Below are 144179 nucleotides of genomic sequence, written 5' to 3'. Positions count from 1 at the left end.
ATTTACCATGAATCCCACAGTGACCCTTATCAAGGTGACTCTTTACACTTGGCAAGTTCATTTCCAAGTCACAGCTTGAACCAAGTAGCCCAACCTAAATCCAAAACTCTCTCCACGACACCAGTCTGGTTCCCCACACTTAGCACTCAGTGAACGAAGAATCCATCCCTCCACATAAAAGGCATCTAGGTAAAAAGGTAATCCCAAATTGTTCATATATTTGGTCCCTGAAATTCCCAGCGATAATAAATATCCCTAACATGTGATGAGGCTGTCAACATTTTAGTATGTACTTTCACTGACTTACTGTCAAATCTATTAAGACCAAAATCATTCTATTCAAGCCTCAAGAGACTTCTGTGATTAATATCCTCCCATGTGAGCTACTGAGAAATAGCCAAGATAAAGAAGGCTCTCTGCATAGTAATTAACTATTGTTACATCTCAACTCTGAGTAAGGAAGGGAAGCTGTATTTAACGATGTGAAAAGTAGTTCTTAATGCCTCAGCTTAAAGATTCAGGCTGTCCAAACAAGCATTAATTTTCCCCACCACACCCCATCGCTGCTTGAAGCGGGCCCTGTACAGATGTTTTACAAAAATGCTTCCCCTTCTACTCTTTGTTGTTAGCAGCTTACATGATTTCGGCAGCAGTTTCCAAAGAAACAAATTAGATGGAATTGCCCAGAACAGAAGAGGATGTTCCTGGGGCTTTTGTAGGTCTGCCTCTGAAAGAGTGTGCCCTTTTCATAAAATCAGGGGCACAGAAAGCCTAAACCACTCACGGAATGTAGTCCTACTCTCTCCGTAGCTGAAAGCGTGCTAAGTTAAAAAAAACAACAACAACAACAAAAAGACACCAGCTCCTTGGATCTGATATTGTAATTAATTAGTTATTAATAATAGGAAAGGAGCAAAGGGAAGGCCAGACATTATAGGTATATCATCTGCAAAACACTGGGGGAAGGGGACTGGACAAGGGGAAGATAGACACATGCCCAGTAAAGCTGGGATGATACAGAAAGATACTTGCCTGTCAGTCACACCTGGGGACAGAGATGGTTGGCCAGAACAGGTGTGGCCACTGCAAGCTGGAGAAGATTTGGAATACTTAATTCCCTGAACAAAGAAGCTCTCTCTCTCTCTCTCTTTCTCTCTCTCAGACGCTCTTCTTTCCTCTTGGCACTCTTGGCTCATGGCTCACACTTGGTTCCTGGCATTCTCCCGTGTGGCCCACAGCCATTCAGACCCCACACACAATGGACTAATGGACTGCAACTAGCCTGATGCCGAACTGGACCCGGTTCCAACATGGAACGGAAACTCTAGACACTGGCTTTGCTTTTAGCCCTACTGAAACCCCAGCTATACCTCTTCTATGACTGGACTAAGGGAAATGAGACTTTGAAAACACAGAGATTTAATGCCACACAAATAAAAATCACTCATTCTCCCATGCAAGTCTCAGAAAATTCCTTTTCTGGGGATATTATAAGAACTCTACCCCCAGCAGCACCCACTGGGGAAGAGGACCCCCCCACACTTCATCCAATATCAGGTCCAGAGCTAGAAATGAGGGTGTGTTTATTTTCTAAGCTGTTACTGAACCTCCCCCCTCACATAGAACTCCTCTACTTAAAACTCTAGACCTAGGCAACCTCAATTAGAGATGTGCACAAGCCAGCAAATGGCCCTCTGGTAAATATCCTTTTAAATTTAGCCGGATACAGCTAGTTTTAAAAAGTAATTATGAAGCAGCACATCTCAAGTAGGTCTCTCTGCCAGCACACCAAATCTGAATGGAAGGTAAGGGAGGGAGAGGGAAGAAAAGAAGAGAGGGAGCTGGGTGAGCACGTAACTATTTGATGACTATTTATGGAACCCTTTCACATGCACCATTTGATCCTCACAGCAGGTGTGTGGCAAACTCAGGTCTCTCTGACCCAAGTCCATGCTTTTTCAACCATGCTTAAATAAATTATTATGGTTTTAATTAAATGAGTAACAATTTACATTCTAAATAGATTAATAAATATTTACTCCCCTTAAACTTAATATTGCTAAATAAGATAGGAAATATAAGCCCCCACAATAAATATCATTGCATCTTACCCAAAGAACTGGAACTAACCCAGGCTAACATGGGTCCTAGGGGCACTAAATTGTAATCTTTCTTTAAATTTAGCTGAAGGCCTATGGTCCCTCCGGATTAAAGGGGTATAGCAGAGGTTGCTAGTTGTTATCCAATATCCCATCCTTTTAGTAACAGAACCTTAATTTTTTGGTGGGCACATTAATGCTTAGCTAAGATTACATTTTTTAGTCACCTTTGCAGATAGCTGTGGTAATGTGACCAGTTTTTGGTCAATGAAATGTAAGAAGCATTATGTGCTATTTCCAGGATTCTCCTTTTAAAGAAGGAAACCAGATTCTCCCTCTTCCTTTCCCCATCCTACTACCTGGAACACAGATGTGATGGCTGAAGCTCTGGCAGCCATTTTCAACCATAAGAACAAGTGCCAAACCCTAGGGATGGTGGAAGGGAGGGCTGGTAGAAAGCCTGTTATTTTTAGACTCCTTGTACACAAGAAAATAAATCTGAAGTGTTAAAGTCACTATTATTTTGGCTGGGTGACACCATTCATCTTAGAGATTATCAGCATTTTAAATAATTATTTCATAAAAATCTCTAAGATATTAAAAGCACAGAAAGGTCATTATAATTTATGTGTCGCTGGGCAGCACAAGCTGGGGACAGGTACCTGGTGAAGTACATTGAATCATAAACCAGGGCCCTGAGTAGTCAGCTGGCCCAGTCTAGCAGGAGGGGCTGCCATTCCCTGCTCTATGGCTTCACATGGTAGGGCCTCAGTCTTCAGAGGTGTGCAAGATCCCTGATGGAATCCTGAATGAACAAAAGGAGTAATAATTGAGGGGGAGGGACAGTTGGAAAAATTAGAATATGAACTGTGTCCCAAATGCAGTCATTGCCACATAATAACATTTTGGTCAATGACAGACCACATATGTCATGGTCATCTTACAAGATTATAATGGAGCTGGAAAGTTCCTATTGCCTAGTGACATCATAGCTGTCATAACATTGTAGGGCCCAGGCATTACCCAGGCATTTGTGGCGCTGCTGGTGTAAACAAACCTACAGTACTGCCAGTTGTATAAAAGTAGAGCACACACAGTTACTAGTAGGCTGTGCCATCCCAACATGTGTAAGTTTGCTCTATGATGTTCACACAACAACCAAGTCACCTGGCAATGCATTTCTCAGAAGGTATCCCTGTTGTTAAATGGCTCATGACTGTAATGTTATATATCTGTTAATTTTCTTGCATGTAATAATAATTATTATTGGGAATTCCAGGTTCAGGTGCTCCAGGTGTTCACTATGTTATTCTTTCAGCTTTTCTGCCTTTCACAACTTTTCAAAATAAAAAATTGGGAGGCTGGAAGAGGGAAGAAAAGGGGCTGAGGAGAAATCGACCCAAGTTAAGAATCTCTCTCTGTCATCCTACTGTTTGCAGAGAAACTACTATTTTAACTCTTTGGTCACTGTTTCTAGTTCAGGTATTCTTTTAAAGTTTGAAATTATTTAAAAATTATTTTAACCCCTCCGGAAGGCATTCATTCATATGCACTTCCGTGTGCGGCAGCTGCTGTGGGTTACCACCTGTGCCTGTTGTAGAGACTGAAAAGCGAAATGAAGCACAACTTCCTCTCCTACGGACACAGCACCCAGCGGAGGAAGCAAACGCTTAAATAGAAAACAATTTCTGACAGAACCGTGAGCCGAGGTAAGTTAGTCTTGTCTTTAGCTCCCAAGAGATTCTTAAAGATGCCCTGGCCAGTGTGGCTCAGTGGTTAGAGAGTGTCAGCCTGATCACTGAAGGGTCGCCCATTGGGTTCCCTGGTCAAGGGCAAGTACCTGGGTTGCAGGTTCGATCCCTGGGCCCAGTCGGGGTGCCTGAGGGAGGCAATCAATCGGTGTGTCTCTCTCACATCAATGTTTCTCTCTTTCTCTCTCTGTCGCCCCCTCCCTCCCTTCCACTCTCTTTAAAAATCAATGGAAAAAATATCCTCAGGTGAGGATTTAAAAAAAAGATTCTTAAAGATCCTTCAATTTAGGAATGAAAACTAGGAAAGAAGCAGACCAGCAGCAGAGCACTAGAGAGAGCATCCCATGATGCATCCCATTCCTGTGATGCATTGGATATCACCAGATCTGGAGCTGGGCAAATAACAGACGTGCATTTCAAGAACAGGCGGGTGTTGAGCAGCCACCATCTTGCTGAAGAGTTCACTTCTGTTTGGAATCCACTGGGGAACAGAAAGAAAAATTCCTGTTTCCCCTACAGCTGCTCACTGTGAAGAGCCGGAGGCAACAGAGACCAGGAGAGCAGGTCAGCTGCGTGGAAAGCTCAGGCGCCCAGCAGGGGAAGCAGGGTGGAGCTGCCTTACAGGGGTGCCCCAGGAAGGCTTATGGCCAGAGAAAGAGAAGTTCCAGAATAAACCATGTCCGCATTCTGAGAGATGTTAGAGGATTTGTTAAACTCATTTCTAAGTATTTTATTCTTGTTGATGCTCTTGCCAATGGAATTGTTTTCTAAATTTCATTTTCTGATTTTTTATCACAAGTGTATAGAAACACAAATGCTATTTGTACATCGATCTGGTTTCTTGCTCCTTGCTAAACTTGTTTATTAGTTTTAAATTTTTTTAGTACATTTCTTAGGAATTTTTATGTATATATGATCACATCATCTAGAAATAGTGTCTTAATGCTTCCTTTAAAATATGGATGCCTTTTATTTATTTTTTCTTCCCTGATTGTCTTGGTTAGAATCTCCAATACAATGTTGAATAGAAGCAGCCAGAGTGGACATCCTTGTCTTGTTCAGGGCCTTAAAGGGAAAGCATTCAGTCTTTCATGATGAACTATGATGTTAGCTGTGGGTTTTTCATAGATGTCATTTATCAGGTTGAGGAAATTCCCTTCTATTCCTAGTTTGTTGAGTGTGTTCATCTGGACAGAATGTTACATTTTGTAAAGTGTTTTTTCTGTGTCCTATGTGCATTTGTATCAGTTATTTATTGCTGTGTAACAAACAACCCAAAATTTAGTGACTTAAAACAACATCCCATTTACTGACTCAATTCTGTAGGCCAGCAATTTGGGCTAGACTCAGATAGATTGTTCTCCTGGTTGTACCTGGGGCTAGGGCTGGGGCTGGGGCTGGACAGTCTAAGATGGCCTCACTCACACCCACTGCACTTAGGTGCTGGCTGTCAGCTGGGTCTCTGTTCATATGGTTCGTCATCTTCAAGGTAACTAAACCAAGCAGTCTTAGAGCAATGCTGCAAGAAAGTAAAGCAGAAGTTGCAAGTCCTCTTGCAGCCTCACTTGGAAATCACAGTGTTTGTTTGTCCGTCTTCTATTTACCAAAGCTAGTGGCAAGTACAGTCCAGGTTCAAGGAGTGGGGTACTAGGTTCCACCTCCTGATGGGAAGAGTGGCATTTTAACCCACTGCATCCATTTAAGGTCCTTTATTCCCTCCTCCTGAGACCCCAAGTAGCATCTTTCCATAGTCTTCCTTCCTTACTCTTCTTTACTTGAAATTCCAAGCACAGCATTTTCTCGTTAGATAAGAACCAATAGATTGTTCTATGGCTTATAACCTCCCCAAGGGAGAGGAAGAAGCTAAATAAGTTTTACTCTTAGAAGATAACTAGAAATGTCAGATGAGGGCAATAATAAAGTACAGTTTACTGTTTGGTACCAGCTCCCAAAAATGTAACTGAGAAGCATAAACTAGAAGATTATAAATAGAATTCAGTTTCTTCTGTTTTCTATTTGGAGCCTGGTATTTCTCCTAACTAATTACATTTACATGATCTGTTTGTTAATTGTTTAGAAGCAGCTGGCCCTAAATAAATGGAAACTGGAGACAATGATAGTAATTTGCATATGTTATTTTATCATAATTAAAGTTCCAGAAACAAGTTTGAGTCCTTACAATGTAGAGCAGTTACGTAAGACTATGTTTTATAAAATGTGCTCACGGACAGTAAAGAATGTTGATACATTAGATTTGTCCAATTGCCTAGAACCTTAAAGTTAACGAGTTTTCAGCACTCCATTGTGATAGAAAGAAGCAAATCATTAGAAAACACTGACAATTGACTTATTAAAAACAAAATAAAACTTCTTTCTAGAAGCAGTACATGTTCAATTTCCATCTCTTGCAATTAAAGAGAGGCACTTGGGCCTGTAAATAATAATTTAAAAGTTCAGTTTCAATCATTGTAAAGGTGGATGAGGCATGTTTAAATGATTTCAGCCTCAGAGTGAAAACAAAGGGTTCAGCACTCAGTTAACTGAAGAAATCCATCAATCTTGAAGGCCTTAACAATCCAAAGAGACAGGTGAGTTGGGATTTGTTTTTATTTGAAGTAGAGCCAATCCTATTGTTTTGATACCTACCATATATTAAATATCCCATGCTTTGGTGTATCATATAAATTATTTAATCTTCACAATAATTCTATGGATTAGTTTCCCAGGGCTGCCATAACAAAGTATCCAGACTGGGTTGCTTCAACAACAGAGATTTATTTTCTCACAGATCTGGAGGAGTTCTGGAAGTCTGAGATCAAGTGCAGGATTGGTTTCTTCTGAGGTCCGTGAAGGAGCTGTTTCAGGTCTCGCCCGGTGGCTAGTAGATGGCCTTCTTCTCCCTGTCTCTTCACATCATTTCCCCTCTGTTTGTGTCTGTGTCCAAATTTCTTAGAAGGATACCAGTCATATTGGACTAGGGCCCATCCTAATATCCTCATTTTAACTTAATCATCTCTTTAAAGACCCTATCTCTAAATATGGTCACATTCTGGACACCTTACTTCCAAATACAGTACTGGGGGGTTAGGATTTCAACATATGAATTTCAACCAATAACAGATACATGTTTCCATTTTACAACTGAGGAAATAGGCCCAGAAAGATCATTACTTATCCAAAGTCTCCAGTTAGTGGTGTCAGAGCCAAGACAAACCCAAATCTGTTGAATCCCAAAGCCCAGCTGTTAATCATGATGCTACACTACAGCCCTTAATAATAGTCAGATGGCTCTTTTCCGTCAGCGTCCCCACTCAATTTCAGGCTCCTACACCCCAGGGACTCTATTACCTTACACCAGCAACACCTCCCACACTAGCCTCGAGTTAGCCTCACTCCCACCTCCCCAAGGTCCAGTTGAATGTTCTAGCCAGGCCTTTCCTCCCATGAGAGTCCCTGAATGGTCCCCACCCCCATTCCCAGCCTCCACCACCCCTGCTTCCATTGTTCCCATCTCCACCTTCCAAGCATGCACAAGTGAGACACCACCGCCTTTCTCTGAAACACATTTACACTATTTTTCACAAAGGCTCTCTGGACCATCAATGTCTCAACCAACTAGGCCATAAGTTAAGCCACAATAATAAACACAGGAGAGCATATAAAGGCCTCCAAAGTCATGTATGTGCTCACTGCCTCTCACCACTCACCCCTTCAAGAGCCTTTCCTAACCCCACACACACTCCATCCCAACAGAACTACTTACACCCCACAAGCCCCAGATAGGTTTTTCTCAAACAGCAGCAATACCTTAGTGTGGGGATTTATTTTCTCATCTGCCTCTCCTCCAGACGGTGAGGTAGAGACTGTGTCTTATTTATCTCTGCATCTCCAGTGCTTAGCATTTTTTCCTTGTACTTACTGGTGAGTATCTAATAAATGCTTCATGAATGAGTGAGCGGATGAATGAATGAGTGAACAATTGAATTCTCTACCTTATACCTTGAGATATTTTCCCCATCCAGCTAAATGATGCTTCAAATTAGAACATTAGATATTACAGTATTATTTTTTTGGTTTAAGGATTTGTGCCTTGTTAAAGGATGGAGGCTCTTCGGTTGTATAAGCCTCAGTGGGAATGATTTCCTCAGGGGGAGGTAGATGGGGATATTAGAAGAGATGATTGCTTGAGGTGCCTTATAAGGGGTGAGGGAGGGGAAGATACGGAAATATAGATGGAGAGACTGGAGGAGCTTTTCCTCGTTAATAGCTTTTCTGAAGAGCAGCTCCGGCTGCCATAGCAACGGCTGCAATTTGTGGTCCTTCCTTCCAGCTTCCTACCTGTTGGTGAGGAGGACCTGAAAGCCGCAACCTCTTAACCCAGTGGGGCACCCTCCTGGCATCTCTTGAGAGCCTGGGCTGGATGCAAGGTGGTGAAGGGAGGGAGCTAAGAGGGGCCAGGCAGGGCCACAGGGACCACACTGCAGCCCGGAGGCGAAGGCTAATGCGTGGCACCAGAGACACACGGAAAACAGTAGGCCAGTAGCTGCAACTGGGACAGCGGCCCTCAGAGATGATTACCTAGAGATCCTCTGGCTTAATTGATTTTATACGACCTCCTGATTGCGAAATTGGGAGCCTCACACAATAAAGGCAATTTTCAAAGGACAGCTGCTTGCTCCAGTGGACACCCCACACAGAACTGTTTACTGGAGCTCCTAATGACTTATTCTTTTCAACCAAGCCAAAAAATATTTTTCTAAACAAGAAATGGGAAGAATGCCAGATCTATGAATAGGAGATTGTGCATGAGAGTGTCGCTACTGTGCGTAATTAGTAGTCTCATTACAAATTAGACAAATTAGACTAATCAAATCAGCAGCTTTATTGTAAGATTTGCCCGTTTCTGCAGCAGAAATATGACTTGGAAATGCTAACAAAACAGCACCGGCTTTCTAGGTTCTTCTTTCTGCTCATTCTCAGTCTTACGCATAACTCAAATCAACAGCATTTTTTTTTTTTGCAAGGTGTGAGGAAAGGGGAGAACTAAGGGTAATCGTAAATTACATTTGATACATATATTAATCGATATCATTTATTTATTGCTTAGTAACAAACAATCCAGAATGAAGACATAAAGAAATTGTGAATTCAGAAAAAAAATGTTCTGGCTTATAAGGTTTTCTTTTAGAGAGAATTATCATTTCTATCAACACCAAAGGGAAAACTTATCCAAACAATTCCTAGAGTTGATCACGGTTCATTAAGGAACAAAACAGCAGAAACGTGTAATTTCATGGCAACTCCCACCACGCGCAGCCTCCTCACCAGCAGCAGGACGTGTGATTTACTCAGCAACCCTGCTGCTGGCATTTACCCTCTGTCTTTCTCACATCTGCTGCTCCAAGTATGATGCGTTCAATAAACATGTATAAGCCAATATGTAATTTATTTCTGGCACTATTTTTGTTTCTTTTTACACCAAACTTCATTCATGGGGGGGGAAACATGTTAGTCGTCTCATTGTTAAGTGACCTTTCTTACTAGGTTGCTATGAGATTTTACGAAGCATGAGAATGAATATGGTCTTAAAAATGAAGCCTCGGATAAGCTATAGGTGACTTTTGTACAACAGTCAGAAGTGAAGCCTCAGGCCAAGGGGGGTTGGGAGGGAAATCCACCTGGAAACATGTCCTGAAGGCCTCCCAGAGCCAAAGCAACCTCAGGACATCACTCTGATGTATCTCCTGGCTTCCTGATGACAACGCATAGTGTTTCATTTTACTACTACATATTAAGATGGGAAATCAAATAGAGCTAATTTGATTGGGCTTATGAACATTTTATGTGAAAAACAAGCAGATGGAGATGCCAGATAGTTACAGAACAACAAAGGATCGTCGGCTGTGTCTTCTAAAACAGATTACTTTTACAAAATCTAAATAGATCTTCTTTGCATAAGAATGTCATCCATGCGCCCACATGGCCACTATCGGTTCCCTGAGGGGACAGAATGCACCAGAGGTTACTCTTTCGAAGATAGGTCAGCCCATCAAGGGAAGGCAGGGAGGTAGATTCAGCAGTATGGTGGGCAGACATCTAGACCAGGGATAAAACACAGCCTGATTCTACTCCTAGCTCTGCCACCAACAAACTGTGTCTGTAACCTGAATCTCTGAGTGTTTGCATCAGTTAGCTACTGCCGTGTAGCAAACCACTGCAGAACTTGGTGGTTTAACCAGTAAGCACTTATGATTTCTCACACATAGATGGGCAGGCAGTTCTGCTGATCTGGGTCATGGTCAGTTGAGCTCAGCTGGGGTTTGCTCATCCATCTGGGGTCAGGTGGCAGATCAGTTTGGGGCTGGTGGCTCTAGGATGGCTTCAGCTGTGACAAACTGGTTCCGCTTCATGCAATATATCTCACCCTCCTGCAGGCTAGCCCAGGACTGTTGGCGGGGGGGGGGGGGGGGGGGGGGGGGGTAGAGGAACAGGGGAGGGGAGGAGGAGGGAGGAGAGAAGGGAAGGGAAACTGAGGCCTTCCTCACACATCTTCCACATTCTCTCGGCCTGCCCTTTTCACAGGGATGTCTTAAGTACTAAATGAGATGGTCTCTGTGTAGAATTTATAAACCATGAAGAGTGATAAAGCAAGTATAATGTAACAGGGCATCCACTGATGCGTCCTGTCTTTCTGCTGCCATTCATAAGACACACCAACTCTTACTCTCACTAGAGATGACCCAGCGAAGACGCCGGGGACAGGGAACGTCGCGTGAGGTATTTTATGTACTATGCCCTTTGCCTTGTTCCACAAAGTTTCGAGGTAGCTTGCTACACAAAAACACCAGCACACTATGCATAAGAACGAAGAATTGAACTGGGAAAAATACAATCGATAGTAGAAAATCATGACCCAGGGTTGGAGCGGTGAGAGACACTGCCTCAAATATGCAGCCAGAAGGACAATACCGTGGCCATATTTGAGTCTGATATTTGGTTCTGTATTTTCTAGAAGTGAAAGAGATGTGGTTTCACAGGTATGGCACACAAGCTGACCCGCGGTGGAACCAGGCTGCCAGCACGCGCCCACCCTCCCCAGCCCTGTGGCTGAGAAGCCCTTCAGCAGGTGGCAGTGCCGTGCGCTTCCTGCCCAAGGTCTCAGCGCGCCCGGGGTGCGGGGCTCTGCAGGGAGGGCCGGGCGCCCTCTGGGCCGGCAGCTGCCCGCGTGGACAGCCAGCCGCAGGCCAGTGCGGGGACTGCGTTCAGGCGGCGCTAAGAACTGGGGCTGTCAGACAAGAGGAAGTGCTACAGGTTTTTCCCGTCCTGCCAGAGACACTATATTTCCCTTTTAAATAAATTTAAGTTTGAAAAGTAAGTCACGACAGATTTCAGCACTAACTACCCAGGAGTAGAGGACGGCAAAGCTGCGAGGCTGTCATTAAACACCCGGCGCCTGGGCCACTGAGAGGGCGCCCCTTGGACGAACTTCCCAGGGCGAGCGAGAGCAAATCCCGCTGCCCGGAGGGGCTTGTGAGGCTGGTGTGCGGGGGCAAATACTGGAAATATTGGGAGCATGTCTACATATGCAACAATATGAAAGAAGTCAAGCGGTAGCACAGTTTAAATCTTCCGGTTGATGCAAGTACCTCGCCTGCTCCGTCAGCTCGCCCCGACGTCACCTGCCCCGGTCACCCACTTGGGTTCTCTGGGTATCTTGGAGGAAAAGTCAAAGTTCCCTACGTAGAGAGTTGACACATTTTTGTTCACTTTCACCAAATGGCCACATGTTGGAGTTCAGATGTGTCTAATTAAGCAGATGTGTGGAATGAAACGTAGCATCTAGTTTTAGCTAAACTAACTCATAAAACAGAGGATTGAAGACAACCTCAGTAACACACACGAGCAAAAGGACAGTGGCAGAGCCGAGCTTCTCTGAGCCTTGGAACACACGAGCTTGTTACCCGCCACCTTAGGACGTAAAACAGCATCTGACTGCATCTGACAAAAAGCAAGCTCTACATTTAAAATGCATAAAAAGACTTAAAATATGGATTTACTGCTTCTCTTGCTCCTTACGAACTTTGCCTTGAGTTTGTAGTGTTCCTTTGATATTGGCTAACAGGAGCATGAAGGTAGCAGGATTAGCAAGAAATTTTTAACAAAAGCAGCCAGAACATTCATTGTCATAGCCGAGTGATATTATTCTATTAATGAATAAAATAAGAAAAAGAGTCACTTATTTCATCTTTATGTCACCCTTTTAAATTGCTATTGTATGTATGCTTTCTAATATAGCTAGCATGCTGATATAATAGCACATGTATCAATTTTTACTAAAATGTAATAAATTATATATAATTTATAAATAAATCTGTACAGATTGGGAAAGCATGCTGACATATTTTTTCACTAATGAGGTATGTAATTAAAACAGTTGGGATACCACTGCTATCAATAACTAAAGAGATTAGTTGGTTGAATGGAATTACTAAACCTAGAATCACTGCAATAGGAGAACAGCCACATAATACTTACTTTAATTGTGAAATAGTTCATCTAAGACAGCTCTTTCTGTCAGTGGTCTGATCCCAGGATGCGCCCCCCACAGAGGCCACTTGCAGGTTGTGCAGGAAGAAACTCATTCGTCTATTTTCTTTGGCCAATAGATAGGCATCCACATTAACCAAAGCCTGTTTCAAATCATTAATATTTAACTTTTACAAAAGGGGGTGCAGAACAGAGCCCTGCTTTATGCCACTGAACAGTTAGCTGAAGTATATAAAGATAAACCAGAAACAACCTAAGTGTCTACCAACAGATGAACGGTAAACTTTCAAACTCGGTTTGTTTCGTCCTGCTAAAGCAGTGGGACTCCTTTGGTAAAATGAAGAATTACACAGGAAGCCCAACAAACAGCGCAGACTAGGAGCAGAGCCCAGAGCTGAACTCCTGCAGATGTGGCCCTTCTCTCCGCTGCACAGTGGCTGGGCGTTAGTCATGGGGGGTCCGGGAAAGATGGCCTTCGCCCGGCTGTGAAGCCTCTGAGTTAGAGCAGGGGATTTGCGAGTGAAAGCTGGCGGGTGGGGGGTTGTGAAAGGAGAAACACAGGAGACAAAAGGGAGATTGCTGGGAGCTGTTTGCTCGCTTGTTTCCTTCCTGCCTCCCTTCTCTCCTTCATTCCTTCCTTCTTAATAACTTAGGCAGAAGCGATGGGGACTTAAATACAAGCACTCCAGCCCTTCTGACACTCGCTAAAATGTGAAAACCACTGCTCTTGGACCTAAGGCGCCGAAATAAATTTCTAGGCCGAAGATGGAGCTGCCCCTGCAAGGAGCGCCGCTTGAAGAAACTGAAACTTGGATAACTTTTGTGTCCCTGTAACTGGGCGGCTTGGCCAGAAACGCCGTGTCTCCAGCCGGCCAGCCCCAGCCACCGAGAAGCTCTGGGCTCTGCTCACTTCCTCGCTCCTATGCACTTTCTATTTTCTCTCCCTTGTTCCTCCTTTTTCCTGTAAAAGCATCTTCCTTCCACCCCATTTTGCAGTTCTCGGGAACCTCGAAAACGAGACCGACTGCCTGCTTCATAAAGGGCTTGCATGGCCTAAGTTGTCTTTTTACTCATTTTTAACGCAGGGCCCAGAAGAGAGCTCCTCTCCTCCTCCCCCTCCTCCTTCCCTACCTCCTCCTCTTTCTCCACCTTCACATTTTCTCTCTTTCCTTCCTTCCTTTCCTTTTTTCTTTCTGTTAGCAGGCACCGGCACCTGCCAAAGGACACGCTGCCTTTTCAAGCAGCGACGCCTCTACCGTGCCCCGCATCTCGGGCAGCCTCAGCTCTGATACAGCGCCTGGCTTACAGCAGGCGCTCGGCAAATGGCTGTGGAATCAGGAATGGCCTAAGGGGTGATATGTGCGATTTTTTTAAGTTTATTAATTGCAGATACTAAGTTCCTTTACTTTTTTTTTAAAGAAAAGAATGAAATAGCAGCAGCATGTTTCAGCAGAACATTTGCTGATGACTTTCACATTCTCTCAGGCCAAGCTTCTAACACCTAGCACTGCCTGGCTTCTACGGGAGAATGGTTGTTCATATGCTTAATAGTTGTTCACATGCTTAATAGTCCGCAGCTCTGCAGACTCTGAGTCACTACAGGAGCAACATTACGTTCAGTGGGATTTTAGAACAGGCGGTGACTTCAGTGCCCCACTGGAGACATCAGCCCGAAGACTGAATGATCTTTGGAGATGGGAAAAGAAACTCCAACTGCAGGGGAAGGGGGAGAGGCAGACTCGATGGTGTGTGATCCACTGATATGTTTCACGGTCATGATTTGTAATTTTTAAAAATTATCAATAGAATACAGCTAGTTTTATAACAATAGGAATCTGATGAAACATTCTGTTCTACCCACAGAAGCAGCACATGGCAGGAGGTAGGGCTGTATGTACGTTTGGACATGAAAAGAAGCCCATGGTCTACTTTTTTACTAAAAAAAAAAAATTACAGAAGATCGTGTACATATAACTAATTGAAATTTTAATTTAAGATGTAAATTTTGTATGTTTGGGCAAAGAGAGAAGAGTTTTAAACATGCACAGAAGAATCCAGACACTACAGACCAGCCTTGGTGGTAGGGAGCTCTTAGGCGTGAGCAGGGAGGAGGCCAGGAAGTGGTGGGCTCTCGTCGTGATACACCTTTATACACATTCATATTGTTTGAATTTTGTACAAGTATGTAACATTATGAAAGTATATAAATCAGTCACCCAATATGTGCTAACTTTCCGTGAGCCGACGTGTGAATATTCTGTTTCTTACACAGGAGAGCTCGCTGCATTTGGAACAGGAGCAATAGGTCACATCTACTCCCACCTGTGACCCAACCTGCTGCATGCCCTTGGCAAGTCACATCACCTTTGGGACCTCTATCAGAAGGACAGAACCAAATTTCCTCTGAGGTTCTTCCTAAGCTCAAAATTCCTTAAGGAGGAAATAAACTTTAGGTAAGAATCCGCTGTTTTTCTGATTCAGCTGCAACTACCTAAATACAATATTTCCTTGGTGAATCAGGCAGTTCAAAAATTTGAAGAGGAAATATTCAGTGGGAATTTAAAAAACACACATCTATTGGACTTTTACGTCCAGTGTGATTTTCCAATAAACATTTGCCCACAAGACTGAACTTTTCTCAGTTCTCTGATGCTGTGTGGTTCGCCCAAGGTTATGGAGAGCTGTAAATTGCTTTTTCCCACACCCTCCTGCTCTGCGCATATTCATAACCTCCCATCCTCTCCTGGGGAACAAAAATGGAGTTATACAAGGGTTTGCTATGGGGATATCTAACCAGCCATTAAGCCAAACTTTATGTCAAAGTAAGAGTTAGGAAGAAGACAAAATGATTTATTTTGAACCTAAGCAAACATTCAAATACATTAACATCTCAACACCATGAGATTTCATGTAAATCCTAGAAACCAGGAAATTGGTTATATTTCAGTAATGTTTCAATCATAAATAAATTTTAGTTGGAGCCAGTCTAACAGATTGTGTTTATCAGTCAGAGGAAGCCAAACTAATAAGTAGGCCCTTAACTGCCCTTTTTAAAATGATTTGACTACCATGTAAAGAACAAGGCCTGGAGCACAGATACATTAAATTGTCAACAGGAACATTCACACAGGGTTTCCATGAACCTCCGTGAAGACTGAGTGGTTCATGGGGACAGCTGGTGGATATTGGAATAATCAGGTGGAGACTGCACAGCCACCCCAGCCAAGACCACCCTAGTCGGAAAGACCCCCACTGGAGCAGCCTAGTCAGAGGGTGTGCTCCTTGATCCCTGGTAGTTCTGGGCTTTGGAGTAAGAAGAAGAAGTTTAAATACATTGTCACCTGTTACTAGAGCAAGCCATAAAACCTTTCTGAACTTCAGCTCTCTCCTCTGTAAACTGGGGACAATACGTAGCATAGGAACATGGTCACACACAATGAAAGAATACAGGGAATATGACTTACCATCGGTGCATCGGACACAGTGAACACTCAGTAAATATCAGTTCCCTTCCTTCCAAGCAGAGACTCCATTTCCAAAGCCACTGGATTCAGGGTGAAGTGAGGAACTATTTTACACTCCTGACCTGGTGATTTTGCTGAGATAAAACTGACCACCATGTATTCCTGAGTAAGTTGCTTAAGCTCTCTAAATCTGTTTTCTTACTTGTAAAATTGGAATAATGTCTCCTTGTCCGCCTACTTTATATGGGTGTCATAAAGACTGAGATTTTCTGTTTCTATAAATAATGACATATCTATTCAAGTACAAGCAGTAGCATAATTATTATATGCTCTTCAGATGAAATGGCAGGTACTGCTAAAACCTCTAAGATGAGAAAGAACCTTATAGAACATGGAACCTCTCCTCTAGATTTTGCAGTCATAAAACTGAGTCCAGAGAGGCAACACAACCTGTTCAAGATCACACAGTTGTTAGGGACAGAGCTAATATTAGAATTCAGCCTCCTGATTCTGAGAGCATTGCAGACACCACGGGGCCTCAGGCAAGATGAGGAGCCAAGCCCTAAATACTCTGTGCATGCCCTGGCTGGTGCTGCTAAGTGGTTAGAGCATCAGCCCATGCACCAAAGGGTCAAGGGCACATGCCTGGGTTGCAGGTTCAATCCCTAGCTCTGGTTGGGGTATGTGCGGAAGGCAACTGATCAATGTATCTCTCTCATGTTGATGTTGGTGTGCTCTCTCTCTCTCTCTTTCTTTCTCCACTGCCTCCTTCTAAAAAAAAATCAATGGAAAAAATATCCTCAGGTGGGGATTAAAAAAAATAAAAACAAAAATATTCTGTGCATACTGAACTCCATCTCAAAGTCTACTTCTAGATAACACAACCTGCCACATGTGGCCACACCCAGCTACTCAGATGGCTGATAAATGTATTTTATTTGGTGGCCATACGTATGCCATAATATCCCCATAGTAGGTTTTGCACAATGTCTAATAGATAGGAGGCATTTGAAAATATTTATTGAGTGAATTAATGAAAGAGTAATTGAATGAATGAATGAATGAATGAATGAATGAATGAATGAGTAATAGGAATCCCCCAAGGAAAGGACAAGAACCCAATTAAATGTATTGGGTCATGTGGATATACACATAAAGTAAATACTTTAGTTATCAGTAGTTAGAAACATACAAGTAAACTTTATGACACTCATTCTAATTTCACCTAAAGAAAGAGAGAAGGATAGTTTCAAAGTAACTTTATCATATTTGTAAAGCAAAGGGGAAATATTTTGTGTCATTTTCTGTGAGAATTGCTAATACGAATACATTACACTCATTGAGAAAATGTTTTGTTTTTTGTTTGATTTGCTCATTTGTTTTTGCCAAAGCAAAGAGCCCTTAGGAAAGGAGCCTGCTGTCTGCTGGGAATCTTAATTCCCTGGGACAGAAGGGAGATAAAAAACTTTATAGTTTTCAACATGTTTGGCATGCCAAGGAACTTTACAATGAAAGAAGAAATTAATCCATAAAATGTATTTCACAAAAGTATATATTCTTTTCTCAGGGAAATAAAAAGTTGCCAGCCTCAACAGTAAGTGCTCTGTGGATGCAGTACACCTGAGCGGGGAGGGAGAGGAAGTAAGGGGAATTGGGACAGTGGACCAAGAGCACTAAGGCCACAGAGGCCGAAGCCCCAGAGCCTGGAGGAAGGAGTCTGAGGCAGCAAGGAGGCCCCTGTGCCCACACTGCTGTCTGCAAGGAAAGGAACTGAGCCTGTGGAACAGAACACCCATCCCCCATGTAGCATGTAAACAGCAGCCTTCCGGAGATAATGGCTAGTGACAGAACTTTAGGCTAGTGGGCAAAGAAGATATTTGGGGACACGAAGGTCCTCAGAGCAGCCCGATTCCCCCATGTCCTTGGGCACATGTCCTGCATTCAAATGAGCACCAGGAAAAGAAACAAAATGTAGTTGAATGCAGTCTTTTTGATACAACAGGCCCTTTTAGAAACTTCCAGAAAGAAACAACCTGTGCCTTTAGCATCTCCTGTGAGGAGCTGCTCTTCCCAGTGCCTCAGGGGCCAGGAAGCTCCCCTCTGAAAACCCAGAGCCAAAGCTAAACCTTACTGCTGACATTCCATTTTGATCTGACTGTTTTTCTTTAATGTCCAGCCTACGGCCAACAACATGATACACTTTTATGTTTCTTCCAGAAAGCAAACAATTGTAAGGCTTTGCACAAGGAAGAAAGAAAGCCAAATATGGCTATTACTCCTCATTAAAACTTAGAGCAGAAAGCTCTAAACCCCGAGGAAGCTGCTGAGGGGCAATAGCTGGGAGACATGTATTGACTGGAGAAAGGAAGCGACAGATGAAAGAAGAGGGTAATACAATTTCCCCGTCTTTCTCTGCTAGGTTCAGAGTCTCACTGTGGGCAGTTTCCATCACATGCCGCAGCCATATGTGCAGTCCTCTTGCCCCAGCTGCTGCCTCTGAGACGTCTCAGCCTCATTCACACCAGGCAGGATGAGGTAGGAGTCCTCTCAGCACAGCAGAGGCCTCAGACTCCTGACTCCCTAACATTCCAGGCTCTGACAAAAACAAAGATGAATTATCTCATTTAATCCCTACTACAACCCAACGGAAAGGTACTATTTTATTTTTTTAAATCCTCACCTGAGCATATTTTTTCTATTGCTTTTCAGAGAGAATGCAAGGGGGAGAGAGAGAGAGAGAGAGAGGGAGGGAGGGAGAGGAAGAGGGAGAGAAACATTGATGTGAGAGAGATACATCAATTGGTTGCCTCCCACATGCACCCTGACCAGGGCTGGGGATCGAGCCTGCAACCGAGGCACATGCCTTTGGCTGCAATCAAACCTGGGACCCTTCAATCCATGGGCCGATGCTCTAACCACTGAGCCAAACCAGCTAGGGTGGAAAGGCACTATTTTAATCTCCATTTTATACATGAGGAAATTAAGGTTTTGAGAGATTAAGTAAATGGAAAGAGATTAAAACGATTAAATGAGGACCCAGGATACAATGAAGATGCCTCCTGTTTTGGAGGAAGAGGGTGGGTGTGGAAATGGCACAAGGAACCTTTTAAAACAAAATTATGTCTCCCAGATTTCCTGTTTGCACATGAGAGACATGGAGAGGGTAGACATGTTGAGAAGAATACAGGAGATGATGATGTGAGGAGACACAGTGGCCCACAGCAAATACCAGGCCAATGGTAGGTGTCATTAACCGTCACAGCACCCCTGTGAGAAACTGATGTCTTCCCCCACTTACCCATGAGGGGACTGAGGTTTGGCCAAATTGAGACAGGCCATCCAGGCAGGAAATAGAGCTGCTGGAAAGAGCCCAAATTCCCACTCAGCCTGGAACCCTTTCCACCCACCTGCCCTCACTCTGGGGTGTGCCCCAAGCTACACCAGCTGCTTATTATTTTATTCAGTGCACACAACAGCCTGGTGAAGGCAGTATATCATTTTGCATTAAAAGTAACCTAGTATTAGAGCTTTGAGACTTTCAGTTGAAATGTGTATATCTTTACTTTTCAATCCTCATATTGTTACAAAGATTTGAACATTCAGACAATCGTCAGGCAGGGAACACATCATCCTTTTGCAATATTTCAGCTCTGGGTCTGAAAGATCTAAATTAGAAGAGAAAAAATCATATAAAATGGAAGAAGATTAAAGTTCTCTGAGTGCTTTTGCTAAAAAAAGAAAGAAGAAGAAAGCTTATTTCTCATTCGATTCAACCAGCCCAGGTAACAAGTGGTGCCTCTGGCCACCTTGAACACCGCTTCAGCAAATGATTCACAGTCTCTCGAGACCAGCTCTACCCGTGGGAGGCCGACACTGAGGTGATCTTAAATAACGCTTTAATTTCTTCACCCCACCGGGATAGAATTATGCGTTTGCATCTGAAGATCCTTTATGACATAATGTTCTCAGAATTAGCTGCAAATTGGGAATGAGTCGGCCCCAGAGCTGCTCCGTTGACTTGATATTACAAAGTGAAAATCACATGTCTAATATGCGTGTCTGAGTGGTACTGCTTTGTACAGCTTGGAGACTAAAAACCTTTTGAAACAAAGAAAAATGTAAAATCTCACTTTTGGTGGGCAGAGTAATACCCAGAAGAATATTAAAGGTAGGGCTCTGAACTTTGTCTTTGATTCTTACCATAGCTCTAAAGTACACTCTTGAGGGGAGGGGGAGGATGTGACTTAGGGGAGCAAGGAAAGAAGACTCCTGCTGACTGGCGGGGGCCTGTGGGGAGGCAGGGTTACTACTAACAATTAAGCTGCCCATCTGTATTATGCAGTTTTCTGTGTTTGTGTTATATATAACAATTTTTAAACGTTAGTTTGTTTTAAAGAGACCTGCTATGGACAAGGCAGGTGCCAACTCCATGGGTTTAAGGTCCCTTGTAACTGTTTTGTTCATTGTTGGAATTCAGCACCTAGAACAGCGCTTGGCCCCATAGTAGGCACCTGATAAACACTTGCTGAGATACACAGATGAAAAAGACACTCATTCATCTATTCTCTCACCCCACCGGGATACTCAACAAAATACAGGTTCCAGCTAGGGTTTAGGCTCATTTGGCAGGTCTGGGTTGGGGCCTAGGAGTCAGAATTATTTTTAACAGCTGATAGCTCAATTTTGAAAATGAAATGTATTTTAATAAACACTGCCTTTATGATTATTCAAAGTGTGTATATACATTTTCTGGGACACCCTATAGAAAAATAGAGTATAATGGCCACCCATATACCCATTAACTAGATTAATACTTTTAAACATTTTCGGGGGAGGAACACACACAATACAGTATACAGATGATGTGTTGTAGAATTGTGCACCTGAAACCTGTATAATCTTGTTAAACAATGTCACCCCAATAAATTCAATAAAAAGGGAAAAAAGCAGTTAACATTTTTACTATGTTTGCCTCATCAATTTTTTTTTGCTAAAGTTTTTAAGTAAATTATATGGACACCATGAAAATAAGAACATTTTCCTCCTTAAAATCAATACCATTATAGAGCTAACAAAATTAATAATATTTTATCATCGCCTAATGCCTGGTCTATATTGAAATTTAACCAACTGCTCCCAAAATACTGTATTCTACTCACAGTTTAGCCTTACCAGGATCCAGTCCACATTTCGTTGTTACAGTATATCTCTTAAGTCACTTACAACCGAGAACAGTGTCCCCCCACCCCTTTCTTTGGCATGACATTAACTAGGTGAAGAGACCAGTCAGCTGTCCCTCAGAATGGCCCTCTTGGGAGGGAAGATGGTGGCCCTGTAGGAAGCAGCAGAGCACCCCTGCTCCCAGCCACAGGCTCGACTTACTCCTAAAATACTACATAGCCAGCTTGGAAAAACCAGAGGAAGATGCCTGAGTGGACACATTGCGAGCAGGGAGCACTGAAGAAACATCATAGAGTTCAGTAAGGGGGGGGGGGGGGCGTAAGAAGGGAGAGTCCCCCTGAAGCCTGTGTTAGGCTCCGAGCCCCGAGGGACCCAGGGGAGCAGTGAGTCCCGGAGGGATCGGCGCCTTCCTAAGAAACAAAGCTTCTAGTGGCAGAGGTGACCGGTGTCTAAAGCTTGGGGCGCTGACCATAGGAAAGGCTGTCCCAAAGTGTGTGGCACCCGAGTAGTAAGGGACCAGATCACTGCACTGAGCAGCCACACACAGGGACCCTCTGCCTCCCTGTAGGGCATGTGTTGAGCCCCGGAAAGCATTTGATCTGCGTGGCGTGGGGGAGGGGAGGAGCCCCCCGCCCTGAGCTCCTGGTGCGGAGAGTCTGGGATCTGCGACCAGCCCTGAGGGGCGCCGCGGTGGCGCGTGAAGCCACCCCAGCTTTGCCGGGACCAGCGGGCAGGGAGCTGCATGAAGCTGACTCTGGGTCCCCTCCCGCTGGGGGCCTTGGTGCACAGGAGGCAGGACCCTGCAGGGCAGACTCTGCCTGTGTGTTGCTTTGTGCGTTTGTGAGTCTGATCCTGGAAATGGATCCCACCTTCCCCGCGTGCACTGGGCGGACAGAGCAGCGGAGGCTGGGATTGGGGTCTGCACAGTAGACGGTGTGAGGGGCGGGCCTGGTGCGACCAGCCAACCAGAGCTGAGCAGGGAGAGGCGGAGCCCACCGGCCTCTCCCGCAGCCAGGAGCACCACCCCCAACAGGAAAGGGGTGGGTCCCGCTCACTGAGGCCCCAGATACCCCACAGGTCACAGTCCTAAGGGGGAAGGGAGAGCAGCTCACAGGAGGACTTTACAAAAATAAGACTCTCAGGGGCTGTTGTTTGGGAACTGGAGGAAAAGCTGAAAACCCCTGCTGGGGGCGGGGCAGGCAGAGGGCTCACTGGAATGTTTTTGATCAAACCCACTGAGCCCAGGCTGCTGAAACTGCCCCTACAGAAAAGGCAACAGGCTGAAATCAATCTGAAACTGCAGCAGGCCAGTGCATGGGGAACTAGAATCAGAGGACAGGGTAGGGACTGAGGAGCTGGCGGTGCAGCAGAAACTAACTCCCTCACAGTGAGTGCCTGACAGTGAAACCTCTAAGTAAGGGGAACAATACCCTGATCTACACTAACCATCCTGCACCCTAAAGACTCTACAGAAGACTCTGGAGCAAGACCAGGCAACTACAAGGTTGCAAAATAGCTGACAAGAGGAGGTGGTCTTCAGAGAGCCTCAGATCAACCATCTACCTAAGGACACCAGAGCCAAACCTAGATGGCTCCTCACATTGGCTGAGACACAAGTACCTCCCAGGAGAATGGAAATCAGCAAAACTGAACCACAGACAACATAAGCTGTCCAGAAGAAACTCACCTGATTGACTTTCTTTTTTTCTTTTTCTTTTTTTCCCCCCTTAGGAAAAAGAGAAAGAGGGGGAAAATTTGTTTTTCCTTCTTTTTAAATTTTATATATATTTTTAATTTTAAAATATATTTAATTAATTTTTTTAAAAAGGATTTTGTTTTGCTTAGCTTGTTTTTTGTTTTGTTTCTTTTTGCTTTGTTTTGTTTTATCCTTGCTTCTAATATCAAGACTTTCTTGATATTCCTGCTTAATTGCTGGGACTTTATCATTATAACCAAGTTTACTGATTTTCTCTATAGTTTCCCTCATATCTCTTATTGGACTCCCTTCTTGCCGTGGCTTTATCTCTCTCTCCTCTCAATCCATTGGCAGAACTTTTTTTTCTTCTTCTTTTCTTTCTTTCTTTTGTTTTTCTCCCTTCTGACCTCCTGTCTTTTTGTTTGATTGTTAGTTTCTGTTATTCTCTTTATTGTATTTTTATTTTCTCATTTTCAACTATTATTCTATTCCTATTCTCTCCCTTAATTTTTTGCTTGTCCTTCTTTCAGAGTCTTTTCTCAGCCCCTCTTATCTCCCAGTAGCTTCTCTATTTTTTACATTTTAGTTTAGTTTATTATTTTTAAAATTTTTGTCACTATTAACAGCAATATACTTTTCTCTCTCTAGCTTTACTTTTCTTTCTCTCTTTTTTTTAACTTTTTTTTTTCCTTTAGCATTTCTGTTCTCCCTTCACTCTCCTAGTTCTATTTTCACTTGAGTTGTTTTCATTGTGATTGTCAAAATATTTTGTAAGATACCTCTTGTTTCCTGGAAGTTTAGTTGTGTATTGTCCATCTTTTCCAGAACCCATACAAAAGCTCACGTGATGTGGTTGGGGCTGAGACACACAGTTAGCCAAGCTGAGAGAAGAGTCCTCCCAAGGACTGGTGAACAACAATCTAGATCCAATCACAATAGGAGAGCCAAAAGAACCCACAAAAAGGACATCCACAAAAGGGACGTGCCTAGAGCAAAGAGCTCAGAAGTATAAGGAAAACACACCTCTGGGCTCCACTGGACTCACACTACAAAATCTCATCCCATAAGACTGGGAGATAGCTCATAAGACAGAATATATCTAAGATATAGATACAAACACTAAGATCCACCAAAATGGGGAGACAAAGAAACAACCTCCAAACTAAAGAAAATGAAAACTCACCAGAAAAAGACTTTGATGCCAGCAATAGAGTTCAGAGAAATGGTTATAAATATGCTCAAGGAAATTAATGAGAACAAAAAACTTGATGGTAAGGTCGAGGAACTTAGTGAAAACATGAAAAAAAAGATAAATATCATAAACAAGAATCAGGCAGAAATAAAGAATACTATATCTGATATCAAGAATACACTGGGAGGGATTAAAAGTAGGCTCAATGAATCAGAGGATAGAATAAGTGACTTAGAAGATAAGGTAGAAAAAAACAATCAGAGCAGCAAAAAGAAAAAACACTTAAAAAAGCATGAGGACAGTCTAAGGGAGCTTTGGGACAATATGAAGTGAAACAACATTCGCATTATAGGAGTACCAAAGGGGGAGGAAAGAGAGCAAGGGATAGAGAACTTGGTGGAGAAAATAACGACAGAAAAATTTCCTAGGCTGGTGAGGGAGAAAGCCACACAAGTTCAGGAAGCACAGAGAATTCCAAACAAGAGGGACCCAGAGAGATCCACTCCAAGACACATCATAATTAAAATAGCAAGTGTCAAGGACAGAGAGAATATTAAGGGCTACAAGAGAGAGATAAGCAGTGACCTACAAGGGAACCCTCATAAGGCTGACATCAGATCTCTTAACAGAAATTCTTCAGGCCAGAAGGGAGTGGTATGAAGTTCTCAAAGTAATGAAAAGCAAGAACATGCAACTAAGATTGCTTTATCCAGCCAGGCTATCATTTAAAATTGAAGGTGAAATAAACAGCTTTCCAGACAAAAAAAGGCTAAAGGAGTTCAGTACCATGAAAACAGCATTGCAAGAAATGCTAAAAGGACTGCTCTAAGAAAAAGAAAGAATTGTGAGAGAAAGGTACATCAGCATAAAGGGAGAAAATGGCATTAAATAAGTATGTGTCAATAGTAACCTTAAATATAAACAGAATAAATGGTCCAATCAAGAGACATAGGGTAGCTGAATGGATAAGAAAACAGGACCCAAATATATGCTGTCTACAAGAGACCCAACTGAGAGCAAAAGGTTCACACAGGCTAAAAGTGAAGGGATGGAGTAAAATATTCCATGCAAATGGAAGGGGGAAAAAAAGCTGGAGTAGCAATACTTATTTCTGACAAAATAGATTTCAAAATAAAGACCATAACAAGAGACAAAAATGATCACTACATAATACTAAAGGGATCAATCCAACAGGAGGAAATAACCCTTATAAACACATATGCACCCAATATAGGAGCACCTAAATATATAAAAAATGTGTTGGTGGGCTTTAAGGGGGATATTGACAGCAACACAATCGTAGTGGGGGACTTTAACATCCCACCATCAGCACTGGACAGATCATCAAGACAAAAAATCAACAGGGAAACACAGACCTTAAATGACTCACTAGATCTAATGGATTTAATTGACATTTACAGAACATTTCATCCCAAAGCAGCACAATACACATTCGTCTCAAGTGCACATGGAACATTCTCAAAAATAGACCACATGTTAGGGAATAGGACAAGTCTCTACAAATTCAAGAAGATTGAAATCATATTAAGCATCTTCTCGGATCACAATGCCATGAAGCTAGAAATCAACCACTATAAAAAAACTCAAAAATATTCAAACACATGGAGGCTAAATAGCATGTTATTAAACAATGAATGGGTTACCAATGAGATCAAGGAAGAAATCAAACACTTCTTGGGAAAAAATGAAAATGAACAGACAACAACCCCAAATCTATGGGACACAGTGAAAGCAGTCCTGAGAGGAAAATTCATAGCATTACAGGCCTATCTTAAGAAACAAGGAAAAGCTCTAATAAACTATCTAACAAAACAACTAAAAGAACTAGAATGAGAACAGCAAGAAAAGCCCTGAGCAAGTAGAAGGAAGGAAATAATAAAGATCAGAACAGAAATTAATGACATAGAGACTAAAAAAAATACCAAAAAAATCCATGAAACCAAGAGCTGGTTCTTTGAAAAGATAAACAAGATTGATGCATCTTTAGCCAGACTCACCAAGAAACAAAGAGAAAGGACCCAAATACATAAAATCAGAAATGAAAGAGGTGATATAACAACCAACCCAACAGAAATATAAAGGATTGTAAGAAAATACTATGAGCAACTATATGCCAACAAACTGGACAACATGGGTGAAATGGACAAATTCCTAGAAGCATACAACCTTCCAAAGCTGAATCAAGAAGAGGCAGAAAACCTGAATAGGCCGATAACAACTAATGAAATTGAAGCAGTAATCAATAAACTCCCAGCAAACAAAAGTCCTGGACCAGATGGATTTACAGGTGAGTTTTACCAAACATTCAAAGAAGAATTAACACCTATTCTACTTAAACTACTCCAAAAAATTCAAGAGGAGGGAAAACTCCCAAACTCTTTTATGAGGACAGCATCACCCTAATCCCAAAACCAGATAAAGACACCACAAAGAAAGAAAATTACAGGCCAATATCCCTGATGAACATAGATGCTAAAATCCTCACTAAAATACTAGCAAACTGGATCCAGCAATACATTAAAAAGATGATACACCATGACCAAGTGGGATTTACTCTGGGGATGCAAGGCTGGTATAACATTCGCAAATCAATAAATGTGATACATCACATAAACAAAATGAAGGACAAAAATCATATGATTATATCAATAAATGCAGAAAAAACATTTGACAAAATCCAGCACCCATTTCTGATAATAACTCTTAGCAAAATGGGAATAGAGGGAACATACCTCAACATAATAAAGGCCATATATGACAAACCTACAGCCACCATCATACTCAATGGGCAAAAACTAAAACCATTTCCCTTAAAAACCAGAACAAGACAGGGATGTCCACTTTCACCACTCTTATTCAACATAGTACTGGAAGTCCTCGCCACAGCCATCAGACAGGAAGAAAACATAAAAGGTATCCAAATTGGAAAGGAGGAAGTAAAACTGTCATTATTTGCAGATGACATGATATTGTACATAGAAAACCCTAAAGACTCCATCAGAGTACTACTAGATTTGATAAAAGAATTTGGCAAGGTAGCTGGATACAAAACCAACATCCAGAAATCAGTGGCATTCTTATACACCAACAATGAACTCTCAGAAAGAGAAACTAAAAAATCAATTATCATTTACCATTGCAACTAAAAAAATAAGATACCTAGGAATAAACTTAACCAAGGATGTAAAAGACCTGCACTCAGAAAACTGCAGGACACTAAAAAGAGAAATAGAGGAAGATATAAACAAGTGGAAGAATATTCCATGCTCATGAATTGGAAGAATTAATATCATTAAAATGTCCACACTGCCCAAAGCAATTTATAGATTCAATGCAATTCCTATTGAAATACCAACAGCATATTTCACAGAGCTAGAACAAACATTTCAAAAATTTATATGGAACCAAAAAAGACCCCAAATAGCTGCAGCCATCTTGAAAAAAAAGAACAAAGTGGGAGGGATTACTTTACCAGACATCAAACTGTACTATAAAGCCACTGTAATCAAAACGGCCTGGTAGTGGTACAACACCAGACATATAGACCAATGGAACAAAACAGAAACCCCAGAAATAGACCCAAGCCATTATGGTCAGTTAATATTTGACAAAGGAGGCAAGAGCATACAATGGAGAAAATACAGCCTCTTCAATAAATGGTGTTGGGAAAATTGAACAGGTACATGCAAAAAAATGAAACTAGACCACCAAATTTCACCATACACAAAAATAAACTCAAAATGGATAAAAGACTTAAATGTAAGTCACGAAACTATAAAAATTCTGGAAGAAAACATAAACAGTAAAGTCATGGACATCTCACATAGTGGAATTCTCACTGATACATCTCCTAGGGCAAGAGAAACAAAAGAAAAAACATACATATGGGATTACATCAAACTAAAAAGCTTCTGCACAGCAAAAGAAAACAGCCTCAAAATACAAAGGAACCCCATGGTCTGGGAAAACATATTTGCCAAGGATGTATCTGATAAGGGGCTAATTTACAAAGTGTACAAAGAACTCATGCTACTCAGCAAGAGGAAGACAAACAACCCAATTAGAAAATGGGCAAAGGACCTGAATAGACACTTCTCCAAAGAGGACATACAGATGGCCAAGAGACATATGAGAAAATGCTCAACATCGTTAATCATCAGAGAGATGCAAATTAAAACCATAATGAGGTATCACTTCACACCTGTTAGAATGGCTGCCATCAACAAAACAACAAAAGACTTGTGCTGGCGAGGGTGTGGAGAAAGGGGAACCCTAGTACACTGCTGGTGGGAATACAGACTGGTGCAGCCACTATGGAAAACAGTATGGAGGTTCCTCAAAAAATTAAAAATGGAGCTGCCTTTTGACCCAGTGATTCCACTTCTAGGAATATATCCTAAGAATCCTGAAACACCAACCAGAAATAGTATGTGCATCCCTATGTTCATAGCAATGCGATTTACAATAGCTAAGATCTGGAAACAGCCCAAGTGCCCATCAGTAGATGAGTGGATAAAAAGCTGTGGGACATTTACACCATGGAATACTACGCAGCTGTAAAGAAGAAGGATCTCACACCATTTGAGACAGTATGGAAGGACCTGGAGAATATTACACTAAGCAAAATAAGCCAGGCAGAGAAAGACAAACGTTACATGATCTCAGTTATATGTGGAATCTAAAGAACTTAATAAACTGATGAACAGAAATGATTCAATGACATGGAAGCATGGATCAGACTCATGAATCTCAGAGGGACAGAGGAGGGTGGGTGGGTGGAGGGAGAGAGATTAACCAAAGAACTTATATGCATATATGCACAACCCAAGGACATGGACAATGCTGTGGAGAGGGACTGGAGGGAGGGGTGGGGTGGGGTGGAATGGGTCACTGGGGAGAAAAAGGGACATCTGTAATATTCTGAACAAAAATAAAGTTAAATAAAAAAATAAATAAATTACCTTGGTATTCCCCATAGGAAAATATTTTTTGTTAAGTGGTACATACTCTAGAAATACTGTAAAAAAGAAATTAAGAATGAAAATACCATAATTTCAATCAATTATATGAGTCATTAATTCTGATATACCTGGCAGAATCCTGCTTTAACACATTTTTTAAAAATCACATATTTAACCTACTGGAATCATGTTATTGTGCTTCAATTATGTCTATTATATTTGAGGTTCAATTAAAATTCTTTCATTAAATGACCTGTTTTGCAAATTAAAAAAATAAAAGAATGGCCTTCTTTCTGAATTTGTCCCACTACTAAATTTGTGATGTGATTTAACTTGTTGCACTCACCCACGCATCCTCAGTAAACTAGAGCTTGGATCTAGAGGCTGGATTGCGTTCAGGTAAAACGTTCTAGGTAAGATATGATTTTTAAAAAATATGTCTTTATTGATTTCAGAGAGAGGAAGGGAGAGAGAGAAACATCAATGATGAGAGAGTCACTGATCGGCTGCCTCCTGCACGCCCCCAACTGGGGATAGAGCCTACAACCCCAGGCATGTGTCCTGACTGAGAATCAAACCGCTATCTCCTGGATCATAGGTCGATGCTGAACTACTGAGCCACGCTGGCCAGGCAAGATATGATTACTGAGATTGTATGATATTGCAACATGTCACAAGGTACATCATATCTAATTCAGTAAGCCAGAGACGGCTCCATTCCACCACTGTAAAGTTCCATTTTTCTTTTTAAACCATCAGATAATCTGTAGAATTCTATTTCAGCAGCTCTAGAGTATCCAATTTTCCATTAGTTAATAGTTTTATCATCTACTAACTAGTCTTGCTTCAATCAGCTACTTCATTAGAGGTTGAAAAACGGTGACTTTTCTATCATTCATTCTATACTTACTAACTGACAATCTTTATAAGAGAAAGGGAAAGAGCAAGACAGAGAGATTTACCTCATCAACTACTACTGGATAAGCAAGGTAAATAATTATTTTGAATCATCACTCTTCAGATTAAGGAGTAAGTAACATGGTGTGGGTTTTGTTGTTGTTTGTCTTTGGTTTTCTCTTTTCTGAGTATTATTTTATAGATTTGCAGATATTTATGTGTTCAGTGTGTTTCATTGCATTGCAGTCATCCTTTCTGAAACTCAAATTGTCCCATCTTTGGCCAATAAGTGTCCCTTCATACTGTCTCTTTTTCAAGCACAGCAGGATGTCCCAGTTCACCTTGTATACTCCCTCAACCAGACCCAGAATCAGCCATTCCTCTAATGAGCCCTGATTCCTTTTAGTGGGAATGGTACTTAGAGACCAAAATCTGGGTGCTAGGGGTACTCACCGCTACTGGGTTGTCAATGCTTCTAGGCCCTTCCAATGGACAGAGTTGGGGAGAAATATACATGTATATATTTTTAAAACATACATTCATATTGAAATTTCCAATTCAAATTGAACAATACAAAGGCTTTACTATAACATTTTTTAATTTTTATACTTAGATTGTTTTTCTCTTACACTAATAACTTAGTTGCTAAGAACATTAAAAGAGCATGTATTTGTTTTATCTTGCAATACACCAGGGTGGGCAAAAGTAGGTTTGCGGTTGTTCATATGGAAAAAGACACATACGTTATGATTATTACAATAATTTCATTAACTCTGTGTTTCTCATACTTATAACTGTAAACCTACTTTTGGCCACCCTTGTATATTAGTTTCAAAATAAAATATCACAATTTCAACTTGCTTTAAACTCCTGAATTAAATTAGAATTTTTTTTATCTTGAGAACAAATTCCATTAAGCATGTTGAAATGTTGCCTTCTAAAGCATTTGAAATAATGATTTTCTTGGTGTGTTTGTTACCAATTTGATATATAATTATACATATTTGTTTTCAATTTTAGGAACTCTCTTTTTAAATACTAAAGTATGTATTTGTCAAAAAATCAAAATTATATAAAAATGTACATGAGTTTTGTTTCCATCTCTGTCTTCTCCATCTTGCAATTTTTAAAAATGTTTACATGCTTCCACTTTTTCACCTTCCTCCCTGCCCTTCTGAACTATTCAGTCCTAAGGCTCTTAAGCAGGTCAGAGGGAAAGAAAATGGCTCTGGCAGAAGGCAGGGATGCTGTGGTGGTTCAAAGTAGGGAGCCAGCGCCCAAGCTCAGCAAGGAGGGGATTCACAGGGGCAGCAGCTGGCGCCGGCAGTCAGAACCCGAGAAGGGCGAGGAGGGTCACCTAGGAGGGCTACCGGGAGCCCCAGCAAGGTGAGGACTGACGCAAGCATCAGATGGAGTGAGGAGAGCATCTGCATGGGGCACGGGGCACAGGCAGCGATGAGAGGTGGGTTCCATACAGGGAGGGGGGAACAAATAAGTGACTATACTAAGGAGAATGGGAGCCAGGTTCCTCAGTGTCAGAGAAGGGGTTCCAAATCATGGGAAGGGAGAAAATAGGAATGAATCCTGTGATGGTAAGTAGGAATTGGAGATATCAAGGTGAACTCAGTTTTTGAAATATATACTAGACATAGGAGTAAATATAGATGTCAACTTACATACACGCAAACACATACATATATTCATCTGTCCACTGAGATCTGAGGGCAGCCACACCCCAACAGTAGTGAGCACAGCTAGCACGTAAGTCTTCATTTCTAAACACCATTCTCCACTAAAGGAACCTGGGATCCTTGGAGAACTCATTAGCTCCAGGGCTGTCGCAGGGAAAATCCAACACTTGTGCCCGAAAGCAAGGCAGTACTCAGGGAATAAAGAAGCCAACTCGAAAGGGCACAGAAACCAGCCTGAAGACACTTCCACTAATTCAATGTGGGACAACTGGGGTCTCAAAATAAATAATCATAGTGACAAATTATAATCCATGAAAAAAACAGGAAATTGTGTTATTTCTTAATTAATCAAAAATTTGTTGAGAAACAATATTTATATAGTTTCAACATTCCTTCCCACGAATAGTTATTAATCACAAAGGAAAAAGGAGTAACTATAGCGGGCCACCTTAATCAAGTCAGCGTATCAGTAACGCAGCCACTCTGAATTATGCATCATCTGATCAGATGTAATGAGAACACTATCGTTTTTATATTCCTGCCACAACTACAGTCTTGAATGTAATCATGAGGAGACATCAGACAAACCCAAATCAAGCAATATTCTTTAACATTACAGCCTGCAATATTCAAAATCTTCAAAAGGTCCTCAAGTGAAGGGGGGAAAAAGAAAAAAAAAAAAAAAAAAAATCACAGTACTCCCAAGGGGCATCTTATATGTCAGTTCAGACCAGGTAGCTTGATGGATATAAATCTGTTTATCACCCTTCAAGTGCTACAAACAGATACATATTCACTTCTTCACTCCACTCCACACCCCAGCACATTGCTTCAGGGAAAGGAATTATTTGAGCAATTAAACCAACCAAATGTTTAAAATGACACAAAGTGACAACATGGAGATTGGATTGTAAAACCTTTGGAACAGAAGGACTTGGTAAAGAAAACACCAGACAGAAAGACTGAGAGAGAGAAAAGAGGGAGAGTAGCTTAAAGAAACCTGCAGCCCAAGTTGGGGAGGAAGGAGGGGTTTCCATCTGCCTGGTGGCTGCACAGTCTATGGCTTACTCACTCGCTCATTTTTCCATTAACCTCTAAAGTCCCTGAAAGTCAACACTGATAGCACATAAGATGCAGCTAAACTAATATTCACGTTTGGTTTTTTAAAAACATGAATTTAAAAATGTTTTAAATTGTTGCAGCTGCTACTATTATCTAGCTTTTATTTCTACATTTCTGCGTGGTTACATCTTAATGTTTTCATATAATAAAAGGTACCAGAGCCTCCCCCTGATGGGACTCTGCTTGATTAATTCATTTTTAATCCCTTAGTGTTCAGGGATGTAGAGAAATCAGACGAGGCAGGCTCACCATTCGCTAATTCCATGACCCAGATTGGGTCTGTTTAATGTAATAAGCAGGCATAGCTTTAGCCTCAGGCTAGCAACACATCTCAGGCTGCAGTGAAACCTCACTTGTTTATGAGGGATGTTTTTGCCTGGGGTGAAACATAGGCACCAGCTATTGAGTTCTTATGAGTCTGGAGAATGGACCGAGTTCCAGGAAAATTTTTCAGTGTTTTCAAAAATGCTCACAAAGGTGTTATCTTTGTCTCTTAACATACTCAGGAAAACTTGTAAAGTTCTTCCCCAGATACACTCGGCAATTTCTGTCCCTTTCGGATAACTGATGGAAGAAGATATAGCCCATTCTCGCTGAGTGTAGAGATAGCACTCAATAAACCATTCTTGGCTCGATGACTCATTTCCAAGTCTCCTCCACTCACTCTGATAATGTTATGTCATATTTGCACAACTGCAGTAGTAACTAAGAAGGATTTATTGAGCACTTACAATGTACCATGCTCAGGGCTAAGCACTTTATTTTTTTATGATGCCAATTTTAAATAGTTTTATTTAAGACATCATGTTTTCCACTTTACAATACAATGCTTATAAAGTGCATTATTTCCTTTCCCTGTGCACACAGTCCATATTCAAGTATTAAGAATGCCCAGTTATTTACTATACAGCAGCTCAACTTTTAAAACTGCCATGGAATGTGTTACAAATTTGGGTCCTTCAAGATTTTGTGTGGAACAATGCTAAGTCTATGGTAAGGTTGGCCTCATCGACCTTTTCAACGGTGGGCCCAGAGGAGGCACCACCAGACGGAGGGGGTCCACCACAGGGAAGCCCCAGGCATTCCTCCTGGTGGGCCTCCTGCACTCTGGTACAGCTCGGTGATGACAGAGTTGCAGACATTTCCCCAACTCTTTCTGCTGATGTTCAAACTCTTCCTTTCTGCAGGCTGGCTCTTATCAAGCCAGCTGATGATTTCACTGCACTTGTCAAGAACATTCTATCTGTTCTCATCGTTGATCTCACCTTGAAGTTTTTCATCTCCAATAGCTGCTTTCGTGTTGAATGCGTAGGATCCAAGTGAGTTCTTGGAAGACACGCGGCCCAGCTTCTCATCAGCACTGAGCTTCTCGGCTTCCTGGGCCACGCGCTCAGCCTCGTCCTTGCTCAGATGGCCCTGTCGTTAGAGATGGTGACCTTGTTCCCTTTTCCTGTACTCATCCACAGCAGAGGTGCTGAGGATGCCACTGGCATCAATATCAGAAGTGACTTCAACCTGAGGACCACCTCGAGGTGCGGGAGGTATGCCTGCGAGTTCCAACTTGCCACGCAGGTTTGCCGTCGGTGGTCACAGCGCACTCACCTTCATGAACCTGAATGAGCGCACCGGGCTGGCTGGCAGAGCAGGCAGTGACGGTCTGTGTCTGCTGGCAGGAATGGTGGCATTGCCTTGATGAGCAGTCATGACTCCACCAGCAGTCTCAATGCCAAGGGAGAGAGCAGTGACATCCAACAGCAGCAAATCTTGAACATTTTCAGATTTGACTCCAGAGGGGATGGCTGCCGGGAGAGCTGCACCGTGAGCAGCAGCCTCGTCGGGGTTGATGCTCTTATTCACTCTTCCCCACCGAGGAAGTCCTGTAGGGGGTTCTGAACCTTGGGGATACGGGTAGAACCACCCACCAGGACAATATCATGGATCTGGGACTTGTGGAGCTTGGCATCCTAAAGGGCTTTCTCTACGGGGTCCAGGGTGCCACAGAAAAGATCAACATTCATCAAATCAGCAGGGGGGATAGAGGTACAGAAGTCGATTCCTTCACAGAGCAAATCAATCTCAATGCTGGCCTGGGTGCCGGAAGAGAGAGTTCGCTTAGCACGTGCGCAAGCAGTAAGGAGGCGACGGCCGGCCCCCTTGCTCTCACTGACATCTTCCTTAAGCTTGCACTTGAACTCTGCAGTGAAATGGTTGACCATACGGTTGTCCACCCATGTTGTCACAAATGGTAGTATTTCATTTTTTCTTACAGCTGAGTACTACTCCATATTATATATGTACCACATCTTCTTTACCCAATCCTCTATCAAAGGACACTTTGGTTGTCTCCATGTCTTCGTAGATTTGACAGTGGGTGGTGGGCACACAAGGAAATATCATAGAAAGGTACACTTGAAAACTATATGATCTTATTAAACAATGTCACCCCAGAAAATTCAATTTTTAAACAGTGAGAAAGTCACCTGAAACATATGTAAAGTAATATTGAACGTCAGCTATAATTGAAAAATAAATTTTAAAAAAAGAAAAGTGAGAAAGCAAACACTGAGATATGAAAGGTATAAAAAGCACCTTTAGGAGTGAAAATGTGGAAACTATCCAGTCCAGTACACCTTTCATCTCACAGTGGAGGAAATTCCTCCCCACCGCTGTTAGCCCCAGAGCTAGATTCCTCCCACTACAATGAAGGAGGTATTCTTCACAAGCCATAAAACGTGGAAAACCTACCTGCCAAGAAGCTTATAAAAGCTCTCAGACACAACTAATGACAAGAAATGTATTAAATGTGTGAATGTCATGAATGACACCAAAACAGAGATGCTCTGAGAAAGGCATTGAGAAAAAGAGAAAGTTTTCCAAAATGCATCTTTCTAAGCCTTCACTCTTTAAATTTGCCTCATTGGAGCACCATTTATCAGGAAATTCCCGCACAAAGCATTGTGGGAAGATCTTGAATGAATGTTCTTAATTGTTTCACCCTTGGACATGTTAAGAACAAAATTGCTTTCTATAAGCAGAGAAAGGATCTCACCTGAAATGCACCGTCTTTTTGGGTGGCTGGAGAAAGGCCATCTTTGGACCAGCATCTAAAACTGAGTGGGAAGTCCCTACATGAGAGGCAGAATTAGCATTTTTCCTTGGCCTTGACCTTAAAGAACTGCAAGTGTCAGGGAAACCAAGCACTAACATCTGGGAAAACAGATTCTGACATCAGGGAGGAGAGAAGGTGTCCTCCACAAGGAGGCAGTCTAGGAGCCTAGACCAGGGGACACAGGACACAGACTACGCAGGGTGACATGAGTCCTGGACTGTGTGAGCTAAACTTTTTCTGCCTCTAGTATCATCTTCATTTATAGCCCATGTTCTCCCTTAGAGTTTGATAAAATCCCCTTGGAGATGCCAATTTGTCCAAGTTCTGCTGAGGGGAACCAAAGAAGGGGGTTTGTATCTGCATGGGGGCCTCAGTTTTCAAGTTTAATCCCCCACCCTGGAAGTCAGGCCCAGTGGCAGCAGTGGCCATTCTAGTATAAGTGCTCCAAGGGAAAACCAAGCTTAGCCCCTCCACACTTCCCCATCTGACAGGTCCCTCAGCCCTGGAAGAGAGACCTCCACATACCTGGCCCACAGGAGTGCCATTGGTTACCCCTTGCCCACCCCAGCTCTACCCACAGTGTCACAGAAAAGAGCAACAGGGCCCAGACTATTAACAGCTGGCCTTCGGCAACATTCTCGATGCAGTGCAGAAATCTGAGCTTCCAGGTCCTTGTCTCCCCCCTGCAGATCTGTAGCTTGCTATTACATGTCCTTTCCCTTGGGAGTCTATCTACTCAAATGGGAAAAAAAAGAGCCAGGCAAGCGTGAGAGGCAGAACCTCAATGCTGTCCTTGGGGTTGTGACTTTGGAGCCTATGGGGGACATCCTGGAAGGACTGGTGGAGAAGGCCTTGACTTTTAGGTACCACTGGTGTACTGGCTGAACAATTCCTAGTGGCAGAAAAAAAAGAAATGCTAACCTTCAGAGCCACAGTGGTCTGGCTGAGTAAGCACAGCAGTCAGCGGGGAGCCCTGGGGCCTCCTGTTTTGAAGATCCAAGTCTTGACTACTATTCTAAAAATAGCAGCTGATAGCCGAAGGTCTCCCCCAGTGAAAGAGAGATTTAATTTAGATAAAACGTGCAGAAGGAAGCATGAAATATGAATAGACAGCAGATAAAGAGCTAGTATATTTCTTCCAGCACGTGACCCAGAAACCAAATGAGAGTGATCTCAAACACGTCCGATTATTAGTCACACATCAGCATCCCTAACCACAGAGTGTTCACTGCTGGAGGGCTGTGGCCTCCATTGTGATGAAGAACCTGATTCTTGGGCTGTAGGTGAATGGACAAGAACTACCAAGATCCAAGGAAAACTTGGGCATGATCTTTCCAGCTCTAGGATGCCAGTGAGGACCCTCATCAAAGTACTTTGTTGATTTGAGTCATAGGCATAACTGGCTGGATATGGCTCCTCAATGACATCTTCATTTGGAGCAGCCCACCCTCCACCTCTCTATCTCACTTATTACAAAAGGTCAGTGTTCATATTCAATATGTCAGATGTGAAATACTGTCTTGCACCCAACACAGACTCTTATACATAATTAGCTCATTAGGATTTGATTAAATTCATCCTTTCAGTAAAAATTATTTAGATACTGTGCCCCTAGTGCATCTCAGGCAATGACCCTGATCTCATGAAATTTATATATCAGAGGGAAAAGACAGCTGATGGCTAGTAAGTAAATAGACCAGAGATATTAGTTATAAATACTTTGTAGAAAATTAAACAGGGTGCTGATATAGAAAGTTATTTGAGTAAGGGGGTGGTAGGGAAGTCTTCTCAGAAGAGGTCATATTTTAGCTGGAATTCACATGAGCAAAAGCAACCCTGTGAGGACCTGGGAGAAACACACTCTGGGTTCTGCAATAGTAAGTGCAAAGGCCCTGAGGCAGGTACAAGATAGAAGAACTTAGGAGAGAAAAATGAGGTAAGTATGATTTTGGTTTAAGGGGGGAATAGAGGAAATGCAGTTGGAGATGTAGGCAAAGGGTAGATTATTTGGGGACTTAATAGATTAGGATAGGTAATTCATATTTTATTCAAAGTATAATGAGAAACTATTTAGAGGTTCTTAAGCTGGGTAGTGACATGAAGTAATTTGTTTTTTAAAGTTTACTGTTGCCCAGCCGGGCGTGGCTCAGCGGTTGAGCATCGACCTAGGATCCAGGCGATCAGGGTTCGATTCCCGGTCAGGGCACATGCCCGGGTTGCGGGCTGCAGCCTATCAATGACTCTCTCATCATTGATGTTTCTATATCTCTCTCTCCCTCTCCTTTCCTCTCTCTGAAATCAATAAAGATATATTTAAAAATAATAATAATAATAAAGTTTACAGTTAACAATTGTGCAGAGAACGAGTTGCAGTAGCAAGGGTGAAGGCAGAGCGACCAGTATTCCAAACTATAGCATAAAGGAGATGCTGACTCAACCTTGGCTAATGGATAATAGAGAGGAGAGGATCTAAATATGTTTCAAAGAAAGTGCCAAGCAGACTTACTGATGGAAAATGAGGGAAAGTGAGGGACCAAGCATGATGCAGAGATTTTTGACTTAATTTTCTGGGTGACGTTAAGTTTGAAAGTACATAAAATATTTTTAAACAATTAGTGGTAGGTGTACTTTTTCATATTTTTTTTTCTCTGCTAAATACAATGAAAAACTCTGGACATTATTTATAAATCAAATATAAGAAGTCTGAAAAGTAGAGAGAAAAAGGTAGATTCACTAAGGACTTTGGAACCCAAAGAACACAGTGGTGAATACTTTGGGCTGTCTTTTTGCCTCATATAGTCCAAATGTGTTGCTAAAGAGGCCAGCAGCCTGGAGATGCCAGTGGGAACATACCATAAAAAAAAACAAAAGTCTGCTCTCTCTAGCCAAAGGACCAGAAAGGAGCAAGACAGAAACTTTCAGATAATAGCTATTCTACTCTAGACAAATATCACAGAAGAATCTGTAGCTCTACCCTCATTCATTCACACCAGCAAAGGTCAAGTAGGAAGCCTAGGCTCCCACACACACAAGGCTCTAATAAGAGGCTCCAACACCTAGAGGGGCAGATATAAGTGAAGACAAGTAGGGAGGCAGGAATTTTATCCCCACTGGCCAATAACTAGCACTCAGACCCCTCATGGTATCAATGGAGACCACATGGGGCAACTAGACTTCTACCCCTACCCAACAGTAATGAGATGCCCATCCTTCCCTGATGGAGTGGTGTCAAAGGAGGCCTAATGGAGAGTAGGGACTTTATAACATTGTCTGATATGGTTTTGATTTATGTAGAGAAAATATTTAAGATTTATAAATAGGGGAGGGTAAAGAGAGGTAAGGTTTCATACGTCACTCAAACTGGTAAAATGACACCACCAATAGACTGTGATAAGTTATGTATATACAATGTAAAACTAAGAACAACCAATATAAAAGCTATATTAAAAGAGAAACTTTTAAAAAAAGATTACTCAAAATGGAATTTTATAATTTGTTCCAGTAACACACAGAAAGGCAAGAGAAAAAGACAAATGAAAATGGTAGACTTATCCTAACATATCAATAATTACATTAAATATAAATAGTCTAAATATACAAATTAAAAGACAGAGATCTGCAGGTTGGATTACAAAACATGACCTAACTATATGCTGTGAACAAGAAATTCACTTTGAATATAATGATACAAGGTTGAAAGTAAAATGATGGAAAAAAGCATATCATGCAATTATTAATCAAGGGAAAGCAGGGGTGGCTATATTAATGTTAAGTAAAGTAGACTGCAGAACAAAGATTATTAGAATAAGAAGGGACAATACATAATGATAAAGGGATCAGTCCACCAAGAAGACATAGCAATCCTAAATGTGTATGGACCAAACAATAGAGCTGCAAAGTATAGGAAGCAAAAACTGACAGCACTGAAATGAGAAACAGACAAATCCACAAGTATAGTTAACTTCAGCACTCCTCTCTCAACAATCAATAGAACAATTAGACAAAAAAAATCAGCAAAAATACAGATGGACTCAACACCATCAGTGGGTTGGTATTTATAACATACTCCACCCACAACAGCAGAATCCATAGTTTTTTCAAGAGCCCACAAAACATTACCATATCCTAGGCCATAAAACAAATCTCAACAAATTTAAAATAATTAAAATGATTATTTCAAGGGTAAGAAAATGCTACAAACAAATCTGTACACTCACATCTGTCAACTTAGAAGAAATGAATCAATACCTCACAAAAATAGAGGACAACAAGGTGGCGGCATAGGTAACCGTGGTATCTGCCACCTCCCACAACCACATCAAAATTACAACTAAAATACAGAATAGCCATCATTCAGAATCTCCTGAGATCTAGCTGAACAGAAGTCCTACAACTAGGAAATTAAAGAAGCACATCAAGACTGGTAGGAGGGGCGGACACAGGGTGGAACTGGACAGAATCACAGAAACCAGAAACCTTGGAAATGGGTGCAGTGGTTTAAAATCAAGAGGGATACCCCAGCTGTGGAGGTCTCCCACAAGAGAGTGAGGGGTCCCAGCCCCACATCAGGCCCCCCCAACTTTGGGCTGTAAAAACCAACGGGGGTCGTGGCTGAGTGACACAGTGGCTGCAGGAGCCCCAGGCAGTTCCTCTTAAAGGGCTGGCACATGGACTTACTCAGATGCACCCCCTCTGAGCTCCAGCGCTAGACAGCAGCTTGAAAGGAACTTGCAACACTCAGGGAGAAACTAACTTGCCTGGAATCCAGGAAAGAGCTGGAGGGGCAGCTTTCTCCAAGACAGAAGAGCTGGAAAAGGCCATTGTTCCTTTGACAAGCCCTCCCCCCACAGAGTCGGCAGGCAGGCACCATATCTGAATCTCCATCAACCTGGCTCACACCTTTCGCTCTGTCCCTCCCTACTTGCAAGCTCATCCAAGCCATTTCCAGTGGCTTTTCTATGCAAGTGGCCTCTCTTGCCTCAGGCTTAGGACTTTCCTAAAATCTCAAACAAGCATTTGGCCTCAGTATGCCCCATACCTCTCGGTAAGGGGCTCCAGGCCTGTAACTAGTGGCAGCCTGCAATGGTTCATAGCTTGGCCTCTCTTGTGCACCTCTGAGGCCAACACAAGTAGCAGCCATCTACAGGTTGCTGTGTATCTCATGCTGGGTGGCTCTGGGAAAAACACAGGCAGAGGTTGACTTTGTACCTCACAGGAGGAACCAGAGACAGTGCACCCAGTGGTGAGCTTCAACCATGCTGGATTACAATCCTACCACATCCATGAGTGACATACTCAAGGGGAGGACTCAGTGAACACCAAAGCTCCACTAAAGTAAATCCTGCTCTATAGGGGTGTCTCCAGCACATCAGCTCTTCAGCTGTAGGTGCAGCCTGTTCTCACAGATGATTGGCCTGCCGGTCAATTCCTCTCAGTGATGCCAATAACAACCAAATCTCACCTACAACAGGACAGTGCACACAGCCCACACAGGGGAGCACCGAGAAGACCCAGTTCAGGTGGCTGGGAAGACTCAGGACATTGAGCCCCATTGGACACCTACGACACAAAGCCACTCTACAAATTCCAGGAGACATAGCAGCTCTACCTAATACATAGAAACAAACACCAGGAAGCAGGCTAAATGTGGAAGCAAAGAAACATGTCACAAAGGAAAGAACAGAAGAAATCTCCAGAAAAAGAACGGAGCCAAGCAAGCTACTAGATACAGAGTTCAAAACAATGGTTATAAGGATGCTCAAGGCACTTAATGAGAATGTAAAGGGTCTTAGTAAGACTTTTAAGGAAACTAGTGAGAGCATCAATGACATAATGAAGAACCTGTCAGAAATGAAGGCTACACTAACTGAAAGGAAGAATAATTTACATGGAATCAACAGAATAGAGGACACCAAGAATCACATTAGCAAGCTGGAATATGAGGAAGCAAAAAACACCTAATCAACAGCAAAAAGAAAAAAGAATCCAGAAATATGAAGATAGTGTAAGGAGTCTCTGGGACAATTTCAGGTATACCAACATTAGCATTATGATAGCACCAGAAGGAGAATAAAGAGAGGAAGAAATTGAAAACCTATTTGAAAAAATGACAGAAAACTTCCCCTAGCTGGGGAAAGGAATAGACTTACAAGTCCAGGAAGCACAGAGGGTCCCAAACAAGAGGAACACAAAGAGGCCCACAGCAAGACACATCATAATTAAAATGCCAAAGGTTAAAGACAAAGAGAGAATATTAAAAGTAGCAGGAGAAAAGCAGTTAGTCACCTACAAGGGAGCCCCCATATGACTGTCAGCTGATTTCTCAACAGAAACTTTGCAGGCCAGAAGGAAGTGGCAAGAAATATTCAAAGTGATGAAAAACATGGAACTACAACCAAGATTACTCTACCCAGCAAAGCTATCATTTAGAATTGAAGGTCAGATAAAGAGCTTCTCAGACAAGGAAAAGCTAAAGGAATTCATCACCACCAGACCAGCACTACAGGAAATGTTGAAGGGTCTTCTCTAAGAAGCAGCTAACGAACAAAAGAAACTGACAAACAAATTAGACCCAGAGACACTGAAGCATGCAACAGACAGTCATATCTCGGAAGAGGGAAGAGGGAAGAGGGAACAGGGAACAGGGAAGAGGGAAGAGGGAAGAGGGAAGAGGGAAGAGGGAAGAGGGAAGAGGGAAGAGGGAAGAGGGAAGAGAGAAGAGGGAAGAGGGGCTGGGGGTAGGAAGAGATTAACCAAAGAACTTATATGCATAACCCATGGACACAGACAATAATGGGGTGAAGGTCTGGGGAGGAGGAGGAAGCAGGGTGGAGAGGGGCAAGGGGGGGTGGGGGGTGGGAATGGGACACCTGTAATAATTTCAACAATAAAAATAAATTTTTAAAAAAAAGACCTCACAAAAATACCAACTGCCATTATTCAATATGAAATAATTTGATAATATTTAAAAATTTTTAAACTGTGCCTGTGGCCCTGCCCCAATAATAATCTCTAGGCCCTTGCCCTGGCCACTGTGGCTCAGTTGGTTGGAGCATCGGCCCATATACTGAAAGGTTGCAGGTTCAATTCCCAGTCAGGGCACATACCCAGGTTGTGGGTTCGATCCCCAGTTGAGGTGTGTAGGGATGGCAACTGATGGATGTTTCTCTCTGTCTCTCTCTTTCCCTCTCTCTCTCTCTTTCTCTCAAATCAATAAAAACATATCCTTGGGTGAGGATTGAAAAAAAACCCTCTAGGCCCAATTGTTTCACTGGAGAACTTGATCTAATATTTGAAGAATTAGTACAAATCGTACACAATCTCTTCCAGGAAATAGGAGATAACATTTCCCAATTCATTTTATGAAGCCAGTATTACTCTGGTACCAAAACCAAAGACATTATCAAAGAAGAAAACTACAAACCAGTATCCCCATGAATACAGGTGTAAAAAAATCCTCAACAAAACATTAGCAAACATAAGTCAGCATTATATAAAAAAAAATTCTATACCATGACCCAATAGGGTTTATCCCCGGAATGCAAGCTTAGTTTAAAATTTCAATACCAATCAATGTAATCCACCATATTAAAAAGCTAATGGGGGGGAGAAAATCACACATAATCTTATCATGTACAGAAAAAGCTTTTGAAACATTTTACTTTTTTTTTTTAATATATCTTTACTGATTTCAGAAAGGGAGAGAGAGATAGAAACATCAATGATGAGAGAGTCATTGATCGGCTGCCTCCTGCACGCCCTTGACTGGGGACTGAGCCCAAAACCCAGGCATGTGCCCTGACTGAGAATCGAACCTCCATCTCCTGGATCATAGGTCAATGCTCAACCACTGAGCCATGCCAGGAGGGCAACACTCATTCTTGATTTTTTTTTAAAAAACTCTCAGAAAAATAGAAGGAAATTTCCGCAACCTGATAAAGAGCATCTACAAAGCAAACAAAACTACAACCAGCATTATACTTAATGGTGAAAGACTGCTTTCCCCCTGAGATTGGGGACAAGGCAAGGATGTTCACTCTCACCACTCTTATTCAGCATAATATGAAAGATCTGGCCAGTGCAATTTTCAAAAAAATTAACTCAAAATGAATCATAGATCTAAATGTAGGACACAGAACTTCCAACACTGAAATGCAAAGAGGAAAAAATTGAAGACAGAATATTCAAAAACAGTAGGAAGATTATGAAAGGTGTAACACACATGAAATAGGAATACCAGAAGGAGGGAAAGAATGGAATATTTGATGCAATAATGAATGAGAATTTCCTCAAATTAATGAGACATCTATCTATTGTACTGGTTTCCCTTAGGCCAGAGCCTCTCAAGGGTTCCAGAATGAAGAGTACCTTCTGTAATGGTTTGCTAGGGCTGCCATAGCTAAGTACCACAGACTGTGTGGCTTAGACAATAGTTTATTTTTCACAGTTCTGGAGGCTAGAAGTCTGAGATCACGGTTCAGCAGTGTTGGTTTCTTCTGGACTCCTTGGCTTACAGATGGCCCTTCTTCCTTGTCTTCATATGGTCTTCCCTGTGTGTCCTAATCTTTCTTATAAGGACAACAATCATGTTGGATTTGGGTCCACTTAATTATCTTTAAGAACCCTATCTTTAAAAAAAAAAAAAAAAAAAGAACCCTATCTTTAAATACAGATTCTGTGGTACTGGGGTTAAGACCTCAACACATGAATTTGGGGGTGGAGCACAATTCAAGGTGCAACACCTTCCTTATGCTCCTTCATGAAAATTCTCTAACTCCCTCCACCTTCATCTTTCCAAAATGTGTTCTCTCATTTCCTAATGTCCTTGTTGCCTTTCTTTTTGCTGTTTATGATTTATTCATTTTTAATCCTTTACTAGTATTTTAGTAGGATCTGGAGAGGTAGAGAGAACTGAATGGGCTTAATCCCTCATGTTATCAGGAGTCCCTACTCATCCCTTAAATTTACCACCTCCCTCTGAGAAGTCCTCTTGCCAACGTCAGACCATAGTGGTCTCTCCTTTCTTTTTTTAAAAATATATCTTCATTGATTTCTGAGAGAGGAAGGGCAAGAGAGAAGGCAAGGGAGAGAGGGAGAGGGAGAGGGAGAGGGAGAGAGAGAAAGAGAAAGAGAAATATCAATGATGAGAGAGTCGTCATTGATCGGCTGCCTCCTGTACACCCCCAACCGGGGATTGAGCCGGCAACCCGGCCATGTGCCCTGACTGGGAATCGAACCACGATCTCCTGGAACCTAGGCCAATGCTCAACCACTGACCCACGCCTGGCCAGGCTCTCCTTTTGTTTAACTGCTAATTTGTTTAACATAGAACTGTATTCTGTTTCATTTTCATTAGCCTTGAGTTCACATATTTCTGTTTTACCCACTGAATATCCAGTACAGTGTTAAGTGTTCACTATTTATAAAATAAGTAACTATTATAAGTAATTTTATAAATTTATGACTCTATTCCTATCATTCAGATTCAATTTTTATTAATGTCTTAATGAAGTAGATCAATGAGCACATTACATCATGGTTTCACAATGTACCACCTTCTTACACATGACAGGAGGTACAAGATTTCATACCCAAATCCCCAAATGGAAGGCACACTGCCACCTCCTGGATCAAGGCTAGTAACACAGCCCTTAAAGGACAATACTACAGCTCCAAGTTAAGTCAAAAGCAGATCTAAGAAAATTATACGAGACTCTGCTTTCCTTTTAACAAATGTTAGGGGTCATGTAACTAAAATAAATATTGATAACTATAGTAATGAAAAGTTTAGACCTGAATTCAGGTGATTTACAGAAAGTTAAATTGACCTGTTAACGGGATCTTCCAAGTTCATCTAAGGAGCCTCAGTCCCTTCTGTGATTTTTCTGACTTTCCTTCAAGCCTGGATTCAAAATTCTCTGGTGGTCAATGTTTTTGCTTGAATGGCTAGTAAAAACTTTGTTCTGCTCTGCTCTATCAAATGCAGTGACAAATCAGGTGTGATGAAAAATGAGACGACAACATGCAGCGCAGCCATACTTCATCACATTTCAGACTGCAGGGCTGGAATTCACTCAGACTACACCCTCAGAGTGAAGATTTGTCTGACTTTGATTTTCCAAATCAGGCTTTCTTGGACAGAAAAGAAGCGGAGGGGGTGGGCAAAAAGGGCAAAGTCAAACCCTAGGTACCGATTATAATAGACATGAAACAAACAAAAGATTAAAGCCAAAGTTTGGGGAATCACAGCATTTTCTGCATTCTTGTGTTTACTGGACTTTTTCCTTTGGGAAGAGTCTTCCATTGTTCTGGAAACACAATTTAAGTTTTGGTCAAGCATGTTTGAAGTGTGCGCCTACCCTTTCTTTCAGGAAAGTCCTGAAAGCAGGAGTGATCCAAGGGCAAGAGCACAGGATGCGGACTGAGATGAGGAGCTTTGCAGAGTGCTGTGACCTCAACCTTGGCAGGATGGTGGCTAGGTTTTGCTTCCTCTGGTTTAGGCCAGCTGGTAGAGAATTCTGGACTTGAGGGGGGTCCACGTGCAAAGAAGCAGTGGACTCCAGGAGCATAGATGCCTTCTTTCCTCTTCTCTCCCATAATGCTGAAGGCACCCTCAAGTGTTATGTTGTATCAAACTGCCTTCTAATATAACCTATGAGTGGGAGGCTAACGGCAGGGCCTATGCCCCGCTTGGGGTTCAGCAGGCCTGTGGACGAGCAGAAGCAGGGAAAGGAGGCTATGAGGTGGCCACAGCAAGGAAGCCTGCAGCAGCAGCAGCCCAGAGGAGAGCTGACTAGGGGCAGTCAGGATGGATGTGTCAGCACTTGCTGGGCTCAACGTTTCTGGGACCCAGTAAACTGATGGTTTCCAGGGACACAGGAAGAAGGCTCAGGCCATCTGGGGCTATCAAAGGGATGAATGACTCCCCTAGACCTGGAGCCCTTGAAGATACCTGGTGACAGTTATATAAATCCATCTGAATCTGGAGCTCTCTCTGGAGTCTGCATAAAGGGGGCTTCAGGCAGCCTTGCAATTTGGTTTAAAGAAGGGCTGAAGGCAGTGAGGACCTCCTTACAGCATCCCGCCTCACCCTCCATAATCTCTATCTAGTCATTACTGAGGTAACAATAACCAGAGCTCTAAGCCTGACAGTCAATTCAGAACGCTCACCCGAGAGGCCCACAGGTTGTGAACCAGGGACCTTAGCCTCTGCAGGCCCCGCTCAGGCAAAACTTCAAGGCTGTGGAAGGTAAACAGGCTTCTCTTACCTTCCTTCCATTTCCCAGATCACTCCCTTTTCACTCTGGGATTACTCTAAACTCCCCCTTGGCTGCTTTTGGACTCCTTCAATCCTCTCCAAGGCATGAAGTGGTACAGGTATTATCAGATAAAATTACCTCTGCTAATGGACCAATGAGCTCATGTTACTTCTTTCAAATTATAATATTGTTTAATAATAACTTGCCTGGGCCAAAGTAAAACTGCTAAGTATCCCCAAGAGGTCTAGGGTAGGTTTTTGGGCACTGTAAACCTGCAGCATGCCAGAGGGGAGATGCATTTAGCAAGTGCCCCCTCTGGCACTTCAAGGTGGCTGTCTAATCCGGGGTCGGAGAAGAGAACAGTCAAGTCTGTAACCAAGCAGAGCTTCCAGCCCGGCCAGACTCCCAGAATAATACTGCCCTGCGTTTTGAATTGAAGGCTCTTAGGGCTAAAATCAGGTCAGTAGCTAGAGAACCAGACTGGCACATCAGTTGTTTCAATTTATTGCTGGGTCATAAATAGATGAGTCCTTTCCTTTGGTCCTCTCGCCATCCTAATAAGCTACCACCTGCCCCATGAGCAGTAACTAATCACAAAGAACCCAAGGACGTTTAGCACTCACAAAAGGCTTGATACAAAGAGTAGAAAAGAGAGGGTTGAACATGGCATAATCTTTGGGATAGCAAACCAATAACCACAGAACTATGGCAACTTCTTGGTCTCGACCTGGCCTTGTCATTGCAAATGCACCATTTCACCCTAATTCAGGATCTGCCTTGACTTCATAGTTTTTGCTGTGATGTTACATGCATATTCGATTATCCCAGTGAGAATAAATACCAAAGTCACCATATTTTATAACTTACATGGGCTCCATAAAGTAAACATCGAAACAATTTATTCATGATGGAAACGGGGAGGCAGGGAAGGTAGAAGAGAAACAGCTATCTGTATGCCAGTAGTTAAAACAGACCCTAGTATCCTATACAGACTCTTAGCCATTTCCCACCACACACACACACACACACACGCACATGCACATACAATGTACACACACACATACAACCATACACCTCCTCCCTCTCTCCCAAGGAAGAACTTCTGCACAGTCCTTTGTGACTGCACTTTTGTGACATCTCTTCCTCTCCAAAGTCAAGTCTAACACTTATTTTAGACCCAGGTTCCACACTGAAGTACTGAAGGCAGAAAGAACTTTCTGCACACACACCCTCCAAGTCCCTAGAAAGACCCAGTAAAAGACCCTGTGACACACTGGAAAAGGGGCCTCTGCTTGGTGGAGGAAGATGGAGCTTCTGGCGTGGCCATGGCTGGGCACCAACTTTGAGGGTCCTCCCTGCTTTTGAGGTGACACTCCCTCAGTGACCTCAGGCCTCCCTGTGTGACCAAGGCACAGAGATCAGGCAACTATAGCAGGACAGAGCAAATCAGGCTCAGAACAGGACCCAAAGAAACACTAATTCCTTTCCCATGTGCCACCTACCCAATCCAACCACCACAGTGACAGGCAGAGTAGGCCTTCAGGACCTATCTGTGGTTGACTGAATAAACTACAGAACTCATGCAGGACTGTTGGCCAACTCCCTCCTCTCACCATCTTTTCTCCCCAGGTTTCAATATTGAACAACACGACCAAAAATTACACCTTCACATTTGCTAAATGTGCTGGAAGGCTTCTACAGATATCGAACAACCTTGCTAATAAAATTCACTTTCACTTTGATTCTTATCAGTGTGCTTTCAGCCATGTACGTGCTATTTTCAAAAGACCCAGTGGGTGGCAGTAATACCAAAGAAATGACAGCTGTCCTTTCCTGTTAAGTGACTTGTTCAACACTGTATAGCGCAGAAGGAAGAGCCTGATAGCTGGCAGACTAACGTCTGCCTGACTCCCAGCTTCAGAGAACAATTTATCTATCTCTCAGAGCCAGTTTCTGAGATGATATATGCAAAGCCCTCGGTATAGCGTGTAGCACACAACAGAGTACATATAAATGGCAGCTACATTAATCACTAAGCCTGTTTGAACTGCTATGACCAACAAGAGTTCCACATGAGAAACAGAAAATTTCTATTCCCTTTAAAAGCAGTTTCAAGATGGGGGGAGGAACTATCTGAACACAATCCTGTAAAAGAGAATAAAATTAATCCCCACTGATGATGAAAAGGCCTTCAATGTCCAGGCAAATTCTCTGAGCCAAATTTAAAAGGTTCTTCATCTGGATACTTCATCTCTTTCTACAGTGCTTAAATTCATTCATTCACATATTCAGCAAATATTTATTAACTTCATATTATGTGTCAAGTAACACTCTTTGGAAAAAAGTCATCTCTTTAAAAGACACTGCACGTGTGTAATCCCAATGATATGAAGACAAATTCTAGTTCCCAATGAATCCACACTCATCATGTCATCCATGCACACAACCTTCAGGACAATTCGCTTCTTGTAGGACAGTGACGGCCTTTCCAACAAAATCTTGGAGCACATGGTTTGACAAAGGTCTTTCTGATTTGTGCATTTCACTTTAAATTCAGCAACATGTATTATATACCAGACACTGTGTGAGCTGTCACAAATACAAAAAATCAAAGCTATAGCCTCTGCTTTAAAGAATCTCAGAGCCTAGAGGGGAATCAGGCAAGAATTAGCAACTATCCTAAAGAGTGAAAAATGCAATGATGGAACCCCAAGATGCAGGTCACAAAGCTCAGCTGAGAGACTGACAGCAACACAACCATAGTGGGGGACTTTAACACCCCACTGTCAGCATCGGACAGATCAAAAAATCAACAGGGAAACACAGACCTTAAATGACTCACCAGACATAATGGATTTCATTGACATTTACAGAACATTTCATCCCAAAGCAGCACAATACACATTCTTCTTAAGTGCACATGGAACATTCTCAAAAACAGACCACATGTTAGGGAACAGGGCAAGTCTCTACAAATTCAAGAAGATTGAAATCATATTAAGCATCTTCTCAGATTACAATGCCATGAAACTAGAAATCAACCACTATAAAAAAACTCAAAAATATTCAAACACATGGAGGCTAAATAGCATGCTATTAAACAATGAATGGGTTACCAATGAGATCAAGGAAGAAATCAAACACTTCTTGGAAAAAAATGAAAATGAACAGACAACAACCCCAAATCTATGGGACACAGTGAAAGCAGTCCTGAGAGGAAAATTCATAGCATTACAGGCCTATCTCAAGAATAAGAAAAAGCTCTAATAAACCATCTAACACAACAACTAAAAGAACTAGAATGAGAACAACAAGAAAAGACTCAAGGAAATAGAAGGAAGGAAATAATAAAGATCAGAGCAGAAATTAATGACATAGAGACTAAAAACACAATACAAAAAATCAATGAAACCAATAGCTGGTTCTTTGAAAAGATAAATAAGATTGATGCACCTTTAGCCAGGTTCACTAAGAAACAAAGAGAGAGGACCCAAATACATAAAATCAGAAATGAAAGAGGTGATAAAACAACCGACCCAACAGAAATAAACTTAACCAAGGATGCAAAAGACCTGTACTCAGAAAACTACAGGACACTAAAAAAAGAAATAGAGGAAAATATAAACAAGTGGAAGAATATTCTATGCTCATGGATTGGAAGAATTAATATCATTAAAATGTCCATACTGCCTAAAGCAATTTATAAATTCAATGCAATTCCTATTAAAATACCAACAGCATATTTCACAGCTCTAGAACAAACATTTCAAAAATTTATATGGAACCAAAAGAGACCCCAAATAGCTGGAGCCATCTTGAAAAAAAAGAACAGAGTGGGAGGGATCACTTTACCAGACATCAAACTGAACTACAAAGCCATTGTAATCAAAACAGCCTGGTATTGGTACAACAGACATATAGATCAATGGAACAGAACAGAGACCCCAGAAATAGACCCAAGCCATTATGGTCAGTTAATATTTGACAAAGGAGGCAAGAGCATACAATGAAGTAAGGACAGTCTCTTCAATAAGTGGTGCTGGGAAAATTGGAGAGATAGATGCAAAAAAATGAAGCTAGGCCACCAACTTTCACCATATACAAAAGTAAACTCAAAATGGATAAAAGACTTAAATGTAAGTCACGAAACTATAAAAATCCTTGAAGAAAACATAAGCAGTAAAGTCACAGACATCTCACATGGTGGAATTCTCACTGATACATCTCCTAGGGCAAGAGAAACAAAAGAAAAAACATACATATGGGACTACATCAAACTAAAAAGCTTCTGCACAGAAAAAAAAAAAAAACCAGCCTCAAAATACAAAGGAACCTCATGGTCTGGGAAAACATATTTGTCAAGGATGTATCTGATAAGGGGCTAATTTACAAAGTGTACAAAGAACTCATACTACTCACCAAGAGGAAGACAAACAACCCAATTAGAAAATGGGCAAAGGACCTGAATAGACACTTCTCCAAAGAGTATATACAGATGGCCAAGAGACATATGAGAAAATGCTCAACGTCGCTAATCATCAGAGAGATGCAAATTAAAACCACAATGAGGTATCACTTCACACCTGTCAGAATGGCTGCCATCAACAAATCAACAAATGACAGGTGCTGGCGAGGATGTGGAGAAAGGGGAACCCTAGTACACTGCTGGTGGGAATGCAGACTGGTGCAGCCACTATGGAAAACAGTATGGAGGTTCCTCAAAAAATTAAAAATGGAGCTGCCTTTTGACTCAGTGATCCCACTTCTAGGAATATATCCTAAGAATCCCTAATCAGAAAGAATATATGCACCTCTATGTTCATAGCAGCGCAATTTACAATAGCTAAGATCTGGAAACAGCCCAAGTGCCCATCAGTAGATGAGTGGATAAAAAGCTGTGGGACATTTACACCATGGAATACTATGCAGCTGTAAGGAAGAAGGATCTCGTACCCTTTGGGACAGTATGGACGGGCCTGGAGAATATTATGCTAAGTGAAATAAGCCAGGCAGAGAAAGACACACATCACATGATCTCACTTACATGTGGAATCTAAAGAACTTAATAAACTGATGAACAGAATAGATTCAATGACATGGAAGCATGGATCAGACTGATGAATCTCAGAGGGATGGAGGAGGCTGGGTAGGTGGAGGGGGAGAGATTAACCAAAGAATGTATATGCATATATGCACAACCCAAGGGCACAGACAATGGTGTGGAGAGGGACTGGGGACGAGGATGGGATGGGGTGGAATGGGTCACTGGGGAGAAAAAGGGACATCTGTAATATTTTAAGGAAAAAAACACACAAACACAACAGAAAAACAAAGCTCAGCTGATAGGGTCAAGAAAGACATCCCCCAAGGAACTAATTAGAAGAATACAGTAGGAATGCAGGAACTAAAAGGAAGGAAATAATGAGCACTTAAACTAATAATAATGGGAAACAGGTTAACATTTTTAATAATTTTAATGCAAATTCTAAAGCAAATCTTGGGATTTATACTTCTTCAGGCCGGTCCCTATACAGATAACACAAAATAAATAATGCAACTGCAGTGGTTCAAGAGTTAGAAGCAGCATGTTCTGCACTGCTCTGCTATTTTTTAGCCTTGTAATCATGGAAACATTGACTCTGAATCTCCTTTTCTTATGTTAAAAATGGCAATAACACTACCTGCCCTGACTACCTTCTAAGTTTCTTTTAAGGATCACATAAGAAAATATGAGAAAGAACTTTTTTGCTTTTGGAATACTTTTCTATTCATCTAAATCAACTTCTTACTAATCACTTGAAAAAAATTCAAGTAATTCAAAATTCAATACAAATCTATAAGCTATACATAAAAGGCTAAATTTTATTGTTTGTCCTATACCATAAAAAGACAGTACATTTAGCAATGCATAGCATTAATAAATTCTGTCCTAAGTGTACTGCAAAACACTGAGGCTATACAAATTATGATCATTTCAATAATTTATATCTGGAAAATTATCTTTGCAAATAGATTATGATTATTTAAGCAATTGTAAGCATAACAATGTATGATGCAACAAAAATTACCAATAATGTAAAATAAAGTTTTAAATTTGACTGTATTATTAATGCTGATAACAGCTATAGGATAGGGACCTAGTATTTTTTTAACAACTTGATAGCTTCTAAAATTAAGTTGATCTTAACAACATTCACAGGATCCCCAAAATTTGCTAGGTTGCTACTTTTAAACATTTACTAAAATTGATTCTTGCTGTTAAATTAAATTGTATAAATATCAACTGAGCACCTAACTAGGTGCAAAGGACTGTGACAGGTACTGTACAGAACAAGGATGAGTGGAATATTAGCCCTGCTTTCAAAGGCTTTTATAGACGCCACACACACAACACTCACACACGCGTGCACGCCAGCTATATGCTAATTACTATTCAAACATTTCCAGTTCTTAACTTTTTTACACCTTGCTTTAGATTATGTGCCTTTAGTTAATATATGATGTGGATATCTTGAGTAAAAAACCTGAAGGATTAAATCTAAGGATGTTGTGGCTCCTCAATGAACCAATATAAAAAGTCTAGTTAAAAGTCTCTTTCAACATAAATACTAAAAATACGTATCCTGCAAGTAATTCTGTTAGTGAACTGGCACAATGATATTAAAAAGTCTTATAAAGAAACAATCTAGTTATCTACTTAACTTCCTCTATACAAACATAATTTACTCATAATGCTAATGAAGCAGCCTTGTCATGTGGAAATCATGCTACACTTACAGGGCACTGAAGAATGTGTCTATATCTAACATTTAAAATGACTTATAAAATACTGATCTTTACAAATATACCTCATTATTTATATTTTTATTTTCAGAAAAAGACTTATAAATAGTTCACCTGAATACATGTCTCACTAGTTAAATCACAATTCACTTTATAATTAATTAACTTATATCCAAAGACAGTACTTTTCTGTATGATTTCATTTTCTTAAAAGCAAAACAACACTTTATTTCAGTAGAAAAAAATTTACATGTGAAAGTCAAAGACAATAACTTCAGTAAAAATGGAAATCAACCACCATATCTTTTCTTGAGTTCCTCAACAGAATTATCCTTCAATCCTGATTTCTCTATGTGATTGAATAATACATGTGCAACTGAAAAAGAAAAATAGTATTCATGTTAATCTCCATTTTTAAAAAATTTAGTGAAATAAAAATTAGAGTAATCTGATCTGTTAAATAAAACTTTTTACATTTCAAAGTAATAATCATTAAGATTATTCATAAATTCTAATTCAGATATTTAAAAAGCCAACCCAAGAATAGAAAATTATACTGCAATCCAATGTTTCTTACCAAAATGTTTTGCTCTAGTAGTAAAAAATTTCCCCTATACCCTCAATGACATTAATCTTACAGAGTAAACTTAACTCATTCTAAGCTTCCTAAAATTTTTACTCTATTTAACAAGCGTATTTTTACCTAATATTATAACTAAGTGTTTTTCAAACTTAAATCATTTTATTTCAGAAGAAAATTTTATATCACTACTCTAAATTGAAAATTAGCAATAACATCTACGAAATCATGTTTGATGGGCTAGTTATACATTTTTATAATATATACTAAAAATACATATATAACTATTAAGAGTTCAAAGATCTTCCTATGAACCATGTAAAATCTTTTTATTTCACACCACTGAATGGTCCACACTCAACACTTTGGAAAATACTGTTATAGTTCATCTATTTCTCAACATTAAAACTAGCTAATAGTTGTTAATAATAATGGCAGTAATGGAAGATAATAGCAGGTAACATTTATTGAAAGTTTAGTTACATGCTAGGAACCATTATAAGTGCTTCCCATGTTTAACTTAGTGGACATTGGTAACCCAACCAAGATTGAAGGCGAGTCTGAAGAGCCAACTCACATTCTTCGAGTACACTTGAACTTATCACATTACAGTGGCAAGAAAATCATTCATTCAACACGCTTCTACTAACAGATTATTACGTACTAAGCACTGTTCTACACCTGAGGCCTAGAAAACAGGGTAGAGGCAAAATTCCTGCTTTCGTGGAGCTTTAATTCTACTAGGGAGAGAAATAATAAACATATACATGAAATACCACCAGCTAGATATATATTATGAAGGAAAATACAGCAAGGTAAGAATACAGAAGGTGACAAGGGAGGGGAAGCAGGCAGTTACTTTAGCTAGGACTGGTGAGGAAAGGTATCTCTGAGGTGGTGACTTTCAGGGGGAAACTTCAATGAAGTGAGGGAGCTGGCAATGTGAAGATATGTGGGGAGATATTCTAGGCCAAGGGAACAGCTGAAGGTAAAGCCCCTGAGGCTAAATTAAGTCTGGCAGTTTTGGTATATTAAAAACATCAAGCAGTGTGGTGGGGCAGAGTGACTGAAAAAAGTGGTGGAAGATGACGTTGGAGAGTAATAAGTAAGAATAATACTTTAACTGAAGATAAAGCAGAAATTTCTTTTGGTTTAAACTCTATTTTAAAATCTCTCTAAATTACATATTCACATCCCTAAATACAACATAAAGAGTATTTTTCTTACTGACTGAGACTCATTCAATGTCACTGCTAGATACATAAAGAAGAAATAAAAAAAGGAGCCCAAAGTACACTTAGCTTTGGAGGTTTGAAAATGGTACGAGTTTTCACTATCTTTAAAACTAAAAACACTGGTACTCTGGTATTCTAAAGATTTTTTTCTCTTTCCTAAAACTACAGTATAGTCCAAACTTCTAGGTAACTGAAGTTTCTGCAGAGTTTGATCTTATTTAAATTAGAGTCTCCCAAGAGAACACTTTCTGTCAAAGACTGAGCTGAACGAATAAGGGATCTAATCCTTCAGGCTCATCACCTGCCACTCTTCACCCCCTAACTCTACAATCCAGTCACACTGTACTTCTTTTACTTTTCTAAACTTAATTGGCTCTTTCCTGCCTCAGAGTCTCAGAACACATTTCTTCAGTCTAAAACTCTTCCTTACCCACTTCATTGATTGAATCCTGTCATTCTTTGAGAATTCGGCTTAAATCAAACAAACTCAAGGAAATTAGCTCTCACAGAATGGGTGAGATGTCAGTGCACCCACAGCCAGTCACATGCCCCCTGTGACAGGGAACCTTTACATGTTGCAAGACAGCAGGACTCAGCCATTCTGTTATTACTGAATTTTCAAGTAGAACAGACTAGACTCTAGAGGAGGACTGCCTAAGTTTAAATCCTGGGTCTGACTTCTAGCTATATGACCCTGATTGCATTCCTTACCTCCCTATGCCTCAGTTTCCTCCTTTGTAAAAGAGGAATGATAATCATACCAACAAATCATAATGTCATTAGTATTAAAATTTTTAATTTTACTTAATTATAATTAATTTTAATTTTATTGTATGCACCTTGAACATAGTAAGCATTCAATAAATGTTTGCTATCATTTGTTTAAAAAATAAAGAACAATATGAGAATAAGGAAGTATGGCAAGGCTTTGCTTGCAGAACTCACTTTTCTTCTCCGGTTCTGACATAAACATCACTGCCATATCAAACCTTCTTAGCTCAGAAAGCCTTCGTAAAACTTCCAAGATGAGTGACGGCCTTTCTTTCCTGAAATAAGCCAAATAAAAAACAAACGATCCATTAAAAGTAGTTCATTTACTTCTTTACTAACACAATATTTCTAACTATATATAAATAAGGTCTTCATTTATCTTTTTCCCTGAACACTGTCTTTATTTTAAGTACCCAAATGAAAAAATGTATCAAATCAACTAAAGAAATTATAATATTCTCAAATGTGAGGCTTGGCACAAACGTTATTTATCTGTTAGAACACTTGTCACTTCCATATCCTACTTTTCTCTAAAAAAATTAAACTTAATCATTTCCCTTATTATTGCTTGCACTTATCATCTCTTTACAACTTCTGCAATAGTAAAATTTCACTAGAGCTAATTTTGCCATATAAAAAGTAGTAATAATATCAAAATGAATGAATTTCCCAAACCACTAGAAACAGCATCGCACTACAATATGAAAGTACAACTAAAAAAATTCAACTTACTCAATATAAAAGTCATGCAGAATTTTAATGATTTGGTTGAATACATCTGGATCTAGATTCTTCTGAAACAACTTAGGATACAAGGATGGTTCGATTTTCTTGGAAAAAATATAGAGTTAGAAAATTAAATTATGGTAACATTCAGATATAAATAACATATAATAATTGCCAAGGTGAATACAGTCAAAAATAACTACTATGCATTAGTACATAATGAATAATAATGGTGGGAGGTCACACCAAAATGTAGTTAATGATAGAAGAGAAAAGGTTAGAGGAACTGTAAAATAATCACTCTGTACAAGTCAAAGAAAAACCTCATGGCCTGGCAGGGGGTGGCTCAGAGGCTGAGCATCAACCTATGATCCAGGAGATCCCAGTTCGATCCCCAGTCAGGGCACATAACTGGGTTACGGGATCGATCCCCAGTCGGGGGTATGCAGGAGGCAGCCAATCCTATGACTCACTTTCTCATCATTGATGTTTCTATCTCTCTCCCTCTCCCTTCCTCTCTCTGAAATCAATAAAGATATATTAAAAAAAAAAAAAGAAAAACCTCATGAACAGAGAGATATACAACACCCTGAGAGACAGGAAACTTGAGAGCTCTCAAGGAGCAATAAAAATAGAGAGTTTAATTACATGAGATAGTTTATTTGGAAGTAACTATACTGCATAATTATAAGGAATTATTACTATAATTACACTGGAGAAAAACTATATTAATCTATAATTTGGTAAATTTCATATGATTTGATTCTTTTTCTTGAAGCGAATGAAAGCTCATTTTCAGGAGAATGACTGCCTAAATATTACAAGCATTACTTGACACAAAGAAGGCATTTAATGTATTTTAGCTTCTTTCCCCATCTTGAAGGATGAAGAATTAAGCTGAAGTTATGATATATGAAATCAGATTAAGTTATTCTTAGAGAAGAGAATTCAAAACAGAACCTATTTCCAAAGGTTCCCTGGTTGCAAATATTTTAAATGGTCCGGCCAGGGTAGTACATGTATCAGGCAAGGGATAATAAAAGCATTTTCTACAATCATATTACACAAAAAGCAAATGTAACACTATTATTATATAGTGGCAAAGACGTTCTTTGAGCTCTTCCTTACCGTCAAATACTGATATAACATATCTGGAGAACTTTTCAGTTGTCTGAAATCAGATTCAAGCTGGAATGAGTTGGTAGGAACTGGAGGAAGAACGGTTGTGATAAACTGAGCAGGAGTTTCGTCTACTACAGAAATCTTCTCACGGAAAGACTGACATACATCCTGTTTCAAATTAACTTGAGGTCTGAAATATTTCAGAGACATCAGTCAAACAACTGAAAAGAACCAAAATTAGTCAAAGCTTAATAAGAAAACATCAATGGAGATTTTTAGATTTCTGATTTTGCAAATATTGTATTATCTAATTTCATTCTAAAAACACTAAACTTTTTCAGCTGAAAATATATGTATACTTTTCACAAGACATTATCCCTCTGCAAATCTGCACATGCTACATGACTATTCTCACCTGCAGGGCTATAAGCCTGGCCACCTTTTGAGTATACCATTTCTATATACTGTATTCACTACATCACATATACTTACAACTCAGCCTTTCAGAAATCTGAATTATCAGTTTCAAGAAAGACATTCTGAGAAGGAAGAAATGCTTCCTCCTCAAAAAACAAAACCTACCTAATTAGTGTTTTCCCACAATCCGTATTATTCGAAATTGCCTGGCAAGCATGGCTCAGCAATTAGCATCAACCCATGATCTAGGAGATCATGGTTCAATTCCTAGTCACGGCACATGCCCAGGTTGCGGGCTCGATCCCCAGTAGGGGGCAGGCAGGAGGCAACCAATCAATGAATCTCTCATCATTGATGTTTCTATCTCTCTTTCCCTCTCTCCCTTCCTCTCTCTGAAATCAATAAAAAATATGTTTTAAAGAATTAATGTTAAAAAAAACACATCTAATAGGATTGTTGAGTGTAACGCAAGAATATATGAATAAAGTGTCAAGACCCCAAAACAAACCTAGTCTGTACCTTTTATATTCTCATCATTAAGGAAACAAGTGACTATTTTTTAAAATTCCAAACAAAATTTAAACAGCCTACAAATAATCTTAAATATGAATAGCTAGAATAATATCTGAATTCTACATTTTTTATAAGCTTTCTTTTAAAAAAATTTAAAAATTTTGCTGAATTAAAAGTGAAACAATATACTGAAGTTCTGGGGGGGGGGGAATGAACAAAATCAATGTTAAAGACAATCTCTAAATTCCCCACTATGGTAAAGGAACAGTGATCATTCCTTATGCAAAAAACGTCTCTGAAGAGTAAGAACAAGTGAAAAAGAAGAACTAGAACATGAGCTTGGGCAGTTCAAAAAATTACAGCGATGAGTACAAACTAAAACTTTCATCAGCAATATCCATTTTCTAGTGGAATTATTAAATCCTGGGTCTGGCTTTACCATTCTAGAGATTACCTAATGAGAGTATTTCTACTTACTGCAGGGCTGAAGTCTCACTGATTTCTTCTATTTTCAATACTTTTGCTTTTGGAATATCACCTGTGGGCAAAAGGTCGTCCTGACCTGAATTCTTCTTACTGGCGGCGCCTGTGGTTGCTGCTACATTTGCTTCATTAATCGGATTACTCTCTGGAGCAGCAGCGGTAGTGCTCTCTGGTACATCAATAGTCTGTATCAAATTACCAGTTTCTTCAATAATAACCTTCTTGAGTGGTTTCTAAAACAATTAAAATCAATTCCTTAAATCAACACATAAAGGTTTCCTATTTTAGGATTATAAATTAAAAGGTTGCAGTGTTCTTACAGCCAATATGCCAGTTATAAGTGAATTCATTTGATGGCTAGACAGACGCAGGAGTCATACTCTGTCTGAGAACACAAATAAAAAGATGCATAGCACCTACCATATATAGGCCTAAATAGGGGAAAGAAGATGTATATATAAATAATTACAAGGCAATGGGATACACACCATGAAAGGTGAAAGCACAAACCTGTAAGAGAACACAGAGGAAGGTAGATAAATATTGGCATTGGCGGAGATGTCACAGAAAAATTCCCCAAGAATGACAATGTGGAAGATTAACTATGGTATGGTCGGTCAGTGAAAAGGTGGTAAGTCCGATGGGGCTGGTGCAAGGGGAGGAGTGATGGAGACAAAGCCTAAAAGGCTCGTTAAAACAGCTTATAAAAGGACTTGTGTGCCATGTTAAGGAGTTTGGAATTTATCCTAGAGCCAATAAAGCCAAGAAAAAATATGACCAAACTGAGAGCAGTATTGTGGGTTAACTGAAGGCAAGAAGAGCAAGGCTAGGATTAACCAGCATTCTGTATGAAACAGACCAACATTAAAACCTGAATACATTTTCTATATAAGTGGCAGCTGGACAAAACCAGCCCAGGATTAAAGGTTTGCCAAATAATATTCACCCACTAGGTAAGTACTTGACCATAATAATGGTTCTTAATTTAAAAAAATAAATTGCATTCACTCTTTCAATCATTACAAGTATCAAACATTTTCAATTTCTTCTAAAGTTTACATATACAGTAGTACTCATATTTTTAACGAAAAACTTTCTTCAGTGTGCTGTTAAGTGTTCAATCCAATTGTATAGTTGAATTTTAAATCAAAAAGTTATACATATAAAAACTTTGACATACATACTAAACTCAATGTTAAAACCAGACATTTATATTAGCATAGCTAAGCTAAGACCTAATGGGAACAATTGTTACTGGATAAATGCACATAAGAAAGCTATTAGCAAGTTTGTTAAAAGAATCCTGTTAGCAGTTCTATTTAAAAGATAATCATGTAAAGCTAAGGCCTTTGCTTTGCTGAGAACTATCATCAGCAATAGTTTTCTAGTAAGATATTGACCAAGAATGGAGCTTTGTTAGTGTTAAAAAAATAGACTATAATCTGACAGGCAATAATTACTGAATTATATCTATACAGTACCACTTAAAACCAAATCCTTTCATTGACAATAGATGTGTAAGCATGATTCTAATTAACAAATTTCCAAATAGATGATCTCTGTTAACTGCAGACCTGTAGGTACTGAGAGCTGCTAAAGGCTATTGATGATGCTTGGGAGAGATGGGGGAATGACAGTATGCAGGTAACAGATGTAAAACTCAAAAGATACCATTATAGAAAGGTTTATGAAAAGATATCAAAGGTTCGAGTCATTACTTTTTTAAAATTAAAATTTAGAAACATGATGTTTTATTTAGCTCTTTATTACGGCCATTTCAAGAAAAAGGAGAAGTAAGAATAAACAGAAAGGGAGAAAGAAAAGGCGAAGTACCAAAAGAAAGATCTTGAAGCTTTGATATGGGAAAACAGAAAAATGAAAATAAAATACATATTTTACCAGAGACTACGAGATCAGGGAAAACTTTCAGTTGCTACCACCCTATCAGGGAACCCCATGCCCTTGCTTAGCTGATGTCCATCACTGGTCTCCCACACTCTCTCTGGAGATTGGCCTGAAGTACTCCCAGGCTGCTAGCCCTTGACGCACAGGCTACCTTGGCCTAGCCTCTCACTTCAATAAAGTAAACAACCCTAGAACCCTCTCTCCACTTTCTGGACTTTCTTCCTTTCCGGACCAATTTTCTCAGTGACCAGGTAGACTCACAAATATGTGACTGAGAATGAAATTAACATTTGTCTCACCTGACACTGCCTTATTTATTCCTTTAAACTGTGAGGTAAACTCAAGAAAAAGCAAGGATCACACAGGGATTGGGTAACTTGCCTATGACTTCAAAGTTTATAAAGTGGGGTTCAAATCAACTCTAAAAAGCATTATGCCAAACTGCACCTTCCATTTTTTAAATAAATGTCCACATTTTTATTATGGAGGCCTATTATAAAAACAAACAGCCTTTTCCCCCCTTTCCTACTAGAATAATTTTGTTTGTGCTGGATCATTTACAGAATGGTTTGCTCCCAGATCTCACTGTACAGAGGGGTTCTGAGATTAAGCTACAAGAGACTTAAATTCATATTGCTCTTCACAATCATTAACATAAACTGACTTTTAAAGTGAGACAGAAGAGAACCCAACAGATTTATAAAAGCTGTTGAGGGTATCTTGGCCATGGGACATTACACATACAAATCATTCCATGATTTATGGAATGGCAATGTCTGTTTAATTATGGACAGCAAAGTCTGACAAAGTCTTTTTTAAAACCTGAATTAGTTTTTGTGAAGAAGTTTACAAAGTTTAAAAGTTTAAATCACATTTAATTAAATATTTAATCACCTATTGAAAAGAATAAAATAGCAAATGAATATAATGAATGAAAATGAATATAATGTACAAAAGCAACTAGCTTTATGCCTGGCACATAAAACAAGTACTATCGCAGAAAATTCAAGAATAAAGTCACAATAAGAGCACTGGAAAAGTATTAGGCCAAAGATTCCCCTATCTGCTACTAATCTGAAACATGAACTTGGCAAAACTTAAACATTCTTTGCCTCACTTTCTTTCTTTGTAAAAAAGAAGATAAAAATATCTGCTCTGACTTCTTATAAAATTGTTATTTGTCTCAAAGCAATGTCCATGCGTAACAGTTAATTCTAGAGGGCAGAGTGAGGATCATGATCAGTGAGGGGGGAGGCAGGGAAATTTGGGGGGAGGGGCTGATGTCTTTCAATTTTTTGAACTGGTTGGTGGTTTCATGGGTGTTCACTTTATAATTATTCTTTAAATCAACGCATCTTGTGTACTTTTCTGTATGTATTTTATCTTTCAAAAATTTACATATATATTTTAACTATGTCAATTTTGGAAAGTTCCCCAGAGTCACATTATATTATTTGCCTTAAATGAATTCAATTTTAAAAGGTTAGCACAGCCTGGCTGGTGTGGCTCAGCAGTTGAGCACTGACCTATGAACCAGGAGATCGAGGTTCCATTCCCAGTCAAGGCACATGCCGGGGTTCTGAGCTCGATCCCCAGTTGGGGGCATGCAGGAGGCAGTCAATCAATGACTCTCTCATCATTGATGTTTCTGTCTCTCTCCCCCTCTCCCTTCCTCTCTCTGAATTCAATAAAATTATATTTTAAAAATAAATAAATAGCCCGGCCGGGTGTGGCTCAGTGGTTGAGTGTCAGATCCAGGCGATCAGGGTTCGATTCCCGGTCAGGGCACATGCCCAAGTTGTGGGCTCGATCAATGACTCTCTCATCATTGATGTTTCTATCGCTCTCTCTCCATCTCTTTTCCTCTCTCTGAAATCAATAAAGATATATTTAATAAAAATAAATAATAAATAAATAAATAAAGCTTAGCACAAAACAAACTGCTAAATTCATGACAGCTACTCTTTTTGTTCCAATATTGCAGGAAAAAAACTTGGCTTTGTTAGACTTAATGAAAAACAATATGATATACCAAAATGTGCAGTACATACTGTAAAATATAACCTTGCCTATACAAATTTAAAAGTATTTTTTAAATATTCTAAAAAGAGATTTCTTTTAAGAGATTATTAATTCAACAGTTTGTTTTCAACTTTTATTCATACCACACTGATACCTAAATAGAAAAAAAAAAAGACAAGTGTTTTACTTACAGTTGATCCAGGATGAAGTGGATTATCAACGGCTTTTATCACATTTTGCCTTTGAGTAGAATCAAGAAAGACATCATCCCAGTGTCCTTTCTCAATTAATTCCTTGAAAATAGATTTGTAATCATGACTATAAAAATATTCTCGTTAATTATGCAACAAATAAATGTGTTTATGTTGCAGAAAATATAAGCATATTTTGGTGAAAAGAATATATTACCTTTTTAATTTTAGAAAGTTCAGTTACCGCTTGCTTATTTCCAGGTTCCAGAAGTAAAACAGTTTCAAAATCTAAATTGAATTTTTTAGAAATATAATAAATTAGTGAAAATACTTTATAAAGTTCAAAACATGATATATTTAGTTAGTTTAGTAACCCCATGTATATCTCGAGAAGTTTTACTCAGTATGCTAGGAAACAGGTGAGCAATAACAAAGACTAACATTTACTGAGTGCTATTCTCTGTATGAATTCTCCTGTTTCCCTCACTACAACCTCACTTTACAGATTATACGACTAAGGCCTAGAGGTCACCTAACTTACCAAAGTTCACACTGCTAACAAATGACAAAGTAACTCCTAACTAGATTCTCTTAGGAGAGAATCTAAAATAATTCCATGTAGTAGAATATTATTCAGACTTAAAAAGGAAATTAATTGTAATACATGCTACAACATGGATGAAACTTGAAGACATTATGCTAAGTGAAATAAGCCAGACACAAAAGGACAAAATACTGTATGGATCTACTTATATGAAGTACCTAGAATAGTCATATTCAGGGACAGAAAGTATGGTGGTTACCAGGGGCTGAAGAAAGAGAGGAATGGAGAGTTACTGTTTAATGAGTAGAGTTTTCAGAATGAAATGATGAAAAAGTTCTGGAGATGGATAATGGTGATGGTTTGCACAAGGTGAATGGATTCAATGCCACTGAACTTAAAAATAGAACAGTAAATTTTATGTTATGTGTATTTTACCATAATGAAAAAATGCATGGGCTACAGCTGAAGCCAGGTTTAGAGAGAAACTGACAGATTTAAATGCATGTATCAGGAAAGAAGATAGACTAAAAATCAATTATCTAGGTATTAATGTTAAAAAATGAGAAAAGCAGCAAATTAAACCTAAAGACAGTTAAAGGAAGGAAATAAAGAGCAGAAATAAATGAAACAGAAAACATACACAACAGAAACAAGTTGGTTCTTCAAGACAACTAACAAATACTTAAAAGACAGATCATGGAAAAATAAAATAACTAGTATCAAGAAAAAAAGGGAGTGGGAGCATCACTACAGATCTCACATTATCCTCTACCCACCAGTGGCTGATTCCCTTCCTTTTCATTCTTGCCTTTTTCTTGCTTTTTTCTTCTCACCTAGAATTCAAATCTTCAGTAATTTTGATTGGCAACAAGCCAGATTGTATTGTATGCTATCAAAAGATAATCAGGTCTAATATAGAAGCTGCATTCCTTCAAATCTGCAAACCTATTCATGATTTAACCTGAGAAAGAAAATGTACTTCTTTCTCTAAGTTCTGTATCCTTGAACCATGGGAAGGCTACGAAAATCTCTGCTTCTACAAGTTGGGAGTCTCATCAGGATGAGTGAGTGCCTGTTGTTATAAAAATAGTCATACCTTGTTTGGCCTCATTTAACTTTCCCAAAAATGTTCTTGCAGTTCCTCTTCTGGCAAAAGCTTTAGAATATGAGCCATCTAACAAAATAGCTTGTGTGCAGTCCTTTTCTGCCTCTTCATATCTATTAAACATAATATAATTACCAACTGGGAAAATGCAGCCTATAGAAAAACTTCACATAAACTGAGTTTCTAATAAAAAAAAAGCATGCATATAATTTCAATTACCAACCCCCAAATCTCTGTTTGAGAGAAAAAACGATTGTAAAGTTTTATATTCTCACCAAATCTCGGGGAGGGAGAAGGCAGCAGATTAAAGGAAAGTCAGAAGAGGATGGAATTTGGATGGTAAATGAGCAGAGCAGATGAAAGAACAGCACTGCTGGTTGTCTGCCACCCCCAACCTCAATAAGCGCACATTACGTTAACAATTATGCCTGCCATTGATTTTCCAATAAAACATCATTAATATTTACCTATAGTACACATTACCTAAGGAAAAACAACCCACACAAAACATTATACATGTGAAAGTATACCATCTGGCACTTCATGAATTCTACTCAGTCATGCAACCAACAATCAATTCAGTCTGACTGGGTACTGCTCTACGATAACAAGGACCGAAGAGCTGAAACAAAAAACTTGAGACCTTCCTATATATTAAAGTGATGTTAATAGTTATTGTGGCCTGGCCGGGCGTAGCTAGCGGTTGAGTGTCGACCTAGGATTCAGGCGATTGGGGTTCGATTTCTGGTCAGGGCACATGCGGGGGTTGTGGGCTCGATCCCCAGTCCGGGGCGTGTGGGAGGCGGCCAATCAGTTATTCTCTCATCATTGATGTTTCTATCATTCTCTCTCCCTCTCCTTTCCTCGCTCTGAAATCAATAAAGATACATTTTTTTAAAAAAATAGTTATTGTGAATTTATTTGGCATAATGGTATTGCAGTTACGTATGAATTATCCTTTAGAGATGAAATGCCATGTCTGCAACTATTCACAATTCAGGAGGGAAAAAAAGCTGAAACAAATATGACAAACAAAGGTATGGCTTTTTGAAATCAGATGATTTGGTACCGGAGCTTGTTATACTACTTTCATGAAAGTTTGAGAAGTTTCAAAATAAAAAAATTTTTTTAAACAATCTCCTGTGATTACATTCTCCCCAAGACCGAAGTAAATATCATACTACCCTCAAAACAAGATCTAATGTGAACAAAATCAAATTTTCTAATGAACTTAAACATCTCTGAATTCTTTAATTCATTTTTCAACAAGAAAGAATATGCCTGTGTGTGTGAGTATCCATGCCCCTACCAATATGTTTTCTACCTGACTGATCAAATCATTCTCCCATCCATACTTGCACAGCCCCCCCCACTCTGCAGGATAAAGTCAAGCTCCTTTGCCGAACACAAAGTCAGGGGCCTGCCTGACTCTCCAGCATTATCCTTGCCATTATTCCCAGAATAACAGCCATAATATGGACGACTTGCACTTTCCAGAAGAGAAGTTACCATGAAATTTCCCTCTCCTAAGCCTCTGAACTCCACATGGACACTAGACCTGCTTTTTCACCAGTCTAACCCTTCAGATCTCAGTCAAGTTCGCATCCCTGTTTGGAAAGTTGCCTCTCTTTATATTCCTCATCTAGTCTGTATTGTATGACAACAGTCACCATGTGGTAGAGAAAACTTCTATATTAAGTGTGAATCTAAAAGATACACTAGAAAAAATACAAGTAAGAGTCTAACTTAATTTAAAATATATTGTTAACTTACTATAATATACTAATGTGATTATCAACTAAAACAATAAAATAATACAATAAATTAGAGCTCTCATAAATGTAGATATAATCTCTCACCTATCAGAAGGTATTATTCTTGGCATTAGTCAAACCTAAGAATCCAGGTCTTACAATTTTTAAATCATGCGCAATTCTTGAATAGCAAAACACCAAAATTTTCATAAGCTAGTAAGACATGCAATAATCTTTACTCTGACTAATCAAAGTAATATATCTCTAAGTTATGTCTATTAGTTTCAGTGAGGTTAAATATACAACCAGAATGTACTTCGACAGGGATTCCTAACTTGAGGCCCTTTGAGGAACCTGAAAATTTGGGTAGGAAAAATATTACATCCTTATTTTCACTAACTTTTAAATATAATTTCACTTTTCTTTTGATTATAACTGTAGATAACAATCCACAGTAAAATTACAGATGTTTTCATATCACATTATATTTGTTACAGATATTCCAAAATATTGTTTTCAGATATCGCCATTTCAGAATTACAGTAGCAACTTAACCTGCTACTTGTTTGAATGTGATCATAGCATCCCTGTTTACAGATGCTTCTATGAAATAGCTAGCCAACAACTGGGCAATGCGATCCCTGGTAGTCGCTCAATGCCAAAGGGTGAAGTCATATGTTATCATACTAGTAACATAATCATCAATGTTGCTTTCAGAGTAGTCCTAATCCACACTTATTAATCAGTGTGTGTCAAAGATCACCCCCAAATTCTAGTGTCCTTATTCAAACCTTCACATTAATATCTTATAAAAAATTTTAACTTTAATGTGCCTATATTTTAAATGTAGTTTCTCATTATGCAGTGTGTTTAAAAACGTATATATCCTAGGATATCACAAATTTTAATATTTTTAAAACTATATTTCAATATAATTGGTTTCCTTTATAATCTTAAATGTATAAGTATATACTTAATAATTCTGAGAAAGGTTCACAAGGCAGTCAAAGGGGTCATTGGCACAAAACGTTAAAATTCCTATTTATAATATTTATAACATTTTTTTTTAATTCTGTCACTAGTGTGTAAAGTATTATTACAAAAGATACAAAGAAATGTAAGACATAGTTTCTGCTATCAGATATTATGCTGACTGCCCAACCTGGAGCCCCAGAGTGTATCTAGAAATAGCTGGAGAATATCACAGGACCAAGTCTTAATGCCATATATAATCAATTAGCAGTCTCAATGAACAGCAATTCCCTTTTGTTATATACGTATATGTATAAACATATTTATAAATATATATACAAAAAATACTTCCAGATAAGACTTTGCCCAAAGGATTCTAAGGTTAAAAATAATTTTCAAATCACTAATTCAGAATAACATGCATAAAGCAATTTAAAAAGTGCTAAACTGTATAATGCCAGACTACTTAAGTGTAAAAACAGTTACAAGAGCTAAATTTACTTAATATATACTATGAAACACTTTCTCTCATTTTAACTTTAATGCTTAAGAGTAAATAAACTTTAATTTATTTAGCCAATATGCCAATTTAAGGTAAATTTCATTTTCATCCTGAAAAGCATCATCAGACATTATCTCATAAGCATTTCTCCATGTCATTAAAATGCCTTTGGAAACATTAAAAAAACCACAATACTTACTTCTGAATCTTCAGATAGGCCATTGCTCTGTTAGCTGGAAGAAGGGCATTATCGCCATCTGCTGCTATCCCTCGAGTATAGCATTCAATTGCTCTTTCATACTTTCCCTCTTTGAAAAATCCATTCCCCTATCATTTTGGAAAGTATGGAGAAAAATGAAAACATATCAAAATAAATTAGTTAAATTAAAATCTTAAACACTGCAAGGATACTATTCATCAATTTATTATACAAATAATTAAAGTATATTCTAATTGTTAAAAATCTAGTCCATGATACATGTTTTAGAATCCATTAGTTTGGTTTCTTTTATAGAATGGTGTTACTCTCTTCAGTACTAGATACTTAATAAATATATATATATACAGATATTTACACATATATATACACACACATATACGTGTATATATAAACTACTCTATTACTCTGCAGCACTAACCATTACTGTACTAGTTAAGTATTAAACAAAGCTTAAATTTAAAAGCACATTTCAATAAATACAGACCCAAATATTATACTCTTTAGTTATACTTGAAGCTGTACAAAAGAATTTCATAACTCAAATAACTTTTGTGAAAGAACAGAGTACCAGAACTGTACAACTCACTCTTCAGTCACATTCATACACCTAAATATAGGATAAATGAAGCTGTATTAAAATGTATATGCTAGATTTCACTGTAACATTTATAATCAAAGTCAGGTATATCACAATCAATAATCATTCCATAAGTATTTATTAGGAGTCTTCTGTGGGTCCATGAAAAGCTATAAATATACTAAATTAAATCTCAACTCAGAATTCCTATTGGAATTTTTATCAGAAATAGTCCAGTGTAACTAATTTAAAAAATTACAAATAAGAATGAATTATAATTTATTTCTGTTAAATTTATAACTACATGTAAATATGTTAAAATGCTCAAAGTAATTGTTCCCGAAAAGTTTTGTTTTTTTAAATTATGTATTAAGTCATTGATTCTTCAAATTTTGAATTAGTAGGCTCCAGAAGTTTTACTACATTTAAGTTCCTACTGACATAAAATTTTACTATAATATTAGAAAAGACAAAAACTTAACTGATATGTAAGAAACTAAGAGTAAACTCAGCAAAATACATATGGTGGAATTCCTCTGGATTACCCGATCTTTCTCTGAAATGGCCTGCTGCTTATTCTGCTGCTCTTCAAATTGTTTTTTCTCTCCTTCGGTTGACTTAATCACTGTGTCAGCTTCCTTTGGGTGTGAGTTTTCTTTGGATGTTAAAGCCTAGGAGACAAAGACGCTGATATATATACTAAATATATATACATATTCAAATATATTAGAATTTCTGCCACATTTCAAAAAATAATATTTTTACTAAGTCAAAGTCTTTCTACTTATAAAAATAAAAAGCAGACTATAATAAAGTTAAATGTGCACCTTATTCCCATTAAAATAAGTAGTATCCACTAAAAGTAAGTGTTCTTTTACTTATTCATAAAATATTTATTGAATTTCTACACAGGCCTGGTACTGTTCTAGGAACTATTTTAAAAAATAAAATGGGTAATTAAGTCCACATCACCAAATTTCGCAAATTTAATTTTCACAGTCATTATTTAAGACAAAATACAAAAATATACAATACAGTTCACAATTATAATCAAGTTGATATATTTACCAACAGATTTTTATGTGCAATAAATAATGGCCATATTTAAAAGCAGATTTTCCCCAATCATTGTCATTTTTTTCTCAGTTTCAAAAGATGGCAAAATAATTATAACTGATTCAACAGCAAAGGGAAAGGAATCTGTAACTGTTCAGTATCGTTTGATGGCAAATCTTATATTTAAGTAATAACTACTTCCTTACTGTTAAAGAAATAGTATATAAATATGCTAAGATATAAACTACAAAGATGCAACTTAAAAATTACAAAATCAAAGAAATATGCAAAAGTTTAGTAGAGAAATCAAAGCTCAAGCCAAAACAAAAAAATAAAATCAGTGGGATAATGAAAAATAATTCTGTCACCTGGGAAAAACCAAAGTAACAGTAGTTCTAAAGATCTCAGACAACTTTCTATAATGAAGATTAATTATGGATCTTTAAATACCATTATACTACCTCTTGTTTGCAAATCTGTTTGGTAAAGCTCTATAGTACAAAGAATTAAAATTAGAAAAATGTCTGTATTAAATAATCTATAGTACAAAGTCTATGCTAAAACCTTTACTTCATCAAATATAAGTAATGCAATTAATTTAAATAACTAATTTACCTGATTAATTTTCCTGAGTTCATTTGTTGCTTCAAAGTTATTTGGTTCCAGTTCTAATACTTTTTCATAATCTGAGTAAAATAGAAGAGTATTTGAAAGATAAATATTTAAAAACAATAATCATTTGTTGCAACGTGTGACAAACAGGCAACTGTCCTATAGCAAAATTTAGAGACACTAAGAAATTAAGAGAAACTAACGTTAGGCTACTGGGCTCTCTCATTCTCCCCCAGGACAGACAAAATCCTGACAGATCCCCTTCTTCCACCAGCCCCAGGAAGGATTCTTGCTATCATAAGTTGCACATCATAAAACCAAAAAGCAGCCGAATCTTTTAGACGTGAAATTTATTCAAACTATAATTTATATTACATAAACCAATTTTATGGAATAATAAAATGCTTACAAATGACAAATAAATAAAAATGTGTTAAGAGCTTTACATGCATTATCTCTAGCCTCACAATAGCCAACAGGATGTTTTCACCCCTATTCTACAGATGATAAACTGAAAATCAGAGAAGATACATAACCTTTCCCTGGTGACACAGCTAATACATGGTGGAATGAGAATTTGAACCAAAGTCTAATTGGTGGCAAATTATGCAATCTTTCCCAAAATATCAAGATAACTTTTAAATTACAAAAAATGAACTTTATTCAAATACAGGAAGCTCCCTGAAGGTAGTAACTCTGATTATCCAATATCCTTTGTATAACATCTATTAGACTATTTAATTTTTTTAGATAATGATGACCTGGAAAATATTAATACCTTTTTTGGCATCCTCTAATTTTTGCAAAGCAAATCGAGCAGCACCTCGTCTTGCATAAGCCTTTGTATAACTCCTATTCAAGGCAATTGCTAAACTACAATCAGACTCAGCAACAGCAAACCTGCAATTTAAAAAAATTTAAAGTTATGTTAATAAAAATAATTTGTTAAACTAAAACTTCAAAATTTGTTTCTGAAATCCCCAAAAAGGGGATTAATTTCCCAACTGACGGGACGTTTCCCACCTCCTTTTACTTAGTTAAGCCTATTAAAAGCAGTAATTTTTGATGATAAAATGTTAAGTAGCAGTACCTTTAAAAGCAAAGAAAAAGAATGCCCACTATCACTGTTTTTTCTCAGTATTGTACTGTAAGTCGTGGTCAATATAGTTCCATAAGAAAGAAAGACAGCTAAAAAGACTGGAAAGGAATAAAACTGACATTCTTAGATGATACAATGGTATACCTAGAAAACTCAAAACAATCTAGTGACAGTGTTAGAAATAACAAAACTTAGCAAGGTGGCTACTTTACTAGAGATCAGCAACAAAAAACAAATCTAACAAAAGATATCCAAGTCCCATATGCAGAAAGCTGCAAGACTGTCTTCAAAAACATTAAAGACTTAACTGCAGATATTTCACATTCATCTATAAGGCACAAAAACATAACTATAATTCTCTCCAAATTAATCTATAAATACAAAGCAATTGAAATCAAAATCCCAACAGAATTTTTCAAGGAATTTGACAAGATGATTCTAAAATTTATATTGATAAGCAATAGTCCAAGAACACCCAAGACATTCCTGAAGAATGAAATAGGATAACATGCCCTACAACAAATACCAAGACTTATAATTATGCTACAGTAATTAATGACAGTGTGGAATGGGTATAGTAATAGGCAACAAATCAATGTAAAGAACAGAGAGATGACAAAGAGATCCATGCGAACTTGACATATGACATAGTGGCAGGGCAGATCCATGGGGAAAGCATGGATATTCAATAAATAGGGCTGGAACAATTGTAATATTCATATGAAAAGATATGAAACTGGAATTCTATCTTTAGCATATATAAAAAGATATTGTGAAAAGTAAAACATAAAAACTTTTAGAATATAGGAGACTATTACGAGCTCAAGGAAGGAAACTATTTTAACAAATCATAGTTTCAAAAGTGCTAACATTTTTTAAAAACATATTAAAGTTATGAATTTCTGCTTATCAAGACTCCATAAAGGAAAGATGATAAGCTACAAATTGGGAGAAGATAATTACCATAAACAAACACTAGAGGATTAGTATACAAAATAATTCTTAAAAATCAATACTAAAACAGCCTAACAAAAAAATGGCCAAAAGACAAAAAAAGCATTTCACAGAAAATACAAGTGGTGAATAATCCTATAATAAGCTGCTCAGCCTCATTAGAAACTGGGGAAATGCAAATTAAGACCACAATGAAATAACATTTCGCAACCTCTTGACTGAAAACAATTAAGAAGCCCTATTATACCAGTATTGGTAAAGATACAGAACAGGACTTGGGATGGTAAACACACAATATACAGATGACGTATTATAAAACTGTACACCTGAAATCTATATAATTGTATTAAGCACTGTCACCCCCATAAATTCAATAAAAAAGTAAAAAGAAAAAAAAAAATATACAGAACAGGCATTCTTATACACTGCTACTGGGAACTGTAACCTTGTACAACTACCTTCGTAACAACTGGTCATCACCATTTAAAGCTGAACGTGTGCACACCCTATAACCCAACACCAAGAAACATGTACAAAAGTGTTCATAGTATCACTGTTTTTAAATAAGGAAGGAAAGGAGAATGGGAGGTAGAGAGAGTGGGGAGAAGGAAAGGAAGGAGAGGAAGAAATAAATAAACCAACATTCCAGCAACAGGAGAATGGGTGCATAACAGTATATTCCTAAAAAGAAACTGTAACAGTGAAAATGAGAGATCTACAACTACATGCAAAACACGACAAATCTGAGAAATTTAATATTCAGAGAAATTTAAGATTACATTCAGTATAATATTCTTTTATAATTCAAAAACAAGTGTTATATAATGTATTATGTAGGGATACATATATAATGAACTTTTTTAAAAGAATGATAAATATACAACTCAAGGTAGTGGTTGTCTGAGAGGAAAAAGGGTCAGGATATAGAAAGGCGTACCAAAGTAGCCTCAAAATAATAACATTCTACTTCTTAAATTGTGTGATGGGTTCATGTGAGATTATTTTAAATTATTCTTCATCACTTACATATATTGTAGATATCAAATATTATCAAATATAAATATTCCCTTAATTTGTCAGGATATTAATAACATAAATTTCAAACATCTAAAAATATGCCACTTAGCCCTGGGTGGGTAGCTCAGATGGTTGGAGTATCATCCCATGCACCAGAAAGCATGGGGTTCAATTCCTGGTCAGGGCACATACCTAGGTTTTGGGTTTGATCCCTGGTCAGGCGCCTATGGGAGGCAACCAATCAAGGTTTCTCTTTGATATTAATGTCTTCCTCCCTCCCTTCCCTTCCCCTTTCCCTTCCTTTCTCTTCCCTTCCCTTCTCTTTTTCTCTCTCCCCACCCCGCCAAATCAATAAAAACATATCCTCAGTGAGGCCTATAAATAAATAAATAAAAATATGCTATTTAAAATAGTAAAAACTCAAGACATCAATATAATTCACATTTCCAAGTGATAATTAAAATAGTAAGAATGTCTTCCTTGATGGTATTTGTCTTTTTAAAAATTCTTCTAATAGGTTAGTTCCCTGCATATGGTAATACCATAACACATTTATGTTCTTCAACAGTAAGAACGTATTTAGAGTCAGCGTGAGTTAAAATAAAAATGTTGGAACATATTTTAAGTTTACCATAATGAAAGTTCTCTAGGTTAATTAGTGGATAAGTAATTTTTCAAAATAATGGAAGAAAATTAATTTCTAAATATTTTTACTGAGCTAACTTCCTTTTACTTTTGAGAACTGGGTAAAAAACATCATTATTTGATTTATGGAGGAGGAACATATCAGTAAAGTGAGTTTCGGGGCATAGTTTAAGCACCTGAGTGTTTTAAAATAGCTTAAATAAAATAACTCAGTAAGAGGGAGTGAGCTATAAGAATTTACAGCTGAAAAGAAATGTAGTACTTTTTCAATCTTTCCCACCCATTTTATCATAAATTTTTTTTAAAAACATCACAGTCTCCAGCCCGGCCAGTGTGGCTCAGCGATCAAGCATCAACCTATCATCCAAGTGATCAAGGCTTGATTCCCAGTCAGGGTACATGCCCTGGTTGTGGTTTTGGGTTCGATCCCCACCAGGGGGCAGGAGACAGCGATCAATGACTCTCTCACCATTGATGTTTCTCTCTCTCTCTCCTCCCACTCTCTGAAATCAATAAAAACATTAAAAATATATATATATATCAGTCTCCATATACACATAAAATATGCACCCATTATGGAAATTTCCTTACTTTTTCATTCTAAAGTATGCTGATGCTCTGTTTGTTGGCAACACGGGATTATATGGATCGGCATCCATGCCTTTGGTGTAGCATTCAATTGCTTCATCATATTTTCCTTGTTTGAAGTACTTATTGCCCTGAAAAAAAGCATACATCAGATATATATACACTGGTACAGAATTACAGGCCCAATCTTTATTCAGCATTATCCATCTCTTTGTAATTCACCAGCTGTGTGATCAAGGCTAACAGGAAAGAAACGAGAAAGAATAAAGCAAAATGGTCTTTTTACAAAGGTTGAAATTCACTATGCAGTCATAGTTTGGTCACAATCAGAGTCCTGGCAGGAAAGTGAGTAAAATACTGAACATTATATGCTTTTTACTGACAATAATCCATAGAAATGTGACCAAAAAAAGGTATCAAGATGAAGTTTAATTTGAAAAGAGTGCCCTCTCTTTCAAAGGCAGTATATCTAGATGTTTGCGCTCCTCAGAGATGAACATTCCAGAAGGAACCACAAGTGGCCTGAGATATGGAGTGAAACAGAATATTCACGCCAAGAGTCACACGCTGATCTTAAGTTACTTCAGTCTATTACTAAAACCCCAAAACGACTCTAATGGTCTAAGCACTTCTGCATGTAAGAATTCATTTAATATTCACAACAACCCACTGAGGTTTATTAATAATACTAATCTTATTTTACAGTTGAGAAAACTTAGTACAGGCAATTTAAAGAACTTGTCACAGCATCTGAACCCAGGTAATCTGGTTTCAGAACATACACTCCTAACCACTAAACTATACTGCCTTCCGATAGGGATAAAGCCAATAACAACTTAAAGTGTGAACACTCCCTCAACTACATTGAAGAAATCTTGGGATCTACATGATTTTCTATACTTCCTACCTACCTGAGGGAACCTAAAGCTAACCTAAAGAATACCTTTTCTTTTAGAGCAAGGGCCATTTGTGAATCTACACGAATTCCATCTTCTTCTGACTCAGATTCTTGAGACACAGAATCATGGGTACTCTCTTCTTTGTCAAGTTCATCAAGGATACTGTCCTGAAATCATAAGTAGGAGAACAACGCTCATAATTACATGAACATTTTTTTTAAAAAGCATACAATAAAAAGTACACTCAACAGAACTTAAGTTGTTATTATCTAAGGACCTAAAGACCTATAAAAGCAAAGCAAATAATCTCTTTGTTAAGACTAGAGCCAGAGAAAAAGCTACCCTTGTTTAGAAAACCAAGATCAAACCACTTAAAGAATATGACTCTGAACTCATAAAATAAGCTAAGTCTATAGAGTCTACAAACCACCCCTAAATCACAATCTATTAGCAGTGAGGTATTATGGTTTGATGGAATCAAAGTTTGCAAATAACCCCAAACTAACCTAATAACAACCAATAGAAAAGAAAGGGTTTTTTCTAAAAGCCTTTTTCCTTTCTTATTTTTAAAACAACAATAACTGCTTGTAAAGCACCATTAACTCCTGATTCTCAAAATAACCTATGAAGTAGGTATAATTATCCTTGATTTTCAGTTAAAGAAACTGAAACATAGAAGTTAGTTAACTCACTCCAGGTCTCTCAGCTAGTAAGTGGCCGAGTCAGGGTTTGAAACCAGTAGTCTGCCCTCTCCAGAGAGCTCTCAATGACTATTTTATATTGTCTTGTAGTATAAAAAAAAGAAAAAGGCTATGTAAGAAGGGGAAAAGTTACAAAAAATAAAAGCAAACTATATAATACACTAAGCAGAGAACAAATCATATGTTCAGAAAGTATCATTTTCAACATCAATAAATTCAAGACCCAAATCATACTTCTCTTACATCAGGACAATACTGAAACAGAAGGCAGAGTACTTAAATAATAGTGCCAGATCTCTCTTGAGTCAATTAGCCTTGCTTGGTATCATTAATAAAAATACAACTAATTTGGAAAAACATTTGGCAGTATCTTCTAAAGCTAAATGTATATGTAAACTATGACCCAGCAAATTCCACCACAGGTGCTTATATCTATCAAAAGACACGTACAAAAATGTTCATAACAGGTTTAATCATAATAGCCCAAAATTGTAAACCCAAATGGATACACAAATTGTTATATATTCACACAGTTAAAATCTGATCAGCGCTAAAAAAGAACTAACTACCGTTACTGACAATATGGATCAATCTCAGACAATGCTGGCAAAAGAAACCAAATACAAAAGACTACATATGTATGATACATTTACAGTACATGAAATTCCAAAACTGGCAAAACTGATCTATAATATTAAAGATCACAACAGTGGCTACCCTTGGAGGTAATCAATTGAAAAGGGAGGCTGGTGGGATGCTGGAAATGTTCTGTATCTTGATCTGGATGGTGGTTTCTCAGGTGAATACCTGAGTAAAAATTCAGGCAGCTGTACACTTAAAATTTTTGGACCTGATGTATGTTACATCTCAATAAAAAATTAAACAAAGAAGGGCAAAGAAAATAATAAACATAAAAATAAGAATAGGGGTTATGTCTGGGAGTAGGAGAAAAGAAGATGGAATAGGGAAGGAGCAAACTGGCGCTTCAACAGGATTAGAAAATTTTTCTTTAAATTGGATGGTGGATTCACATAGTACACTGAACTTTTTTGCTGAGCTGGGCTATTCTCAGGCTGGTAACTAAGATAGCACTTGTCTTGGTCAGTGTAATATGGGTGCCCACATTATTGCTACAGCTTGTACATTCACCAAAAGAACTTCTGGTTTTAGACACACAGGGGGGCAGAAAATCAATATGTAGTAATCTTCTAAGCCATCAGCTGACTCTTCACCATCAGAAGTCTGACTGGTTTCTCTTCTGCCTTTCAATTTCTTTCCCAGCATCAGGTTTGTTTCTTTACAGGGTAGGGCAAAAGTAGGTTTACAGCTGTTTGTATAATAATAATACAAAAATAAACTGTGTTTCATGCACTCTCAACTGTAAATCTACTTTTGCCCCACTCTGTATTCATTTTATTATTTAGAACATGTATCTCCACATGCTCTTTTGTATGAATCACATATTACGTAATAAACACATTTTAAAAGAATAAAAGGGAATGTATATTACAAATCAATCTAACCAAATCAACCCTTAAGATCGGTCAGACCCTAGAATAAGGCTGGCCAACAGGTTCCCTGACTTGACAGTGGCTGCTTGGAGCACTGATAGACGGTTCTGAGGTGGAATACTGGCTCTCCAGTTACACCTGTGTCACAGTGGGAGATGGGAAGCGCGCACTACACTTCTGCTATACCTGGTCTCCCACCTTTTTGGGATCAAGAAAGATCTGTTTTTATTGTCTTACAGTCCCAGCCCTAAGACTAGACACAAAGGCATTCTCTTTTAGCCAATATTCAATAGGTCTTTCCATTTATTAAAAAAGGTAATGGCAGAGTCATTCTTTCCTGGGAATATTACTACCTTAGAATTCAGGCTGTTTAGGGATTAAAGGTGGTGGGAAGGAGGGAAGTGGGTGCAAACACAAATGGGTAACATAAGGGAGATCTTTGTGGTGATGCAATATTTCTGTATCTTCATTACATTGGTGGTTACTCAAATCACCCCATGTAATATATATATATATTGTACCAATGTCAATTTCCTGGTTTTGATACTATACTATAGTTAAGATGTAATCACTGGGGAAAAGTAGGTGAAAAGTACACTGAACCTCTATGTGCTACTTTTATTCCACATAAAATGTTTGTAAGAGAAAGAAACAGGTTGTAAGAATTCGACATTACATTTAATCCATGATGCTCAGCTAATGCCAAGAAAATTTTACTCAAATACTAAGAAGCACATAACTAGATTAACTTACCACATCAAGTTTTGCCCATGCCTCATAATCATAAGACTTTATCCTGTTTTTTGTGTTTTCATCTTTGGTTTTTTTAGAAGACTCTTTCACTTTACCTTTCTTCTTTTTCCTAAAATTCCTATTTCGAATAGGAGGTAAATTCTAAGGAGGGGGGAACAAAACACATTTTGAGCACCACCCTATTAATTTTTTGTATAACTAGTGATGTTTTAAATTATCACTAAATTATATTTCATGTAAGAAGTATTTTTAAATTTAATTTTCAAGTGCTTAAAAATACCAATTTACCACCTTCAGTTATAATGATAATTTACATTTGAAAAGTTTAATTCATCCTTTGACAAATGTTGAACACTGTTCAGTCACAAGCAAAGTATTACTCATAATTTTAATTATACACTTGATTTGCAATCCTAAATTCAAACTTCAGCCTTAATACAATGAATTAGCAGTAGTACAATGGCAAACTGAACTGTCTCCACATCATTACATATAGTATGAAAAATGCAGTCTTTAGAAAAACATTTGATTAAACCTAGGTACTATCTACATTTTTATGGCAATAGTCTACGTGAATGTCATTAAATATATAATTATATATGATATACATGATATGCATATATATTTTATGATGCTATTCATTTACTTTAAGGATTATCATATGGTCCTTCTTTCAGTAACTATTCACTAAGCCTTAAAATGTCTTATTATAGTTAATACAACTAATACAAAAACTTTTAAAAGCAGGATTTTCCAGAATGTTGGCAGGAAGCAAATCACTTCGATTTCAGTATTTTCACAAACCATTTTAAAAGGTGCTTTATTTTAAAATAAATAGTTCTGCTGGATTCTGAAGTCAGAATTTAATCAAGAAATTTACCTCTTCAGGGACACCATTCTGTCGTCTTAATTCCATATCCTTTTGTTTAATATCTTCTTCCCAGTTTTCTAGATCCTTCATAAAGTCTTGTAATTCTTCTGCATTTTGTTTCACTTGTAGTTGTAATTCAATTGCTTTATTAGTTGAAGTCATTATGGCCTGCTGAGTTTTGACCAACCAACCTCTAACAAGAATTAAATTGAATTATTTGCTTGGCTTATTTTTTTTAAATATAACTAATTAATTACTTTTTACCTTGTCATAAATGGCTAAGAAACATGGATAGAGAACAGCCTAAAGTGATACTGAAGAAAGAAAATATCAGTATGTTATTTTTTAAATGGGTCAATCAATGTTTACTGAATAAACAAATTTAAAAAATTAAAAACAAGTTTGGGCATCCCCACAATGCAATACGAATGAAAGGCAATGGGGAGGGAATCACTGAAATTAGCAAGTAGCCATTGTAGTGGATTAGCTACTCATCTCGAGAAATAATAAAATTATCCTAATTAACTCCTTCCCTCTTTTTTCTTTCAACGTTTATTGAACTTCTGCAATGTGATAAGTCCTGTATCAAAATTTAGGGATGCAAAAACAAGTAAGACAAAGTCCCTTGTCTAGTGGAGAAAAAAAACAAAACAATCAAATACTGAGTAGCAAAATATTATGTTAGGCAGGGTTTCTCAACCTTGGGACTACTGACATTGTGGACCAAAATCATTCTTTTTTGGAGGGGGACTGTCCTGTGCATTGTAGGAAAGTTGGCAACATCCCTGGCCTCTACCCACTAGGTGCTAGTGTTACAACCTCCCCTCTAGGCTGTGACAACCAAAAATGTCTCCAGGTACTGTCAAATGTCCCCTGAGAGGCATAATAACCCCTGGTTGAGAAGCACTGTGCTAGAGATACATACAAATGCTATGGGACTGACCACAAAGGACAGTGTAAACCTACTGCATTGCCAGTGGTAGGTTCAGGAAAATAGATCCCAGAGGTGCTGCAACTTCAGGGGAGTTTCAAAAGGGGCCAGCCAAGTGATTAACATGTAGGAGTCAGCAGGCACAGTGAGGAACTATGAAGGACTCTTCCATGAAAGAGAAGGCTAACAAGGTGGAATTGAAACAGATCTTGATATGTTAGAAAGCTATGTGAAAGTACTAAGGTGGTAAAATAAAAGGGACATGGTGACTGATTAGACTGAGGAACTGCAGAGCACAGAAGACTCAGTCAGTGTCTTAGATTTCTTGTTTGGGAGCCTGGTAAGGTTCGTGGTGACATTTTGAGTCAGGAATCACAATTTTAAAAGGATACGAGGTTTCAGGATTAGAGGACAAATAAAAGACAGGTATTTCAGTTTGGGATATGTTTTATTTGAGTGCTTATGGGACATCAGGAGGACATATCTAGTAGGTAGTTACACAGGGCTAGAGTTATAAATTTGGGTGTCACTGGCATAAAGGTGGAAACTGTGACTAGGGGGTGGGAGGGAGGTTGCTGGAGGACACTAATACTTAAATAAACCAAGGAAGACATGCTGACATAGGAAATACCAGGCAGGAGCACCTAGGGAGATGGGAGGAAAACTTGGAGAGCACCATCACAGAAGAGTATTTTCAAGAGTTCAAGAAGGTGGGATGGGTTAGCAGTGCCAAATGCCACCGAGGTCATACAGGGGAAAGAAAATTTTAAAGATTAAAATATAATATTTATATTTAGTCTTACAAAGATTATTGAGAGTTTTAATGGGATTTTTTAAAAGGATGGAAATAAAATGAGCTGAGTAAATGAGATTACTACAAGAGAATTAACATAATTTTGTCTTTGATAACATAAGATTGCTCAAGTGCCACATAACCACATTTGCATCAACAACAACCCACACATACAACCACGGTCCCATAAAATAATGGAGCTGAAAAATTTCTATCACCTAGTGACATTGTAGCCATTGTAACACATGCATTACTCATGTGTTTGTGGTAATGCTGGTGTAAACCTACTGCACTGCCAGTTGTATAGAAGTAGACCACATACAATTATACAGGACATAATATTTGACAATAAAAGACTGTTACTGGTTTATGAATTTACTATACTATACTTTTTATCATTATTGTACTCTTTCTACTTATTAAAAAAAAAAGTCTGCTACAAAACAGTATGCTGTTACACCAGCAGCCTCATACATCTCGTGTTTACTAAGTTTCTTCATTCCATCATTTTCTCTTGTGCTTGACTTAATCTAAGTTGTTTTGTATAGTAACATGTTGTACAGGCTCATAGCCTAAAACCAATAAGCTATACTATGTAGCCTAGGTGTGTAGTGGGCTGTACCAAGTTTGTGCAAGCTCACTCTATGACTTCCCCACGACTACAAATCGCTTAATCACAAATTTCTAACAACTTTTCCCAGAACGAATCATCATTAAGCGGTGCATGACTGCTGGAGGGGTCTGGGAAGAAACACGGTAAAAGGAGATATAAGAAGGAGGATAAGTGATGGTACAAGGTCACCAAAGGGTGATAGGAGAGGATTCTAAGCTTAAAGGAGGAGGGGAAAGGGGGAGTAAGATGCGGGAGAGAAGTGATTGGAAAAGGGATTCCTCAGGGAAGGAAGAGATAGTTGCAAATGCAGATAGGTCCTCTGACCCCCAGCCTGGACTCAGAAGCTAAACTAAGTTTAAGCTCCTTTCGGGCAGTGCCAATGTTTGATCGCACATCTCATTAAAAAACAAAACTAATACAATGCTTTGCTGGGGACTCAAAAATAGGAATAGAAGTGCAGCAAGCCACTGAGATGCTGCAGGGGGTCAGCACAGTTTCCACTTCGCCCATCACCTCTGCTACCCCTGCAGGTCAACTACCTCCTCGCGCGGAACCTGCGAGGGGGCAGCGTGAGGGCCAGTCAGGGAACCAGAAACTTCCAGCGCTGGGGCGGGGCGGGGGGGGCACTTTCACACCCAGTATCCAGGCGGCCAGCGCGCACCCACGCCGAGAGGGGGCGGGCCCCACCGCGGACCTCTCCGCGGGGTGGACCTGCGGTCCTGCCCACCGCAAATCGCCCAATGCCGGGGCAGCCGGGGTGGAGGGGCCGTCAGCAAAGTAGAACGTCCAGGCCCCGGCGGCGCGGGGCGAGCCCCTCCCGGAGCGCGCCCCCCGGTTCGCGACCACCCAGGACCCCGCCGCGCCAACCCGCCGCCCGCCCTCGCCCTCGCCCTCTCCCGCTCCGCCTACCCAGGGCGCGCGGACGCGCGGACGCGCGGACGCGCTCCCTTCACCGGCCAGGCGACCCCAAAAACCGCCTCGGGATAATGGCAAAGCCGGCTCACCTCACGAGGCCGTTATGCTTCACACTGCGCCGCGTCCGGCCGGCAGCCACTCGCCCCGAACCCCGCCTTCCTGGGCTTTCCTTCCCACAAGGCCCCGCGCGCCCTCGCCCCGCCCCGCCCCCGGAGCGTGCGCAGAAGGGGAGATACAAAGCGCCGTCTCCCCGGAGAAGCAGAAGAGGGAATTGACGAGTGTGTGGAAGCCAAGTCCGACGCTTTCCCCCCTTCCAATATGACTAAACTTCACAGAAAGTAACCCCAGACCTGCAGGGTCGTCCTGACTTTTTGCCAAAATAGTAGCGCCTTGAATATTTCCTTGGACTTCCCTCGAACAATGTAATCTCTAATATTTGCCTTGCGGGTGTCACTATCTTTGCGGGATGATCATCATGTTACTGTTTCTCTACCGCGAACAGACTATGTAAACTTGTAGCTCTGGCAATTTTGCAAGGTTTTTCCCTCCCCCCTTTAAGGGCTCACATTTGGTAAACCAGTTCTTCTGTCTGAACTCCCTGCACCTTTGCAAGTAAACTCTTTCCTTGTCTGTGTCTATCTTTGAGTCTTTTTAGAAAGTGTGTATTAAGGTCTATCTTTAGATGTGCCCTGGCTTTCAAAGCAGAAAGAATATGAAGCGTGTAACATTTCTTTTTTTTTTTTTTTTTTAATATATCTTTATTGATTTCAGAAAGGAGAGGGAGAGAGAGAGAGAAACATCAATGGTGAGAGAGGCACTGATCTGCTGCCTAGACCGGGAATTGAACCCTGATCGCCTGGATCCTAAGTCTATGCTCCACCGCTGAGCTAGGCCCCCTTGGGCGCTTGTAACATTTCATGCTTCTGCTTCCTATATGAGTGAGCTTTCTTTTCTTTTCATGACAACTCTAACAAAATTGTTAAACAGAAAGAATTTTTAAATTGCTGAGCTGTGCTCCGTTGGGCGCTTGTAACATTTCATGCTTCTGCTTCCTATATGAGTGAGCTTTCTTTTCTTTTCATGACAACTCTAACAAAATTGTTAAACAGAAAGAATTTTTAAATTCCACGAACACAAACAGAAATGAGCAAAACTTTCCATTTGAAACAGCTCTATGATCTCAAACATTAGCTCAGAAGTTCAGATCAGTGACTCTCAAGCTTGATTAGACTTTAGAATTACCTAGGGATTATGAAATAAAATTTGATTTCTAGGTCCCATACCCAGAGATTCTGATTTAATTAGTGCAACCTGGGCATCATGATTTTTTTTAAGTACAGGATATAGCTGTGCAGTTGAGACTGGGAACCACTGATCCAGGTAATGGTCGATGAAAAACCACCCTGGAACCCTCCCTTAACACAGTCATATCATTAGCACATCTTTCCCACTGTATAATTATTTGGTATCTTTGTATTTTAAAGTCATAATAGTCATATCATTAATATTAAAATATTTACTAAAGAAATGATTCTTTGGTTTTTGTGTTAGCTGACTTTAAGAGTTTTTTGTTCTAAAATTTATCTAATAAAAAATTTTAAAGCAGATATTGACTTATAGATACTCTTAACAAAAGCAACTGCATTTTTAAAAATTAATTCTGGCAGAGTCAATTGAGATGAGAGAGGAGAGAGCCAGCTGGCTGCTCTAGTAAAACTTCATAGATCTTGGGTGAATTCTCTTTCCCTCTCAACTCACAATAATCAGACAGTTGCTTAGTGAGTACAGAATCAAAGTGAGAGGAGTTAGTCAAATAGTCTTTTTTAAAATATATATCTTTATTGATTTCAGAGAGAGGAAGGGAGAGGGGGAGAGACAGGTAGAAACATCAATGATGAGAGTCATTGTGTACCTCCTGCACACCCCCTACTGGGGATCAACCCCGCAAACCAGGCATGTGCCCTGACTGGGAATCGAACCTCGACCTCCTGGATCCTCAACCACTGAGCCACGTCCACTGGACAAATAGTCTTGATGGCCATCATCACCTAATTCTGAGGCTCCCATTGTTCTACAAAAACCTACACCTATGAATGACAGCCGTGTTCAAGAGAGTTTGAGGGTTTTCAACTCTTGGCAGTCATGTGCTCATCTAAAAACTAAGTATTCAATAAATAAAGAAGAAGAGGAGAGCAGATATTGAGGGGCAACCAGTAACTTCTATTCCAGGTCTTAATAAGTATCCTTTGAAAGAAGAATGAATGAATGAATGAATGAATGAATGAATGAATGGATACTGCTAGAAATCCAGGCTCACTATAACCTGAGGAAAAGGGTTGAATTTTGTAGCCCTGATTCTGCTACTTACTGATAATGTAATCTGTAAAATGAGGCTTAGTCTAAATCTCAGTTGTTTAGGTATAATTGAAATGGTGAAGATAAAAATACATAGTGGAGTGAGAAAATGCTGTGTAAGAGGCCTATCTTGCACAGCTTGAGACGTGGTGGTAGGAGCTTTAACAAAGGTTATTTCCTGCCCCTCCCTCGGATAAATACTGCCTCAGGTTCAGCTCTGGCTGATTGGTTTCCCCTGACAGGCTGCTTTGTTAGGAAGGACAGAGTGCTCTAGGCTGTTTCAAAATGGTTTTCCTCCTGCCTGTGTCGGAACCCCCAGCACTGGTTTCTGCTCCAATACACCCTGGATACTCCTGTCTTTCCAATTTTGAGGCAGTGGTTTGCCTGTGTCCTCCCTTCCCTTATGAGTCCTAGGAGAGTTGTTCGTTTTTCAGTCTGTTCAGTTTTTTCGCTTGTTGTTAGGATGGAGCGGTGACTTCCGAGCTCCTGTGTGCGGAGGTACCAGGAGCCGAAGTACCTCCCTTCCATTCTTCACGTTACAAGCCCACCAGGAAGAATTCTCTCCCTGCCTGGGCTAGAGAGACTCGGTGAGTCCCCCGGGGCTTCCCCGAGACCCACGATCTACAAGCCATCCTGAGGAAACGCTGAAACCAGAAGCATTGCTCCCAGCCCTGCTCCTGGGAAAAGGCGGGGAGACAGACCCTTGAGGAAGGCCAGTTACAAAGAAGAGACACATTTCAAATTTTCTTAAATGACTTTAATTGGAGACTCAAACCCTCTAAACTGTGTATTTCAAGCCTGGCTCTGTGGAACAGCATCTGGTTCTCAGTGGGGTTGGGGCAGAGATGCATAACTGAGGTTGAAACGCAGTCTCCTAGCTCCTTCCTTCTAGAGTTTGTGCAAATTATGGCTTCTGGTCAAGCCTTAAGATAATTGTTAATGACACCAAGCTATAGGCTCCTTCCTTCTTCTGATGCAAAATCCGCCTATGGGGGAACTCTTTCGCAAATTATTCAGGGATCAAAATACAGCTCTGTAACTGCACTAAATATCTACAAGCAGGAACATTCTTGGTGCAGTTACTGAGCTGGCTGTAAAAACCTGCAGGCCTGGAGAAGTCCGCTCCCCACCAGCCCACTCACCATGCCAACCCCTTACCCTCCCTGCCTAGGGCTGGGCCCTTTTCTGAGAGGATCTAACTCTAGAAAAGACCAAACACCCACGCTTGATGTCCATGGCCTGATTTCTTCGAGGCCCCAAACATAGGGCTGAGCTGCACTTTGCAGAGCTGTGTATAATAACAGCGATTACAGCAATCTTGAATTTCTGTTCTTCCTGAGAACAATTGATAATATCTTCACAGTAATAATTCATCAGGTTTCCCTCTCACCAACCCCAAAAAGAGAGAAGGAGGCAAATCCCGTCCCTTTACGTTAAAAGGAAACATGAGGCCTGGAGAGGTCAAGGACTTGTTCACAGTTCCAGCTCCCATCAGGGCAAAGAGCTGTAGGGGGCCCCACCTTTTGTGTCTGGATGCTGTTTCCAAAACGCTAGAGGACAAAGATTTGACTGTTTCCCTGCATTTTTCTAATTTGTATCTTTTCTGTCTTTCCCATATGGACATGTCCGGCTTTGTGAATCCCTCCCAGTCTCCTCCATCTCCCCTCCAGCCCAGAGTGGACAGCATCTCAGTCCTGCAAGAGCTCTCACTGCCCTCATGCCCCTTTCTGGCTCCAAGCTCTATCGGGCTGAAGACACCACGTAGGCCGTGGCAATGTATTTCTTGCCATTTCCATAGGTAGACTTGTCCCAGGTGTAGGTCTGGATGGCTATGGGATATCCACCCAGGCTTAACTGGCACCTGTGGAGAAAGATCATCAAATCCTGGGGCACTGCTTCACTCGCCCCTGTCCCCGACAGGAAGGAATAAGCCCAATTCATGCAGGACTCCACTCTGTCTTAAAAGGCTTCTAAGAGAGCCACCACCGCTGACTTTAGCCACTGCCTTCAGATCCCCACATACAGGGAGTCCTTTCAAAGTCTATGCCTTATTCTGTATCTTCTTCAAGAATATAGCTTTTCATCTTTCCCAGAGCAGTATTCTAAAGTCCCAGGTTCTAGAGCTGAACCCCTAGAAATTAAGTGTTTGCTTAGATTTTCAGAAGTAGCAGGACCCAGAGTCCCCAAATTAGAGCATGTGAGGCCCAATAGTTTCAGCTGTACTCTCTGAGGCTCTAGGGTTCCCCCAAGCAGCCTCTGGGGCAATTAGGGAGGCTTGGAGCCCCAGGGCAACTCCATTTCTGACTGTTTTATACATTAAGGTCCTGCATAAGATTTCACTTGGGGGAAAGATGGGAGGTGGTTCTGCTGCTAAGATGAAGTTTGGCAGCCACCAACCTAACAGATTCATTTCCCAAGTGAGAAAACTGAGGCCCAGTCTATGCCCATGGAGCCACCAAGTGGCAGAATTCAGGCCTGATGGTCTGGCTGAGGACAGCCTGTGGCCCCAGCCTGCTCCCCTGGCCTAGCTGGCCCACTACTTACGTTTTGCCAGGCCTGGCGATGAAGCACAGAGAGTAGAGTGCAAACTCAAACTCAGGACTGCTGCCGATGAAAGCTGAGCCCACTTCCTTATAGTAGCCGTCCCAGTTGAACTGCATGGCTAACACGTCAGGGTAAGATTCCCACTGCGGACAGAGAGGGGGTACGGTGAATGCCACAGAGTGGAGGCTGACTGGGGCACAGTGACAAATGGGGGCAGTCAGCCAGGATTGGTTGAGGGCCCATTAGGTGTGTGTGTGAGCTTTCCGGGGAGGCTGGATTCTTTAAATCAACAGAGTAAACAGTCTCTTCTGCTACAGTGGGTAAGCCCCCCTCAGATCCTGTATCCAGAGCTGCCAGTGGGTATCTCCCAGGGAGGCCAGAGTCAGCATCCATATGACCGATGCCTGGGGAGCAAGGAGGTATCTGTTCCCTATGGCCCTCACATGTGGAAAATAGAATCATTTATTACTCTCAAATTATTTCCTGGAACCAGGCAGCAAAGGTTTCATTTTTATAAAATAAGAGGAGTTTAACTCAGACTAGCCAGACTGAAACTTCCAGCTGGCACCACATTCTAAGAAAATTCCAGCAGGAAGTAATTGCATGTCTGCTTCTCACCCCAAGAATCCTCCCCTGTCCCCAGCCCCATCCAGAGATGGTGCCCTCTGCCTCCTGCCCCTGCAGGTATGGAGCCTTCACTGTTTCCAAATGAATCTCAGTGTCCTCGGGGGCCACACCCGCTGTCCAGCAGATGGGGAAGTCATATTCGCAATCCCCATTAGCTGCCGATGAGGGTAAAGGTGAGGGACAAGTCTGACTGTCCATGCAAGATGAGGGCAGGAAGTCTGGGTACTAGCAAGGTTCCAGCCCAGGGGGTCAGCGCTCAGTACTCACAGGCCCGTCATAGATGTGACTGTAGTAGTCAACCAGGCCCTCCTTCTCTTGCATGTAGAAGCGGATCCAGTTATGGAAGCCAGTGACCTTGCCTTTTTTGACTTCACCTATAATGAAGAGTCCAAAGTGGGTGGTCTGGGCCTCCCCTTCAACCTCTTTCTTCCTCCCATGCCATCCCTGTCTCACTTTTCAAGTCTCTGACTTCTAGATTGTCCGTCTGCTCAGCCCCTTACCCAGACTTCTCAGAGTCCTCTGCATCCCTAACTTTCACCTCGGGAAGCCCCCCCCTTTCAGCTCAAACCCTTGGGAGAATTCCTCCTCCTGGCTGACTCTGGTGACCAATCTGAGAACTCCTCCCAACCATTTCTCCAAGGTCAAGCCAGACTTGCTGGAAGTTCTATGGGGTAGTGCTTTGGGGAGAAAGGCCAAGACTCTCTTGGGAAGATGTTGACCAAGACCTGGAAGCAGAGGACCATTCAGAGGTAGACAGTCATGGCCCCAAACACCGCTCCCTTCCTACATGTGCCCCTTGGGAGCCCCAGCATCTGGCCCTCGTTCTCCGTTAAACACTCCAGAGAAACTGTTCCTCAACAGTGCTCCTCAGACCCTGCCCTCTTGATCTGGCAGTAGACATGTCCCTCCCTGCTGATTCACCAACGCCCAGTGCTTCCTTGCTCCTAAGGGAAGCTGTCTCTCCACCTCTTTCTTTCCAAGCAGAGTGATCCCACCTGAGAAGACGTGTTCAAAGCCACTTGAGTCCCCCTCTTCATTGCCTCTTGAATAGAGCCCAAACCACATGTTCTTCAAGTCACTGACGAACTCTTGTTCTGAGCTGTAGCGGTCTGCAGAGAGGAACACAGAGGATTTAAGAGAGGGGAAGGCAGGATCAGATCCTGGGATGGAAGGAAGGGCCACCTGCTCCACGTGGGGCCCGGCCAGTGTGGATCAGCAGTTAAGTTGAGCATTGACCTATGATCCCGGTGATCGGGGTTCAATTCCCAGTCAGGGCTTGCAGGCTCGATCCCCAGTAGGGGGCGTGCAAGAGGCAGTAGACCAATGACAACTCTCTCATCATTGATGTTTCTATCTCTCTCTCTCCCTCTCCTTCCCTCTCTCTGAAATCAATAAAGACATATTAAAAAAAAAAAGAGAGAGAGACACATGAGTTCAACCAACAAATGTATCCAACTGTTCATTCAGTAATGATCTATGGTGCACTTGTTTTGTTCCAGGCCCAGAGCTAAAGGTGAGGGATTTAGCAGAGAATCACAGGACCAGATCCCTGTCTTTATAGTTTGTATTCCAGTAGAAGAGATAAATAATAAAAAAATAAGCAATAAGTAAACAATATGCTCTCAGATAAGTGCTATGAAGAAAATAAAGATTTTGCCATGATGACTGAAGGTGGGGATGAGGTAGGGGCTCTTCTAGAAAAAAGATCAGAAAGGCACTAATCAGAGATCTGGGGCAAAGATTTTTCCACATAGAGGGAAGAGCAAGTGTAAAGGCTCCAGTATGAATTGAGCTCGATGTTCAAAGAGCTGAAAGGAAGTCGATGTGGCTGCAGCAGCATGCGCGGGAGGGGAGAGGCAGGCAGTGGCCAGGTCATGGGAGCCGTGACAAGAGGCTTGGCCCTCAGTCCAACAGTAATAATGACAAACAATAGTTCAGATTTACCGAGCATGTTCTGTGTGCCTGGCACTGTCTGCAGTGCTTTCAAACCTCACATTGAATCTCATATCACATTGGTATCCACAATTCAACCACAATTTAGAGATGAGGAAACTGAGGCAAACAAAGGTTATAAAAAACATGCAAGATTGCAGTTAATAAGGGAGAGAGACAGCACTTGTGCTCTGACAATCTAGCTCCAGAGACGGAGCTCTTAGCGACTCTACAGCTTCCTGGTGGTGGGAGAGACACTAAGAGTTTTAAGGGGAATTTTGTGCTGGGAGCTTTGTTTTTAAAAAAAAAAAATCACTCCAGCTGTGTGTGTAACACAGTCAGCGGGGCACATGAGTAGCAGAGACCGCTTTGGAGGCTAATGCTTTGTCCAGATTACAAGCGGTGGCGCCTTAGACTGAGGTGGCAGCCATGGAGGAGGGGTGAGAAGTGGGCAGATCAGGGGCAGATTTTGAAAGTGGAAGCGATAGACATTACTGGTGGAGGAAATGGGAATAGGGAGCAGTGAGGTAAAGAAAAGAGTCAAATATAACTCCTGGGCTTCTGGCCTGAGCAACTGGATGAGTGATGGTGTCATTTACGAGATGGGGACAACTGAGGAAGAGGCAGGAGCCATGGGTTCTCTTTACGTAAGGGCTGGGGATCTAAATTAAGGAACCATCAAATATGGACTATTTACTGCCCAGGATTGTGTGTAGAGGATACAAAAGTGATACCAGACATATTCCCTTCTTTCAAGGACTTAACAATACGTTTGGAAAACAAGACTAAATATACGCAAAATAACAGAGAATGGTTGCACAATCTGAATGGCTACCCCTTACTCAGTGCCAGGCTTTCCACTGGGTGCTTTACAAGCCTAAATCCTCCAAGACCCCATTTCATAGATAAGGCCCAGACAGGTAGGATAACTTGCCCAAGGTCACACCACCAGCAAGTGGCAGAGCCAAACTCTAAACCAGTTTCTCTGGACCAAGGCTATTTGGGCCCACATCCCAAACCCTTGACCTCTGAAGAGATGATGAAAGCCAACTGTGAGCTGTTATAAAGGCAGCTTCATAAATGCAGTGGGATGTGAGCTAGGACTTGAAGGACCAGCGGGATTTGGACAGAGAGACGGGTGAAGACAGGGTGAGTAACGGAAGAGCCTGGCCTCGGTGTCAGAACGTTGGGTTTCAGCCTGGCTCTGCTTATAACTTCCTTTGTGGCCTCAGACAAGTTACTTGTCTGGGCTTCCATCTCGCTCATCTGAGAAGTTAAAGGGCTCAGCTTTCACCTCCAAGATTCTCTCAGTGTTTACTACAAAGAGAACACCAGGGGGCGGTGAAGGATTGCCTCTTCTTCATGGGGATTACTTGTGTGTCACCGACTTCACTTAAAAATAGAGCATGTTACTAACTTAATGCGGAGGCCCTTGGATGGAATGCGGTAGCTGTGAGCAGAGGCCATCCCACGGCCAGGGAGGGAAGGCCTGGGCAGAGCTGCTCTGAGGCAAAGCCCAGCTGCCTGGAGTTCAGGAAAGGAATCTGGAGGACACTAACAAACACAACCCGTGCCAAGAAGTTCCGAAGCCCTGACCTTTTTCGGTCTGATTCAAATGCCTGTCTGGAGCCACTCCAATCAGAACCCTTCCCGATAGAACCTTCCCTCCTGAACCTTTGTTGATTTTCTGTTGCTGTTTCCCCAACAAAAAAGTGGAGTGGGCCAACCTCCTTCCTGGACTTAGATCAGGAGCAAGGAGCAGAATCAGGGATATTCCAAGGCTGGAAGGTGGTACTGAGGCTGGGATCAGCTGAGGTGGCTGACAAGTGCTCTGCTTGTGAAGCAGGGTGGCTCACGGCCTTGCAGAGAACCCTGAGACTGAAGCAGTGAGTGGGGGTGTAAACAAGGCAGCTGAGAGTAAATTAAAAGATGGGGTGACTTCCAGGCCAATCGGGATTCTTCAGCCCTGGCTTGGGTCCATGGCCTCTCTGGGCTCCTCTCTGGCCCTCTCTCCCAGACCCCTCCCATATGTACAATGGCTTCCATGTAGTCCCCACCCCTGTTCTCACCATCCCCACTGTGGAGGCCCCAGAGGCTCCTGGCTCTCCTGCTGACAGACCTGAGCCCTCAGCACTGCCTCAGAGCCTGGGGTGAGTTCACTCACTCTGCTGATGGAGGAAGCTGTAGAGTTCCTTCATGACAGCTGTCTTCATGACCTCTCTGAGGAAGGTGTCCTGTTCTGCCAGCTGCTGGGCAGTGAAGTGTTCCCCCTGGCCCGTGACCCGCTGGTAGTTGTTGAGGAGGTTGATGAAGGCTGCGTAGGTTGGCTTGGAGAACAGCTTCTCGTTGACATATGTGAAGAGCCTGGGGAGGTGGAGGGAAGCCCAGTAAGAGGCCTGGACGTGGAGCAGTAACCCCTCCAGGAACTGCCAGATGGGCCAGGGCAGGCCTGGGAGTGTTGGGTTCAGGAGCAGAGTGGGGATTTCAGATACTCTTGAGGGCCTACACGAGGTTGCTCTTTTCTTATACTTCAGTTCTTGGAAGGTTAGTTATGTTCTCAGCCTGGCCAATCACAGAAACCCTCCCCATGGATGTCCACAATGCCTCAAGATGGCTTTGTTTGCCTCTGGAGACCTATTTTTTTCTCTCCCTTTGATCCTGCCTGCCTGGAGAAGAGAGCTGAGGCATCAAAAGAAGCAAACTTGGGAGAGAGACTTTGCAGGAGAGGAATGAAAGGAACTCACGGTTCCGGGCAGTGGTCTACTTGGTCTCTGGTCTCAGAGGGTGAGATGGCATTTTGGCTGTTGAGAATGATGTCTTCCTTCTGGGCTTTGTTGGTGTCCGCCCTGTAGATCTTCTCAGAGATGGCCAGCAGCTCCTCCTTGGTTATGGCATCACTGCTGTGGGAGAAGCCCTCTGGGAGGAATTGGGAGAGGGGTGTCTCAGTGTTCAGAGCCAGAGGAAGGCCAGAGGGAGGCAACTGTCTGTGTGCATTTCCTTCTGGGTAGGGGGCCTCAGGCCTTAAGGATCCTTAAAATCAGCACATGGCCTTGACCACAGAATGTCCAGAGAATGTCCACACTGCCCCCTTTCTCTAGGAAGGTTCTCAAACTTTGGCATGTATCAGAATCACCTGGAGGGATTGTTAAACCAGGCCCATCCCCAACCCCAGAGTTTCTGATTCAAGTAGGTCCAGGGTGAAGCATTTCTAATAAATTCCCAGATGATGATGCTGCCCAAGAGACCCCACTTGGAGAACTATTGCCCAGTAGAGTCCCTCTGTTCCTGGAGCTAGGCTAAAGGGAGCAGGAGACTGACCATGGCCACATTGGCTGTTGAAATCCTTGCAGCAGTTCCCAAACTCTGGACAGCGGGCATTGCAGTGGCATGGGTGGTGCTTATCGAAGGATTCGTGGCAGCGGCCCCGGCAGGAGTTGGGTGCTGAGTACAGGTCTGAGAGAACAGGGGGGAGATGTGTGCTGGGCAGACCTCTAGAGGTCACTCAGTCACGGCTAGTTCCCCACACTTAGCTTTGCTCTCCTGAAGTTCTATTAAAGATCTCTGGGGAAGGGAAACAAACAAGCTTCATTGGTCCACACCCTTCATAGTCAGGAAGTCCTTTCTGGTGTCCAACTCTACTCTCTGGCCTGTGTTTTTATAATCTTCCCACTCTAAAAATAAAATCTCTTCCACTTCCCTCTCCGGCCACTCCTTGGGCCTCGGGCTCATTTCCCTGCCGCCTACCGCCCCCGCCCCCGGCTTCTGAGGGCCTCAGGCTTCTTCCTGCCCAGACCCCAAGGGTCCAATGAGCCCCTCTTACCACCTCCAGGTGCTGGATTTGGGGTCTGTCTGGCTTAGGCCTCAGCCTGTTGCCACTGATATGGTTGCCCCCTCCCCTGCCACCCTCTCATGTCCTTTCTCCTTTATCTTGAAGGTCCCCTTTGGGGAGGTAGACTCACTGCTCGACGGGGCCTCCTCCATCTCTTCCTCCAGCTCCAGGAGTGGCTCTGGCTCTTTGGGGTCCTCTTCAGCTGAAGGGCAGACAAGTAAAGTCACCAACCATCCCTGAAGGATCCCTCCCCCAGCTCCCCCATCCTCAGGGGCAAACCTGGCAGTAGGAGAAAATACAAACAGGGCTAGGGCACAGTGAATAAATACCAAGTGAAGGAGGAGGAAAACTGAAAATGGAAGGCAGAAGGGGACCGATTACTTAAAACTATTATAAGGAAATGAAACGAATCTCCCTAGGTGACAACCCTCCTTACCACTTTACCTCCCGGTACTCAGTGTGCACATCTGTAAAAAGGGGAGGGGGAGGCAGGAGGTGGTCCCTTCTGGATTGAAAACTCTGATTTGGTTATGACTTTTCTTTAATGTAAGTTGATAGGTAGATAGGCTTGACATTCTCCAAAGGACAAGGCCCTTACTTAGGAACATGCCATACCTATCCTAAGTCCCCATCGGAGTCGTGGAGGGTAACTCCTCCCAGGGCCTCCAGGAGTAAGGACTGTTTCCTGAGAAACCAGCTTCCCTTCTTTCTTCGCAACACTTGACAATGGCCACTAAGGCTCTGTCTGGGGGAGGGTGTGTTCAGAAAAACGCATTCCTGTTGCTGCTCCATTCCCTTGGCCTGCAAGATGAGTGACTGCAGCCTCTGCCCTGGGCTGAGATGGGTGAGGGGGAGGGGGAGGAAGAGGAGGAGTGTTTCCGGAGACTCTGAGCTCCTCTCTCATCACACAGTGGAATAATTTCCTCCAAAGAAACAACGCTATTACAAAGTGATTCAGAATCTATTAGTGAGTTCACTGGATAATATTGTGTTGTTACCATTAGAACCACCAGTCAGGTTATTCATTCAGTCAACAGGAATCTTCTGACCACCTACCCTGTGCCTGGCTGTGTCCTGAGTGCTGACAACTCACAGGGTTCTTAACTCAGTTACATTTTATGCTAATAGATTTTTGTGAGCTGACCTGGAGTCTCAACCACCATTTATAATATTTTGAGTTGCAAATCAGAGAGTTAGAGATTAAATGGCTCCTGAGCTGAGTATTGTCCCCTGACTAGAAATGCCAGCCTGATGGTCTAAGGTGAACAGACCTTCCTGTGTCTGCTGAATGGGGCACAGAGGCAGCAGAAAGGGGGTAGGCTCTGGCTCCGACAGCAAGCGCTGTGCCTGGTTCTCCCTACCTGCTCCTGATCAGCAGAACCACTAGCATATACAGTGTTTTTGTATGGATTCAATAAAGGTCCCTTCTGGGTGAAAGCAGCTCTGTGGGCACATGGGTGGGTCAGCAGACACCACCTTTGGGCAAATTATGAGAAGGCACTCCTTTCTTTCAGCAGGCACAGGTCTGTCTCAAGGCACATGGCTTAGCAAGAAGGATACAGATTGAGTTTGGGTCCAACTCCCCAGGTGCCCTTGTGCAGCGCACACAATCTGCACAATCATATGCAGTGGTCGTGCTGGCCATGATTTACCATGGCTCCAGTAATCATGTTTTCCAAATTGGGAATCAGGACATATGGTTTGACAGTGAACTTAGCAAAGCTTTGCCTCATAAAGCAGGTCGTTTATCTGGAAGTCTGAAACATTGGCAGCATGCAAACAAGGTGATTATTCAAAATATCTTTTTTAAATGATTCACTTAAGACCATGCCATTGAAGTAGCAGAAAAACGACTGGCTTTTGAGGGCAGGGCATGTCCCCTTTAATCACTGGGCTGGCAATGACAAGTTGGAAATGGTGCGGCCCCTGGGTCTACTCACGGCAGGAAGAGTGGTGTGCACTGTGACAGTCACTGTGACGCCGCACAGTCCTGGGGGCGTTCACGTTGGAAAAGTTTGCTGCCATTTTTTATACTTTTGCAATTAAAAGTGTTGCATAACAATTGGTATTGGAATACATAATAAAATAACATTTTTATCATTTTTCTTTTTTGGGGAATTACTTAAACTTTCAAGATACTGTTAATCCTGATAGTTCAGGCAGATATTCCAGGTAAATGACATCTATTTTATTTTAAGTTGGGGTTTTATACTGGGATAAGTGGTGGCCAAATCTCTGACCCCTGCTGTGTCCCTAAGTATCCTCATCACAGGCCACCTGAGCACCAGCATCAGTCCTTAGCCCCGCTCTAGACTGTTGGCCATCCAAGCCAGCTGCCCCTCGGGCAGGCTTGGTGTAGACAAGGCTCATCCTGCTGTGCTTTCCAGACCCTTCGCCCCCCAAGGAGCCTCACCAGTACACAGGTGCTCGTAGTCTTCACAGCAGTCCCCGTGCCGGGGACACCGGCGGTCACACTGGCAGGCAGCATCACGGTTAAATTTCTCATGACAGCGAGACGCACATGACTCCGTTTTTCCTACGGGCGGTAAAGGTCACAGGCTCAGCGCTGTGAGGGTCCTGTCCTCCTCATCAAGGTACCCCAAGCTGGGGGGTTCACAGACAAGGGCAGGGGCCCCAGCTGGCAGGGAAGATCATTGCTGTCTTCAAGGGAGAAGCACATCCACAGTCTCCACGCACAACATAAACCTTCTCCCTCTGCCCACTGCCCACCACCCACCGCCACCGAATACTGCAGGGCTCATAATATAGGCCAGGGTCACCCACTCGAATGCCCACTGGGGCTAGACCCGGAACGTGAGAGCAAGAGGGGAGCAGCAGGAAGAGAGTGGTGGGGACTGTAACAAACTTGAGAGCAATGCCCCGCCTGAAACTGGCGGCCGCCATCAGCTCTAGCCACTTGCCACCGTGTTGGGACACAGGCTCAGTGTTGCCACAACCTCTTCAAGAGAAGCCTTCATTTTTCTGTGAAATTTTCACAAAATTCAGAGGCCACTATTCACCTGTCCTGTAGATGAAGGCGATCCCACCTGCCCTCTCCCCTCTGACCCATCCCCTTCCTCTCATTCTGTCCCATCTGTTTTTGCTTCTTTGTTCTTCCCTCCCCTTCACCTGGTCTTCTCTGCAAGCTGCTCCCCCCACATCGCAGCTTTCTGTTCCTTGGATCTTTGGAATGTTTTCAGATTAGTTTATCTCAGGGTGGGGAGTGAGGCTGGTGTGGGTGAGAATTGGCCTTTGGAATAAGATCTGTTATGTAACCACAGACCACATCCCTTACTCCAGCCAAACGGCTTGCAGAAACAAGCTTTTGGTCGCAGGGGCATAAGACAAGAAATTTTAAAAGAAATAGTACAAACCCACTACCACTCCTTAAAAAACAAGCCCCACCACGCCCACCACAGCAAAGCCAGTGGAGGGTGCAAGCCGGGTGAAGCTGGCTGTGGGGCCATTCCTTCCACTCTGGGCTTTATGGGCGATAACAGAGCCTTTCTTTCCATTTGAGGTTCCTGAGGTTTGGATTTAGTGAGCGCTGGGGTTAGGGTCAGGCTGTGGGTTATGAAGAATGTAAAGATCAGAGTCAGAGTTATTGTCAGCACCGGAATTTGTGTGAATGAGGAAACTGAAACCTAATTTGGGCCAGGGTTGAGGTTAGTTAGGTTTAGATTAAGAACTATAGTTAGGATTTGGGCTCGAGTTAAATTTATTGATAAAGTAACAATTTTGTATTCATGTTTGGGTAAAGAATGGGGATAAGTTTAAGACCACATTCAGGGTTGCAGAATGTGTCAGCATTAAGAGAGGAGAAATTAGCTCAGTTTTGCCTTAGATTAGATTTGGAATTTGGTTCTAATTATGATTCCATGCAGGTATAGCATCTCAGTTTAGCCTGGTTTGGGGTAGAGGTAAATATTAGGGATATGGCTTTAGTTACTGCTTTGGATTCTGGGATTAGGGTTTATACTATGCTAAGGAGGCTGACATAGCAGGGAGGTCAGGAACCCAGACTCTGGCACCAAACTGCTTGGGGCTGGAATTCTGGTCCTGCTGCTTTGTAGCTATGTGATCGTGGGCAGGTTGTTTGACTTTCTGTGCCTCAATTTCCTTATCTGTAAAAGTGTAATAACAATGGAACCCATCTCATAGAATATTTATAAGAATTAAATGAGTTAATATTTGTAAAGCAATTAGTACAGTGCACATCAGAGTAGCACCATGTGTTTTCTAGATAAATAAACAGTGACAATATTTTATGCCCATCTTAAGGAGACAAGAATTCAGCCTGGCTGAGGCAGACATCCCTCCCCGTCCCTGTCCCCATCGACATGCTTATCTGGCTGTCTCCCGCCCTCCGTTTCAGGTAGGCCTTCCCATGGGCTGGAGTTTCAGCACATGTGTGTTGCTGAAAGTTCCCTAGCTGATATTACCACTATAGGTCTGTTTTCTTTACATCAAAGAGGTGTCAGGTCAAGGTTAATCAGATCCTGAGGCAACTTCACATTGTGTACAGGCCTCCAGTGTGGCCAGGAAGCCAGGCCTCTGATCCAGTCAATTGTCCCTAAAAAAGACCAGGCCCAAGGCCCCTGTCCCTTCAGGCCCAGGGGAACTCCTCTTGAATCTTAAATGATGCTCCCTTAGAACCTGAATGCAAGGACCTTAAGGAGAAATGTTCAGCCCAGGAGGAAGGCTCTGTCAGCTGCCTGCCCGGTCAGCCTGGCAGTACACCCAGAATTCAAAGGGAGAGAATTCAGACAAAACAGGGCAGCGTCTTTAATGGGCCAGATCAGCAGAGTCCAAGGGAAGAATTCACTTCATTCCAGCAGCTGGCACCAGTTGAAACGGGCTGCCAGTGAATAGGCAGCTCTGTGGTGCTCAGGAGAACACCCCCACTGGCCCAAGCTGAGTGGACTTCTTCACTTCTGTTCGAGAGCTTTGTCCCCAGTAAGAAGCCTGGGCCAGGGATCCTTCACACTTCCCTGTAAACTTGGTGGGTTTCAAGGTGACTTTGGGATTTGAGGTTGGAGGGGAGGGGTAGGAGGGACTTTTCCTCATAGGCATCTCACTGTGCTGTTCTGGGGACACTCAGATAACTAGTCACCTTGACTACTCACACTAGTGCACCACCTGATACCTACTGTTTGCACAAATGCTCTGCGTATGCCTTACTCACCAGCCAGGTACCTGAATCACTGCTCCAGCCACCACCTGCCCTCATCCCTCTGCCCATCTCTGACTCTGCCTTTCTTCACTTTGGCCTTTCTTATCTTAAACTCAGATTCTCCCTCCATTCTCCATGAAGAGCTTAGCCATGACAACCCCTCCCCCAATGAAATACTAAATTTCTCTGCACCCTCCAAGATGTCAATATGCTAGGATGCTCATTCCTTATCCATACTGCCCACCAAGAGAGCCTGGGTGTCCCCATATGCCAGTGTTGAGCCCCTCTGATGGTTGGGGCATCCTACATCTGTGCCTCTCTAGGGGCCAGATGTTGTTTCCATGGAGACCTAGTCAACCAAGAAAATCACTTCCAGGACCAGCTTCCTGCCTCAGCCAATGACTCCCCCATATGATTCATATTCTTGTTCCAAAGTTCTGAGATGTTGAAATAGGATAGACAAGAGCAGAACTCTTCCCTCCCACCTTAGGAAAGAAGGAGGCATCATCCACTCAATCCTCACTTCCCCATCAACCCCGCAGCCAGGTCAGGTCACCTCCCCAGGGCCAGGGCTCCACCTGCACGTCTGAAATCACTGTTGCCTCTGACCTCAGGGATGTGCCCCCTCTCCCCCACAGGAGCCAAAAGTCTTGAGTTGCTGTCCTCTCCTGATACTGGGATGTACCAATCTGGCGGCCACTCCTTCACACTAAGCCGGAAGTTTCCATGTCCTCCTTCACTCTCTGCCAGCCAGGGCCCAGTCGGAGCTGATTCCCTGCTGCTCTGCAGTGAGCACCACGGTGGAGGTACATGATCCCACCCAGGGCTGGGAGGCCTGGGAACAGCTTTCCCTCCAAAGGCTTTCTGCTTGGGAATCCCGTGAGGGGTCTCTTTATCTACAACCTACTTGGAAATGACTCCAAGAGTAAGTTTCTCCCAGGAATATTCATAATCATAGTCAAAGCCCCAATTCACTGAGATATCACCCCACAGAGAGTGCTTTTAATACATGATCTTATTTAGTCCTTACAGCAGTCCCGTTCAGGAACCACCTGGGTCGGGTGGCATGGTTATCAAGCTCTGATTCTGTCTCCTCCAGGCAGACATGGATTCTCCCCATACACCTCAGCTCAGCCCCGGAGCTTGGCACTTGTTTTTCACTCACTCATTAATCACAATTAGCACACCGGCAGCATCAGTGTTTGCATAGCTACTAAACAGGAAAGTGCTCCTGTTCCTCGGCTGGTCCCATCCCATCCCCTGCACTGCTAGTAGCTGTGGGCCAGGACCCTTCTCTATGTGTTAATGCCTCTAACACTGGGGCAAGACCAATTCCTCTGACCACTCTTATAGCCCCAGATAGCACACAGCCTACCTCCCAGTCAGGGGCTTTTCCTTTCAGTTTCTCCCTCAGCCTGCCCATCTCCTAAGGCTTTACCCAGAAAAAGGTCCTGCCTCAGACAACCTCACCCATCCCCAGGGAGTAGGAGGAGTAACCAAGGGCAGCCAGGCCATTCAAACCCAGCTGGCCCCAGCCCCAGCTTTATACCCTACAATGACCAGGAAAAACAAAACTTTGGTGAGATCAAAAGTTAGGTTGGACTCAGGGATGTTTGGGGCTAGTCTTCCAAGCTGTCAAGAAGTGGCTCCCATGACATTAGCCCATCAGCCCTGCAACTCCTTTAACACAGTCCACTCCACTCCAGAGGCAGCTCCTGCCCCTCAGACCAGGACCAGCCTAAGGTGCTCCATAAATTTAGGACAGAGATGATCCTCCCTTATCCCACTACTCTCACCTACACCAAGTTCCCCAAATCTCTGCTTCTTTATGTAGGACCATTTTTACCTCCACCAGATAGCAACTTACCAGACCAGGCCAGGCCGCAGAGCATGGCCAGTATCAGGGGCACACAGGCCTTCATGGTGCCCAGTAGGCCAAAATGGCATTGGCCGTCGGACTTCCACTAGAGTCAAGATGAACGTCACAGCTCTCAAATGAGCCTTATTTCCCAGGATGATCCTTTTAAAGACATCGGAACTTGTAGGTCTGGTACCTCCAGATCCTTCCAGAAAAACGGGGGAGGGATCCCAGGTGGATTGGAGGTGGATGGAGGTGGGGTTCTCCAGCTGTTTGAAGCCAGAGGGAAGGTGACTAAGCAGGCAGGTACTGCCAGATGTTTAGAACAGGTAATGCTAGCCATTTGTAGCTAGAAAATAGGTCAGACAAGCAGGCACAGCAAGAAGAGCCTATGTTAGGGGATTTTCTGTCCAATTAGGGGCAGCCATGGGCTCATCTTTGGGTGATGCCTTCTAAACATCCACCTACCTACAAGCCACAGGTCTGACTTTTCTACAGGGGAGGGGCCACAGGCTGGCCTCATCTTTGAGTTACTGGTGCTTAGCTTGAGGAATACAGTGAGATGATCATTACCACTTTGACTAACAGTAAGTGCTTAAGCAAGTGTTGGGATTAGTGGGAGGAGAGATATAAGAGGCATGGGTCGGAAACAATGGCTGTTCTTACTACCATCGAGCCGCATGTAGCTACATCACCTTAGAACTATTATGCAAATGGGCCTCTAACTCTTAATGAGTCAGCATCTCAGCTCTTACATGTTTCAGGTTCTTGTGGGTTCCAGGTTTATGAGGCCGAGGAAGGGCAAGAGGCCTCTTAAAGGCAGCTAAAGGACCCATCCTTCCTCTTCTGGGAGCCCAGGGCCTCAGTCCCTTTACCCCCTACTCACACTCCTCTCCCCTAAAGACCCTCCCCAGAGAGAGATGAGGCCTCTCACTGCTCCTTTCCACCCAAGTCCGAGAACAGGTGTAGCAACTTGGGGCTGCCAAGCTTTCCCCTCCTACTAAAGCTTAAACCTGCTAAGTAAAACGCCCTTCCAGAAAGAGCACTGCATGGCATTCTCAGCCCTCTCAAAAAAGAAAACTCTCAAATAAAAAAGCAAAACTTTTGAACAATTGATACTACCCTACAGGGGTGTGTGTGTGTGTGTGTGTGTTTTGCAGTCAGGGTGGCATGTCCTTCTCAGCCAGTGTAGTTTAACAGAGAAACACTTTCCCTTTTGTCTTCAGTTTTCTCATCTTTGAAAGAATGGGGTTGGGTCTGACAATCCCTTCTAAGTTCTCAGGCTTTATTTTGATGCTGCCTCCCCATGTCCCGGGCCAACCAGTTGCTGGTGGGTTAAGGAGAACCTCCCGACCCCTTGCTGTGTGGAGATGAGATCGACTATGTCGTGGTCTCAGGAGTGGAGAGGACAGCCTGGGCAGGCCACCTTGAAGAGTAAGCCTGGCTCTGTTCTTAGGAAGGAAGCCTGTTAAAGGGAGTAGGAGCAGAAATGGCTGCTTTGTTTGCATAAGTTTCATTTGCACAACCTGAAAGAGGGCTGCTGAGCTGCTGACAGCCGGACTACTCATTCCCCCTAGATTACAGCGCATGAACAATGCTCAGATGCCGGTTAGTTTAGGGTTTTAACAAAGGAGCGTGTCACTGGCTGGGCCAGGAAGTAATGACACCTCAGAATCTGGGATTGGGTGGTCTGTCCCTTCCAAAGGCCCTCTGGGTAGATGGACCCGGGCTGAGGCCCAAGCTATCAGAGTGGGAGTGGGTTCTGGCCAGCATCACCCTGATGTCCAACTGAACTGACTGTGGGATGGAGCTTCGGGGGTGGGTGCACTGCCCTCTATTAGGTGAATTTTAGATCAGGAACAAGGCTGAAAGCTGGACAGACAGTTAGATTGACCCCGTAGGGCTAGATGGGTCATCTGAAGAACAGTGTGTTTTAGGCTGGGTCCTCCAAGAACTAAAATATCAACTAAACAACCACCATCAACAGCGATGGGGCACTTACCGCATGTCACAACCCAAGAGCTTGCTCTGTGCTCTCGACTTCATTCTCACTACAACCCTTATCAGGTACTCTTGTCATCCTTGTTTTACAGATGAGGAAACTGAGGCACAGAAAGGTTGGAAGATGTGCCCAGGAGCACACAATTATTATGTCATGCAGTCAAGTCTCTGACCGGAGTCCCCCATGGTGAGCACCAATTCACCACATTGCTCCACGTTGCTCCCAAACATCACACCTTCAAAACACAGCAGCAACCATTTCACTGTCTGCATTACTATGCAAAGTGGTCTGGAATCAGATTCACTGGAATTTCCTCAGAAGTCACCTAGTTTCACTTCTCATTTGATGGTGCAACGCCCTAAACAATCCTAAGTGGTTGTTCTGCCTCCATTTGAATACTTGTGAGGCTAAGGGATCCCACCCTCTTAGAGCTGCTCGTCACCCCTTCTCAGGTCTTATTCCCAAACCCCAGCACTTTGCAACCCAAGACATGCTAACGCCGATGAAAGTAGATAGAAGAGTAGGGAAAAAAGTCCATTCAGCCAATACATGTGAATACATTCACACATTCATGCAAAGATGCCTCGCAGATAACTTAGATGCACATATACAGGGTGTCCCCCAAAAATGTATACACACTTTGAATGATTATAAAGTCAGTATTTATTAATGTAGAGCTCATTTTCAAAATTGAAAAAAATCTACAGAAATGAATAATTTATTTTGTCAATGCCTGTTTTCAAACTGATGATGACTCTTCTGGTCCAGGCACTGCTGATAATACAAAGCAATGGAACTGAAAACATCAAGAATCATTTCGGCATGGCTGGCATGGCTCAGTAGTTGAGTGTCAACCTCTGAACCAGGAGATCATGGTTTGATTCTAGGTCAGGGCACATGCCCAGGTTTCAGGCTCGATCCCCAGTAAGGGGTGTGCAGGAGGCAGCCAATCAATGACTCTCATCATTGGTGTTTCTGTCTCTCCCTTCCTTTCTCTGAAATCAATAAAAACATATTTTTTTTAAAAAAGAATCATTTCCTTCGGTATTTGTGTGCCCTCAATTGGTCAACTGTTGCTGTTTTGTAGTGTAAACTTTATCTTTTATAAAAAAGTCTAGTGGCCCTTTAGGATAAACTTTCTTTGTTCAAAGCTTAGTCTGGCTTCACCCATTATTTCAAATCAGTTAAACCTGAAAATTAAGTGCAATTATCAGCCGTTGAAGTGTGCATACATTTTTTTTGAGACACCCTATATATATATACTGGAGTAGGTAAAAACAAGTAGGTTTATAGTTGTGAGTAGGCGAAATCCACAGTTTATTCTTGTGTTATCATTTATTAACCTGTATGTCTTTTCCATATGAACAACTGTAAACCTGCCTTTGCCCACCCCTGCACGTATGGAGAGGCGGACACATTACATTGTATTACAGGCAGTTTCTCTTCCCAGCCAATCTAGTCTGGACAGAAAACTCTGCTGCTCATCCTTCGAAGTTCTCCCTCAGTTAGGTCCTCACATCCACTTTCCACCTTGATTGGAAGCTCTTCCAAGGAGCCACTGTGGGAGGCAGCCAGCAAGGTGAGTCCCAGGAGGCGAGGTCCCCGACACCTGGGGAGGGAGAGGGTGGCGAGAAGTGCATGGAGGTGGCTGCCCACGATGAGAATAGCGAGAGAGATGCCTCCTCCAAACCAGAAAGTGAGGAGAGGCTGCAGCTGCAGCCTCTGTGGCGGGCTGGAGGGTGGGGAAGAGGTGAAGCTGCCTGGGCAAGGCTGCAGGAAGCAGTCAGCTGTCGGCGACGAGGGGAATGGGAATCCACCGGTAGATGTTTACTGGGTGCTCCCTATATGCCTGGTCTATGCTGTTACTGGACTGGTGGGGTTCAGGCTGGGCTGGAAAGCTATTCTTGGAACTGACTGGTTTCTGGTGGGACAGAGGACAGTGAAGCCCCAGCATTTGGCTGCTGTTGGAAGTAGACCCCACTCACCTCTAGGCTACCAAAGTGGTCAGGGGTCTGTCAGGACCAACAGGCTGTGGGAGAGACTGACACAGGGGACATACACCCAGGCCAGCCTATTTCACCACCCTTGTCCTCTGTAAATCCGGGACCTAGTCACTGTGGCACAGGACCAGAGACTGAATGGACCCTGCATCTGGCACAGCTCAGGTGAGGCCTGGAGTCACCTCCCACGGGAACCCAGGCACCTGAAGATGCTGGGTCTCCAGCATCCATCCCACTGTGGCATGTGAGTGCCCAGGACAGAGGCCCAGGACAGTCACCCACATCTGATTATTTGTGAACCACATCAGTTTGCCGTGTCCTCTTACTCAATGAGTCTTAGAAAGTTTCCATGTGTGATTTTCTCCCACACTGGTTTGTATACTGTGGACTGCATGTGGGTTTCCAGGCCTTTCTTTTCAGGTTTGTGGGCAGCCCTGACATTCAGCATCACACTCATGGCCAGCCCTGGGCATATTAGTCAGACGTGCAGCAGAGCCATTCATCACAGAGTCCCGGGGTGTGCTTCTGGTTCTGCTGGCCAAGCCCCATGCCAGTGCTGTGCCTGGAATGCCCTCCCACCACCAGCCTGCTGTCTGGCTGTCCGTCTGCTACTCATCCCCCAGCCTCAGGGCAAATCCACCCTTCCACAAAGCCGGGCTTCCTCCCTCCAGCCCATGGACTCAATTCTTGATATTTGTCCTGTGTGTGCCTTTGACACATCACACCCACCTCTGATAGGTGTTGCCACGGACATGCTGTCGGTTAACCCCTGCACTGCCATCTAAATTTTCATCCACACAGGTGTTTCTTCAGCTCGCCTCTGAAATTCCTTGAGACTGATACCCTGCCTCGTGGTCCCTTCTACTGTTTCGTTGTCATCCAATGTGTGTTAGATTACCGTCAACATGTGCCTGGGACCAGGAATGAATGAATCAACGAATGAACGAACGAACGAACAGAGCCTTCCAGCCCCACTTGTTATAAAGGGAAGATCATGAGCAAGGGGGAGAGAGTTGGTGGATCGCTCTATGAGATCTGGAGGCTCCAGAATTTGTTCATGAGGGGAGGGGAACCTCAAGGGCAGTGGGTGTAATGGGGTCTAGGGATTCATGTGTTTCCACAGCAAACACGTTATTTTTAGCTATATTATATGTTTATTTGAGCCTAATGGAAACTTCGAGGGACCTACCCCCCCCATGCCACCCCTTGGCACCACCACTGCAAAGGGCAGCCATCGCAGGGATCAGAGAGAACCCGGGATTCCTGCAGGTTCTGAATCCACAATGTAACAGGTAACTCAGCTTGATCTAGCTTTTTAGGATTCCAAAATAAACACCTGCCTCCCTGTCTTGCCAGCTATGCTAATGTTTGTTCCACACTGCCTGACAGAGATTAGAAAACAAAATTACTCTCCCATGTCTTCAAACCCCAGTGGTTTTGGAGAGGGTCTGGAGGCACAGATGGGAACAAAGAGAAGAGGGTGAGACAGGCAGACAGTGACAAGGAGGCTGGGAGAGGCAGGAAGGGCGTGAGCAAGGGCAAGATCAAGACAGAGTCTTGCAGAGGCCAACCAGGAGCCGGGCGCAGGCATGAGACACCTCCCTGGCCACTCGCCCCAGGTGTGTTGGCTCAGCCAGCTGCTCTGTCCTCACAAAGATGATGACAGGACTGGCAGGAGCTGTTCCAGACCCATGGTCTGAAGATCGGCTATCTGTCAAAATTATCATTATTGTGCTAAGGTAGTTGGATCTTGGGCAATCTCCCCCTGCCTCATTCACGCCTTCATTCACAGGGCTGTGCTAAGCCAAGTGGATACAAGAGCGAGGAGCTCAGTGTCTGATCAGAGAGGTAGACAGTGGGCAAAGTACGCTGAAATCTATTATTGGGGCAGCAGAACACAATGCTGAGACCACTGGTTCTAAAGCCCGGGTTCGAATCTGAGCTCTGACACTCACCAGCTGTTCTTCTCAACCCTAGGAAATTTTCCTGACCTCTATGCCTCAGTTTCCCCGTAACTTAGAGCAAGTAAAAGTACTTTACAGGACTCTTTTGATGACTGAATGAGTTAATACTTACAAAACTCTTCCAACAGTGCTTGGAAAAAACAAACAAAAAAACCCCAGTGGTTGGCACATAACAAGACCGGATACGTGTGTATTAAACAAAGGAAAAATAGGGCCACAGAAAACCTAATTTAGATAGGATGATTAGGAAAGTCCTGGAAAACTGCATTTAATAAGACACACAAAGCGGCAGCTTCTTAAACCTCTACATACTGTGATTTTTTTTTTAATTCCAAAAATAAATGTACATTTTAAATTTTGGGGCATCCTAGGATGAGTCTTGAATGATTTACACTGTCTAGCTCACCTGGTTTGGTTGCCAAAGGTGACCACCTATTTTCTGGGTGTAGCTGGGGAGCTAAGCCTTGCTCTAAGGGAAGCCAAGAGCATCAATGGGGAGTAAATACACAGCTCCAGCCTCTAGCACCTTGTGCTTTTTTGATGAGATTACCGACAGCAGACTGGTGCAGAAGCCAAGAACCAAGAGAGAGGAGAAACAGAGAAGGCTGGCCTCCTCCGCGGGCCGCTAGAGTCCAGTCTCCCTCCAGCACACAGGCTGTTGCCCCTGCAGGGCCCAGCCCCAGCAAAGCTCAGTGGGTAGAGCTGGCCACCTACCTCTCCCTCTAATTCTCTCCCTTGGGGGGCCCTATGCTCCCCAGGGCCACTGCAATATGACCTAAGGAATACTCTGGACCCTGCCCCTTGCCCCATGTCATGACAACTCCCCTAATGCCATTGCCTCAAGGCTCTTTCCTTTTCTCCTCCTTAAAGTGACCATTAGCATTCTCTCAAGTTATATACCTACACAGCAGGAGCCTTCTACAGACAGGCAGGACTCAGGTAAGCTACAGAAGGCAATACTTAGGGACAGGGGACTCTCTGAGAACCCTTCTAATAAAGCTGTGCTAGCCCTGGCCATTGTGACTTGATTGGTTGGGTGTCATCCCATGCACCAAAAGGTCTCCTCCGATCGATTCCTGGTCAGGGCACATGCCCAGGTCGCAGGCTCGATCGTGCAGGAGGCAACGGATGGATGTTTCTCACATCAGTGTTCCTCTCTCTCTCTCTCCCGCTCCCTTCATCTCTCTTTAAAATCAATAAAAACATATTTTACTTATTTATTTTTTTATTAATCCTTACCCGAAGATATTTTTTCCACTGCTTTTTAGAGAGTGGAAGGGAGGAAAGGGGGGGAGAGTAACACCAATGTGAAAGAGACATGTCGGTTAGTTGCCTCCCACACACACCCCAACCAGGGTGGGGGTCAAACCTGCAACCCAGGTATGTACCCTTGACCAGGAATTGAACCTCAACACCCCCCGCCCCCCACGTGAGGGCATAACCACTGAGCAACACCAGCCAGAGCAATAAAAACATTTAAAAACAAAGAAACAAAAAACTGTGCTTGCAGCTGGCTCTTCCTCCCAAGGGCAGTCTGGCTGGAGGCCACTGCTGGGAAGATGCTTGGAGGGGTCACCAGCCTCATGACCAAGAAAGGTCTGTGCCCCCTCCCCCCCCTTAATGTTTTGAGCTGCCTAAGTCACAGACCCTAATTGCAGGAACACATTCCCAAGCCCTCCTAGTCCAAATCTCTGTTTTTAAATAAGGAAACTGAGGCCCAGGGAGAGAAAAGGACTTGCCCAAGGCCATGTGGCCGCTGAGTCCAAGGCTCCTCCATCCCACATGCTGCTCACTGTGAGAGGACCACCCTGAAACCAGCCTGTGCTGCCTCAAGCTCTGGTTTACAGGGCACTTTTCTGGAAGGCAAAATAAGCTTTAAGTGTCCTGTTGCTATGGTCCTAGCAAAATGTCACACTCTCTCAACCCCTCTGCTGACTAGAATCCTCTGAGTGCCAGAAAAGCCTGCACTCTCCTCCACTCAGCAGCCTGGAAACAACTCCAGCGGCCCACAACTCACACCCCAGCCAGAGAGCTGAGGCCCTGAGCACTCCCCAAGGGCCAAGAGCATGAAAGACAGAGTCAGGCAACGTCCTAAGTGTTCAGGTTCCTGGCCTGGGGTCCATGCTGGTCAGAGTCTGAACACACAAGAGACACTAGAATCTCACACTTTCCTGTAAAAAATAAAATAATAAAAAGTGGGCCTGGCTCTGAGCCCAGCCTTCTTCCTTCTTCTGGGGTCATTGGATCCATGTTCCTGCCTCAGTGTTCCACCTGCCACCAGCAGCAGCCTCCTTCAGCTCCTTCAGGGCCGCCTGCCCCAGGAAGTCCCTGGGCTTGGGAGAGAAGACGCTCTCTAAGCACAGCTGAGTCAGACTCAAAGTTCTCCAAGCACAGCTCTCAGAGCAATCCGGTGTCAGCAGCATCACTGGGAGGGACGGCAGCTACCTGCCCCGGGGAAGAAAGCCCTTCGCCCTGTCAGGCTGGGCAGCAGGAGGGCGAGGCTCAGGTCTTGAAGGGTCCAGAACCTCAGAGAGGGGTCCCTGGGGCAACTAGACAGGCCTGAGTGGACACTCACTTAGTTCATGCCCGTGGCCCTGGCAGATGTGTGAGAAGCCCAGAGCTCCGTGTACTGGGCAGGGTATAAGGACACATTTTGGAAATGCATTTACGTTCTGGCCTACACGTCCACGGAAGGAAGGAAGGGATCAAGAGCAACTATTAGGCCAGAGATTTTGCCCTGGCCACCGGCCCTTGTATCTGATACTCAGGACATTCTGGTGGCTTGTACTAGTGGGGAGCTGAGAGCACCCCCAACTCTGGGAAGCAGAGCTTTGCAGGCTGGTGTGCGGGGCCCTGGGGGCGTGGCCAATGACAGGGCCTGACTACTTGCACTCCAACACAGGACCGGCCATGGGCCTAAATGCTTGGGGGTGAGCAAAACACCCTCCAGCCCCTAGGCATCCACCCCTCTCTGGACTTGCCCTCTGAGGCATCTTCCCTTCTGATAGCCTGTTCTGCATCCATCTCCCCGGCTGGGTGGTCTGCTCCCTGAGGAGCCAGGACTGCCTTCTCATTCACAGAGCCTCTACCAGACCCACAGTAAGGATTCCAAAATGAAAGGAGGGAGGGTGGAAGGGAAAGGGGAATTTATATGCCTGGGTCTATGAAATGCTAGGGTTCAGGGAAAGTGCATGTGGCGCTCTGGGGGCACAAGGAAAGGTCATGGACGGCCAAGCCCATGGCATGGGCATGGCTGAAACACGTCCAGCTTTTTCACAAGTTCACCCTATTATTAAATAGTAATGTGACCTCAGGCAAATCTTTCTGTGCCTCAGTTTCTTTGACTGTAAATGGGTAAAAACACCAGCCCTATCATCAGGGTAAAAATAAGATAATAGAGGTGAAAGTGTGCTAGAAAGGACAAAAATAATTCAAATTGATTAGCATGGTAAGCACTGAGGATAACAGCTATATTAAGAAACTTAATCTTGCCCTGGCTAGTGTGGCTCAGTTGGTTGGAGTATTATCCTATATACCAAAAGTTCAAGGGTTCGATTCCTGGTCAGGGCACATACCCAGGCTGCAGGTTCAGGGTGTGTGTGGGAGGCAACCGATCGATGTTTCTATCTCTCACATCCATGTTTCTCTCTCCCCCCTCTAAAAAGAAAAAAAAAATTTTTTTTTAAAGAAGCTTAATCTTTGCAACTTGGAAAACAGAGCAGCCAGAGACCTAAGAAAACAAAAGGTGGGACTGGGGAGAGAGGAGAGGGTGAGCTCCCAGGGAGAGGAGCTGGAGCAACTGGAGGGTTGGACTCCCCAGGCTGCCCTACCCCTTCACTAGATCCTGCTCAGCCTGCTGGAGACGTACCCCTCCCTGGTGTGCACCCCACAATTAGAGTCCTGGCCTGGACCCAGCCTGCCTCAGGCCTGCACAGGGAAGCTAAGGATAAGGGGTAAGGGAGGGGAAGGGGTGCGTGTGTATATGAGAGAGAGGTTGCCCGCTCCGTTCTGTTCTCCCCCATAGGACACACATCCCGTCTGGGCTTGACTTTGCACTTCCTTCTCTCAGCCATCCCATGAATTCCTCCTCCCATCATAGCTCTCCTGAGGCTGGGACACAAGCTGGGAGCCCCCTACACACAGCCTTGGCTGCCAGGACACCCCACCCACCTCACCCCTGGGCAATCAGAGAAACAGAAGGCAACACCCCTCAAAGCTAGAGTCACTGTGACCTGGAGACTTTCCCTCCTCTGCGTGATGAAGCCCAGTTACCGGGGCCTCCAGCTCCAAGTCTGTGTCCTCCTGCCACCCTGGGCCCTGTTCTCCTGGCAAGGCCTCTCTCAACAGGCTCAAAAGATGTCCCGCCCAAGAGACTGAGGCAGCTGGGAAGTTGCAGGGCAGTCCAAGGCTGAAGGGAAATTCAAAGGTTGTCAAAGTTCCAGAGAGACAGAGGTGTGACCTCAGAAAAGAGGAGAAACACTGATGGGGCACAGCCCCCGCCATGCTTGGCTTCCATCACTGCAGGGCTGGTCCTGCCCTTGAGTCTGAAAGGATGGTAAAGGGCCGTGGCAGGCTGACTGGTCTTGCCAAACCCTGACAGACAATGGGTTTAGAAGAGAAGAAAGCCCCTGGGAGTCCTGACTCACCAAGGCTGAGCTCAGCTCAGCCTTTTGACTGCTCAGCTCTGGAGGCTTCTGTGCCCAGTGGTCCTCCACCTCCACTCATAGTTACCCCTGCCACCTGCTCCACCCCAGATTATCCCTAGGGAGAGGGCTCTGCCGGACGTCATCCAAGGTGATGCTGTCCCTCTGTCAGGCTAAGGACACAGAACTGTCCACAGCTATCACGTTGGTTGTGGAGGCAGAGCTGCAGGTTGACTGCTTTGTCAAGATCATCACACCCATCTTACAGATAGAGAAATGGAGGCAGAGAACTCTTCATTGACTTGCTCAGATTCACTGAGAAACCTGAGGTTTAATCCCAGTTATGCTGCCTAGTGCTAAGCATTCTGACGCTTCCCAGAAGCAGCTTACACGTGTCCATGAGCACTGGGATGAGAGGTCTGGTGGAGGAGGGGTGGGGGTTGTCCAGTCTGAGCCCTGGCAGATGTACCTGCTGAGCCAGTGCAGGGCCCACTTCCTCCACACATCCTGGACCCTGCTGCTAGATACCTACCCTAAGGCCAAGAGGTCCCTCTTGGGGCCAGACATGCACCTCACCTGCCAGGCCCAGGGCCATAGGGAGCAGAGAGAGGTAGAAGGGGTCCTCTCAGTAACTGGTTCCCAGGGGACATGCTGAAGAGAGGATTCAATGCTGACAGAGCCTACTGGAACCATTCTCACCACTGATGAGAAAGCCTGGCTTCTTGGAAGCCTGTTAGGCCTTAGCAAGGGAGGGACTCCACTCGGAAGCCTCTGCCTCGGCATCTTCTCTAACACTGGCCACCTCCCAGGGGCCTCAGTTCAATGCAAGCACCTTGGACAGGCCAAGATGTGTGCCAGGCTGAGGGACAGCAAGTGGAGCAGGAGGAGGCAGTGGAAGGAGATAGTTGTAGCCGAGCTGTGAGAGCCCTCCTCTCAGACCACCATGAAGAGAGGGCCACTCTGGCCAGCCGGTGACGGTCTCCAGGCTCCAGCAGGTGCTGGCCAGGGGGGTTAGATGTAGATAGCTGTCAGCCATCTGGAAGGCCTGCCTGGGTCGGAGAGACCACACATGGGCGGTGGAGCTGCTCCGTTAGCCTCTCTGGGTCCACTCCAGGGCACAGATCTCCTCCCCAGCTCCTGGCCTTCTCTTCCACACCCCCACAGGGCTGGGCTCAGACACAGGCATCTCTGTTAGTCTACGGTAACAATAAGGCTCCTCAGGGACCACCACTCTGGCACAAACAGCCTGACCACACCCCAAGTGTTTATCTCCTATGTATGGAAAGAAAAGCAGGACTGCCCCTTCCCTTCCTGGCCCTCCCACCACTGGCCCTGCCTCTGCCACACACATGCCACACAAATGCAGACGCTCTCAGTCCACTGCGAAAACAAGCCACAGGGCTGGGAGATGGCTGGACAACAAAGCCACAAGGCACAGAGTCTGGAAAAAACCTGGTGTGGAGAGCTCTCTATTGAACACAGAGTCCCAGCATCTGCTCTGCTCTCCCACCCACTCCAGGACCTCTCTCTGTCCCCCGTTCCTTGGCTTGGGTCCCCCGCTCATTCCATTCTGAGGTCCTCCTCAGCCGACAATCATCACAGGGGACAGATGCCTCCACACTGCCCGATCCAGGGCCTCAAGTCCATTCCTTGGAGAGCCCTGCCCAGCTGCGGCCAGCCTGTGGGCCCCTCGGCCCAGGCGTGCCCTGGCTCTCCAGGCGGGAAGTGCCTGCTGCTCCAGCCCCAGCCTCCTCTTCAAGGCTCCAGTTCCCGGGAGAGGCGGGACAGTTCCCGTTGGTTGTTGATGACCTTCAGCTGCTGGACATAAGCCCAGGTGCTGGCTGGACTTCGGGTGCTCAGGGACTGCTCCGAGCCTGGCAGGATGGGGGAGGCAGTCAGGGAGAAGACGGACACCACTTTGCAGAGCCAATCCCTTCCCCATCCAAGGAGCAAATGGGCCTCATTGCCCTCCGCTACCCACCCTGCCACTTCCCACCCTCCACCACCCACTGTGCGGGCCATCAAGACCATTACCCCTCCTCCCCCATCTCGGGGAAGAAAAGCACTTGGTTAAGACAAGAAAAGCAGGTCCCCAATATCACATATAGCATAATATCCCTTTTCTAAGTTCAAAAACAACTAAAACTAAAGACTATTTTGTTGTCATTAAATATATATGTCTGTGTGTGTATGTATGTAAGTATACATATATTTATAATATGAGGCATTTAAAAGATATACGTGCGTGTGTGTGTGTGTGTGTGTGTGAGAGAGAGAGAGAGAGAGAAAGAGAGAGGGAGGGAGAAAGCTATCTTAAAGAACAAGAAAATGCCCTGGCCGGGTAGCTCAGCTGCTTAGAGCATCACCCCTATACACCAAGGTTTCAGGTTTGATCCTCGGCCAGGGCACATACAGGAATCAACCAATGAATGTGTAAGTAAGTGAAACAACAAACTGATGTTTCCCTCTCTCTCTAAAACCAATAAAAAAATGTTTTAAAAGTTTCATTAAAAAAACAAAACAAGACAATGAGTAACCTGAAATTCAGGATAGTGGTTACCACGGGTGCGGAGGCCAGGGGGCAGGAGAGGGGAACATGACGTAAGGAGGTTTTGTTGTCAATGTGCTTATGCATGGACTGGGTCCAGAAATATTTATTATATTATCAGAATAAGCACACACATAAAATACAATAAAAGGCCAACGATGACAGTGTGGCATGAACTGTGGATTACGATTAATACCATTTCATGCAACTGAGGGCCAGTTTTTAAAAGGCAGGTCTGGAGCAAGCCTGCCTGGGTTGCAGCTCTCTTGCTAACTAGCGTGGCCTTCTGCAGGCAACGTCAACACCAAGCCCGTGTGCGCATCTTTAAGTTGGGGTAACATTCCACCTACTTCACAGAGGTATTGTGAAGTTATCAGCATGTGTCATATATGTATCACACATGCAAGTGCCCACACATGTGAGCCACGGCTAACTCACTGGTGCCCACCCCGCCCCCACTCACATGTAGAAATCCTCGCTGCTTGGCCGTCCTCGTGGAGGTGGGAGACGCGGCTTCGGAGTGGTGAGAGAGGCACTGGGTATGGGGAGAGGTGGGAGTCAGGGAGACAGAGCCAAGCCTGGAGGGGGATACTGGGGGGGCTCCTACCCTGGGGGACAGGTCCTCTCACCATTGCTGTGGCTTCGGCAGTGGTGCAGCATCCGCACGGCTCTGGCCATCATCCTCTACGCACAAAGCAAGGGTGTAAGGCTGGGCCTGGGGGCAGAACCCTGGCCTGGCCTGGGGGCAGCTGGGAACCTGAGTTCCCTCTGAGTGGGGTGCTCTTAGAGACTATGAGGCTGGGGGGGGGGGTCATGTCTGTTCTGCCCCAGCACAGGCCAAGGCCCAGCAGGAGCCGGGAAGTGGGAAGAAGAACAGAGACCAGGAAGGGCTCTGAGAGGAGGAGGCCTGGGAGGGGGTCTGGTTGAGGCTGCCACCCCAGCGCCCCCAATAGAGGCCTCCAGTACACAGTGGAGTTAGGCAAGGGTTATTTTTAAATAAGCACTCACATTCATATTATTAATAACGTTAGACCATTTCTCACCTCCTGCCCCCTCCCAAAGTCAGAGTTATATCCCCCAACCCACTCCAGTTGTAGACAACTACTGTCCTTGAACTCACCATCTTCTCAAAGTTGATGAGATTCTCCACCAGGGTGTGGTTTCCCTCGTGGATAAAGGTCATGTCTGCAAAGAAACTGATTGTGGTGATAGGTCCCCTTTCCCTTTCAGCGGCCCAGGAAAGGCGAAGGGCCAATAATGAGCTTCAGTCCTGTCCCACCCTCACACTGCCTTCTTCCTCGGGCTCCCCTTTGACCTCCTGGAGTAATTTCTTTGTATCTCTTGGGTCTCATATCATAGGCAATCTAATGTCACCAATATTTGTCTGCATGTCCTAACTCTGCTTCTAGCCTGTGAACTCATTCATCTTAGTGCCCCTCAAGGAGTCAGCACATGGGAATTGCTCAGAGAGGGTTGGGTGGGCATCCAGACAGGCACAGAAATGAGTAATAGGATGCAGCCCAGCCGGTGTGGCTCAGAAGTTGAACATTAACCTGTGAACCAGGAGGTCACTTTTGATTCCCAGTCAGGACACATGCCCAGGTTGCGGGCTTAATCCCCAGCAGGGGGCGAGCAGGAGGCAGACAATCAATGACTCGCTCTCATCATTGATGTTTCTCTCTCTCCCTCTCACTCTTCCTCTCCCTTCCTCTCTCTGAAATCAATAAAAACATATAGAAAAAATAATAATAATGGGATGGAGGCTGGAAGGTAATGTCTGGTCCTATTACCTTTGAGAAGAAGAGGCATGAAGGGGATGACAGGAGGGGAGAGCTTGGTCAGGGCCAGTCGATACACTCGGTGGTTCCATGAGGGATCCTGGGAGAGAAGAAGCCACAGTGAGACAGGGTGGGTCCCCACACCATAGCTCACCACATACCACAACACAACCAAATGCCCCACCCCACCACGAAGGACCATATGCCCGTCCCCTTGGAGCTCAGCCTTTCCTCAGGGCTAGATCTCACCCAGGCAGGCTCTGGGGCAGGTGGAAAGGCCCTGTTTACATGTGGCTTCCTGGCTTCCAATTAGCGCCCAAGGAAACTTCATGGCCATTAGTCCTGGGGCCCTGAGCTTTCATGGGTCTCTCTCTCTCTCTCACCCCACCCCCACCTCTCTCTGGCAGATAAGTTCCATTGACCCTCTTGAGCCACCAGGTGAATTTTTTTCTCAAGAGTACCCAGATCCATATTGATAAAAATGCCTCCGAGCCACTTTTCTCTTGAATATTGTCAAAACCTTTCAAAATCCCCAATAATTCTTGGGAGTTGAAGTTCAGCTCAACTCTTTCCTCATCTTTTGGCCTACTCCAGTCCACAGGCTCCTGGAGTCTTCGAGGGCCCACTGACAGGCCCTGGCACACTGTGGGTGCTGGTCCTGGGACCTGCTTCCTGAGTCCTGAGGCAGGTCAGCTGGAGACCAGCGTTCCCCTGATATTTCCACGGCACCTCAGACCCCAGGGCCAGACACTGCATGTGCCTGTCCTGGTCTTCACACAGGACCTCAGAGCCACAGCAAACGTACTTCCTCAATACCTACATATCCTGAGGGATATACTATTCTATGCACTGTTACAATAGTGCTAAACACCCCTTCTTAAGCCAGCTCCCCAAACCCATGGGCCAGAGAGAACCAGGCCTCAGCTCAGGGTTGGAAACCTTGGACATGACAAGGACAAGTAGAGGGGATACTGGGAAGCCAAGAATTAGGGTTTCTGGAGGGACAAGCTGAGGCCCAGCACTCACCAGCAGCCTCTCAAGGGCCGAGTACAGCTTCCGGACTTTGTGGGGCAGCCGCTGAGAAGGAGAGGCAGATGGAGACATCACTGCTCCTGTCCGCAGCAGGACTCCCAGGATGGGCTTAGGGCCCGACCTCAGGACTGGGGTGGGGAGGGCCTGGCTGCCCCCTTCCAGGTCACACCTACCTCCCAGGTATGAGCCAGGCGGCTGATGGCTGAGTTGCTGAGGCCAAACATGACAGCAAAGAAGGAGTTGAGGTTCTTTTGTTCCTTCAGGCTGTTGGCAGAAGAGCCAGAGACCCTCAGGGGAAGCAGCCTCACCCACAGAGCCCCACATCAAGACAGCATCCAGGCCTGCAACCCACAACCAGGCAGGCCAGGCCAGTGCTGCCTTTGGGGGGACTGGAGCTGGATGGGGTATAGAGGCAGAGGCTCCAGGAGACCCAAGGGATGGCAGAGTTGGCAACACACTGACCAGGCACAGGGAGATCTAATAAAAAGTGGCCTAAAGAGTCTGCCACACATCCCATAGTCCCCCACAGGCACTCACTGGGCTGCCAGCTTAATGAACTTCCTGAGCAGCTGTGCCCGAGGGCCAGGCACTGGGCAGAGACACAGCTCTGTGGCCACCCAGTACTGCAGCTCATTGAAGCGACGCATGAAGCGCTCCAAATTGGCGGTGGTGACATCGCGCAGGTGCTGGGGGCCCAGCACGTAGTGGATCAGTTCCACCTAGGTGCGGGGCAGCACAAGAGATCAGCACAGGCCGGGCGAAGTGCCCTGCCACCTGCTGTCCTCCCCTCAGCTCTGTTCCCTGCACCTGGTGAATACTGTTGAAGAGGTTCCAGTCATGGTCCGTCAGCTGGCCTGCCAGGTCCTTGGCGCTCACCAGGTCCAGCCCCTCAGCAGAACCCACCGTGGGCCCCAGCTGCTCAGGGTGTGGAGTCTGCAGGTGGAAGAGCACTCAGTGGGGTAGCAGAGGAATCCAGAGGAAAGGTATCAGGGGGAGGAAAGAGTTTGGGGTAGACTCTGTGACCGCGATCAGAAGAGTGTTGGGGAGGGCAGGGATGCTGAAGGGAGTGAGGGGACCTCTAAAGGATGGGGTTTCCCAAGGAGGCATCTTCCTGACAGCTCCCCAATACTGAGACCCATCCCTGTAGGACTCCTATCGCCTGGGGAACCCCTAATGGGGGCAGGTCTTCCTCTTTCTCCTTGAGAGCTCCCAACCATCTCTCCCTTCCCCCATCCTTTGGAATATCCCATCAGCTGAGGCCCACTCCTTCCTCTTCCCGGTTAAGACCCAGCAGCAGCCAGACCAGGCCCCCTCTCTCCTCAGCATCCATCCCTACCACCCCCAAAACACAGATCTTCCCTGGGTCCTGGCGCCCTGCCTGTCCATACCAGCTCATGCACTTCCTGTGGGTTGACAACAAAGAGCCGCTCGTTGAGCCCCAGGGATGTGGCCACACCACGGGCATCTGGCTGCAGGCCAATGGCATCTGCAAAGAGAGCAAAGGATGCACTAGGTGGGGACAGGGAGCAAGGCCGGGGACCAGCTGGAGGCAGAGTGGAGGCCCTGTTTGGGAGGCTGGGAGGTCCTTCTCCTAGTATTAGGGTTAGAGTCCTGGGCAGGTGCTCTAAATGCACAGGTGCATGTGTCCGCACACCCACACTGCCCAGGGTAGCACACTCGAGGAGAATGAAGGGGATGCTTAGTGAGACAGGAAGACCGTGGGCAAGGTGGGAACCTCCCTGAGCCTTAGTTTCCTCCTTTGTCAAATGGAGACAATAAGACTTGCCCTGACTATGCACAGTCAAATGAACTATTTTCTACAAATAGTGGCTATAAGTATATGATACATATAATAGCCCTATGAAGACTGGGAAATGCCTTTACAGAAGTCTTGGTGTTGATTTTCATCAGCTCGTGTGGACTGGGATCGTGTTTTTGGTCGTGTTTGAGTCCTCAGTCCCTAGACCCGTAGCCTCCAAAGTAAGGCACACAAGGCCATCAATGTGTCCAGGAAAAAATATTAGCGCTTCTACTTAAATTTAGTTTTCTCATACATTTTGCACCTCTATTTTGTGTACAGTTTTATAATTACATAACATTCGTGTACGAATTCATGTATATGACTTACAAGGAAACGAACACATAGCAGAGAATTTGTAATAAAATATCAAGGGTGTCCATCAAAACACAAGAGATCTGTTCTCTAAACAGCACCTGCACATAGTAGAGCGTCAATAAATGTTGGCTTTGGGCAACCGCAACTCTCCAGGTGGCCACCAGAGGGCGGTGCTTCCAGAGCACTTACAGGCACAGGTGGCTTCCTCCTCTCCCCAGGTCCTGAAGGGAGAAGGTCTTGCCTTTCTGCCCCCACTCCTTGCCATTATTCTCTAGATGCCCCTAATTCCAGTCTACCCTGGGCGCCAGCTGTCAGACCTGGGCAGCATCCTTCACAGACAACAGTGGTTTTTAATGTACCAAGTTCTCCAATGGCAGGTCTTAAAAATCCACGCTGCCCTCTTCTGAGTACTGGCTTTGTGCCAGGTGCCATGCTAAGTGCTTTACACACAGCATCTCATTTCATAGTCACAGCAGGCCCATGCGATAGGTCCAGTTACAGAGCACCTTTGACAGACAAGGAAACAGAGGCTCAGAGAGGTTAAGCAACCTGCCCAGGATCACACAGCTTACTAGCAGCGGATCTCGGCTTCCAACACAGGTCTGGGAGTCCAGGCTATGCTCTTAACCATCAAGCTTAACTATCTTACCTGCCACAGCACCTCTAGCTCCCAGCACATTGCTGGCCCACAGCTGATCCTCAGATATGTTTGCTGACTGACTAAATGAATAAAGACTACCTAAAGTCAAAGGCTAGCTACACTCACTATGAGAGCTTGGGAAAATCGCTTAATCCCTTTGAGTTTCAGTTTCCTCGTCTGAAAATAGAATAAAAGTGCCTATCTCATAATATTGTTATTGGGTTAAATGAATACATAAGCCTGATAATAATACTAGTCTCAGCTAATACCTAAGGGGTGCGATGTGCCAGACATCACTCTAAACACTGCCATAGATGAGCTCACTTAGTCCTCACAATTCCTCTGTGGAGCATGTACTTTTATTACCCCCATTTCACAGATGATGAAACAAAGCACAGGGAGATGAAGTACCCTGCCCAAGGACAAGCAGAGAGGAAGCTAAAGTGCTGGGATCAAATGCAGGCACCATATTTAAGGCACTTTGAAGAGACATCATCAACCTCCCTTAAATGCTACCCATCATTAACATTGATGAAGGTAATAAAGGTGATGATGTTTAATTGGGGGATCTGGGCATGGCTCTGAGGGAGCCCCTCCCTTTGGGCCACCCTTCTCAGACACACAACTCACCACCCGCAGAGTTGACCTTCACCAACACCTGTCCCTTGGTCCAGCCATCCTCCTGGGCCAACGCTGCCATCACCTCTCTCACTGAAGCTGTCACAGGCAGCTGCAGGGTTAGCACCGAGTGGTCCGGCCGGCAGATGTCATAGGGGACTGGAGAGGAAGACTGGGCTGAGCTGCGGGAGGGGGCTGCTTGGTCTCCCCACTCCAGGAGACAGAAGGCAGCAAACAGTGGGAGGGGTCCCAAGAAGGCAGGCAAGGGCGCTAAGGAGAAGCCTGGGTGGGCACACTACGCGGAGCAGGTGGGGGCAGGCCCTGAGCCAAGGAGAGGAGGAGGCTGGAACTGAGGCCCCGGGGAGCACAGGGTGCCATCCTTGGCAGGGCACACAGTTGTCAAGGGTGACCGCAGCAGAGTGTGAGCTATATCCTGGCTGTCTCAGACCACCCACCTTTGTCCCCAACTCGGATGGCACAGTTGCTGCTGGGGAGGGGCTCGTCCTGGCCGGGGAGCCAAACAGGCATGTTCCGAGCCTGAGAGGGAGAGAAAGTAAGGCTGGGAGGACACAGAGGGGAGCCTGCAGGGCCAGGAAGGGGCCTTTGTCACTGGGAGCATGGGGCCTCACAGCAGGCACACCAACGGGCTCTGCTTGCTCAGTGAACCTGAGCCCTGGGCCCAAGGATCCAGGAGAGGAGAAGAGCAGGGCTAAGGACGAGGGTGTGTCACCCTGCTGCCTTCTCTCTCCTGGAGTGGGGAGACCAAGCAGCTGTTCTGATGGGAACACACCTCAGCTGGTTTTCTCCTCTCTCTCCTCCTTCGGCTACCATTTGCTAGTTTGCTGTTGCTATTTCCTACATGTGAGGCTAAGGACATGCTTATTTTAAGTATCTAAATATTCAGGATCGTCCTTTGACAAAAATATTGTCATTATTATTATTGCCATTATACAGATGAGATAAATTAGTCTCAGAGAGGTTAAGTAACATGCCCAAAGCAACACAGCTGCTAAGGGACCCCACTGGAATCCTAACCTGCTCCTCCTTCTTTCTGTGCTCTTATCTACCAACACGCAACTGTGTCAACTGCCCTGTCAAACCCACAACCCCTCTCCTGTGGGCCCCTCCCCTCACACCCTGCAGGTCTCAGCTCCAGCAGTTACTTCCCAGGGACACTCTTCCTGACCCTGACCCTGAGTCAACCATTCCCTTCCCTGCTGTCACAGACCCCTGTCATAGCCCTTAGACAGCATGAGATTTGTTCAGCAGCTCTGTCCCTCACTTGACTGTCAGCCCCTTAAGGATGGCGTGGCTCTCCCAGCCCACTACTGCATCATGGGCTCCTAGCACAGCGCCTGGCACACGAGGACCATTCCACGCTGGTTCCCGAGTGCCAGCCACAGGCCAGGCAGTGCTGTGAGCTCTGGGGAGACAGAGGTCAGGGCCCATCATGCATGAAACCAGCAGTCTAGAGGGATGTGACATATACTAACAGCCAGTAAACTAGACAAATGAAACAACTCCACATGGTGACAGTGCTTTAAAGAAAATCATAGTAGACACCTTGAAAGCCAGTGGCCAGTGGAGGGGTGCTCTGGACAGAGAGACGGAAAGGGGCCTCTCTGGAAACCCAACACTTTGGCTGAGATCAGAACGATAAGAAGGATCCAGGTAGTCAAAAAGCCAGAGAAAGAAAGTTCCAGGCCCTGAGGTGGGAACAAGCTTCACCTATAGAAGAGAAGGAGCCCATGAGCATCTTCAGCAGGGAGGAGAGGGGACGGGTGAGGAGGGAGAGGCAGCTGGGCATGGGGAGACTGGGAAGACCAGGTGAGGCCTTTAGATTTTATTCCCAATGCAGGATTTCCCACAGTCAGCCCAAGCTACCTTCCAGCCCCGTTCCCACCATTCCTTAACCAAATCTCAGCTCCAGTCACCTCTTCTTGTCCCCCTTTCCTCCCCCCTGGGCCCCTGCGGGGAATAGCACTGGCCACCTCTGACACCCTTCCTCTGGGCTCCCGCACTGGCCACCAGGAGCGACCGAGTCTCAGAGGCTGCCTTCAGGCACCATGGCTCACCTCCCAGGTGAGTTAAGTGGGGGGGGGGGGAAGGGGTGACCTTAGACCTCTGTGTCCCCATAGGACCTGGCCCGGGCACCACATGAAGCCATATGAACACCAGTCCCAGGCCCAAGGGTACATCTGTGCATGGGGAACCTTCCACACAGAGCCCCTCAGATGGGGGATGAAGGAGGGACCCTGCAGTGCCCAGAGGAGCAGAGGGGAGAAGCTGGAGTCGACAAGGCAAGAGAAGCCGATGCAGAGCAGACACCTTTATCTGAGGAGATGTGTTTCCACAGCCATTTTCCAACCTGTGGAGCAAGGGAGAAGGGAGGTGAGACTGGAGGATCAGGAGCAGGGAGGTGCCTGGGGCTCTGGGTCCCATCCACCCTCACCCGAGGTCCAGAGTTCCACGGACTTGGTGAACATCACCTAGAAAGCGACGCAGCTGGGGCTGAAACTGGGCACGGGTCCTGCGATTTCCCCAGGCCAGAGGGAAGGGAAAGAGCTCAAGAGGGAAATGGGCCCAAGTGTCAGATGGATCAGGTTCTGGTTGAGGTGAGCTGTCCCCATGGGAGTGTCTGGGAAGGGGAAGCGAGACTCTAGGAAATTTACAGGGTGGGGCCGGCAGGAACTGGCACCGGTAATAAATATGTGCCGGATGGAGGAAGTGAGAACAGCAGGTGCACTCGGGATAGGGGAGTGACACACAACTGACTGTGTGGTGTGTGAAAATGGTTGAGCGCATGACACGAGGGTGAAGAGTAAGGGGATTGGTGAGAACAACTATTGAAATAAGCAGACTAGACAGGTGAGCAACCACAGGCAACACTCGCACGACACGCGCCATGTGCAAGGCACCGCCCTGCGCCCTGAAGGTGCAGTAACCCTTTCCACCCATGCAAGGAGGCAGGTGCTCCCCCAGATTACAGACGAGAGCCCAAGCCCAGGGCGGGGTGTGGTCATGTGTTCCGGGCGGCACACCTGTGAGTGGTGCTGCCTGGGTTTAAAGGGTTTAAAGCCATATGTTTGAGTCCAGAGCTGGTGTGGTCAGTTCCCGAGGCACTGCCCGTCATGCGTGTGACAAGTTAACTTAGAGCCAGAGCATCACCTGTGGTGCCGCCGCCTCTCCGGCCACTGTTCCCGCAGCAGGTTGCTAAGCCGAGCATCCCTGCTCACCAGGTCTGAGAGTTTCTGGGAGGAGCCAAGATTCATTGAGAGGCTGTAGCCGTGTCCACCCAGGCAGCCCTGTCCAGCCCCGCATCACTCCCAGGTACCTGGAGAAAGCTGCTGGCCACAGGGTCAGTGTGGAGCATGGGGCCATACAGGGCCACCCACTGGCTGACCAGCCGCAGGATCTGCTGTCTCTTGTTGCAGATGTAGGTGTTGCGCTCCTGCTCACTGCCTCCAGTGGGCTCCGCGTGGAAGGTGGGCATCAGTCAAGGAAACCACAACCTCCAGCTGAGCCACCCACCACACCTCAGGCGAAGGGAGGGCAGGATTCCCAGGGCCCGCTGACAAGCTAGGTCTGGCATGAGGCTGGTGCTTTGGAGGGTTCGGCACAGCCATGCTATGAACGATTCCTTCTCCCCACTCCACACACATTCTAGTCACCCTGGGGCTGGAAGGATATTGGTGCAGGAGGGCAGCGCAGAGCTGGGTGCTGGGCATGAAGACTCTGTGGGTCAGGAGGAAGTCACTGAGGAATGTCTCTGCAGGGCAGGCAGGGATGGGGAGACAGGCGGGAGGTGGGGCTTCAGAGGCCAAGCCCACTGAATACAGGTTCACTCACAGTTGGAATGCCCATGCCCCAATCCCACATGGTCAAGGCACCATCGATGCCCAGCCCCTGTGACTCCACTCTCTACCCAAGCCAAGAGCACAGGAATGAGGACCAATCCAGCACCCAGTCAGGTCAGATGCAGGGGCCTAGCCCTCTCCCAGGCTGCGCTGGCCACATGACGAGTCAGAGAGCAGGCACGTGTCTCTTGCCCCTACCTGTTGGATCATGAGCACTGGAATCAGGCCTCATGGCCTCCAACAGCAGTTCAAGGATCTTCTCCGGGGTGCCAGACATCACCGTATACCTATTAGAAACGGCCAATCCATGCCCTGTGCCACCACTCCCCCTCCCACAACCAGGGCAGACGTCAGTAATCAATCATATCACTCTTCCCTATTTGCCTGCCCTGCCCCACCTTAGGGTGGAGGGGTGGCTGGTTCAGGGGGTGCATCTTAGTCCCAGGATGTCTCTCCACCCACAGAGGACAGCGGGCAGGGGTATAACATGGAGGAAGTAAGTAAAGCCTGAGAAAAGGAAGGAGAGAAGGTAGAGAGGAAGCTTGGCGGGTGCGTTACCGGTTCCTGCCTGGGGTTGGAGGGCAAGAAGAGCCAGCGCCCTGGGAGGTTCTCTCCAGCACCAACACCACTTTGCCATGTTCTTCCAGCCTTATGGTCTTTGCTTCCACATCCTGAAGAACGAGCCCCACCCAGTGCTCAGCACACACCATGACCCCTTTCCCCACTTCTAGGGCCTCTCCCTACACCGCCCACATTCCAGGCCTAGAGCCCCACAAGGACCCTCAGCCCTTCTCCCACCCCATTCAACACCCACCACTTGGATCTGCCCCTCACTTCCACCCCTGCTCATCACATAGCCTGAGCTTCTCCCCTGCTCCATCCCTCTCCGGCCTCCCTCTGTGGATCCCACTCTCCACTACACTGCCCCCCTTGCACCCTAGTCCCCCAGCTCTCTGGAGCCCCACTGCCCCCATGGTCTCCCACATAGAGCTGAGTTCATGGGGCTCCCTGAACCTTGTCGGCATGTTGTGGACTTCCTTATACACCAAGGGCTGTGCCCCCAGCGCCAGCCATCATCTCCGAGCCTCTCCATCTCCTCTCTCCCTGCCCTTCCCAGGCTCTCTCTGGTCCCTCCTCTTCTCCAGAGCACTGTCCTTGCCATGTCCCCTGCCCTCGCCACCCCCAGCAACGGCACCTTGATGATACGGTTGAAGTCCTGTTTGTCCACTCGGAGAAAATGACAGTTATCCTCTCGCAGGATGATGGTGGCCGCCCGGGGCGCATCATTCACCAGAGCCAGCTGCCCAAAGTCGTCTCCCTCATGCAGTGTGGTCACCAGCCCCTGGAGCCAGGCCTTAGTCACAACCTACCCACAGGCCCTCAGCCCTCAGGAAACAGACCCACAACAGGGAGAAGCACCGAGGCAAGAGACTTGGGTAATCAGCAGTGGGTCCACCAGAGGCACTGCCCACGGGGACACGGACCAGGGAGCAGTCACAGCCCAGGGAGCTGGGGAAGGAGGGAGGACTCACCTTGCCATGGGTCACCACATTGACGGATCCCTTCCAGATAATGTACCACGAGGTGCCCTTGTCCCCCTGGCTGAACACTGAGAAGAGCAAAGATCAGCACGCCCCCAGCACCCATGGGGCCTCCACCCATGCCCAGGTCCCTGGTGCCCAGCTTGCTGCCAAATGTCTGACTTACGCACAGTCCCCGCCTTGCTGTGTGGTTCAAAGAGCAGAACTGCTGCTAATTCTCGCTTCACCTGAGGGGCAGGGAGAGGAGGGTCAGTGGGCAAGTCCAGGGCAGAGGGCCAGGTTCGGGGTGAACAAGTAAGGTCCAAAAGCATGAGTGCTTGGGGGCAGAGATGTGGCTAGGTCAGGTAGCCTGGGATTTGGCAGGAGACAAAGCAAGGTAGGCAATGGGCTAAGAGAGGCAGAAAGATTTTCAGACAAGGATGCGGGGAGCAGGAAATTAGATGGAAATTTCCAAGCCATAGGCAGAAAGGGAGGGAAGTGTGCTCTGGCCAGCAGCTGGCGCCTCCTCAGGTTGGTCACAAGGAGAGGGGCTCCTGGGGAAAGGGCGGGGCAGGCCCTGTGGACTAACCGAGTTGGAGAGGTGGGCCACAGCCTTGATGTGCAGCAGCTCCTCAAAGATGAGCTCCAGCTCCTCGTCTGTGCGCTGCCCAGGGCTGCAGGCAAGGGAGGGCCAGGAAGCCAAGGATGAACTCTGGGCCAGAGGCCAGGGGTGGGGACCTCTCACCCACACAGCACAGGTCTGGGGCCAGCTAGTGCCTCGGTGAGGATTGTTATCACTAACAGGCCAGCCATTCCCAAGTTCACACTGTGTGCCAGACACGGGACTAAGCACTTCACACACATCATTTCAATTGGCCCTCACGACAACCCATGACGTGGGCATTCTTAATCTCCTTGGACAGAAGAGGAAGCTGGCTCTGAAAGGCCCAAGGCCACCTAGCCAGTGGCCAGTAGAACTGGAATTTGAACACAGACCTGCCTGAGGACTCATAGCCCACCCTCTCTCAGCCATGGCTGTCCTTCAGAGTGGGCAGGGTCTTCAGGGGTCTTGGGCCCCACACCCTCAGTTACAGAGGAAGAAACTGGTTCAGCGGGGGAAGGAGGGTTCAGATCCCACAGCAAGTCTGGCAGAATGCAGAGCAGAGCCCAGACCTCTGATCTATACAGGGTCCTTGCCCTCAGCAAGAAGTAAGGGATCCCCTCAGAGAGGAAACTGAGAAACTATGGGATCTTAGAACCATGTGGGACCTGAGGTCACGGGGTATAGGGTTCAGAGTGCCAACTCACGGCTTTCGAAGTGCCACAGTGAGCAGGGCATCAGGCCCTCTCTGGGAGAGCAGGGCCAAGGCCTCAACCAGCTCCTCCTCCAGCTCATGGACTCCCGCAGGCTCCGGCTCTGGCCCCGGGAACCGGTAGAATTGGGTGTCTCGGTCCTGGAAGGTCCAGTCATGTTTCACTGCGGGGAAGAGGCCCAGAGGTGGGAGAGGAGAGGAAATTGAGACTGTGTGGGTATAGAGGCCCCATCCCTCTTTATCCTGGATGCCTGCTCCCCAGGATGGCCCAGACCCAGGTGCCCTGCCCTGGGCTCAGGCTCACCATGGCAGAGGGCACCTTCATCTAGCAGGACTTGGCAGATTCCCACAGCTTGGCTCCGTGAATGGACCCCAAGCCCCAAGGTCAAGATCCCATCCACCAGCTCTCGGCCTGAGCAGCATTGCCTATAAGAGTTGAAGGGGACAGGGAAATGGAAGGAGAGTCAAATGGCAGGATGGGAGAGGGCAGAAGGAGGAACTTTCCATCCTAAAGGCACCTTCCTAGGCCCAGACCCAGTTCTGCTAGAAGCAGGGCCAGTCCCAGATGCCTGGAATAGAATAAAAGGAAGTGATAACAGAGGGAGTGGGTCAGGAGGTAAGCAAGGCCTCCACTCACCGATAGAGCCTAAGGTGGTACTTTCGGTCTCGGATGAGGTTCTGGCAGGTGGCCAGGAGATGCCGATGCAGTTGCCTCCCAGCCCTGAGCACCCTCTCTGTGGACGCCTAGGAGGGGGGCAGCACAGCTGGCTCAGGCCCTGACCCGGCCATGCTGCCCCCTCCCAGCTCCACCCTTGGGCTTGTACCTGCTCCAGGCTCACACTGAAATCCAGGGACTCCTCGCTGTTGGTGAGTGGCGTCTGAGGGCAACGGGAAAGTCCACACGTTATTGCCAAGCTTCCTTCAAATCCAGCTCCTCGACCCCACCCCTCCCCATCCCCCCACCACTTGCTCTATCCCCGACTCCAAAGGCATCCATTTAGCTGCTCATTCAACAAATACAGTAGTCTCCCTCTTATCTGTGGTTTTGTTTTTCAAGGTTTCAGTCACTCGCACTCAACTATGGTCCAAATGGAAAATTCCAGAAATAAAACAATTTATGTTTTAAATTGTGTGCCATTCTAAATAGTGTGATAGTATGCTGTCCCCCTGGGATGTGAATCATCTCTTTGTCCAGCGTATCCACACTGCATAAGCCACCCACCAAATTAGTCACTTAGTAGCCGTCTGGGTCATCAGATCCACTGTTGTGGTATCCCAGAGCTTGTGTCCAAGTAACCCTTAGCCCTGGCAGGGTGACACAGTTGGTTGTAGTGTCATCCCATGCACCAAAAGGTTTCAGGTTCGCTTCCTGGTCAGGGCACATACCTAGGTTTCCGGTTTGATCCCTGGTTGGGGCACGTATGGGAGGCAACTGATTGATATTTCTCTTTCTTTCTCTCTCTCTCTCCCTTCCTCTCTCTCTAAAATCAATAAACATAGCCCTGGCCCATTTGGCTCAGTGGTTAGAGCATCAGTCTGCAGACTGAAGGGTCCCGGGTTTGATTCTGACCAAGGGCAGGTACCTTGGTTACAGGCTCGATCCCCAGCCCTGGTCAGGACACATGCAGGAGGCAACCAATCGATGTGTCTCTCTCACATCAATATCTCTCCCTCTCTCTCCCTTTCTCTCTCTCCCTCCCTCCCACTCTCTCTGAAAAGCAATGGAAAAAATATCCTCAGTTGAGGATGAAAAAAATAAATAAATAATAAAATCAATAAGTATATCCTTGGGTGAGGGTAAAAAAAAGTAACCCTTATTTTACTTAATAATGGCCCCAAAGCACACCAGTAGTGATGCTAGAGATTTGGACATGCCAACGACCAGCAGTAAAGTGCTTCCTATAAGTACAAAGATATATATGTATAGGGAAAAACATAGTATATATAGGATTCAGTACCATCCCTGGTTTCAGGTATGTGCTGGAAGTCTTGGAACATAACCCCTGAGATGAGGGGCAACAACTGTAAGCAAATACTCACTGGGCACCCCGTGTGCCTGGCACCGCTTCTTCCCCGCCCTGCCACCCTGTCCCCAGACACCTAAGCACTTCATCCCTACAGATGAGCACCTCGAGATCCCAGTTCTGCCTACTCAGGGCCCAGCTGCGCCCAGGCTCCGAGGTACACTGCTCCCAGAAGACCATAAGGACGTGAGATAAGAAGACCCCGAGAGGCCAGGAGTGAGTGGCTTGGGGAGGCCTAGAACACTTGCTCCTCGGCTGGGGTCCCAAGGCCTGATCCCAGAGCCAAGGTCTGTCCCCAACCACAGGACCGTGGACAAACCTCCTGCCCTGTGTGAGCCTCGGTGCAATCCTTGGAGCCAAACTCCTGGGTTCAAATCCCTGCTCCTCCATTTATCAGCATTGTGACTCTCAATCTGATTTAACCACTCCCTGCCTCAGTTTCCTTGCCTATAAAATCTACAAACTCATAAAACCCATTCAGGTTTTTGAAAGGCTTACGTGAGTTAATATACAGTGAATGTTTAGAGCACTGCCTGGCATATAGTTGTATGACCATGTTAGCTATTATTACTCGTCTGTGAGCAAACAGCAGCTGCTTGCTCAAAAGGCCCTTTCCTCTCTGAGATGCTGCTGCCAGGCCATAACCCTGTACGAGCGAGGAGGGCTCGGAAGCACACAGGACTGGCTCTGGAAGACAGGGTTTACATAGAAAAACATTGGTTAACAAGGTTTCCTGCCTTTTGTATCAGCTGAGCCACCCAGCCTATGTGCCCGGGATGTTGGCCATGAAAACCTCTCCAGACCCCTTTTTCTGCCACCTGAGAACTGGAATTTGTGGGCATCTCTGGACAGGGCGCCCTACCCTGTAAGAGCCCTCCCAAAGGCAGAGCACTTTACAAAGCACGATCACTTCTGTGATTCCCTCTGATCCTGTATTAAATAGGATCATAGGATCAGACGTGAACTGGGCGGGGCAGGTATTATCTGTCCTCTTTGATTTATGAGGAAACAAAACTCTTGAGGTGAAGTGCTCAGGTAATTCAGTCATACATACTTAAGACAGCCAGACGCCACGGATAAACTCGAGTTCTGACCAGAAGTGTTCACATTCTTGGTCTCCTTGGTCTCGCTCCACCCACACCTCCTTCCTCTCCCTTCCCCCTTCTCAGCAGCTCTCTCTCTCTCCTGCTTTCCCATCTGCACTCAGGTCCCTGAAAATGACCTGGCTGGGGAGCTGGGGCACAACCAGGCCTGGGGCCAGAACCCCCTCCCTTGGCCCTGGCATCTTCTACCATGTGCCAGGCAGAGGCCTGAGATCTGGCGTGTGTAGACGCTTGGTCCAGCGCTGGGCGGAAGTCACTAGGTGTCCCAAGGGTATCCCTGCCCGGGTCATGGGGCCCAGCCTGGTGCCAGACACAGAGCCCTGGAGACTTAGCAACAGGAAATGAGGAGGAGGAGGAGGAGCCAGGGAAGGAGGAAGGGCAGGAATGCTACCCAGCCAGCCCCTAGTGTTGGAACAAACAGTGCCGAGTGCTAATGACTTGTTGTTAGAGTCAAAATGCCCAGGTGGCCCCAGTCCCTGCCCCAGCTCCCTCTGGTGCCCACAACCCAGGCTCCAGCACACGATCCCTTCCTGGTATTATTCTGACCCTGGAAGGCGCATCAGGAGGGGAGGTGCCAGGTCATGTGTTCAGGCTGGTCACCACCCAGATCTCAGATCCACAGGCCTTGCTCAAGCATTTCCTGACCTGCCCCAGGGGATGAGCATGAGGGTCAGAGGCTGGAGGCTCTGGCCCATCAGAGCTGAGGAGGGGACCTAAAAGCAGCCTCTCATTTTGCCAAGGAAAGCAGGTATCCAGAGAGATGAAGAAACTCACATACTGCTTAGAAATGGAAGACCTGCCCTAGCCGGTTTGGCTCGGTTGTTAGAGCATCGGTCCGTGGGCTGAAGGGTCCTGGGTTCGATTCCAGCCATGGGCACATACCTTGGTTGCAGGCTCAATCCCTGGCCCCCTGGTCAACATGAGAGCGGAAGGCAACCAATTGATATGTATCTCACACATCAATGTTTCTATCTCTCTGTCTCTCTCCCCTTCCACTCTCTCTGAAAAGCAATGAAAAAAGTATCCTCGGGTAAGGATAAAAAAAAAAAAAAAAAGAAAGAAAGAAATGGAAGAGCCTACTGAATAACTGCTACCAACACTGACCCTGAATGTAGGTGTTTGTCTCCTATTTCACACTAGGGAGAGGCAGCTCAGAGGTTACATAACCTACCCCGAGATTAGGTAAATATAAGCATCAGGATTCACACTGTCCATCTGATTCCAAAACCCATGCTCTTAGCCACTCTGCCCTGCTATCTCCATGGCAACTACCCCGTTTCCCCCACTGTGCCACAGAACTTGAGATAGTAGAGGTATTCTACCCTCAGGAATGTTCCATGGGCAAGTAAGCCCGGGGAACACTGGGTAAAACAAATTCAAAAGGTTTGTTACTATAGTCCCTGGGGGCCTCTACCGTGTCACGGTGGGGGATACTATTCAGGGGCAATGGTCAAGTGTGTGGGCTCTGGAGCTGGATGCCTGGGTTCAAATCCTGGTTTCCCCCGTTACCAGCTGGTTGTGTGACCTTCGGCTGCTTATTAACCTCTCTGTGCTTCAGTTTCCTCACCTGTTCAATGGGGTCGGTGATAAAAGTGCCTATCCCATAGAGTTATTATGAGGATCAAATGAGTTAATAATAGAAAGCACTTGGAGCAGTGCCTGGCTTGTAGTAACTGCTTAGTAAATGTTAAATAACTTGATTAATCTCTATTTCATGATGAGCACCTTTTACCTGGACACTGCAAGAAATGTACCTCGGCTGACCCTGTCCCTGATCTGATTGCCCCTGAGTGTCAGCTTAGGGGTTCTTGGTGGGAAAGAAGTAGCTGACATGGGTAGAGGTAAAGGTCCTCGTCCACCACCTCCTCTCAAGTCTTCACAGGAAGGACCCAGGGAGGAAGAGGAGTTGCTACCTAGCTCCCGTGGCACCAGCGCCATGGCCTGCCCCACCCTCCCTCCCTGTCGCCGAGTGTCAGAGCCCCACTGGCAGTGCAAGCACAGAGCCAGACAGACACATGGGGACCTGTCCATTAGGCTATGTCTAGGGTCTCAGGCCAGGATTGTTTGTGGTGGAACAAGGAGAGGATGCATGGGGTGGGGTGGTGTTTTGGGGTGTCAGTGTTACCATCGCAGCAAGAGCCTGGACTCTGCAGCCACATCACCCAGGACCAAAGTCCATCTTTGTCCCTTAGCAGCTGTGTAACTCTGGACCTGTCACTTAGCCTCCCAGTGTCTCTGTTTTCTTATCTCTAAAAGAGATGATGACATTAGTACCTATCTCACAGGCTATGCGAGAGTATTTGATATGATAAAGGTCTTATAAGAGTGCCTGGGACATAAGCCCTAGGTAACTACCAGCTACTGCCATTATTTGGACAGGTTGGATGAAAGCATGTTTTCTGAGTTAGAACATAGAAACACCACCCCCAAAACAATCACTGAAAGAGAAGCATCCCAGGCCTCTGTGAGCTCACTGGGACCCACCAGAGGTCATCCAGATCTTGCCCCTGCATCTAGATAGATTGATCCCTCTGCTGGTTGCCAGACACCAGACAATCTCCTCTCCCCTTCATGTTTTCCAGAACAAGAATATCGCTGTTCTTCGATTCCATTCCAGTGTCACCTATGTCAGAGTTGGTAAGTCCTTTCTGTATCTAGCCTCAGGCCCTCCTGCTGTAACCTGCTTTTATTTTTCTCTTGTACTGGTCTAGAGGGAACAGAAAGTGCTCTCTTTAGCCCTCAGGAAGTTGATGGGTTTCCCCTTGGTTTTCTCAGAGGTAGGCATGGACTGCATAACTGCCAGCACTGTCCTCCTGGGACTCTGGGCTCTTCTCCCTCACAAGATCCACCCTTCACCCTGTGTGTGCATACTTCCTGCCTAGCACTTGTCCCTCATGTGAGCTCTTCATGGGCCAAAGGCATCATCCAGAGATGAGAGGTATAGCTTTATAGGTACCCAGAGTCTCAAACACAGACACAATGGGCTGAGACTACCCCACCCCCATTTCCCAGAGAGGTCCTCAGGAGAGGGTGTGGTCCCTGACCCAGCCCTAAAAATCTAAGTTCCCTCTAATCACCAGTCCCCACTTGCCCCCAAACCTGGAGGGGAGGGGCCTTGTTTCTGTGCCTTTGACCCCATTTATACTCCAGCAACCCTCACTCCCACCCTTCCGCCCTCCCCAAGCACACCAGGGGTTGGAGTTGTCAGGAGACAGCCTGGCGGCCTCCTCTACCCACTCCCAGACTTTGGGTCCCAGGGGATCCTCCAGTGACCTCATTGTCCTAGCACCTGACCTTCCCCCCACTTTCCACCTTGCCTCTACAAGCTGGGAAGAGGACAGGAAATACACAAGTAATTATAGCCTGAGAGGGAAGGAGGGAGGGAATGTTCCAGCCCACTGGCTCCAAGCAGTAGCTACTGCCCATGAACCGGAAGGGGGTGGGGGGGACAGCTAAGCCCAGAAGTGACCAGCTCCCTTGCCTCCTCCAAAGCCCCATCTTGAGCAGGACCCAGGCCCAAGAGGCTGCTTATCAGGAAGACCCTGGGAGGGTGGGTTTGGGGGACTGCCACCTAGGTTCTCCTCTCAATTCTGTTTGTGAGGATGACTCCGTCATGTTGGTGGGCCTCAGTATTCTCAACTTAGCCTCAGGTTTTGGTAAATATAAATGGTGGTTGAGAGAGGTAGGAGGAAGGAGGCAGAAGGTGGTGGTCATTCTACTCAGTGGGACTTGCCCATAAGAGATGAGCTTTCCCAAGTCTGTCACCTGTTCTTGCTTTCTCCTTCCATCCCTTTACCCAAATGTCCTCCCAGCACCCCACATACACACACACACTGGGGCACACAAGACACACACTGAATCTCAGGTGAAGTCACTCAATTAAGTCTGGGTGGTTGGGGAGAGCTCCTCTGATTTGGATCCTGCACCCCACCCCACCATTACCCCCCTCCTGCTCTCTCCTTCACCTCTGCACTTCCAGAGGCGTTTTCCACTGGCAAGGAAGCTCCAGTCATCTCAGAGTCTCTAAACTTCTCAGAATCCTTCCCTGAGCTCCACGAAGCCAGATGCCAAGCAGTGTTCACATGACCACCTCACCCCAAAATAAAAAAGCAGAATTGGTGCAGTTCAGTCGCTCACTAAAGGAGAGTGTTGCCACGGTGATACATTGAGAATAGTAACCAAGCTTACCTCACCCCTGACTCCACCTGCCCCCCAGTGTTTCTCACATGCCTCCACCCCCACACGGAGAACACACAAGCACCTAACCCAAGGCACACGGAGGTGATGGGTAAATGACAAATCCCTTGCCTCTTCCCCCATATGCCTACATGGGGGCACTTGGGCACCACACACACATGCTGGATGCAGCTGTGTGAGCCACCCACGCATACCATAACTAAGCTGCCTGACCCACTGTCCATCAGGCAGTAGCCCCTACACCCCCAGAGCGAGTTGGGCCACCACCAGTAAGCCCTGGCTCCCCATCCAGATGCTCCACCAGCCCTGGTCCCTGGCTTGGGCAGGCCATGAGCACTCACCCAGCGAAGCCCCTGGATGCGGCTGGGGCGCTGGTGCTCAAGCAGCAGCTGGTAGGAGTAGCTTCGGGGCCGGTGCATCCTCCTCAGCACCATGTTGAGCAGCGTCGCCTCCGGCACCAGGTCTGGAAGGCCGCCCACCTGTGGTGCTCCCAGGGCTGAGCTGTACTCCACAATCAGGCCCACCTGCCAGCGGCTCTCACCTGGCCAGCCCACCTGTGAGGAGCGGAGGACGGCGGACAGCCATGGGGCTGGGGCAGCTGGACCAGGACCCGACTCCCCAGGCACACGGCTTCCTTAGAGTCCTCCTGACTGGTCAGGCGGAGGTGCCGCAGCCCTGCCAGGAGCTGGGGGAGGGACAGGAAGACCTTCGCCGGGCCGCCGGGCTGGCGCACTCAGGGGTCCCCCGCTGGCCGAGGCAGGGCCCTCCTTCCCGGTCTTCTTTGGACTTCTGCTCCACCCCGCTGTCCAAGGCCCCGCAGGGATCTCCACCACCTCCCAGTTTGAGGCTATGGGCCCACTGGATCCCCCAGAAATGGAGCTTCGGCTCAAACCCTTCTCCCCTCCTCCCTCACCCCTGACCAGCCCCCTCTTTCCCACCCAAGCTCCCCATCGCGTCAGCTTCCTCTTCGGCCGCTCCTGGCCCCTGGCCCCACCTTACCCACCTTCATGATCCTTCTCAAGCTCCTCCGGCCGTGCAGGCCCTAGCGAAAGGCTGGGGGGACCCCCCGCGAGCCCCAGTGAGCTCCCATAGGGGGATCCTGGAGGGGTGCGTGCTCTTAGTCCCAGGCGCAGTGACCAGGGCCAGTTCCTAGCCGGACCCGGGGCCAGAGCAGCCAGAGGCAGGGCTGGGAGGAGAGGCTCCTCTCGGGTGGGTGGAGGGCTGGGGGCCTGCGGGGGCTCCCCCCCTCGGCAACAAGGAGCCCCAGCCTCCACCTCCGTCCCAGACGAGAGAGCCAGCTGGCACAGGGCACTGAAGCGAGGCTGCAGCTGGCACTGGTCCGGGCGGGAGCTGTCACACCCCCTGCGCTGCCCGCCCCCTTCCCCTCCCCGGACACGCCGAGTGGGCAGGGGGGAGGCGCCGGGCCCTACGGTCCGGGAGTGCGTACGACTGGGGGGGGGGGGGGGGGCACGGGCAGGGGTGGAGACCGGACTCTGGGGTATGCAGAGCGGGCAAGAGCCAGAGCCCTGAGAAACCCCAGGGAGCAGGAGCGCCCCGGGGTGTGCGCCCGGGCCAGTAGGCCCAGGTGGCCGAGCAGGGACCGTGAGTGGCCGCACCGGCCGCCACGTGGCCAGGAGGAGAAATGCAAACAAGGAAACCGGGGGAAGGGGGAGGGGGGTGAGTCATTGTGGCCCCACCCGGGAGGGAAATCCGGGCTGGGGCCGCTTCCCGGCTGGGGCGTCCAGCCTCCTGTTTCGGTTCAGGGTCTGGAACAGCCCGGGGGAGGGATTAGGCTGCTTTCCGGTGGGGAACCCCACTGCCCAGCCTCCCACCGCTGCGCTCCCGTGTGCACGCCCCACGCCCCACTCTCCGCCCTAAAGGCACCGGGCGCAGTTGGGGACGTTGAGGCTGGAGAGGAAGGACTGCGCTCCGCGAGGGATGAAGCTGTGGCTGAGCCTCAAGAGAAGAGGGGCTTTTAGAGGGCCTCGCCCTCCCCGCGCTTTCCCAGGCGACCGGAGGGCGGAAGCGCAGGCCCGGGACTGCAGTCCTGTGCAGGCTCTGTACCAACGCTCGACCCCTCCCAGGGCCTCAGTTTCCACCACCGCGCACGTGGCCCAGCGCAGCCTCTTCGCCCCACTCCTGCTTCTGACAGGGCGGGGAGACTTTGGCCCCGCGACAGCGCCTCCCGCGGCGCCTGGTAATTGCTCAGCGAGTTAATGAGGGTTTTAGAAAGAGGCGCGCGCCCCGCCCCCGGCTTTCTAGGACTCGCTCCCTTTTGGCCATGTCTCTGTCCCTTTCCCTTTGCTGGGAGCCTGCCTGGACTGGGGGAAAACACATCTCTAACAATTCATCCCCTTGCTCTGGGACACCGAGTCCTCCCCATCTTACACCAATGATTTTTTTCTTGGAGTTGGGGTGAGGTTGCCAGTTTTAATTGTGATTAATGTGAATTAGAAAACCTTCCCAGGAGCTTATCAAAATGCAACCCCCAATTCAGATTTAGTCCTGTCGGTATGAAATAGAAAATCTGTATTTTGAATAAACACTCCCAGTCTCTCTGCCGTGTCCGCACTTTGAGAAACCACAGTGGAGTTTTTAATGCCCCTCCAGGGAAGGAGGGGAACCAGAGGATGAACCTGGCCCCAAACCCAAATCCAGCTGCCCAAGCTCTGGGAATATGGAAGGAAGAACAACTTGAATATTGGCAGGAGGGGATGGATAACAGGTTGGGGTCACTGGTGTGCTTGGGGAAGTGTGTTCAGGGGTTAGGTGTGGGGAGTGTTGCTATGGCCAGTCACCTGGTGTAGAAGCTCTTGCAGGGGAGTTTCCAGAGACTGTCAGTAGGGTCAGAATACTATTCCTACTGCCCCTACTTTGGGCGGGTGGGAAAGGAGATGGGGAATGAGGCAGGACATCTGCTTCTGTGGACCACTCAGTGGGCCACAGCAGCTGCAAGTGCCTGGCACGGTTCCAAGTGCTTCACATGTATGCAGTCTCTGCCACTGCCCTATGAATCAGTACCACTGTTATTCTCACTTTGCAGATGGGGAAACTGAGGCCCAGGGGTATTAAGAAACTTGTCAAGGCCACACAGCTAGTAAATATTGGAGCCAGGGCTTGAACTCAGGCTGTCTAGCTTCACTTAGCCCCCATGCTATGCTGTGCTGTGTATATACCATATTCATGCTTTTAGTCTGGACTATATGTCTAAGAGAGGAAGCTAAGGGGTGCAAACTGAGGGGTGGGGTACAAGGATTTAAAGAAAGTCATTTAAATTGGTAAAAATGAAAGTGTCCCAAACCCCTTTTTTTTCCCACATCTTTCTCATTCCTCCTTCCTGGAAGACTGAGAAGATGGCCTGGTGATTCCCTTTTCACTGGTAGACAGGGAGACCATCGGAGTTGGACCTTCCACTTGTCTCATTCTTATAACTGGCAGGCAAAGGCCCCTGCCTCCCACCAAGGCAGATGATGGGGCAGGTTTTTATGGCTCAGGATTCCAGGGTGGTGGCTGGCCAGTGGAATGACCGCTCAGGAGATATTTGATTGAGGCTGAGGCCTGGAGTGGGGCAGGAAAGTAGGGTAGTATGTCTGAGGAAGACATCCCAAGACAGATGGTGAGTCATCTTGGGGACAATCATGCCAGGCCCTGGTGCAGCCTCTACCCTGCCCTGTCATTAGGTGCCTGGCTGGTGTGTTAGACAGATAAATAATAATAGTGAACATACACAGGCCCTGTTCTTGATACTTTACATACACTCACTAATTTAATGATTACAACAATCCTGGGATAGGTTTTATTGCTACCTCATTTTATAGATGAGGAAGCTGAGACACCAAAAGGTCAAATGACATTCCCAAGGTCCCATGACTAGGAAGATGTGGAGCAGTGAGGGATCCTACCCAAGCGTTTGAGCCTGTGGGCTTTACCACTCCCAGTCCTGCCTCTCAAATACACTGACAGTTCCCACTAAGGGGGAAAAGCCCACATCCAGAGTCATTTCCCCCATGCCTGGGTGCACACATGCTGCAGAGGTGGCAGGGGAACAGGCAGATGATGAAGGCTGAAGAGCAGGGCCCCTTGACTCAGTCTACCCACACAACAAGCTTTTTGCCCCATTCCCTTCAGGCAGGTGCCAGGGGACTGCAGAGGCTCCCAAGGAATAGTCAAGGAGGGTGGACAGGTAAGGAGGGCGTTTCAGCCCCTGGCTTTGATTCTGAGTTGTATTCCTCCCACCCAGGCATTTTTGCTGAGCTCTACACTTGTCGAGCCCTCAACTTTCTGAATCTTCACAGGTCCCTCTCACTAGGCAGATCTAAAACGTTCTTCCCTCCCAGCTGCCCCTCCCCCTGCCCTGCCCTCCTAGGCTCCTTACTCCAGGAGCCTCACCACTCCCTAAGCAGGGAACCGTGTTCCCTCCTCCCACATCCAATCAGCCACCAGGTCTGGATGATTCAGGCGGGGAATCATCTGTTGCATCCCTACATCATGCCCCATCCCCACTGCACCTGCTCTAGCTTAGTGATGTTCTCCCTAACACTCTAATCTGGTTGGGCCTCCCTGCCCAGCACTGTGTCTGGCATAAAGTGGGTGCTTAATGATTATGGGTGGAAATGAAATGAATGGGAACTGTGGAAAGTCATCTGGTGTCTGCTGAGGGCCTATACCCAGGGCAGGGTGGAAAGAATGGGGGATGGTTTTTCAGTTCATTTTCAGGGCATTTTGTTCCATCTCCCTCCCTCCTTGCTGCTTCTTTGACTCCTACTCTTTTCTCCTTTTGTCCTGTGCTGCAAACTTTGCTCACAGACTCAGCTATGTCATTTGAGGTTGATTGGTGGAAAGGAGAGTGGGAGGTTGGAGGAAGTTTAACTAACAGGCCTCCAGTGGGCCAGGCCTCCCGCAGAAAGGGCCAGCTTGGAGACCAGTGGTACCTTTGCCACTGCAGCTTCCTTCAGCATCCTTGGGACTCTACCTTGCCATGGTTGATTGACATGGAGAGGGACAGAGAAGAGAAGACAGGTCGCATCATGCGGGCTCTACCTCTTGGCTCTGGAAGGTTCAAGGTCCTATGCTGCTTGCCCAAGCTCCTTCCCCCAAGGGTGACTCCAGTTCAGTTCCCCCACCTCCTCCCTTCCCATTCCTGGGGTGGGGGCAGAGGCAGGGAGCTGGAACCCTGATGGGCAGGCGCTGAGCCAAACCTCCTTAGGACTAGCAGGTCACAGCCAGTCACTCATGAGCTACTTATGACAGTGGTGGAGCAGGGAAGCAGAGAGGTGGGCTCCTGCCTTCTTCAGGTGGGAGAGGTGAGCAAGCTAGAAGGAGGTTCATGAGGGCTAGACAGGGCTGGGGACCAGTGAGGAGATGACTGAGACAAGAGTAGGGGCCCCACATTTTCCTGGAGGCACATTCTTCTGGCTGGTGCTCAAACTACCCATGTGTGAGAGGGGTGAAGAAGCAATCATTGAACTGGCCTGTGGTGGTGACGGGGTGGCCTCAGGTAAGGAGAGGCAGGGAGATCCAGGGTGAGGCAGGGACAGGTCTGGAGCTGTGCTAAAGGGAGGGGAACAGGCCTGCGTGCCAGGGAAATTGGGTGTTATGTGAACGTGCATAAATTAGTAGCTGAAATCTCCCTCCAGTGGCTGCTTTTCAAGGGTGTGTGTGTGTGTGTGTGTGTGTTCCAAATACTCAGGAGACACTACATCTGACCTTGAGTGATAAATGTTCTAAAATGGTGGCTACAGTCCAGTTTCGGCCACTTTTCCTCAGGCTCAGAGTGTCTTTTTCCCTCACTCCTGCACCTGTGTCCCAGCTTCTGGTCTGCAATAGCCTCCCCCAACGGCACCACTTCCCACCTGCACCACCTTCCCCCCCTCCGTCTTTCCAACATTCCCAGCTTTTCCAAACCCAAGTCTCAAACACTCCCGTCATCCAACCTATCCTGGCAGCCTTTGTCCAGGACTCAAACTGTGCTCACTCTACCCGCCTGTTTCAGGGACTCCGCAGCAGCTACAGGGCCAGAGAGAGGGGTCCTGTAGAGCCCCAGCCCCGGCACAGAGATGCCCCGTTCTGTCTGGATCCAGAGCACTGGCTGAAGAGAGGGCAAGAACATGGGTAATGAGGCCAGAGGGCCAGGGAGAGAGACCCCCTCCTAGCATCAGAGCAGCCCCTCATCCTGCCCCGAATACTGCTCAGGAAGTGCTGGGGCCACGGAGGAAGCCGAGCATTCAAAGATTTCCGGGCACCAGACCCACTGCCCATTTCCTCCCTCCAGAGAGGACACTGTGAAAGGCCGGGGAAGGCTGCAAAGATGGGGTCCAGAGGGGGAATGGAGAGAGATGGGGTCCAGAGCGGGAAATGGAAGAGAGGAAAGTGTGCAGTGCTGAGTGCGAGCCGCAGGCCACTCCCTCTCCTCCAGGTGTCAGCTTCTCCCGCCCTGGTGGAGAGGCTGCACCTGCTACTCAGAGGTCCCAGCCCAGGTCTCGGGGAAGCTCTTCCTGCTCTTGGCTGCCCCTCCGAGCAGAGGCCGTGAAAGGCCTGAATTCCAGTTTAATCTTCCCTGAGGCTTCAGTTCTCCCTGGGCCCCAGGCTCCTCAGGCCTTAGCTGAGGGTGCTTGCTGAGGGAGCCAGACAAAGCAACCATGACCTCAGCCTGGTTCCTCTCCCCTGATAGAGCCCCAGCTTGTGCCAGGGCCCTCCCTCTATTTTCCTGCCAAACACCTGGCACTCACCACAACTGAATTGAAATCAGTTTCTGATTATTATCAGTGACCCCTCCTCCAGGACAATGGAAGCTCCCAGAGGGCGGGAGCTGGCTCTGCTCTGCCCAAGGCTGCAGGACCTCATAGTCAGGGCCCTGCACGCAGAAGGCCCTCCACCTCCAGCGAAGTTTCTTGAGTTAAATAGGTGAACTAATTTCCCCTCTCCTGCCGGGGGTCCTTTTCACCTCCCTCACGCCCCCCGGCCCCAGATCTGTCCTTCTTGGGACCTTTTCTCTTCCTCCTCCTGTTGCCCCTCAGATGTGGCCACTTGAACCTCTCCAGGAGGTTATTCTTGGGTCCCATGCTCTGGACCGAGCATAGGTGGCAGCCTTATTTCTAGTCCCTTGACTTCACCCAGTGCTCTTGCAGCTGGACTAGAGGAGGATTAGGCCTTCGTGGTTAGCTTTCTCATTCAATAAATCAAATCCCCAAATTCAAGTCTGAAGGACAGATATATACTGACCCCTGTGCCTTCAGGAAGAATTAATGCCTCCCTTCCCGCTCACAGCTTAGTATTCTCTCCCTCCCACTGCACCAGGTACAAGGCCGTGTAGAGGTTAATTGCAGAGGCTTTACCTCTCTCCTGCTCTCTTCCCCCTCCCCTCGCCCAACAGCAACCTCAAAGTGAAAGAATAAAGAGAGTTGGACTAGGTACCTTGATTGGAGGGGTCAGGTCAGGAGATGGAGGTCGCCAGAGAATACTAGGAGAGGTGAGCAGGCCTGGGCCCTCCCATGCTGCCCTCCCAAATGCTACTGCGGCTGCGGTAACACACATTTCCCCTTGCCCGCCCCCCTCGATGCCTCTCACCCTGCCTCAGATGCTCATTAAGGTCTTGAGCTTCGAGACCTGCTGCTTCCACTCAGCATCGTGTCACTCAACAACCTGCCTTCTGTGTGGACTTCCTGGCTGTCAGTGAGCAGGCAGAGGAAGTGGGTCTCGGCGAGAAGCCAGCCGCCACTGAGCAGTTTCACTCTAGCCCTGAGAAGGAAAAATATCCCCCTTTAGGTTCAGAAGGCAGCCACAGACCCGGGGAGCAGCACTGGGGAGCCAAGGTTACCCCCTGGATCTGAGCCCTCAATTCAGGATGCTTTCCTGCAGCCTGGGCCGCTGGGATACTCATGATGGGGCCAGCTCCTCCGTGCTGTGAGCCACCTGCCCACTCCTCCTCTCTAAGGCAGTCTTTTCTGCTCTGTGGTCTGTAAGCCTGACCTCAGAAGGAAGATGAAGCTGCAGGAGGGGGCCAAGGTGGGGTGGGACAGGGGGTCCAGTTTTGTGCCAGGCACAGCCTTGGGCTGCCTTAAACAGCATTCACAGCCTTGAACTCCACAAGGGCTGGGGGGAGGATGGCAAGGGCACATGTAAAGTCTGGGGAGAATCCTGTGGAACTCACCACCTAAATTCGTGCACAGGAGATTGTAGCCCAACTTTGCAAAGCTGGGTTTCAAGATGCAAGGCTGGGGAAGGCTGCCCCCTAGAGCCAGGATCAAAGAATTCCTTATAGAGAGCCAGCCCTTCTTTCCTTTATTCATCACACAAATATTTATTTCTACCTCTGCACCTGGCATTAGACTAGGTACTACTGGGAATGCAGAAGTGATCAAGGCAGGAAATAGGGCAACTAACCATCACGGTTTGCCCTAGGCTGAGTGGTAAAACCAGGACAGCCCTGGACGAACCAAGAGAAGTTGGTCCCTAACAAATAAAGCCCCTGCCCTCCTGGAGGTTATATTACAATGGGGCAGCAGGAGCATGGGTGGGAAGAATAAACAAATACATAAGATAATTTCATGTAGTATAAGTGCTATGGGAAATAAATCAGGTGAGGGGTTGTACTTTAAATAAGGACAGGATTGCCTCTCTGAGGAGGTATCATTTGAGCCGAGACTGGAGTGATGAGGGATTGATCTTATGAGCAGCCAGAGAAGAGCTTTCCAGGCCCAAAGTACAAAGATCCCGAGGCAGGAACAAACTTGGCACATTTAAGAAACAGAAAGAAGGCCAGTGTGCCAAGAGTGAAAATGAGCAGGGCTGAGACTAGTTGGAGTTGGCGAGGCCCTGATCAGTTCACCCTAAGAGCTGTGGGAAGCTATTGGAGGGATTGGAGCAGGGGAGTACCATATTCGGGTTGTTGTTTTATTTGTTCATGTTTGTTTGTTTTTAAATCCCCACCAGAGGATATTTTTTCCATTGCTTTTCAGAGAGAATGGAAGGGAGAGAGAGAGAGAAAAAAAACATCGATGTGAGAAAGACACATTGATTGGTTGCCTCCTGCACAAGCCCCGACCGGGGCCAGGGGTCAAGCCTGCAACAGAGGTACGTGCCCTTGGCAGGAATCGGACCTGGGACCCTTCAGTCCACAGGACTACACTAACCACTGA

General features: G+C 44.7%; 2 protein-coding genes and 1 pseudogene across 7 annotated transcripts; all 3 read right to left on the bottom strand.

The window, feature by feature from the left end:
* Positions 1-33581: 33581 nt before the first annotated feature.
* On the bottom strand, positions 33582-40871 carry LOC107528097 (heat shock cognate 71 kDa protein pseudogene; annotated as a pseudogene).
* A 12965-nt stretch (positions 40872-53836) lies between these two features.
* On the bottom strand, positions 53837-83525 carry RPAP3 (RNA polymerase II associated protein 3). Of its 2 annotated transcripts, none has more exons than XM_087814701.1 (17): positions 83459-83525; positions 80127-80310; positions 79247-79387; positions 76326-76448; positions 75386-75513; positions 71858-71979; positions 71083-71153; positions 69894-70082; positions 68814-68941; positions 65378-65499; positions 63955-64025; positions 63738-63839; positions 59614-59852; positions 58213-58396; positions 57091-57188; positions 56533-56633; positions 53837-54148 (listed from the first exon to the last, which is right to left on the bottom strand). In XM_087814701.1, the coding sequence occupies exons 2-17, from the start codon at positions 80277-80279 to the stop codon at positions 54063-54065; spliced, it is 2058 nt and encodes a 685-aa protein (XP_087670827.1). In that variant the 5' UTR covers positions 80280-80310; positions 83459-83525; the 3' UTR covers positions 53837-54062. The 2 variants fall into 2 exon arrangements, with proteins under 2 accessions (XP_087670827.1, XP_087670828.1); XM_087814702.1 differs by having other exon boundaries at positions 69957-70082.
* Positions 83526-87464: 3939 nt separating this feature from the next.
* Positions 87465-136489, bottom strand: LOC107528219 (uridylate-specific endoribonuclease). Of its 5 annotated transcripts, XM_087814698.1 has the most exons (35): positions 136046-136489; positions 135384-135596; positions 128543-128596; positions 128356-128462; positions 128023-128144; positions 127714-127882; positions 126995-127079; positions 126593-126653; positions 126418-126494; positions 126081-126227; positions 125444-125556; positions 125084-125172; positions 124719-124797; positions 124363-124513; positions 124197-124279; positions 123357-123396; positions 121484-121565; positions 121041-121187; positions 119043-119140; positions 118462-118587; positions 118192-118373; positions 117828-117918; positions 117649-117699; positions 116635-116722; positions 115965-116029; positions 115474-115528; positions 115308-115379; positions 94787-94858; positions 94146-94280; positions 93572-93743; positions 92992-93191; positions 89891-90004; positions 89163-89269; positions 88269-88411; positions 87465-87585 (listed from the first exon to the last, which is right to left on the bottom strand). In XM_087814698.1, exons 1-35 carry the CDS (start codon positions 136049-136051, stop codon positions 87465-87467), a joined length of 3717 nt encoding a protein of 1238 aa, XP_087670824.1. In that variant the 5' UTR covers positions 136052-136489. The 5 variants fall into 5 exon arrangements, with proteins under 5 accessions (XP_087670824.1, XP_087670825.1, XP_016056546.2 ...); XM_087814699.1 differs by lacking the exons at positions 115308-115379; positions 115474-115528; positions 115965-116029; ... (22 more) ...; positions 135384-135596; positions 136046-136489 and adding exons at positions 97070-97192; positions 101697-101751; XM_016201060.2 differs by lacking the exons at positions 115308-115379; positions 115474-115528; positions 115965-116029; ... (22 more) ...; positions 135384-135596; positions 136046-136489 and adding exons at positions 97070-97192; positions 101697-101751 and having other exon boundaries at positions 94787-94852.
* Positions 136490-144179: the final 7690 nt, after the last annotated feature.

This window comes from Miniopterus natalensis, chromosome 2 (assembly GCF_054644295.1).
Source record: "Miniopterus natalensis isolate mMinNat1 chromosome 2, mMinNat1.hap1, whole genome shotgun sequence".
In the NCBI taxonomy this organism is placed as follows: Eukaryota; Metazoa; Chordata; class Mammalia; order Chiroptera; family Miniopteridae; genus Miniopterus; species Miniopterus natalensis.
Note: the sequence above shows the minus strand (reverse complement) of the source record. Positions and strands in the feature narration are given on the sequence as shown.

Coding starts and splice junctions, on each gene's coding strand:
- RPAP3 (XM_087814701.1), bottom strand. CDS start 80,279: ATGACTTCAACTAATAAAGCAATTGAATTACAACTACAAGTGAAACAA. Junction 65,500..68,813: donor GCCTATCTGAAGATTCAGAA/GTAAGTATTGTG, acceptor TATGTTTAATAG/ATATGAAGAGGCAGAAAAGG. Junction 64,026..65,377: donor GTTAAATGAGGCCAAACAAG/GTATGACTATTT, acceptor AATTCAATTTAG/ATTTTGAAACTGTTTTACTT.
- LOC107528219 (XM_087814698.1), bottom strand. Junction 127,883..128,022: donor TGAAGGTGCCCTCTGCCATG/GTGAGCCTGAGC, acceptor TCTTCCCCGCAG/TGAAACATGACTGGACCTTC. Junction 125,557..126,080: donor ACTTCAACCGTATCATCAAG/GTGCCGTTGCTG, acceptor CTCGTTCTTCAG/GATGTGGAAGCAAAGACCAT.